The sequence below is a fragment of the Mercenaria mercenaria genome, chromosome 2 (assembly GCF_021730395.1).
Source record: "Mercenaria mercenaria strain notata chromosome 2, MADL_Memer_1, whole genome shotgun sequence".
NCBI lineage: Eukaryota > Metazoa > Mollusca > Bivalvia > Venerida > Veneridae > Mercenaria > Mercenaria mercenaria.
In genome coordinates, this window is record NC_069362.1 from 17,302,753 (window position 1) to 17,410,092 (window position 107,340).

General features: G+C 36.2%; 4 protein-coding genes across 5 annotated transcripts; 2 read left to right on the forward strand and 2 right to left on the reverse strand.

Moving 5' to 3' along the window:
* Positions 1–3,219: 3,219 nt before the first annotated feature.
* LOC123563387 (prefoldin subunit 1-like) lies at positions 3,220–11,209 on the reverse strand. The gene is made up of 4 exons (XM_045356143.1): positions 11,123–11,209; positions 5,927–6,093; positions 5,214–5,298; positions 3,220–3,567 (listed from the first exon to the last, which is right to left on the reverse strand). The coding sequence occupies exons 1-4, from the start codon at positions 11,168–11,170 to the stop codon at positions 3,481–3,483; spliced, it is 387 nt and encodes a 128-aa protein (XP_045212078.1). The 5' UTR covers positions 11,171–11,209; the 3' UTR covers positions 3,220–3,480.
* Positions 11,210–18,902: 7,693 nt separating this feature from the next.
* Positions 18,903–24,257, forward strand: LOC123563388 (prosaposin-like). The gene is made up of 8 exons (XM_045356144.2): positions 18,903–19,055; positions 19,741–19,820; positions 20,079–20,253; positions 20,758–20,843; positions 21,194–21,359; positions 21,682–21,827; positions 22,105–22,194; positions 22,867–24,257. Exons 1-8 carry the CDS (start codon positions 18,998–19,000, stop codon positions 22,915–22,917), a joined length of 852 nt encoding a protein of 283 aa, XP_045212079.2. The 5' UTR covers positions 18,903–18,997; the 3' UTR covers positions 22,918–24,257.
* Positions 24,258–41,476: 17,219 nt separating this feature from the next.
* On the reverse strand, positions 41,477–55,591 carry LOC123563389 (NADH dehydrogenase [ubiquinone] 1 alpha subcomplex subunit 6-like). The gene is made up of 3 exons (XM_045356145.2): positions 55,433–55,591; positions 50,456–50,571; positions 41,477–41,777 (listed from the first exon to the last, which is right to left on the reverse strand). The coding sequence occupies exons 1-3, from the start codon at positions 55,557–55,559 to the stop codon at positions 41,646–41,648; spliced, it is 375 nt and encodes a 124-aa protein (XP_045212080.1). The 5' UTR covers positions 55,560–55,591; the 3' UTR covers positions 41,477–41,645.
* Positions 55,592–84,742: 29,151 nt separating this feature from the next.
* Positions 84,743–101,224, forward strand: LOC123563390 (putative RNA-binding protein Luc7-like 1). 2 transcript variants are annotated; one of them, XM_053531152.1, is made up of 10 exons: positions 84,762–84,917; positions 89,696–89,754; positions 92,341–92,435; positions 92,868–92,966; positions 93,881–93,991; positions 94,630–94,773; positions 95,141–95,317; positions 97,122–97,303; positions 98,242–98,340; positions 98,595–101,224. In XM_053531152.1, exons 3-10 carry the CDS (start codon positions 92,361–92,363, stop codon positions 98,779–98,781), a joined length of 1,074 nt encoding a protein of 357 aa, XP_053387127.1. In that variant the 5' UTR covers positions 84,762–84,917; positions 89,696–89,754; positions 92,341–92,360; the 3' UTR covers positions 98,782–101,224. The 2 variants fall into 2 exon arrangements, with proteins under 2 accessions (XP_045212081.1, XP_053387127.1); XM_045356146.2 differs by lacking the exon at positions 89,696–89,754 and having other exon boundaries at positions 84,743–84,917.
* The last annotated feature ends 6,116 nt before the right edge of the window (positions 101,225–107,340 follow it).

Here is a 107,340-nt window from a genome sequence, read left to right on the forward strand (position 1 = left end):
TGTGGCCTCTAAAGTGTAAACCAGCTTTTTCTTTGATTTAACCTAGTGACGTAGTTTTTGACCCAACATGACCCAGATTCAAACTGGATCTTGAGATCATCAAGATTACCATTCTGACCAAGTTTCATGAAGATACAGTCATAAATGTGGCCTCTACAGTGTTAACAAGCTTTTCCTTTGATTTGACCTGGTGACCTAGTTTTTGACCCACCAGACCCAGATTTGAACACGACCTATAGATCATCAAGATTAACATTCTGACCAAGTTTCATTAAGATATGCTCAATATCAAACTCGTCCAAGATTTTATCAAGGGTTACATTCTGACCAAGTTTCATTGATTGGGCCCAAATTGCGACCTCTAGAGTGTTAACAACCTTTTCTTTTGATTTGACCTGGTGACCTAGTTTTTGACCCCAGATGACCCAATGTCGAACTCCTCCACGATTTTATTGAGGGTACCATTCTGACCAAGTTTCATTAAGATTGGCTCAAAATTGTGGCCTCTAGAGTGTTAACAGTCAAATTGTTGACGATGACAACAAGGACGGATGACTGACGATGGACACCGCGATCACAAAAGCTCACCTTTGAGCACTTCGTGCTCAGGTGAGCTAAAAATGTGGCCTCTATCATGTTCACTAGCCAAAATAGCAAATTTTGGCCCTTTAAGGGGCCATTACTCTGGAACCCATGAAGGGATCTAGCCAGCTTTCGAAAGGTACCGAGATATTATGCCAATACAAGTTATGTGCAAGTTTGATTAAAATCAATTGCAAAATGTAGTCTCTATCGTGTTCACAAGAGATTGTGGACAGACGGACGACTGACGAAAGATGATCACAAAAGTTCAACCTCACCTTGTCACTACATGACAGGTGGGCTAAAACCTCTAAAACTGAATGAATGCAACACAACTTTTAAGCAACTTTCATGCAGATTTTTGACTAAGTCAAGGGCCATAACTCTGGTCTGGCTGTGTAGCAATCCCAATTAAAACACACACAGCACAACTTCATATGCTGAATCACAATCTTGTGAAGTTTGATGACTCTTGGTCAAATACATTTTGAGATATGCATAACACAAATTCAGGACTGACAGATGGACAGACAAGGGCAACTCTGTTACCCACTCCCCCCTGTAATAACGAGATAAAATGAAAGTGGATCGAAAGTTTATCAAAGTTGTGGATGAGAACAAAGATGCTGACAAAATGGTGAGTAGGATAACTCTCCATTTACTTCTTACAGCTCAGCTAAAAAAATGTCTTTATTTACAGGCTGTCTATAATCAAATGATTAGTCAAAAATACAAGAGGGTCATGATAATCCTGGATCGCTAACTTGAGTAATATGAGCTACATGTTTCAAAGATCAAACTGATGATAACATATTAAGAAAGTCAGTAGGTCACATTCATGGTCAATGATATTCAGTTTTACGATTGGTGTGCAAAACTGTGTATGTCATCAAAATTTCAAGGCTGTATCTTAAAAAACAAGAAAGAAGGTCAGTAGGTCAAGGTCAAAGTCAAGTGACATCATATTACTTGGGTTCATCAGGTAATTATTATTAAACAGTCTTGGAAATAGGATCGAATGATTTTTTAAGTATTTTTTCTTATATAACTCACATAGTAACTAAGTTACACCAGGGTGGGGCTTCTTTTAACCCCAGGGGCATAATTTGAACAATTTGGTAGAGGACAACTAGACAATGCATCATACCAAATATCAAAAGCATAGGTTGTACGGTCTCAGACAAGAAGATTTTTAAAGTTTTTTCCTATATAAGTCTATATAAAACTTTGGACCCCCAGGGCAGGGCCTCTTTTCACCCCAGGGGTACAATCTGAACAATTCTGGTTGAGGACCATAAGACAATGCTACAAACCAAATATCAAAGGTCTAAGTGTTGTGGTTTCAGACAAGAAGATTTTTAAACTTTTTTTCATATGTAAGTCTATGTAAAACTTGAGACCCCCGGTGCAGGGCCATATTTGACCCTAGAGGGATAACTTGAACAATCTTGGTACAGGAACACTAGATGATGCTACATACCAAATATCAAATCCCTAGGCTGTGTGGTTTTGTACAAGAAGATTTTTAAAGTTTTCCCTATATAAGTCTATATAAACCATGTGACCCCCGGGGCGGGGCCATATTTGACCCTAGGGGGATAATTTGAATAATCTTACTAGAGGACCACCAGATGATGCTACATACCAAATATTAAAGCCCTAGGCCATGTGGTTTTGTACAAGAAGATTTTTAAAGTTTTCCCTATATAAGTCTATATAAACCATGTGACCCCTGGGGCGGGGCCATATTTGACCCTAGGGGGATAACTTGAACAATCTTGGTAGAGGAACACTAGATGATGCTACATACCAAATATCAAATCCCTAGGCTGTGTGGTTTTGTACAAGAAGATTTTTAAAGTTTTCCCTATATAAGTCTATATAAACCATGTGACCCCCGGGGCGGGGCCATATTTGACCCTAGGGGGATAATTTGAACAATCTTGCTAGAGGACCACCAGATGATGCTACATACCAAATATCAAAGCCCTAGGCCATGTGGTTTTGTACAAGAAGATTTTTAAAGTCTTCCCTATATAAGTCTATATAAACCATGTGACCCCCAGGGCGGGGCCACATTTGACCCTAGGGGGATAATTTGAACAAATTTGGTAGAGGACCACTAGATGATGCTACACACCAGATATCAAAGCCCTAGCCCCTGTGGTTTTGGACAAGGAGATTTTTAAAGTTTTTCCTTTCGGTTGCCATGGCAACCAGAGTTCTGCATGGAATTCAATTCTTTGAATAATTTTGAAAGGGGGCCACCCAAGGATCATTTCTGTTAAGTTTGGTGTAATTCTGCCCAGTGGTTTTCAGGAAGAAGATTTTTTTAGAAAATGTTGACGGACACATGACGCACACCACACGACGGACATTGAGCGGTCACAATAGCTCACCATCAGCCTTTGGCTCAGGTGAGCTAAAAACTAGTGGCCTGTACAGACATCTAGTCTCTAATGACATGTACAGAAAACTGGTCTCTAACACAGCTCAGCTAAAAAATTGTCTTTATTTACAGGCTGTCTATAATCAAATGATTAGTCAAAAATAAAACTAGTGACCTGTACAGAAATCTGGTCTCTAATGACCTGTATAGAAACCTGGTCTCTAACACAGACTGTGTATAATACTTCAGAAGTTTATACTTTTATTCATGATTTAGATTTTTAATGACAGTTGCTATACACATTCCAATATCAAGTTTATAAAGGAAGTCCATGTATAAATAAATCAAGCAAATAAATTTAAAAGATTCAAAAGGCTTGCTTCCATCTGCAAATAGTTCAGCCCTTGGCCAGAGTCACTGATATTCTAACATCTTTACATGAACACAGCTTAACCTTCTATCAGTTAAGCTAAAGTAGTCCTCAAAAACACATTGCAGAACAGAACAGATTATCCTCTCCCTTGCTTGGTCAGAATGAGTTCTCGTAAACTATCTTCACTCTCCTTCATAGTGCGCTCTAAATATGCTTTAGTACTCTGAAAATACAAGAGGTAAACAGTTTTGAGACATACTGTAGCACATTGTTTTCACTTACAGTGCTTTCTCTCTAGAATGAACACCACTAGAAAAACTAAAATGTGTTTACTGTATTGCAGTTGTTGCTCTGGGAAAGTTTATTCACTACAGCATTGAAACACATCTGCCTATTTTTGGAGGTGGGTGTGGGAGCAGAAAAGTGTAATATGAGAGGACATTTAGATGAAAAGCATGTTACAACCGAAGAAACAATATGAGATATACATTAGTGAAGTTTTGGGTTTTTTGGGGGGCTGGGGTAAGAATTGTAAAATGTGAATAAATTAATCAATAATGTATATCAGTCCTAATAAACATTATCAGATGCATGTATAAAAAGATACAGTGACACTAAAAGCATGACATAACGCTTTAACAAAGTTTTTCAGTGACCATGCAGATACCTGACCAAACCAAAAGATGTCTGACTCTTACTAAAATCAATACTTATCTGATCACGTTTGACGTCGCGGGAGTGAAATAAAGCCATAACATAAAAATGATAATACACTTAGTCTAGTGTAATAAAGCTTTGACGCCCACGTCGTTTAAAGTATACGATACATTGGTTAAATTGACTTGTTTATAATAGTTACAGAAAGTAGATTTTTTTATGTTTCAGCAGAAAAAACTAACACAAGATAAAAAGAATATTACATTTGTGACTTTCCACATTGAATTTATTAAACTTGTTGAATAAAATTGATAAAATGCTCGGCAGAGCCTCGCATTTTATTATTTTATTAAACTTGTTTAATAAATTCAATATGAAAAGACACTGATGTAATATCCTCTATTTATAAGAGATCTGCTGAGAACAGGGGAAATAGTTAAGGCATATAGTGAAATTGAGAAATTTTCTGTCAAAATATAACCATAACTATTTGTTTTTGATCTTTAAGAGTCCCAATCTTAAACTATCAAATGTCTTCCCCTTACCTAGACCATCCCTTATATGAATTTTGATGACAGTAAGGGCATTAGCTAAGAAGATACTGGGAAACTGAGAAGCTTGCTTTAAAATGTAAACATGTGTCACAGGGTGAGAAAAATGTGCAGCCAGACCGGGACTCTAACCCGGGGCCTCGGAATACCGTTCCGATGCTCTACCGACTGAGCTACCAGGCCGCCTACACACTTTCTCCCCGTTTTAATATTCAAGTCCTATACCGTGACATACTCCCCCGCTATATGAAATTCGTCCTCGAATTTCTAATGGGATAGAGAACAAGGTAAACATGATCTCGGAGTATATATTCAGTCACAGTCCCATGTTGGGCGCCAAATGTCACAGGGTGAGAAAAATGTGCAGCCAGACCGGGACTCCAACCCGGGGCCTCGGAATACCGTTCCGATGCTCTACCGACTGAGCTACCCGGCCGCCTACACACTTTCTCCCCGTTTTAATATTCAAGTGCTATACCGTGACACATGAAATAAATATCAACGGCAACACTGACAACTGGGTAGGTACAATATCCTGTTTATATTCTATGAAAAGTGGAGCTAAAATCAGTGTTTGTTTCTTTTGATTTATTTCTTGTTCCACTGTCAATGTTCAATATATTAAACTTCAATCAGGCTACTACAATAACCTATATTTTACCTCTATTGTCTTAATTTTACTGTCTGCAGCTTTCACCTTCATTTCTAATGTGTTTTTGACTTCTGGTATACCAGCCACCATAAACCTGAAAACAAAATGCGATTTTTTTTCTTTTATAAAAGAAGTGTACAGTTTTAGATCTGTTTTCCCAAGTAAGTTTTTGTTTGGTTTAATGTCAAACAGTCACATCAAAAGGTCATATGGCATTAAACGCAAGAGATGATTATCAAACAAGACCATAGTACAGGCAATGACTGGATGAAATGTTGGTCTTTACTAGTTATAAGTTAATAATTATGAATGATCAGCTGTAGCAAAGCACAAATCTATGCACCACATGTAACATGCAGTAGGAAAATGTTTTTTTTTCCTCCTAAACCCAAGGGGTTGTGTTGAATGGAAAACCAAGTGCTACTGTGCTAGTGAAGTTTTTTATCCGCCCTGTCCCGAGCTTTGGGAAAACACTGCCTTACTCATGCAGTCATGTTAGATCATTTTTCTTGCCTACCATTGATATTATTGCAATATTTTCGAGGATACTGGCAAATAAAAATTGCACAGATGTTAATTTACTAAGAACATTACATAATGGAAAGAAAATATCTGCCTCTGCTGAAAGATGTTTGCTATTAGTATTAGGTGCCCTTAATCAAAGTAAAAGAGAACTGTACTTAAGTTCATGGGAATAAAACGAAGAAATAACTAACACTTACATTCTACCAACACCTTCATATACTTTCGTATCTTCTGGTAACCTTGCAATCTCTTTTTCTACTAGCATTGAGTGCTGTATACTTCTTTTTAAAGTTTCTATCTGTGCATCATAAACTTTTAATTGCTGTGCTGTATTTATATGCTTTCCCTGCAACTCTTGGAAAGCCTGAAATGAAAGAAATTAATTAATCTTAAAGGATACACAGGTTAGAGTAGAGAGTGAATTAGCATTTTATGGAGATTTTTTGTTTTCATCGTATATAAATTCAACATACACTCCTCTATCAGATGAAAAAAATGTATTTTAAAAGATCAAATATAAAACTCTTATTTGATGAATTTGCAGGATAAACGGTAAATATTTGACATGTGTTTACAATAACACCTTTCTGAAAAGAATAGCCAGGCTATAAACTTAGTCATGGTATTTCTGGACCAGCAGCTTAGCACTGATTTCCTGAATCTCAATAATCATAATGTGGTCATCCGAGGCTCTGGAGACAGCGTTAATTGGGAGTTGTATTGCTTTGTTGTAACCGCAATTGTATCAGTGATTTTCACCGAGTAAATATAATGGATTCTGACTGGCTGTCTTGGCTGAGAAATTATTATTATTATCAACACCGAGTCACCACTTGTGTCAACAGTATCTCATTAGTAAATTATGTCAAACCTAGAAATACACATTCAAATCAATTCATCGATGAAAGTCAGTTTTACTACTTTACATTTCGTTCTTTTACCATGGATACCAAATAATTGTGTCTTTAATTCCAAATAATAGCATGGTTAATCAACAATTACTTTATAAAACATTGTTTTTTAAACACGCACATGTTGACAATTAAACTCTAAGTGTCAGTGAAGTAACCACAGCGCTAATTGGCTGAATACAATTGCCTCTGATGTAACGGATAATTTGATTCACTTTCACACTTCTCACGAAAATCTCACAAGTACCTGAAGTAGGCGGAGCTTAAATTATGCTATCTGCATGTGTGTATGTGTATTCAACACTCGTGCAAATTGTCAACAGTCCGAGAAGCAGTAATTAGGGAGAGCGGATCGGAGAAAATTGGGCGACCTGAATTTCCCTTTGAGGTTAGATTTGAGTGAAGTTTGAAGTGTCAAAGCAACTATTTCACCCCAGTCACCCTCACGAGACCCCTGATTCTCTGCCATTGAAAGCGATATGATAATATTTGAGTAACTTTGTGTGAAACATTGCAGTTTTGTCGGTGGTGTGTGGCTATTGGCCAATCAGAAATTAAGTTCCAAAATACTGAAGGAATTCTGTTCAATGGCGGAGAATGCAATCAAAAGACTGATTGAAAAATAAACAAGAGCTGTCTCCATAGGATGACACATGCCCCCGATGGCACTTTAAATGAATAGTTATGGCCGATGTTCGAGTTTAGGACCTTTGACCTACAGAGCTGGGTCTTGCGCGCGACACATCGTCTTACTGTGTCGCACATTTATGCGTAGTTATTTTAAAATCCATGCATGAATGACAAAGATATGGACCGGACACGCCCATCAATGCACTATCATGAAAAAAGACCTTCAACATCTAAGTGTGACCTTGACCTTTGAGCTACGGACCTGGGTCTTGCGCATGACATGTCGACTTACTGTGGTACACATTCATGCCAAGTTATTTGAAAATCCATCCATCGATGACAAAGATATGGACCGGACACGCCCATCAATGCACTATCCCTTAATGTCTAAGTGTGACCTTGACCTTTGAGATACGGACCTGGGTCTTGCGCGCGACACGTCGTCTTACTGTGGTACACATTCATGCCAAGTTATTTGAAAATCCATCCATCGATGAAAAAGATATTGACCGGACACGCCCATCAATGCACTGTCCCTTAATGTCTAAGTGTGACCTTGACCTTTGAGGTACGGACCTGGGTCTTGCGCGCGACACGTCGTCTTACTGTGGTACACATTCATGCCAAGTTATTTGAAAATCCATCCATCGATGACAAAGATATGGACCGGACACGCCCATCAATGCAATAACCTTTAATGTCTAAGTGTGACCTTGACCTTTGAACTACGGACCTGGGTCTTGCGCGCGACACGTCGTCTTACTGTGGTACACATTCATGCCAAGTTATTTGAAAATCCATCCATCGATGACAAAGATATGGACCGGACATGAAAAATGCGGACAGACTGACAGACCGACAGACAGACGGTTCAAAAACTATATGCCTCCCTTCGGGGGCATAAAAAGTAAGTATCGCGTGTGGCAGATGCTACTTACGATCGTGAGTGGCCTTAATAATATATTTATACGGAAACAGGCTGATTCGGACCATGGCTGATTCGGACCAAATATTTTGGCCGATTCGGACCATATACTTTGAATAAAAGTAGATAATGACCATATATTTTGGCTGATTCAGACCACAAACTTTTATTTAACAGTCAATAATGACCATAAATTTTGGATGGTTCAGCAATTTTCAGAAAATAATGTTGATTATAGCTTATATTGAGGTTTAACTTGAAGTAAGGACATAAAATATACACCGTACAAGCAGGTAAGAAGTTTTGACAAACTAAAATGCATTATTTATGCATTTAAATAAGGACTTTAAAATAATTATTCTTCTTCTTCTTCCCATTAAAGTACAGGGCCCTCTCTGGAGCATAGACGTACTTGAAAACTGTACAAGGTAAAAGTGAGGCGCAGAAACAAATGTGCAGGATAAAAGAAGATAAAACCATGAAGTGCGTCTAGTGAAGAGTGCCCAGTCCCGCCTTGAAGCTGTCCAAGGTCTGGGAGGTGGCAATGGCTTCTGGCAGCTGGTTCCAAAGTCTGATAGCAGACGGGAAGAAGAAGTTCCTGTATGTGTCTGTCCGGCAGTAAGGCACCAGGTATCTGTATGTGTGACCTCTAGTAGACAGTGCGGCTGGGTGTAGGTACATGGGCGCAGGGATATCAATAAGACTGTGTGTAATTCCGTACACAAGTATCAGCTTTGCATCAGCTCTGCGCTGTTGCAGCATGGGCCATCCTAAAGTGGCAATCATCTGTGATGTGCTACTTGTCATCCTATAATCCCCAGTAACGAAGCGTGCCGCACGTCGCTGAACCGCTTCCAGCTTATTGATGTTTCTACTGGTATGAGGGTTCCAGGCCGGAGATGCATATTCCATGATCGGTCTAACCAGCGTCATGTAGCACTGTGCTTTGATACTTGAAGGACAGTTGGTAATGTTCCTCCTGAGAAATGCAGTCTTGACTGTTATTAGCCTTCTTGGTTGTGGCGTCTACATGGTCGTTCCACATGAGCTTCTCATGGATGGTAGTGCCAAGATACTTCCCATTTGGTACACAGGCAAGTTGGTGGCCATGAATGTGATAGACTGTCTTGATTGGATTTCGCTTTTGTGTGATCCTGATGGTCTCGCACTTGGAGGGGTTAAACTGCATTTGCCAGTCTGTTTCCCACTGCTCTAATCTGTGGAGGTCTTGTTGCAATATGTTTGCATCTTGTTGGCTCTTGATCTTCCTATAAAGGAGTGAGTCATCAGCAAAGAGCCGATTTGTAGAGCTGACCTTCCCTGGCATGTCATTAATGTAGAGGAGGAAGAGCAGGGGGCCTAGGACCGAGCCCTGTGGCACACCAGATGTGACGGGTGCTGATGGAGACATGTGACCCTCGACTACAACTTGTTGACTTCTGCTGGATAGGAAACTTTCAATCCACTGTAGTAAGTTACCCCTGATGCCGTAATGCCAAAGTTTAGCAGACAATCTGCCGTGGGGGACCTTGTCAAAAGCCTTACTAAAATCCAGCAGGATAGCGTCTATTTGTTCTCCGTCTTCGATGGCCTCAGCTAGGTCCTGGATGGTCAAGACTAACTGGCTTTCACACAAGCGCTTCTTTCGGAAACCATGCTGTTGGTCTGTCAGGATATTGTATTGCTCAAGGTGCTTCATTACTTGGCTGTGCAAGATGTGTTCAAATAATTTGCAGCAGACTGACGTCAGGGAGATAGGCCTGTAGTTGGCTGGTACTGTCCGATCCCCTTTCTTGAAAACTGGGGTGACGAAAGCAGTCTTCCAATCAGTTGGCACAACTCCCTGCTGAAGAGAGGCTTCAAAGACCAGAGTCAGTGCAGGTGCTATCTCTGTGGCAAATTCCTTCAACAGTCTGGTTGGGATGTTGTCAGGCCCCTGGGCTTTGTGTTGATCTAGGTCAAGCAATAGCTTTTTCACACCCTGTTCATCAATGTGGAAAGAATCCATTGATGGGAAGGGGTCAGTGTCCATTTCTGGAGTGTAGGAAATATCCTCCCGAGTAAAGACGCTGCTGAACTGATCGTTCAGAATCCTGGCCTTGGTGGCTGGATCACTGTATCCGATACCATCTTTCTTCAGGAGTGGCACGCCACTGCTCTCACATCGCTTCCCATTGATGAGGGCGTAAAGTTTCTTGGGATTCTTGTCACTGGTAACGATGTCGTTGACGTACATGTTGTATGCCTTCCTACACTCTCTCTGTGTATCTTTGCATCAGACATTAAACTTAATACTCATAAATTTTATTTTTACTCATGACATTAGTGTCAGGAAAACTTAAACAATTTGGGCCGAAAAAGCCAAGTAAACTTGGTCCGAATCAGCCATGGTCCGAGTCAGCCTGTATTCATTTATACATGTTAGTAATGGATAGTGAATTTGACCCGTGCTTGGCCGATAACCATATTTTAGTCAATATTTTCGTATCGATTCGTGTTCCACATTTGTATTTGACAATTCCTATCAGATAATCGCCGCCCAGTGTTGTGATAGTCGGAAATCGACAGTTGGGTGAAAGATGTAGATGTAATCTGTAAAATTTATATCCCACTTTGGTAGACCTGATTTTAGGTCCTGTACAAGTTATTCAGACCAAGATATGTATTATGCTAGCTGTTTGACAATATTTTATTTATTGTGAGTATTGTACATTTCATTTATAACATGTTGAAAGTAGGATTTAGTTCACTTAGATTTTCGGGCAAACTTTCGTATGTTTAGCCGGTAACTACTCGTATCCGGATACTGTAACTCAATGTAACCGAAATATGTACCTGGTCACCTCAGATTTAAGTGAAAAATTACGTGTTACACGGATTAACATATATAGAAAGTTTGAAATATTGTCTTTTAATTGCAGTATTACTTTTTTAAGCTCCATATCAACTGGAATTTGCTGCGATTTTCCTGCCATGTTTGCCGACTTTAATTGTCTCCCACGAAAAGAGTTTGTATTCTATAATAACCCAAAGAACACAATTTGAACGGTCTCACTAAAAAGCGACAAGAAGGATTTAAGTGACAAGGAGCGACACATTTCTTCGCGTCGAGAAGGTTTATTTATGTATTCTAAAATTCTTCTTGCCGCTTTTTAGTGAGACCCAAATTTGAATAACTGATATGCTAAGTATTACCCTATACATATTTGTACAGCTAATGTGACGTAAATTGTCATACGCTTACTTACATTTTCAACAATAATTGCTTTAGGTAAAACAAGCATCATTAACTGCACGAATCTATCTTTACCTAATACAAACTACAAGCAGCCTTTCCAAACACAAGCAAAACCAAAGATTGGATGTGTAAGATAAGATAAGTTAAGATTTATTTAAAGTCGGCAAGATATCAAACAAGTACAACATAAGCCCATGTGAGCTTTTGAACCGATGAAATCTCTATGTGTAGAGAAAGGGATAAGAAGCCAAATATTTTAGAATTCATACAGATATATCAGTTCAGCCGCTTGCGTAAGCCTGTCTACCTACTTCTTCATATAGGCTACTGTTTCACATCTCAGACGGGTATTATGGGCAACACACAGGTCAGCTGTTAGTAAAGATAAACGTTCTTTTAGCATAATTAAGAATCTGAAATCGACAGGGCTATTAAAATCATGAAATAAAGAGTACAAACAGGATAAAATAGTCGCGATACATTATAGTAGCGGAGCTGTGACACTGCCTTCTTTAAAAATTAAAGACTAGGTAGTGTTGCAAAACAGCGGGGATAGATGTGGCATAGTGGGATGGGAGTAAGCTATTGCACAATACATTTCTATGTAGGAAAGGATGTGCTTCAAATACGCTGAACTGATATGGACTTGACGGACAGTGTGGGAGTGCATATGTCAGCTTAACCTGACCATGGCTTCTAGATATTCCGTAAGGGAAACAACTACAATATGATGGCATATCTTGTAGAAAATGACACTTTCGGGATGTAAACGTCCGTTGTTACTTCAGAATTAACTTATATCATGATGAAATCGCTTGTAAAGAAAGACATTTTAGTAAGAACTTTTATTAGGGTGTGAGAGCTTTGAAGGAAGCGATGGTTTTGTTGATTTTTTAGGGGATGAAGTAACCAGTGCAGTCTTATCAATACGAAACGAATATACAGAATATACAAATGTATATATACTATTGTTTTCAAAAGACAGTTCCCGCCTACCTGAATCATTCCTATGTATACTGAATAGGTTATAGTTCACATCTTGAAATTATTTGCATAACTAATAATGCAATCAAATTATGCCATACAGCTGTAATACTTTTAAAATTACAAGGGTCCTGCAAAAAGTTCTGTCACTAATGGACTTCCATAGTTTTCTCCCAGGTATTTATTAGAACGCTTCATTGCACTTGAATGATGTGTCCAATAGCTAACGGTATCCGTTTATTTGGTGCAAATTGCTTTTCAAATGACCGACTTATTCAAACTGAAATACATGCACTGACCAATTTACTTGTCTCATTGTAAATTGGACGAAAAGACTGAAATTCGTAGCTATATTAAATGCCGCATTAGGCTTGATATAGATTCAAAAGCAGATATTTGGTGAATTGTGTGGTATATGGACCTCATGCTATTTCAGTATGCACAGGTTTTAGGTGGGTTAAAGCTTTTAAAGCTGGGAAATTATCTGTCGAAGATGATACCCGTTCTGGTAGGCCTAAAACCTCTGTTGCCAAGGCAAACATTGCTGCTGTAAAAGCTGTGCTCGAAGAGGATGCGCGATTGTATGAGAAAGATATACTAGTAGCCAGTTGTACTGGCATATCAGAAGGCAGTGTGCAGACAATTCTGAAAAAGCGCTTGGGCCTAGGAAAGATTTGCGCTAGGTGGGTATCCCATTTGCTCACTGAGGAGCAAAAGAAACAAGGCCTTAAATGTGCCCTGGAACGTTTGAAATCATACAAAGTCTGTGATAGTCGTGTTATTTCTAACTTGCTAACAGGTGACGAAACCTGGGTGCACATGCTTGAGTCACAGAGAAGGGCTGATAATAAGCAATGGAAGCGTAAAGATAAAAAAAAAAACGCCCTGTATTGCCAAGAGAACCAGAAGTTCGAAAAAGATGCTGTACGCAATTTTCTTCAATTCTAGTGCGTCAGTCGTTCAAGTGCCTTGTCCATCTGGTCATACAATCACTGGATGATTCTACAAGAACTCTGTACTGAAGAAAGTGAAAGAGTTTTACAATAAGAAACGTCCAAGCAAAGAATGGCCAGGGATTCATCTTATACACGACAACGCCTCCTCTCACAAGTGCGAGGTTGTTAACTCTTTTTTTTTTTTTGGCTTCTGAAAAGGTGGAAGTGTAAACCATCCGCCTTATTCACCTGACCTGAGTCCCTGTGATTTTTTTTATTTCCAAGACTTAAGAAAATACTTTCTGGAAAGAAATATAAGTCCAGAAGTTCTCTTGGCAGCGCCATTGATCAATGTCTCCAACAGGTACCAAAAGAAAACTATTTATCTGCTTTTCGCGATTGGGTAAAAAGGTTGCAAAATGTGTTTCGAAAAAAAGGGAATACTTTGAAGGTTTGTAATAAAAATAATTTTGATAAAACGTAGCATTTAAGAAATCCGAACCAAATGACAGAACTTTTTGCAGACCCCTCCTATTCGACACTGTTTAATATTTGAACGTTGATGGAAATATATATAGACATCGATGGAAATATATTTAGTCGCTAATGGATATACTGTACATTTAATCGTCGCTGGATGATGGTCGTCCTTAATGGACAAAAAGTATTTTATAATGATACAATATTAACCACTAACCCTATATATAACTGAAAATAGGATTTAAAGGGAAAATAGAACATTCAGAGAAATGCAAGTATTAATTATTTGTTTAATTCGACCTGGAGCCAGAACACTTTTTTCAGTGACTGGGTAGTCAGGTTTTGTTTTTCTTCAATCATATCAAAGCCAGGATATTATTTTCAATCAAATCCATAGTCTTTTTGATTTTTTTTTTAAATAAAATTTCCAACCCCTCTCCTACTCTCACCTCCAGAAGATCGCATGGTCGACCCGTAACAATTAACCACAAAATAATAACACACAACATAAATTTTGCAGAGAGTAACGTTGACTTGTTCTGTTGAAACTATTCATAAAACAGTTCCCCTACAACACAGGAATACTAAATTGTTCAAACTGTGTCGTATGTAAAGCACTGGCATACCTCTGCCAGAACAATGCACCAATGCACATATTCTGTACTAAAAATACAACGCTATACCACACTGTCTGTATGGACGTTACATTACATTACATAAAATTTACACGCCTCCACACGTATATGTTGCATTTTCCAAGGATTTCTGAAAATAAAAGGGAAAAGTATTAGAATGCTAATTTTGTTATTCGTTCGCATCTCTTCATTAATCTGTTGAGGATGGATGGCCTTTTACTGATGTTGAAAGAACTCTTGGCCCGACCATTTTCGAGAAATTTTTAATTCAAGTTCGAAGTTGTGTACTTATACAATTTCAACGTTGTCAATTTTTATCAATTTTAAGTATTTCGGGTCATAACTCAAGTGACTAGGGGCACGCCATGTACCCGGATAATCTTAACTCTGTTCAGCGACCCTAACTAAGTGCCAACATGGCGGATGTAAAGCCGATACAACTTTGTTTTCTGTGTAATTACGATGTATAAAGGAATGTTTCTGTTGTCATATCTATCTCCATTGATCAAGTGTATACTTATTTCAAAATGCATCATGTTTAATATATCAACCCTTGTGTTTTCAGGTGGAAAAACGACGAACAAGGCAACATTTTCAATGAAAACTTTTACAAAAAATCTTTAAAAATACTTCTATGCTTTTGATGCCTCGAGTATTTTGTTGTTTGAAAGCCAAAGATATACTGCTTTATAGGCCCGTTTACACTATGCTGTTAACCCACTACATGTTGACACAATACATGTTCAAATATACTGACAGCGAGAAAAGGGATAAAAACCTAACTTTGAGTTGATAAAAACCGAACTCAGTTTACATGAGAAATGGATAAAAACCTAACTTACACGAAATTGCGTGACGGATAAACACATAACTGACTAGTAGTACTAGAAATGAATGAGCTGACATGTACATGGTGTGATTATTGTAAACATTACTTTATAAGCGGTATTGTCGGTTTAAGTTCCGTGGACAAGTGAAAAATGTAAGGATAAAATTCTTCATTAATCAATTTGTCATTAATTTTACAAGATGTTATATGTATGCCCACTACAGTCATTTTTTTTTTCATAATTTTAATATTATGCAAATACCAATGTTTGGAAAAATCTGGATAAACCCTCAAAAATAATTCAGTATAAAAGTCAAAATTATTATACTTATATAAGAAATTATTTAATACCACCGATGTTCTGTATTCCCCAGCCCCCTCTCCCCCCCCTCTCCCTCCCTCTCTCTCACGCACACGCACACGCACACACACTGTTTCAGAAGAATTGTGTTTGTTTCAAATCTTGTATATCGTATAGTGTAAGAGATTTTTATAGAGGTGCTAATGGAACATTTTTGAAATTGTTTAAATGGGATTAGATTTATGATTAATTATTAAATATGATATTTTTCAGACGGTAAATAGTGAAGAAAAATGTGTGTGTGGTGTGGTGTGATGGGGTGGGGGAGTGATGCATGGACTGACGGGACAGAGGTGTGGGTATCCTTACATTTTTCACTTGTCCACGGAACTTAAAAATCCACTTGTCCATAGTCAAATTTCACTTGCTCTGATTTGTAATATCAAACCTTCATGAAAGCGCAAATAGACTGGAGATCGAGTTCTTTATTTACGACAATGAAAAGAAAAGCATATTACAGTAACTGTGGTAAAAATAAGCTGTTGAAATATTTGCCTTTTAACGTTTATAAAAGTCTGAAATCGCGTAAGCAGTGTTCGGGATCTTTTGAGGTCATGCCCGAAACACTACCCACGCAATGGTGCAAAGCCAGATGAATTCAGAGAAAGACTCTTAAAACGTTCCGACTTGTTTAGTCATACTTGCGATTTTTGTGTGCTTTTGATTTTAATTTGGCTGACTACTGGCTCAAATATTTCCTTTGATAGTGACGTATTGTCTCAGCAGTTGGAATTCTACTTACAAACTTGTCATAATACTTTTTTTAAGTTGTTTACGTTTCTGATGTCTTTAAATGTCCTTTTAGTTTTCTGTGTGTAACCCTTGTTTTCCTTTCTTAGTTTTAGTTACAGAATGCTATATGCTGATGATTCAAATATTTTTCTTCAGCTACTTTAAGTAGTTCTTATGTTCCCTTTAGCATGTATATGATTTCTTCTTTTTTGTTTTTTTAAATGCATGTTGTAAAATGTGATTCTTCTTATTTTTGTGTAGTGTCAGCTAATCTTTTCTATGTTGCTATGTTGCTTTAAATGTGCTAAATCTGCATATGGTAAATTCCGTTTTCCTTTTATTTGCTAGTACCTATGTGCTATTTTGTTTTAATGTGCTGTAACATGTATGTGATAATTTGTGATTTGTTTCTTATATACTTAGAGCCAGATGCTTTATTTGCTTTAATGTGCTTTAACATATTTGCATTTTATTACAGCTGATTTACTTATGTCGAGCTTATTTACATGTGTTTGCCGGAAAATAGCTTTAAGCTAGTGTTATATGTTTATCCTTATCCGACGTTAAATAAATCTTCTTGTATCTAAATCTTCTCTGATATTTTATCATAGTTACAGTGTGCGCGAGACCTAGTCAAAGAACCCATTATCTTTATCACCTCCATACACTTGAAGCAACACACGATCTAAATGATATTTTATGTTTTCTCATTTTATACCTGAAAACTGAAAAAGTATGCTTGTCCGCGGACACACAGAAGGAAAAATGCACTTGTCCGCCGGCAAAAAAAAATCACGAGTCGGATAAGTTGGACATAGGAATCCCACATCCCTGCAGGGGTGGGTAGATCAAAGAACATCGAGCATCAACAATCCATAAAAAAGCACAGACAAACAGCCGTTTTCGTTTGGTTAGGTGTTTATCCATTCTAAGTTCGTATTTATCCAGCATTGTTTCCTATACCAGTTAGGAATTATCCGCAAATTTAAACCCACCTCATAATCAATACAATTTTTAAGCTATAAAAATCAATTTCAATCTTAGAGAGATATTTATGGAACTAATACATTTAATAAGTAAGGTCTTACTGGCAATTTCTGGTACTTTAAAACAGTTAGAAACATAAAACATGTTCATCTTGAAGACTTTTTTGAGTACATTTTAATGAATTCCAGCCACATAATGTGACATTTCGATTGAAATATTTGTACACAAAACATGTTATCAATACAGGATATTATGACTATCAAAAGTTTTAAGCTAACATTGCATACTCACGTAAAATCATGAAAAAAGACAAGGAAATTAACTACATACATCGTCTTTTTTGACACTGAGTTAGGGTCGCTGAACAGAGTTAGGATTATCCGGGTACATGGCGTGAGGGGTATCCGGTTGGTTATTGAACTTGACCGAGATATTATGCCCATGGATCTAAATTTTGTGGCCAAGTCAAGTTTGCGAATAATGGATAAAACAATGTCGCAAATTAGAAGGCAGATATCGTCAGTTTTCGCAATTTTATGTTATCTAAGGGTCAAATCTCCAGAAAAACTTCTAGAATCCAATTGGTTATGAACTCTGGATAAGAACTGTTTTAGTTCGAGAATAGACACTGCCTTTCAGTTCGAGAACAGACACGGCCTTTTTGCGATATGCAGTCCTTCAAGGGTCACTTAGAGGATCCGACTGGTTGAGTTATTAGTTTGTTAAGCATTGGATACGAATTATTCAAGCTATGGACTGCGCCGGACACTAGTTTGGTAAATCAAGGGCAAAAACTGCCGTCACTGAAACCATCTACTAGTAGCTTTTTATCGAATTTGGTCGAGATATTATGTCCATAAATATCGTGGCCAAGTTTGCTGAACACTGGATAAAAATTTCTCCGTTAGAAAGCGAATTAACATCTTTAGTGGACACCGTCCGCCCTCAGACGATCAAGTATATTACGTCCCGTTTCACGTGCATATGAAATTGCGATTTTTTTCACCAACGAAAATTAACTATATCTTGTTTGAGAAGTAGGGAAACTCAATGTTTTTTCCCCCATCCAGTGATACCTTGATTACGAAACATGTAGGTCGCGAGTTCCATCCCACGCTCCATTTAACTAACATTCGGATAAGAGTCCCGTGTATAGATGCTTTACACCAGGCATGCATGAAAGCCAGGAAAGCTTCTGGAATTTGAGCGTTTTGTGTATGTTGCACTGCCATCTAACTCAACGTTTTAACAGTCTTTTGGAGGATTCACTTATATGAATTACCGGTGGCAACTACGAATAATATACATATGTTTTTTTTCCGTGAAGAAGGAGGGAAATACACATAAGAAAGTGACTGTCAGATATTAAACCCCTCTTAACAAAATCAGTTTATCATTACTTTTCGGAAGACGTTCTCTAGCGACCACAGATACAACTATCATTTGCATCCTGTCTAATCTACAAATCTCTCAATCTTTGCTTCCTCCTATTCTTAAAATTTGATTATATCCTGGTACAAAATTGACAAACAACGCACTTAAGATACCATTTCCGTAAAATTATTGGGATTGTGTAGATTATTTTCAATTTAATTCAGTCAATTTACTTGATCTGAAGAAAATGGCATTGTTCGGTGTTACTAGTTTTGTCTTTTTTGTCTTTTTTACAGTCACAAATGGTAAGTCTACACACTTTTATTTTTGTACCTTTATAAATATTCCATAAAAAGCAAAATTTTCTTACATGTATATACAAAAAAAATGTAAATGTAAAAATTATATCTCTTTTGTAAATGTGAAAATTATATCTCCTTTTGTAACTTCTAACTTAAAAATGTCTTTAAGGCAAAGAAATATACTAAACCTGTACATGATATGATTCCTGTCAGATGCTCGTTTGAAGGCTATACTCTTGAAATCTTTGAATCTGTTCTTTTTTCATGTTTTGATGCAAAAAGTATTTCTAACATTGCGAAATAACAAAGAATGTAATGTATATTGAATTCCTTTTCAAAATTTTAAAAGCATCTCAGATGGAATCTTTTAACGTTGTTTTTTATGTTTAATTAACAGGAACATTTTGCAACAATTAGTGAAATATCGCTTATTTTATAGACAAGGCCAATAGAAAGCTGTTACAAAAAAAGATATTGAAAAGGCTGCATTTCACCCGAAAATTATAGTCTCTTTTAAAACGGCGAGTGAAAGTTCAGGCATTCTCAGCCTTCAAAGGTTCATCATCATAGTCCCGAAAGGGAACCATATTAGACTGTTAATATGCGATAATTTATCTGAGGAAGTGTCTCATGAAGACAATTTTTCTTTGTGTCATTATTATCATTTTGTTATATTGTACAAATCCAGGAAGTCCTACAGGTCTGGACAGTTGTTCCCGATGCCAAAAGATGATAACTTTAGTCAACATGATGGTGAATGAACAAACCGTAAATATAAACCATGTCACCAGTAATAATTATGATAATCATATTGTGTTATTATATCTATAAAAGGCAATTTCAATTTTAAATGTTACAGTGCAATCTGCTTTTAGAAGTTTAATTCATCGTATCTTTCTAGTGGCAATACGCGTCCAAAATATTTGCACATATAGTTTTCATCAACAGAATCAAATATGGATATGTTATTTGGCTTGCTGTATCTACAATGTTATTTACAGAAACTGTTGCAATTTTTTTTGTCAGAGAAATGAAATACTAGACACCTTATGTGAATCACTTTCGGCTAAGGAGCGAGAGATGTGCTCAGAGCTGAGTCAGCTGTCTCCTACCCAACTATGTCAGCAGTTCGGTCAGTGCGCTCCAAGAAGCCTTTTGTACGAGAGTAGCTCGAAGCTCACCACTGACCTTGACCTCTCAGGTGAGCATATGTAACTACGTGCAACAATTTTCGTATGTTGGCAATTTTCAATTAGAACTTCATCGTAATTAGAGCATAAGACGAAATGTTCATCAAACACATTAGAAATTAGAAATAAATGTATGCGTTTCATTACCTGATAAATCTATTCTAACATTAGCTGGAATGTCACATTTGGTTGGTTGGTTGGTTGATTGATTGATTGATTTTACGGAGCATCGACTATCGGATCGCGAGTTCCTTCCACGGACTTTTTAATGTCTGAAGTCGTTCTTTATACCTCCTCCACTTCGGAGACTTGCCATTGTCTTCAAGATGTCATTTATGTAGTTGCTGTAGAGAGGGAGGAAGTACAGATACGGAAATCCAGAAATACCGACATTACGGTAATACTGGTATTTCTGTACGGTTACTAGTACGATACTGTTGTGCCGAAGTGCAATCTCCTATCCATATTAGTAATATATTTAAAGAATCATATCAACTGAATCATTATCTTTACAGATATGGAACGTTTCCGTTTACCCTGTTTACTCTGCCAGAACATTATGAAGATTGCGCAGGCTTTCCTGAAGTCGAAAGATCATCAGGTAACGTTTTACTTTAAATACAACCAAATATGAAATGTAAAATTTTAAGCATGTATGTTCAGTTGCCCTTAGCGGTCTTTGCAAATAATACTTTATATCGTCAGTTTGGATTATCATGAAGGATAACGCAGTAATTAATTCGCAAATGTCTAATACAAACATCTACTATGTCTGAATTGTTTTTACCTCATTACAAATAATGAAAAAATAATAAAAAAAAATGTAGCAGAATTTTAACGCGGTTTTACGATGTCTAACAAGTCTTGCAAGTAATACACATTAAAACTTTTTATGTCTATATCAATGCATTTTTTAACTGTATTTGCAAGTTAATCTTATTTATTCTTCAGAAATTTCTAAAGCACGTTCTGAAATCGGTCTGTCACTTTATACCGTTTCTTACCAAGAAATGTGTGTATTTTGTGGATACTTACGGTAGTTTGGCGATCCATTTGATTGCCCGGTATCTCACCCCAGAGTCGTGCAAACTGTTCCACATCTGCCCTGCAAACAACTGTATGTTAACTTTCATTCAATAAATTTTACTGTAATATAACTTGTAATTGTAATTAAGGGAAAGAACCTTGACAGCACAGTGCCAAAATTATATGTTAAATGAAATAAAAACTTTTTACTATCAATTTTTATGATCTACATGACTGTCAAGAAAATAATGTTTTCCATTACTGTCAACATGCAATCGCCTTGAAACAATTATTTACTGGAAATAGCAATCTAATTAAGTGTAGACTTTGGGGGAAAAGTGACATGAAATTATATACTGATTAAAGCTATACATTTATAGTTAAAAATAATAAAGTGAATTTTTTTATTAAAGCAATAGCATTTACGGAGGATGAATGCACATGGTGCAGGCTTGGGGTTGGCGTAATCTATGACACAGTTCAAGATCCTGCCCTAGAAACAAGGATTCAGGAGCTCACGCAAGACGTGTGCGAAGAATATGTTGAAAGTGGTGATGAGGTAGGAATTAATCATATGAAAGTAAACAAGGACATTATTTCATTCATATCTTATGGGACGCATACTGAAAACTGTTTCTGACAAATTGTATTATAATGTTGATGTGACAAATAATGGTGATGTACAATGTATGTTGAAAATAGCAGATATTATCAGTTAAACGGTTTGTTGGTAACCGGATACAGGATATACTAGAATAGTGTCGAAGGCCAAATACATAGTAGTTTGGTAATAACCGGATATGTATTTCTATAAAACTGTCTTCCTTTTATTTCAGTGCGAATCTATGGCAAAGGAGTTGACCCCATACCTAATCCCAGTAGCAGAAGAACTTCGTCACTCAGACTTCTTCAAAAATGCGTGTGAGGTAAATAATAAATATCGTTTAAAATTCATTTAGTGAATACGACTTGGCACAATTTTTCTTTAATTTAAGCACAAGCGTGCCTTTTACCTTTTATTTTGCAGTCATTAATCATAAGATTTTCTAAAGCATAATTTGTCGAACCAGATGGCTAATAAGAACGTAGCATTTTATATATTCTGGACCGTTTTAAATTGATCATACTATTGTTGTTGTTGTTGTTTTTTTTTTTTGTTTTGTTTTTTTGTTGTTTTTTTAAGAAAAAGGACATAGGCCTCACATATCCGTAATTGTTGGTAAATATTTGTTTCTCTGAAAACTGGCCATCACATTGAAAATGTGAATACAAATCAAACGTCAATATGATCTGTTAGATCGGACATTAGATATTTTGTTTTGATCCGGGTCTACTTATTAATGCACTAAATGTAGTCAACTTTGGTTATCACGAGTCATATCTTACCATCACAAATTGTTTTGATATACTAGTTCCGGATCTTTGCAAACCCATGGTCGATCGCACAGGTTTTACATCTGTCTATGCAACATATTTCCTCGGCGTCTTCTTAATAAGACCTTTATCCTAAAAATGGTAATGCAGTGCGAGTGCATCCTATCGCAAAATATATATTGAACAACCACACTATCATCTAACTGCATTTTCGTTTATTTCAGAGGGCAAACATCTGCTCTGATGATGAGAATGACGTCACGATCGATTATTAATTACGGATGCAATACTTTATGTGCGCTAGTGCGCTTTACATTTTGTTCGGAATTTAAAACAGGACATGCACGATATTTTGTATATTATTATATGGTATAAAATAGACCCTTCAGAAAAATGTATAGTTGACATTATGTGATCGATTGTTTTCTGTATAACGTTTATATGTCTGCTGTTCACAAGAAAACTATCGCCGTTATCAACTACTAGTACCTTGCTATCGAAGAACTAAAGGCTTACGGTTTAATTGACTATTTTCTGATCATCAATTTAAAAATGTTAGAGGTAGTAACAAACGTACATAGTGAATATCTGTTTGGCCCAGTGTTAGATGAAAATACATTTCAAAAAGTAAATATCAGAAGCACAATTTCCACAAATGGCAATTCATGACATATATCTGCATTATTTCTCTCTTTTCTTGTGCTTATATAAGTCCGCTTCAGAGGCTAATTTCGTCCGCAAGATAATAATCTGTAACTGGCTGCATGTTCGATCCGCGTACACTCCAATCCCATATGAATTTGCAATTATAATGAAATCTGAGAGCGGTATGTCTTACATTTTTTACAAATGTTTGATTAAAATAAGAATTATGTAGAATTTTACACAGCTTATAAACTACATCACTACAGTATATGGGATGTTTATGAAGATTAAGCACTGTTTTAAGGTTTGTTTTGCATTCCTTAAAAAGTTCGGATGATCTGTGGTAAAGTCTAGCGAAAGCCTTCTGTAGTTTATAATAGCGAAGGTAACACGGTTGTAATAACCTTTTTGCAATGAAAATATTTCTATAATTACAGCCTTCTAACACGAGAAAGCTCTTGCAAACAAATAAAATTTTATTTATAGACACCGTAAGATGTTGCTTGAGGTTACAACACACTAAATAGCTGTTCTTCTTTATTCTATACATTGTTGAATTAACTTTTGTTTCTTTACATGCCAAATAATTAGCATATCCTCTTGCAAATGTGTATAAAGTTAGAGCTACCAGTTTTCATTTTGAGATTTTGCGGTAAATAAGTGTAAAGAACAATACATTTCCTTTCCGACACTATTTGCTAGCATAGACATCAATCAGAGAAACACATTTCAAAGTTTTTACATGAAGGAATTCTGCATTTAGGAAAAATGTTATACTAGTAATTCTTTTGTTAAATTCATAAAATATTTACATATAGAACCAAATACATTTTTCTCTAAAAGTACCAGGTAAATCATTTATTTAGCAAGGATAATCAAAGTTGAGTTTATGATCATATGCAGAATCAGTATGTGGCCAGAGAAAATGTTGCGCATTACTTTAAACAAGAGATGCAGTTTCATACTTGGATTCAGTGTTGTTATATTTTCTTGTCCTTTGAGATCATGAAGTCCATTCAATATCTATGTAATTCCACTTAAGCTGATGTTATGAGGCGTGGGGGTATTCATGGTATTGTACTTTCCATCACCTCTATTGAACAGACTCGATCAAACAAAGTCTGCTATGATTTTATTGGTTGCATTCTGTGCTTAATTTTTTATTGATATAATGTATGTGTACGAATAACAACAAAGATTACTGTCCGTTTCTTGATCGATTTTCTTTAAGGTAGACAGGTTCAGATGTTAAACTTAACAACATAGCATGACTGCCAAAATGTTTTAGTACAACCTGCCATCAGCGGCATTCATTCCTTTACGAAGTTTACGCTTGATATTTCCATTTTGCCGGGCATCATACGTTTTCGGGGAGAATATATTCTGGAAGGAATTGTCGGAATCTTTTGAAATATGTCCTTCTTGACAGATGTTATCATTTAAATCGATTGGAAATTGTTTGCAAGAAATATATCCTTCTATGGAAAATTTATGGTCATGCATACCCTTATCTGATGAGAAAACAAGAAGAATATTTTGGTGGAAGATCATCTATTGATTATTTTTTAAAAATCGAAATCCTGTAATATTCTGAACATTGATTTTTGAGTCTTCAAATTGTCTTCAAAGTTAACAAATTTTCTTGCTGCCATTTTTATGTCACAAAGTAGCCTCTGTGCAATAAAATTTCCCCGAGTTTTCTGACCTTTTTTTTTTTTTTTGGCCAGGTATTTTTACCGGGTAAAAACAAACATACTGTCTTTTTTGGTAGAAACCCTAATTAATTTCTCGAAATCTTAGTTTTCTTTGTTGATACCCCCAAAGGCCGTGAAAGTTAAAAAAAAGAATACGGTACTGTGTTTTACGGGCTTTGGGGTCGTTTTTTTGAAAAATTTTAAACTTAAAAGTTGTCCATGAAAGGGATGCCCCCGGGCCCCTATGGGGTGTTAGGTCGCATCAGAGTAGATGGCAATTTGCACAGGCCTTTTTAGACCAAACCAAAATAAGCCCTTGACTTTGCGTTTTGAAAAGGGAAACATACTGCCTTTTACAGTAAATGCTTATGCAAAACTGAGTTAGGAAAAAAAAACGAAAAAAAAATTCCCAATGCCCTTGACATTAGGCAAGGGTCCGAGATTTTTATCTTACATGTTGTTTTATCATGGTGACGGGTTTTACAGGTTGTTTGAACGCCCATACATGAATACAGCAGTTATGATATGACCTTGCCCTTTTAAAAACCTTACACGTAAGAAACGTTCGGTAAGTCTGTTTGCTGAAGTAAAAAAACCAATGAACTGGTCCCTCCCCCCCCCTTTTTCCCCCACCCCCCCCCGTCGCACCCCTTTTAAAGGTTTTCCCCCGCCTACAAAAAGCGTTAGGTCAGTGTTATCCCAATTTCATCCCTTGAAAAATATATTTCCCACAAACAGCTTACATATATCGTAAAAAAGTACCTCATTACTACTGAGTAAAACTATGAAATATTAACAAACTGTGTAGCAATGACCTTGACCAAAGCAACCCAAATGCTGAAATTTGGGACTCTGTGCAAGATACAAAGCTTTCATTAGAATCCCCAAACCTCAATAATGACTGATTTTTACATCCCTTTCCCTAAATTGGGTTTCCCCCCTTGCCCTGTCAAATAATTTTTATTTTTGATATATTACTAAGAACAAGTATGCGCAGATATGCTTGAACCTTTTTTCATTCTATTTTTCTAAATTATAGTTGCTTTTTGCTGAAAATAAAAAAATTTTGGTCATTTATGGACGTTTTGGGGTGACAACGGTCCACACACACAATTTATATAAAATAGTAAAATGGAACAGCAAATTCCGTTCTTGAAAAAACCCGGGGGCGCATTCGGCATAAAAACCCTGAAACTCTGAAGACACCCAGTTTCCTAGTGACCGAGAAAAAATTGTAGTCCGAACGCTTTAACCGGGTAACTTAAAATGAGGGAGACGTTCCCTTATCAGTTTAAACAGTTCAAAGGCTTTTGAGCTTAAAAATAATAAAGAAGGGTTACATTTTGACACATAAATGACTTCATTTTCCAAAAAAAAAACCTATCGAGAGACAGAATCCTCGTATCAAAATTTTATTGAGTTAGTGAACTATATTTATTAACGATATAGGCTGTAGTTGCGTGTATTTTACTAAGTTTGCATTTTTAAAGGGGCAAAAAATAATGATTTTTTAAAACGAACTTAACCTAATAAAAGTATTTTGTGACTAAAATAAAGGACAGACGACTGGTACGTTGTTAGAGAGAATGGTACGCTCATCAAGTAAAAAATAGACTTTATTATAAAACGCTTTAATTTGGATCAAAAACACTTGGATAAATGTTCAGCCCATAATGTTTAATAGACAGAAATTTCTATTTTTTTTTAATTAATATTTAAAATTATTCTCGAAAAAGAGCTGAAACAATTTAGTCCCTTATTTAAATATGACCTACAAACCCCGGGGTCATTTAAATTTAAGGGTGTTTGGTATAATTACTTCTTCTTTTTTTATTGTTGTGACTAAAATTCTTTTAAGGAAAACAGTGGAGACCCGATCACAATCTGTTTTACAGTGTTCAATCTCACTGTTTGCCAAACCTTTTTTAAAGAAGAATAATCAAAAATAATAAGCCAACTCTCTGACTGTCTCTACCCCCCATGCAATAATTTCTTTTTTTTTAAAAGATGTCTTTTTTAAATGACTAACTGAATTCACCATCGAAAATAGCACTAACAAACTTGCTTTTTTAAAACTTTTATGTGTACACCCATGAATTGCTAATGTATTTGATTTTTAAAAAGACCAAGTCCCAGTTTTTGTTTGGGGTTTGGGGGGTTTCAACCCATTTCCAAAAATCTTATTCCCATATATGATGCCAGTCACAATGGAAACAAATTTCACTCTCCCGGCAAGCTTGAAAACCCTAAGGGCTTACCACCCAATTTCAAAAGGAACTGACAACCTACTTCATTGGGACTGAATAGGTTGCAAATGGCCATGGGGGAATTTCATCCAAAACCGGGATAAACCCGTGACCTTTGGCCCGGGGGGACGAAACATCAAATCAAAAACCCAAAAAGAGCATTTCAATTTACTCTGTATTTATAAGACAGTAAAAGGTTTTAAAAGAAAAAGGCAGACGCTCCCATCGAGGGCAATTTGTCAATAGGATGATTTTGGGTTATAGAACGAAATAAGATTCAGGAATTATTTGCTTGATTCTCTGACCTCACTTAAAAATTTTTCGGAACGATCACCGCCTTTCCCAGTTTTCAGCAGGGGGTGAATTGGGGTTTAAAAGGGAATAACTCGAGAATCCCCGGGGTGACTCGGTTAGCTCGAGTAGTATGCCGAACGCGCCCCAATTTTACAAATTTTGGACAAACAGAAACAAGTTTTTTAAAAAAAACACCAATCCAGCCCCATAGGGACCTGGGACAAAAAATGGGGCCTTGTTTTTAAACCTAAATATTAAAAGAAAAAAAAGTAAGAAATATGACCCCCAACAAATGATACTAGGGATCTTTTTGAGTGGGGGTAAAATTTTCTTTACATTTTTTTCTTTTGACTCATTTAGGAGAAAAAAAAAGGGCCATATTTTTGCCCCCGGTGATACGGGTTTCTGTGGCCCAATCGTATAAATAGGAGGGGTGCATGATTCTTTCTTCCCCCCCCGCCGGTGGGCACGTCTCGAAAAGGCACAGGGAGGTTTTTACGGAACTGGTAAATTATTTGCCCTTTTCTGTCATGTCCTGACGAAGCCGCAGGAGGGTCTAAAAGGGGGACGTTTATGAAAGGGGCTACCTTTTGTTTACGCCCCGGGTTAACGGCATGCAGAGAAGATCCCGACTTTCCCCCAAACCCTACCTCAACGGGGGTGCTGGGGGGGAGGGGACTTTAACTCCCCGACGAGGGGCCACACTTGCGGCTCCAACCCCCCTTGTTAAAAGGGGCCCTTGCTTGCCCCCCAGTATTTTATTGTCATGTAACCCCCCTCCCCTTTTCGGGGACTGCCGTTTTTGGTTTCCTGGCCAGATATGACTCCGTTTGGATTTAAAATTTTTTGGTTTTTGCTAGTGATAGAATTTAAAACCTTACGGGGTAGCGATACAATACAGATGAGCATCGAAAGCTGAGACAGAACCTTATGTTTTAGCAGTAGCAAGTTCAGTTTTCACACGAGGTTTAACGTTGTTGGGGAAGAACAGCAAAGGGGATGGGGTTTTACCATATGGGAGTTTAATGAATACATACACTAACCCTGAGCTCCGAGTCAGAGCAATCATATTTTAGTTGCCTCTTTAACTAAGGGACATGGGTACTATGCCCCCAGATCGAGTTGTTGATTCAAAGCGTTGACGAGAAATTTAACAAAAGGACAAGTCAATGTTATTCCAGCCTATAGGGTTTTTAACTGTTTCTTGTGAAAGGGTTTTAATTTGAAACATGGTGATTTGCCTGATCCCTGAAATTATCTACTCATAATTGAAATCATTTAAGATCATTGGTACACGAATCTTTTTGGGCGAGGTAGCCGAGAAAAAATTAATCTGAGGTATTGGTCTCACGATCTACGTTTTAACAAAGGACATTCACATCGTTTTTTAACAAATCTAAGACTATCACTTTAACGTTTTACCCTTTTTTTAAAGTTAAGTACCAAAGGGTGGGGCATATAACTCGTTTCTTGACAGACCCCCTAAAAAATGAGTTTTTCCCCTTTATTTTGGGGAAAAAATAGGGGAACGACTGTATCTAATTTTTTATGGGCTTTCACAAAAGTAGACACTTAAGGGTGGTGGGGGCTGCGCGTTTCATCGGGTCATTGCATTAAAAAACTTTTTACCTTTTCTTAATCATTTTACAAACCCTCATTCCAACAAACAAAGTAATCCCTGAGGTATTCCTGACATTTAACAAAATACAGCTATACAGCTGTTGCTTTCCAGGACCTCTTCCACAAAATGCAGATTTTTGCCCCAGAAATTTTTAAAATTTTAAAATTCCCCCAAGGAAAAAAGCTGTAAACCCGCCCCCCTCCCCCCCCCCCCCCCCCCCCCTTAACAAGGCCCCGAACCTGCTGAGCCCAAAAAGGTAATAAAAAACCCATTTATATAGTCCTAACCAAAATTTTTAAATATAGTCAGACAGAAGACAGACAGAATAAAAACATTAAAAACTTTGTTTTTTTTTAAAAACTGCAAAATTTAAAACCCACAAATGAAGGGGCCCCTAACTCCCGGAAAAACACGAAACGTAAATTTCAAATGTTATAACATCTAAAATTTGTTCACCCGATAGCTTTAGCGTATATTTAACACAAAACAGAAAACAATAGTTTATTATTAAAGTTAAATTTTTTCATGAAATTAAAAATATTATTTTTAAACAAAATGCACTAAACCACCTTTCATTTTTTTTCACCCTTTTTCCTCATTCGAATCCTGTGACCAACATTCTGGGGAAAAATACAACAGCTTTTGCTTATCAACAACTGGTGTGTCAAAAATGTGAAGCAGGGTTTTTCTCCCAAAATGTCTTAAAAAAACAATATTAAGGGGAAAAAATCACTTTTTCTGTAATGCCGCAATCTTTTTTGTTTTGGTAAAGGCTCAGTGTGACCCCCCCCCACCCCCCCCACCTCCTTTACGGGACTTGAACTTGCACCAGAACTTCAACCCCTGGGGTGAAAAAAATGACACGCAAAACACGAGTAGTATACACCTCTCATTATTTCAAATACGACTTTTTAGTGTAAACTTGATCTTTGGGCTAGAGCCCTCTGTTTTTGGTGTGTTTTTCTTTGTGGCGTCTGATATGGGGGTTAGTAATGTAAAGTTCATTCAAAAACTGACCATTTTGACAGTAGGGCGGGCTTTTTCCAAATACACACAAAAATACCATACACGGTTGGGTGTTAACTAGAACGTCACAGGGGACTTTCCCCACCAAACGGGCTTTTTCAAGAAAATGGCAACCGTAAGAAATTTTAAAAAAAAGAGCTCGTCAAACGAAATGCCCCCCCGATGCATTCAGTAATGCACAAGGAAAAAAAATTATATCTCACTGTAAAAAAAAGTTTACCATCTGGTTTTAAACTGACCTCGCCTTTTAACCATTAACCCAACAAAGATTACAAGTGATCTTGGGGCCATCCACTGGCCCTTTTTGAATGTTCCAAATTTTTAAACCTCAAGTCAAAAACAAGCAAATTTCATTTCGGTACAAAACAAGTGTATGTGGGCCCAAATTTTAAAGCTTGGGTTGAGAAATTAAAAGGGGGTCCCAAAGATCAATTTCAATTCAAATTTCATTTTGGAAAACAAAAAATTTATGTGCTTAAAAAATTTGGGGGGCTGTAGCTTGAGAAATGGGGGGTAGGAAAAAGGGAAAAATCAAAGTCAAATTCAAATTTATAACACAAAAAAGCATGCGGCCAAATTTGAAACCTTTGCTTCAGAAAAGGGGGAAAGTAGGTCACTAGGGCAATCCAAAATCAAAGTTCATTCGGTCCAAATATGCATGTGGTTCAAATTTGAAGGCTGTAGCTTGAGAAATGTGAAAGAGGTCACTAGCTCAAAATCAAGGTCAAATTTTATTTCAAAAACCAAAAAAAGAAAGGGTTAAATTTAAGCCTGTCCCTTCGAAGGTGAAGGGGGGCACTGGGTCCTCTCAAGAAAAGTTCTTTTCAGTAACAAAACCCATGTTGGGTTTCAAATTTAAAGACTGTAGCTTGAGAAGTGAAATGGGTCACTGGGGAAAAATCAAGGTCAAATATTTTTTTTGGGAACAAAAAAAGCATTGGTCCAAATTTGAAGCTTGTCCCTTTAAAAAATGTAAAAGAGGTCACTTGGTTAATAACAGGTAAAAAGTTTTTTTCAGTACACAAACCTATGCATGGGGTCCAAATTTGAAGGCTTTGTACAAAAAATGTGAAAGTAGGTCTTAGGTAAAAAATAAAGGTAAACTAATGTCAAGTTCTCTTGCCCCAAAAAACTGTACAGTGGCCCAAAATTTTGATGTTAAAGTTATGGACATAAAGATTCAAAGTTTTTCCCATTAAGTCTAGTTATATGACCATTATGCCCAAACCCATGCGGGGGGCCAAATTTGACCCTAAGGGAAAATTTGAAAAATTTGGGTAAGAACCACAAAATAATGAATTAAAAATATCAAAGCATATTTTTTTTTTTTTAGTTTGGACAAGAAGTTTTCAAATTTTTTTCCCATTAAGTCATGAAAACCAGTGACCCCTCCCCCGGGCGGGCCTATTTGACCCTGGGGGATTTTTGAACAATTTTAGTAGGGGGCCTAGTGATGTCATTTAAAAAATATAAAACCCCAAAACCCTGGGGTTTTGGACAAATTTTTTTCAAAGTTTTTTCCCATTAATCTATATTAAACCCTGTTAGCCCCCGGGGGGGGGCCATATTTGACCCCCGGGGAAAAAAATCGAACATCTTGGGGGGATCACTAATTTTGTACATACCAAAAATCAAAGCCTAAGCCCTATGGTTTTGGACAAAAAATCAGAAACGTTAAAAGTTTCCCGGCCCAAAGTGACCTTGCCTTTGATAAAGATCTCAAAATCAATAGGGGGCATCTGCTGGTCATGACAAACCCATCAATTTTCCCGAAAAAGACAAAGACTAAGTTGTTAACACTCTGGGGGCCACATTTGACTGATTTCATGGAAAATTTTTCAAAAAGTTAATTTGATGATCTTAGGCCAAGTTTTAACTGGGTTTTGTGGGGGCAAAAAATAGGCCACCAGGTCAAATCAAAGGAAAAAATTTAAACTTTAGAGGGCCCATTTTGACCTTTTCTTAAAGAAACTATCTTGGATCTTTAGGTAATAGGCAGGGGGCGATCAGGGCTTCAGGGCCCCCCTTGTTTTTTGCGTTTTTTTTAATAAATATTTTTTATAAAATGGCCCCATCCCGGGGGGCACATGGTTTAAATGACTTTTGGGAAAAACTTTAAAAAAAACCCCTCGTCCAAAAACCCAGGGCCTTGGGTTTTTGATTTTTTGTATATGACATCATTAGGTCCCTACTAAGTTTGTTCAAATTTTTCCCCCTGGGGTCAAAAGGGGCCCCCCCCCGGGGGGGGGGGGGGTCACTGGTTTACAAGACTTATATAGGGAAAAACTTTAAAAATTTCTTGCCCAAAACTACAAGCTATAGCTTTGATATTTTGAAATGTGCATTATTTATGGTTCTCTACCAAGTTTGTTCAAATTATCCCTCTAGGGTCAAATATGGCCCCCCCCCATGGCATAATGGTTATTTAACTAGATTATATAGGGAAAATTAGAATTTTATGTCTATAATTTACTTTCAAATTTGGACCACTGTCAGTTTTGAGTGGCAAGATAAATTTTTAAGGTTTTACCTTTATCATGACCTAATGCCCTACTTTTAAATTTCCGTAGCTACAGCCTTCAAATTTGGACCACAGCATGGTTTTTTGTACGAAAAAAAAATTTGACCCTTTTTATTAACCCAAATGACTACTTTTAATTTTTGAAGGTACAAGCTTTAATTTGGACACATCATATTTTTTGTTTTCCAAAATAAAATTTGACCCTTTATTTTTTACCAGTGACCTACCCATTTCTAAGCTACGCTTCAAAATTTTAACCCCAAAACATGGTTTTTTTGTACTGAAATGAACTTTGATCTTGAGTTGACCTTGTCCCTTTACATTTCTGAAAGGGCAGGCTTCAAAATTTGGGGCCCCTTGCTAGTTTTTTTGTTCCCAAATAAAAAATTTACCTTGATTTTTGGGTAGTGACCCCACTTTACTTTTTTCAAGCTCAGTCTTCAAAATTTTAACCACATGCCTAGTTGTACCGAAAAGAACTTTATCTTGAGATTGACCCATGACCTTTTTTCACATTTCTGAAGCTACAGGCTTCAAAATTTTGGACCATGCTAAATTTTTGTGTTAAAAATTTTTAAATTTTTACATTGATTTTTTCCTATTCCTACTTTTCATTTTTAAGCTACAGCCCCCAAATTTTTAAGCACATGCATAGTTCTTTTTGCGAAATGTACTTTGACCTTGAAATTGATCTAGTGACCTCCTTTAATTTCAAGCCACAGCTTTCAAATTTGGCCCCAAAACACATTGTTTTGGCCCCCAAATGAAATTTGACCTTGATTTTGACCTTTAGTAGTCTTGAAAAATTTTGGGAAAATTAAAAAAGGGGTCAGTGGATGGCGCCAAGACACTCTGAATCTCTTGTTAGGTTAATAGGTTAAAAGGTCAGGTCGGGTTAAAACGAAGGAGAATTTTGTTTACAGTGAGTATAATTTTAGTTCCTTGTGCTTACTGAATGCATCAAGGGGGGCATTTCGTGTTTGACGACCTTGTTAAAATTTCTTAGGGTTGCCATTTTTCTGTGCAAGACCCATGGGGGGTATAAGTCACTCCCGTGACAGTTTTTAGTACATTAACCGTGTAGGTTGTTTGGGTGTATTTTGGGAAAAAAGTCCCCCAAGTATCTGTCATAAATGGTCTGTTTTGAATGAACTTTAATTACTAACCCCATATTAGACGCCACAAAGAAAAAAACACACCAAAAAAAAGGGCTCTAGCCCAAAAATCAAGTTTACACAAAAAAATCGTATTTAGCAATAATGAGAGGTGTACTACTCACTCAAGTGTTTGCTGTGTCATTGGTTTCACACCATGGTTGAAGTTCTGAGTGCAAGTTCAAGTCTCAGATCAAGGAGGGGGGGGGGGGAGGGGCGGGGGTCACACTGAACTTTACCTGAACAACAAAGATTGCGGCACTACACGAAAAAGTGAGTTTTTCCTTAATATTGTGTTTTTAAGACATGTTGGAGAAAAACCTGCTTCACACTTTTTTGACACACCAGTTGTTGATAAGCAAAAGCTGTTGTAGTTTTCTCAGAATGTTGGTCACAGGATTCGAATCGAGGGAAAAAGTGAATAAAATTGTAAGGTAAGGTTTAGTGCATTTTGCTTAAATAATATATATAATATTCATGAATATATACACTTTAATAATAAACTATTGATTTCTGTTTTGTTTTAAATATACGCCCAAAGCTATCTGGTGCTAACATAACTTTTAGATGTATATAACATTTGAAAGTTACGTTTCAGTGATTTTCCCAGGAGTTATGGCCCTTCATTTGTGGCATTTTATAATTTCTGCATGGTTATTAAAAATAAACTAAGTTATTTAATGTTTTTATTCTGTCTGTCTCTCTGTCTGAGCTATAGTTAAAATATGGTTAGGACTATATAAATGGGTTTTTATATTACCTGTTTCTGACTCAGCAGGTTTCAGGGAACTTGCTTAAAGAAGGGGGGTGGTGTTACAGCGTTTTTGTGAGAATTTATAAATTTTAAAAATTCATGGGGCAAAAACTCTGTAGAGGTCCTGATGAAAGCAACACAGCTGTATACTGACCTGTATTTGTGTTAAATGTCATGAATATCCATCAGTGGATTACTTTATGTTGGAATATATGTATTGTAAAATGATTACAGAAAAGAGTAATAAGTCTGTTAATGCAATGATCCCGATGAAACAGCGCATGCACCACCACCCTATAGTGATCTACATTTGTGTAAAGTTCCATAAAGAACTTAGATACAGTCAGATATCCCTATTTTTACCAAATCAAGGGGAAAAACACAGTTTTTACTGGGTCTGTACCCAGCCTTTGGTATCTTGAACATTAAAATGGGTCCAATCGCTAAAGTGACTATGTCTTAGATTTGCTTATAAACGATGTAGAATGTCCTTTGTTAAAACGTAGAGCTCGTGAGACCATATACCTCAGATATAATTTCTTTCTCTGGCTATCTCGCCCAAAAGATTCGTGTACCAATGATTCTTAATGATTTCAATTATGAGCTAGATAATTTCAGGGATCAGGCAAATCACTCAATGTTTCAAACTTAAAACCTTCAACTAATGATAATCAGTTCAAAATCCTATAGGCTGGCGATACTATACTTGACTTGTCCTTTTGTTGAAGTTCCTGTCAGACTGTCTTTGAATCAACAACATACGAGTCATGTGGCATAGATACAGCCTATGTCCTCTTAGTTGAAGATGCAACTCAATATGATTGCCCTGACTCTGGATGCTCAGCGGTTATGTGCTATGACGTATAGCATTAAACTACCATTTAGGTATGACCCCAATGCCTTTGCTGTTCTTCGCCAACAACGTTGAACCTCGTGTGTAAACTGGAACTCTGCTACTGTCTCAAACCATAATGTCTCTGTCTCAGCTTTCCGATGCTCAGTCTGTTTTTGCTATCGTCTATCCCGTAAAGGTTTAACTTCTATCATCTAGCCCTAAAGCTCGAAACCTAGTTCCAATACTGCAACTCTTCTTTAGTCTCAAACGTCTTCTTTTCTATAATTTATCCGCCATGCCGGTGTAGCTGCAATATCAAGGTACTGGGATAAATTATAAGTTGAATCCTCGACGTGTTTACATCAATCGCTGGATACAGAATGAATTCACGTTCGTTCATTCGTGTATATCCGCCCTTTCAGGCACAGTATAACATTATGCCATGAAAGAGTATAGACTCCCGGCATGTCACCAGGCATGTTGTTAATGAGAATTTTTGAAGCCAAAGTGGTGAAGAGTATATGCCAAAAAATCCAAATAATTTTGAATCCAAACGTGAGTCACTGTCATGGCCAATGAGACCATAAACGGCAGTTACCCGAGAAGAGACGTGGTTGTATGAGAATAAATACTGGAGGCAAGCAAGGTCGCCCTAACAAGGGCGGTTGGAGCCGCAAGTCGCTGGTCCCTCGTCGTGGAGTTGATGTACCCCTCCCCTCCAGCACCCCACGTTGAGCGTAGGGATTAGGAAAGCTCGGAATCTTCTCTGCATGCCGTCTAACCCGCGGGCCGTCAACCAAGAAGGTAGCTCCTTTCATAAACGGTCCCATTTTAGGGCCGCTCCTGACGGCTTCAGTCTGGACACTTGACAGAAAAGGTCAATATAATTATGACCTAGTTCCGTAAATACCCCCTGTGCCTTCTCGCAACGTGCACTCACCGGCGGGTCAAAGAAAAATGAATTCACTGGCATCCGTCTACCTATTTATACGATTGGTGCTATTTATAAAACTTGTTTCTGATTTGTCCAAATTTGTGAATAGTATTTTACAACAACGGATATTTGGTTCCCTTTTACTATTGTATATAACATAATGTGTGATGCTGGGATCCAGTTGTCACCCAAATCGTCCATAAATGACCCAAATTTTATTATTTTCAGCAACGCAACTATAATTATAGCGATACTAGAATGAAAAAAGGAGTCAAGCGCTATCTGTGCTTACTTGTTACGTTAGTAATATATCAAATGTATAAATTATTCTGACAGGGTCAAGGGGGATAACCTACATGTTAGGAAAGGTCATGTGATCATCAGTCATTATGTGAGGTTTGGTGATTCTAATTGAAATGCCTTTTGAATTATAAACAATTTCAATTTCATTTTTGCCAGATCAAGGGTAAAAACGCTGCTTTTGCTTGGCCAAGGGGGATAATACAATATGTGAGCAAATATCATGTGCTGATTAATATTCCTATGAGGTTTGGTGATTCTAGCTGAAATACTTTTTGAAATATAAGCATTTTTGTTTCAAACAAAGGAAATGCTCTGCTTTTTCTGGGTCAATGGAGATAATACCATATTTGAGCTAAGGTCATATACTAATTAATAATGATATGAGGTTTGATGATTCTAGCTTAGATACTTTTTGAATTATAAGCGTTTTCAATTTTGGACGGACAGACGGACGGACGGACATCGCCAAAACAATATCCCTTCGCCTTCGGTGGGGGATAATAAATTGTTTTCATTCAATAATTTGGTTGTGATCAAACTGGGTACTTTAGGTAGCTTTCCTGCAGACTTAAAATTCAGTTGCATCTTGGGTTGCTTTGGTCAAGGCCTTCAAGAGTGATACTAAAAATAGAAAAACGCATTTGATTATTAAGAGACGTCAAACTTTACATTATTAAACTTGGTTCTTAGGTATCTTGCACAGAGACCAAGGTTCAGCATTTTGGATTGCTTTGGTCAAGGTCATTGCTACACATGTTCGTTAGATATTACATAGTTTTACTCAGTAGTAATGAGGTACTTTTTTACTGAATATATGTAAGCCGTTTCTGGTAAATATATTTGGCAAGGGATGACAGATTGGGATAACACTGACCATAACTGCTTTTTGTAGGCGGAGAATACTCTTAATAGGGCTGTCGACGGGGGTGGGGGTGGGGCAAAGGTGGGGGAGGGTACCAGTTCATTGATTGTTGTTATTCTCAGCAAGCAGACTTACGACGATACGTCTCTTACGTGTAATGTTTCAAAGGTCAAGGTCATATCATAACTGCTGTATTCATGTATGGACGTTCAAACAACTCTGCAAACCAGTCACCATGATAAAACAACATGTAAGATGCAAGTCTCGGACCCTTGCCTCAAATGTCAAGGTCAGTGGTAAATATTTTATGTCGTTTTCTTGTCCTAACTACAATCTTTGCATAAGCATTCACTGTAACAAGGCAGTATGTTCCTTTGCAAAACTGCAAAGTCAAGGTCTTATTTAAGGTTGAGTCTAAATGGCCTAGTGTCAAATTGCCATCTACTCTGATGCGACCTAACACCGCATAGCGGGGGCATCCATATTCTATGGACACCTTTCAAGTTTGAATTATTTCAACCAAACGTACCAATGTCCCTGTAAGAACATAGTACCGCTATTCATTATAACTGTCACGGCCTTTGGGGTATCAACAAAGAAAACTAAGATTTCAGAGAAATTACATTAGGTTACTACCAAAAAGAGACAGTACTGTTTGATTTTTACCTGGTGAAAATACCTGTGCCAAAACCAACGGTCAGAAACTCGGAATAATTGTTAGTTGCAGCTAGAGGCTACTTGTGACATAAAAATGGCAGCAAGAAGATTATGTTAACTTTGAAGACAATTTTGGAAGACTCAAAAATCAATGTTCAGAATATTACAGGATTTCGATTTTTCAAAAATAATCAGTAGATGATCTTCCACCAAAATTATCTTCTTGTTTTCTCATCAGATATGGCGGAGAGAGGGTATGCATGACCATAAATTTTCCATAGAAGGATATATTTCTTGCAAGATTTAAATGATAACATCTGTCAAGAGGGACATATTTCAAAAGATTGCGACAATTCCTAATATATATTCTCCCTGAAAACGCATGGTGCCCGGCAAAATTGAAATAGCAAACATAAACTTCGTAAAGGAATGACTGTCGCTGATGGCAGGTTGTACTAAAACATTCTGGCAGTCATGCTTTGTTGTTATGTTTAACATCTGAACCTATCTGAACCTATCTACCTTAAAGAAAATTGATCAAGATACAGACAATCATCTTTGATGAGGGTGATGAGGTGGAATATCTATTTTAAGTTTGAATCAAATCCATTTAGTAACAAGAGCTCGTCGAACACGAAATGCCCCCATGATGCATTCAGTAATTGCACAAGGAACAGAAAATATATGCTCACTGTAAACAAAAGTCTCTACCATTCTGGTTTAATCTGACCTTGACCTTTAACCTATTAACCTAATAAGAGATTACAGAGTGATCTTGGTGCAATCCACTGAGCCATTTTTGAATGGGTCAAAATCAAGGTCAAATTTCATTCTGGAACAAAAAACTATGCATGTGGTCCAAATTTGAAGCCTGTACCTTCAAAAATGTGAAAGTAGGTCACTAGGTCAATAACAAGGTCAAAGTTTTTTTCGGTACACAAACCTATGCATTGGTCCAAATTTGAAGGCTGTAGCTACAGAAATGTGAAAGTAGGTCATTAGGTCAAGATCAAGGTCAACTCAGGTCAAGGTTCATTTTGCCACTCAAAACTTATACATGTGGTCCAAATTTGAATGATATAAGTTATGGACATGAAGATTCTAAGTTTTTCCCTATATAAGTTTATATAAATCATATGACCCCTAGGGTGGGGCCATATTTGACCCTAGAGGGATAATTTGAACAAACTTGGTAGAGAACCACTAAAGATGCTACATTACAAAATATTAAAGCCATAGTCTTTGTGGTTTGGACAAGAAGATTTTCAAAGATTTTCCCTATATAAGTCTATGTAAACCATGTGACCCCCAGGGCGGAGCCATATTTGACCCTAGGGGAATATTTTGAACAATCTTAGTAGAGGACCACTAGATGATGTCATATACAAAATATCAAAGCCCTAGGCCCTGTGGTTTTGGACAAAATGTTTTTCAAAGTTTTTTCCTATATAAGTCTATATAAACCATGTAACCCCCGGGGTGGGGCCATATTTGACCCCAGGAAAATAATCTGAACAATCTTGGTAGAGGACTACTAGATTTGGCTACATACCAAATATCATAGCCCTAGGCCCTATGGTTTTGGACAAGAAGATCAGAAACCGTTTAACTGTTCCTTGCCAATGTGACCTTGACCTCTGACATAATGACTTCAAAATCAATAGGGGTCATCTGCCGGTCATGGCCAACCTAACTATCAATTTTCCTGACACTAGGCCCAAGCGTTCTTGAGTTATTGCCTGGAAATCATTTTACTGTTCCTGGTCACTGTGACCTTGACCTTTGACATACTGACCTCAAAATCAATAGGGGTCATCTACTGGTCATGACCAACCTCCCTATCAACTTTCGTGACCCTAGGCCTAAGCGTTCTTGAGTTATCATCCGGAAACCGTTTTACTGTTCAGGGTCACTGTGACCTTGACCTTTAACATACTGACCTCAAAATCAATAGGGGTCATCTGCTGGTCATTACCAATCTCCCTATCAACTTTCATGATCCTAGACCCAAGTGTTCTTGAGTTATCATCCGGAAACCGTTTTACTATTCAGGGTCACTGTGACCTTGACCTTTGACATACAGACCTCAAAATCAATAGGGGTCATCTGCTGGTGATGACCAACCTCCCTATCAATTTTCATGATCCTAGGCCCAAGCGTTCTTGAGTTATCATCCGGAAACGGATTGGTCTACATTCCGCCGACCAACAGACCGACCGACCGACCGACCTACCGACCGACATCTGCAAAACAATATACCCCTTCTTCTTCGAAGGGGGGCATAATAACTGAGATATAGTGAAAATGCATCAAAATTAACCTTAAATTCTAAGTAAAAGGGGGCATAATTCATGAAAAATGGTGTCAGAGTTATGTATCTTGTGTCACATGATGCGGGTGATAAGGTGGAACATCTGTTTTAAGTTTGAATCAAATCCATTTAGTAATAACTGAGACAATAGATTTCGCGACACGACGCGATGAGACACAACCAACAAAACTGACTCGTAAATAGCCCCCCCCCCCCCACAAATATATTTGGTGGGGGTATAATAAGATGTACATTCATCTTCCCACGTTTGTTATAACAGATAAAAAGTGCTAAAGCATCTACTTCTAAATAACAGTTCCATAACTCATAAAGGGTAAGGAATTCCTGATAATAAGTTAATTTTATAAGAGAGCCATTCTCAAGTCTTTCATAACGCTGACAGAATTTTTAAAATCGGATAACTATTGAAAAAGATATGGCAGTTTAAAATTTTAGAAAATGGCTGATCATGGAGGCAGCCATTTAGTGTGTTTATAACGTCATTTGCACACTGCTGAATTCTTTATTTAACAAACAACCTTTTAAATAGAATTATATATTTCTTGAGTATAAGATGTAAAACATGGTAATTTCTTTCATTATAACTTGAAAAGGTAGTAAAATTGTTTTACAGAAATAAGTAAATACAGTTCAGATATGTATCTAGAAATTTTTAAAAAATCCGCCATTTTGTTTTTTGTTGCTATGGAAACAAAATGGCCGCCATTTTGATCAAATATTTAAATGCTCATAACTTTCTCATTTTTAAGCAGATTTTAAAAATTCTTTCACTTCTTTAAATGATTCAAGAAATTCTAGCAGATGGAATTAACATAAGAACAAAATTGTTAGGGTAAATATTAGGCCAATTGGGAAAAAGTTCTGGTAGATACTTACAGTGACATAAAAGTTAACTCTTGAAAACGACTAAGCAAGGAAGTGTTTACATATATATCAAATGAAAAAAGTATAAAACACATTTTTTATAATTTAATCAGATACATACGTTGTACTACCAAATTTCACAAACACAAAAAATTCTGGTAATAAAATGCCAAGTCTGTCTGACAAAAATTCTAGAAAGTTCGAATTGCTTCATCTATACAACAGTTAATTCTAATATAACAAAAATGAAAGGCAAACAATTTATGGTTCATGACCATCGTAAAATTTTGATATAAAGTCATCAGGTTTGGGATTGTGTGTTGGTTTGAAGTATGCCATCACGTGATTTGCCTGTTTCCATACATTTTTCGTCTCCTCAAGATCCTGCTGACCCTAAAACAAAGACAGAAAATGGTCAAGGTAAGCATTTAAGGGGATTTCAATCAAACTAAAGCTATTAAGGTCACACTGCAACACCTCAGCTTTAATGATACCTAAAGACCTCTAATACTGAGTGTCCCTTTGAGCATTGCTTCAGCAATTCAGTAAATCTGCTACACATCCACGGACAGAAAAAATCTGGAAAAAGTTTATACTGCTATGCTACAAAGTGTAGTGATGATCTATTTAACAGTACATGATAAGAAGTCAAAACAAATCCAGTAATGTTTGATGACTCTAGGTCAAGTACATTTTGAGATACATGGGACACACACTTTTATGCAGTTTACTTTTTTACAAAGTCAAGGGCCATAACTCTGATCTTGCACAGTAAGATAAAACAAGAGGGCCATGATGGCCCTATATCGCTCACCTGTTATCATTGCACTTGAGGACAAGAAGGTCCTCAGAAAAAATATCTAAATCCAAAGGACAGGAACAACAAAGGGAAGAAATTTAACCAAAAAGAAGAAAAAAATTCTTACAAGGTACAGATATGTCAAAAAACACCTAAAAATTGGAGGTACCATCCATGTTGTAGTGTACCACAGAAAAGTGGTCTCGGTTTTTCCCTATGGCCAATAATAAAAAAGTTACTAAAAATAAGCTATTTATAGTAATGTAAAAGGAAAGTAATTTAAAAAAAAAAATATTGTAAGTGAACAAAAGAAGGATCTGCCAAATAAATATGTTGACATAAATGAAATTTCAGATCAGTATCTTCATTAGTTACGGAGATATACCCGTTTTAATTTGAAATAAAGGGAGGTAATTTGACATAAAATCAGTCCATAGTTATCTACCCTGATTGTCTCAGTCCAACTAATAACAATAATGAAATTTCAAATAAGTCCTATAAGTACTTACTGATATAAATCCATTTTGATTACAATCAGGGGAGGTAATCAGATATAAAATAACTCTGGAACCTACGACTGGATCTGATTTGTCATGGAATCCAAGATTTATTGTTGTTGAAGATACTTTGGAAGTTTGTATCAAATAAAACCATAAATGAAGTCTCTACATGGCTGCAAAAGCCAAAATAGCCAATTTTGAACCTTTAAGGGGCCATAGAATCTTGCCAGTTTAAGAAAGGAAGCAAGACCTTGTGGTGATACAAGTTGTGTGCAAGTTTGGTTAAAATCAAATCATAAATGAACCTGCTATTGTACAGACAAGGTCAAAATAGCTAATTCTGGCCCATTCAGGGGCCATAACTCTGGACCCCATTATGGGATCTGGCCGGTTCAAGAAAGGAACCAAGATCTTATGGTGACACAAGTTTTGTGCAAGTTTGATTAAATTCAAATCATAAATGAAGCTGCTATTGTGCAGACAAGGTCAAAATTGCTAATTCTGGCCCTTTCAGGGGCCATAACTCTGGAACCCATAATGGAATCTCCCCAGTTTAAACAAGAGTGCCAGAATGTCACAATATACGCCCGTCACAGCAAATTTCTTTACACTAGCACCTGTATTTGCAAATGGAATTTTAATTTTCTAGTTGTTTACAATGTTGTTTTTTTTTAGAAATTATTGTAATTCTTTTATTTTTTTAAGTCCACAAAAAAAATCCTTACCAGGTAGAGATACCTTAAAATACACCCAAAATTTGAAAGTAACATCAATGTTGTACCACAGAAAAGTGGTCTTGGTTTTTCCCTAAGGTCAATTATAAAAAAGTTACAATGTAAGTTATTTATAGTAACAACTAAGGGAAGTTAATCTTTAAAAAAAAAACATTTACAAGTCCATAAAAAAAATCCTTACCAGGTAGAGATAGCTCAAAATACACCTCAGAATTGGATGTAACATGCATGTTGTACTACAGAAAAGTGGTCTCGATTTTTCCCTACGACTTGTAATGAAAAAGTTACAATATAAGCTATTTATAGTAACAGCAAAGGGAAGTAATTCAAAAGAAGGGACCAGTGCATGACACTCCATCTCATGATGGTGTACAATTGTGCCAAGTTACATCAAAATCCTTCCATGCATGAAGAAGAAATGCTCTGGACAAAGTCTTTCTTGTATCTGACCTTTGGCCTCTAAGTGTGACCTTGACCTTAGACCTAGGGACCTGGTTCTTGCGCATTACACTCCGTCTCATGCTTGTGAACATTTGTGCCAAGTTGTATCAAAATACCTCAATGCATGAAAAAGAAATGCTCCGGACAAAGTTTTCATTCTTGTATCCTTGACCTCTAAGTGTGACCTTGGCCCATACCCCTTGGGACCTGGTTCTTGCGCATGACACTCCGTCTCATGATGGTGAACAATTGTGCCAAGCTACATCAAAGTCCTTTCATGCATGAAGAAGATATGCTACGGACAAAGTTTTCATTCTTGTATCCTTTGACCTCTAACTGTGACCTTGACCTTAGACCTAGGGACCTGGTTCTTGCGCATGACACTCCGTCTCATTATGGTGAACAACTGTGCCAAGCTACATCAAAATCCTTCCACGCATGAAGAAGATATGCTCCGGACAAAGTCATTCTTGAATTTTTCATTCTTGTATCCTTTGGCCTCTAAGTGTGACCTTGACCTTAGACCTAGGGACCTGGTTTTTGCGCATGACACTCCGTCTCATTATGGTGAACAACTGTGCCAAGCTACATCAAAATCCTTCCATGCAAGAAGAAGATATGCTCCGGACAAAGTCATTTTTGAATTTTTCATTCTTGTATCCTTTGGCCTCTAAGTGTGACCTTGACCTTAGACCTAGGGACCTGGTTTTTGCGCATGACACTCCGTCTCATTATGGTGAACAACTGTGCCAAGCTACATCAAAATCCTTCCATGCAAGAAGAAGATATGCTCCGGACAAAGTCATTTTTGAATTTTTCATTCTTGTATCCTTTGGCCTCTAAGTGTGACCTTGACCTTAGACCTAGGGAACTGATTCTTGCGCATGACACTCCGTCTCATGATGGTGAACAACTGTGCCAAGTTTCATCAAAATCCCTCCATGCATGTAGAAGATATGCTCCGGACAAGGTCTGTGGACGCCGCCCGCCCGCCCGCCCATCCGCCCGCCAGGGGCATTCCCATAATACGTCCTGTTTTTCAAACGGGCGTATAAAAAGGAACCGAGATCTTATGGTGATACAAGTTGTGTGCAAGTGTGGTTAAAATCAAATCATAAATGAAGCTGCTATTGTGCAGACAAGGTCAAAATAGCTAATTCTGGCCCTTTCAGAGGCCATAACTCTAATACCCATAATGGGATCTGGCTAGTTCAAGAAAGGAACCAAGATCTTATGGTGCAACAAGTTTTGTGCAAGTTTGGTTAAAATCAAATCATAAATGAAGCTGCTATCGTGCAGACAAGAAATTGTTGACAGACGGATGGACACGCGCACACACATGACTCTAGGTGAAACATTTTTTACGATATATGCAACATAAACTTTTAAGCACTTCAGTGTATTTTACATTAAGTCAAGGACCACAACTTTGGTCTGGCTGAGTGAAATCCCAAACAGACCAACAGGTGAGCAACTTCACGTGCTATATAACAATCCTCCAATGTTTTATGACTCTGAGTGAAATACGTTTTGAGATACATGGATGCCCTTAATGCATACATGTATTTTGACTATGTCAAGAGCCATAACACTGGTCTTGCAGAAAGAAATTCAAAACAAAACTAAGTTGCACAAAAATCACTTGATGAATAATAATCCAACATGGTTTCATGACCATAAGTCAACTACTCTTTTAAAATAAATGCAACACAATCTTTGTAGCACATAAAGTATATTTTCCACTAAGTCAAGGTCCATAACTCTGGTCTGAATGACATCCCAAACAGAACACAACTTCACATGCTATATAACAATCTGCTAAAGTTATATGATATATGATGTCAAATACTTAACACAAACTTTCATGCCCTTTTATGCAATTGTTTGACTAAGTCAAGAGCAAAACTCTGGTCTGGTTGAGTGAAATCTCAAACAAAACTCAAGGTGATAAACTGCACATGCTAAACCTAGGTCAAATATTTTTGAGATACATGCAACACAAACCTTTTTAGCTCGACTATTCAAAGAATAGGTAGAGCTATTGGACTCACCCAAGTGTCGGCGTCCGCGTCCCAATTTGGTTAAGTTTTTGTATGTAATTTGGTATCTCAGTAACCACTAATGGGAATGGATTGAAACTTCACACACTTATACACTGTGATAAACTGACTTACAATGCACAGGCTCCATAACCCTATTTTGCTTTTTTACAAAATTATGCCCCTTATTCAACTTAGAAATTTTTGGTTAAAGTTTTATATGTAAACTGGCATCTCAGTACCCGCTAATGGGAATGGATTGAAACTTCACACACTTGTTCACTGTGATGATCTGACATGCAGTGAACAGATAACCCTAATTTGCATTTTTACAAAATTATGCCCCTTTTTCAACTAAGCAGTTTTTGGTTAAGATTTTTGTATGTAAGCTGGTATCTCAGTTCCCACTAATGGGAATGGATTGAAACTTCACACAACTGTCTGGACATTGTCATGAGCTGATATGCATTTTACAGGTTCCATAACCCTGTTTTGCAATTTTACAAAATTATGCCCCTTTTTCGACTTTAATATTCATTCAATTGACAAGGCTGTTGAACAGTCGAGCGTTGATGTCCTCCGACAGCTCTTGTTATTAATAATTTTGAATAAAAATCATGAGCCATAACTCTGGTCTGGCTATCTGAAATTCCAATTAAAACGCAAGGTGTACAACTTCACATCCTGAATGACAATCCAGCAAGGTTTGATGACCCCCAGTTGACCTGTCAAATACTTTTTGAGATATGCAAGACACAAATTTGGAAGAAGAGACCTCCCACAAAAAAGAGCTGTCTGTAAGACAGCATGCTAAATGTTGACAGACAACAGACGACAGACAGGCAGACAGACGATGGACGCCGGACATCGAGCAATCACAAAAACTCTCCCTAGCATTGCTCAGGTGCGCTAATAAAGTAGAAAATGTGCACTCTTAAGTATTAATATGGTTATGATTTGACCAGTGACTTAGTTTTACCTCAGGTAATCCAGTTTTGAACTTTACCTTGATTTCATAGAGACAAACACAGTGACAACATATTATAAAGATCAACTGAAAAATGTGGCCTCTAGAATTTCAACAAGGTTTTCTATGATTTGATGTAGTTACACAGATTTTGACCTCATGCAACCCAATTTTAATCTTGATCTAGATCTGATAGAGAAATTCATTCTGACAAAATCTTATGAAGATCCAACTTGTCCTTGACTTGATTAGGGTAACATTCTGACCAAGTTTCATGAAGATTGGGGCAATAATATGATAACAGATGGAAAACAGGCATAGCGCGATCACAACAGCTCACCTTGAGCACTTTGTACTTAGGTGCTTAGGTGAGCTAAAAATAATAAAATGCTCAGTAGAGCCTCACATTTGATAAATTCAATCTGAAAAGACACATAAGATCTTCTTTGTATATGATAAATAATAATAAAATTTATCACTTCAACTTTGAATTATTTTTTATCTATTTTGTTGGGTTTAACGTTAAGACTTTCCAGCTTTGATGGTGGAGGAAGACCCCAGGTGCCCCACCATGCATTATTTCATCACGAGCCGGCACCTGGGTAGAACCACCGACCTTCCGTAAGCCAGATGGATGGCTTCCTCACATGAAGAATTTAATGCCCCAAGTGAGGCTCGAACCCACATTGATGAGGGGCAAGTGATTTGAAGTCAGCAATCTTAACCACTCGGTCACGGAGGCCCCTACTTCAACTTTGAAAGAAAAATATTAAAACAAGAGCTGTCCGTAAGACAGCCAAGCTGGACTATTCGAAATATTGTCCCAGAGGCAGGAAAATATTACCTAACAAGAGTGCCAGAATGTCACAATATACGCCCATCACAGCAAATTTATTTACTCTAGCACCTGTATTTGCAGATGTAATTTTAATTTTGTGGTTGTTTAGTAATCATTGTAATTCTTTTGTTTTTCTAAGTTCACAAAAAAACTCCTTACCAGGTAGAGATACCTTAAAATACACCTAAAATTACAAAGTAACAACTATGTTGTACCACAGAAAAGTCGTCTTGGTTTTTCCCTACGGTCAATTATAAAAAAGTTACAATATAAGTTATTTATAGTAACAACTAAGGGAAGTTAATCTTTACAAAAAAAAAAAAAAAATACAAAAAAAAATTTTTTTAAGTCCACACAAAAATCCTTACCAGGTAGAGATTGCTCAAAATACACCTCAAAATTGGATGTAACATTCATGTTGTACTACAGAAAAGTGGTCTCGATTTTTCCCTACGTCTAGTAATGAAAAAGTTACAATATAAGCTATTTATAGTAATAGCAAAGGGAAGTAATTCTAAAGAAGGGAACTGCGCATGACACTTCGTCTCATGATGGTGTATAATTGTGCCAAGTTACATCAAAATCCCTCTATGCATGAAGAAGAAATGCTTCGGACAGTCATTCTTGTATCTGACCTTTGGCCTCTAAGTGTGACCTTGACCTTAGACCTAGGGACCTGGTTCTTGCGCACGACACTCCATCTTGTGGTGGTGAACATTTGTGCCAAGTTATATCAAAATCCCTCCATGCATGAAGAAGAAATGCTCCGGACAAAGTTTTCATTCTTGTATCCTTTGACCTCTAAGGGTGACACTGACCTTAGACCTAGGGACCTGGTTCTTGCGCACGACACTCCGTCTCATGATGACGAACAATTGTGCCAACTTTCATCAAAATCCCTCTATGCATGAAGAAGATATGCTCCGGACAAAGTTTTCATTCTTGTATCCTTTGACCTCTAAGTGTGACCTTGACCTTAGACCTAGGGACCTGGTTCTTGCGCATGACACTCCGTCTCATGATGATAAACAATTGTGCCTATTTTCATCAAAATCCCTCTATGCATGAAGAAGATATGCTCTGGACAAAGTCATACTTGAATTTGACCTTTGACCTCTAAGTGTGACCTTGACCGTAGACCTAGGGACCTGGTTCTTGCGTATGACACTCCGTCTCATGATGGTGAACAACTGTGCCAAGTTTCATCAAAATCCCTCCATGCATGTAGAAGATATGCTCCGGACAAGGTCTGAGGACGCCGCCTGCCCACCCGCCCGCCGGGGGCGTTCCCATAATACGTCCCATTTTTCAAACGGGCGTATAAAAAGGTTAAATATCAAAAAAGTTTTAAATTCAAAAGGGGGAATAATTTGACCAAAATGCATATCAGTTATGGGACTTGCTGCTATCAACTAGTTTTATAACCCCTAAGGCGCATGTGAAGTTTCAATTCAATGTCTGCATTAGTTTTGGAGATAGAAACTCGCATGTAAAACTTTAACCAGAATTTTCAAAGTCCAAAAGGGGGCATAATTTGCTCAAAATACATGCCAGAGTTATGGAACTTGATCCAGTGAGGTGAGTAATTGATCTAGAAAAAGAAAAAATAAGTTTCAAATCTATATGCCTTTTAGTAATAGCTGTATGTACTTGCACACAAAACTTCAACCAGAATTTGCTAAGTCCAAAAGGAGGCATAATTTGGCCAAAATGAAGGACAGAGTTATGGGACTTGCTGCTATCAACTAGTTTTATAACCCCGAAGACACATGTGGAGTTTCAATTCAATATCTGCATTAGTTTTGGAGATAATAACTTGCATGTAAAACTTTAACCAAAATTTTCTAAGTTTAAAAGGGGGCATAATTTGCTCAAAAAACATGTCAGAGTTATGGAACTTGACCCAGTGAGGTTGGTAATTGATCTAGAAAAAGAAAAAATAAGTTTCAAATCTATATGCCTTTTAGAAATAGCTGTATGTACTTGCACGCAAAACTTTAACCAGAATTTTCTAAGTCCAAAAGGGGGCATAATTTGGCCAAAATGAAGGTCAGAGTTATGGGACTTGCTGCTATCAACTAGTTTTATAACCCCGAAGACACGTGAAGTTTCAAATCAATATCTGCATTAGTTCTGGAGATAATAACTTGCATGTAAAACTTTAATCAAAATTTTCTAAGTCTAAAAGGGGGCATAATTTGCTCAAAATACATGTCAGAGTTATGGGTCTTGACCCAGTGAGGTTGGTAACTGATCTAGAAAAAGAAAATATAAGTTTCAAATCTATATGCCTTTTAGAAATAGCTGTATGTACTTGCATGCAAAACTTTAACCAGAATTTTCTAAGTCCAAAAGGGGGCATAATTTGGCCAAAATGAGTCAGAGTTATGGAACTTGCTGCTATCAACTAGTTTTATAACCCCGAAGACACATGTGAAGTTTCAAATCAATATCTGCATTAGCTTTGGAGATAGTAACTTGCATGTAAAACTTTAACCAAAATTTTCTAAGTCCAAAAGGGGGCATAATTTGCTCAAAATACATGTCAGAGTTATGGGACTTGACCCTGAGAGGTTGGAAATTGACCTAGAAAAAGAAAAAATAAGTTTCAAAGCTATAATGCCTTTAATTGATGGCTGTATGTACTTGCATGCAAACACTCAACCAAGGTGTGACGCCGACGCCAGGGTGAGTAGAATAGCTAGACTATTCTTCGAATAGTCGAGCTAATAACAAAACTTGAGCCATTTTACCTTGATACACAGCATGTCAATCACTCTGATGTCTGTTACATGGCGATTCTTGTTGAATTCTTCCCTAAGCTTTAGTTTACATTGTTCAGGAGAAAGATTCAGGTCATAGTCATTAACTGGAAGAAAAAAAATCAAATATCTGAAAATGCTACTTTTCCAGGAAATATATTTATAATGAGCAGCAGTGTTTTCAGATGATACTAAATGAGAACAATTGTGAGATTGTCGAGGATACAATCAAGAAAATTATTCTGTAGTAAATATTTCATTCCTGCAACTTGCATGCAAATATTTTTATGTGCAATTATTATTCATTAATTCTGATCAAATCTATATGGTGGTTTCATTTGTGATGCTGGAAGATACCTGTGACTGAGCAGCTCATATTGTAATACATCTCATACCAAATTCACAGTGTGCATTTACACACTGAAATGGAACTATTCTGAAGTGGATTAAAAACTTAAAAACCATGTCTACTTGACTGATCTAAAATTTAATGCATGACCCACTACTAAGTTTGGACTTGACCTTTAAGATTGGCGTTGAACAACATCCCACTGAGGCATGATATTATAAGCATTGTTGCATTATGGGAAGTAAACATGGATGCAGAAATATGGCTGTTTTAGGGAATGCTTTGTAATAAAAAAATCAAGACAACAAACAAGGAGGCATGCAGATATAAGAAGATAAAGAATTCAAATCTATTGCATCCGTTGTTCATAAACACTAATTTAAAGATAACCATGCACTGTTCTCCTGCCAAAATGCCAGATTTAGTGGGAAAGCCAATAATAGATTTTAAAACCACAATATTCATGTGTGTTCACACTAAAAAAAGGTACAGGTATTTATTGCCGACGAAAGTACCCACCAGGATTATTTCCAGCCAAGCCTACGGCTCCAGACAACAGTACTGATTTAAGTAAATCACCCCGGTATGTCTAAAGTGCGAAAAGGACTCCTTTTCGCAGAAGTAACCAAAGGATCTAAAGGTCAACATGAGTTGCACCGAACAGGGCCAATTTATGTCAGGTGCCCAAAGTTTAACAATCAATAATATTCATTAAACGCAAATCTGAATAGGACTTACCAATAACTCACTGAAAATATATTAAATAGCGTTGAATATGGTTAAAACGTTGATAAAATGCAAATCAATATCTGTTTCATGTGATAGGTGATGATTTGTACTAAATTCAATGTAAGGTACAGACTTTAAGCATGATTGGCGGTATGACTGATTTTATGATCTGATATTTTATAGCTGTCATCCCTTATCTGCATTTTACTGTTAGGAAAACGAAGACATTAAACAAGAGGGCCAAGATGGCCCTAGGTTGCTCACCTGAGAAAAACACCATAACACACCATAACAGTGTAAACATGTTTGACCTAGTGATTTCATGGAAATAAATATTCTGACCAATTATCATTAAAATTGGAGCAAAAATCTTGAGTATAACAAGTATTTTCTTTGATTTGACCTAGTTTTTTTACCCCAGATGACCCATATTCGAACTTGACCTGGATTTCATCAAGACTATCATTCTTACCAAATTTCATGAAGATCAATTGAAAAATACAGCCTCTATCGCATACACAAGGTTTTTCTTTGATCTGATCTAGTGACCTAGTTTTTGACCCTAGACAACCCATATTCGAACTTGACCTAGATTTCATCAAGGCAACCATTTTGACTAAATTTTATAAAAACTACAGAGTAAAATGCAGCCCCTATTGCATACACAAGGTTTTGCCTTGATTTGACCTAGTGACCTAGTTTTTGAACCCAGATGACCCATATTCGAACTGACCTAGATTTCATCAAGGCTAGCTGAGTATCATTCTGACAAAATTTCATGAAGATCAGTTGAAAAATACAGCCTCTATCACATACACGAGGTGTCTTTTTTTTATCTAACCTAGAGTGACCTACTTTTTGACCCTAGATGATCCTTATTCAAATTCTACCTAGGTTCCATCAAGGCAATCATTCCGAATTACGTTCAGGAAGATCAATTGAAACATACAGCCTCTACCGCATACACAAAGTTTTCCTTTGATTTGACCTAGTGACCTAGTTTTTGACCCCAGATGACCCATATTCGAACTTACCTTGATTTCATCAAGGCAATCATTCTGACCAAATTTCATGAAGATCAACTGAAAAATACAGCCTCTATCGCATACACAAGGTTTTTCTTTTATTTGATCTAGTAAGGCGTAAAAAAAAAATTGTTTGTTTCCGGTATCCCGACCTACCCTAAATTTCTGACCAGACCCTAAATGTTTTTATGGCATTGGAGAATATTTTTTTCAACTTTTTAACAAAAGTTGTAAAACTCCACTTTTTATGCTTTAAACATGGTCAGTGATGTTAGACATCAACTTACTGATGCTCTAAAGGCATAACCCCCTTATTTGTATTCATTTTTTGACACAAAAATAATTTCCGAAAAGTCTCCCTTGATAAAAAAACAAGAGCTGTCGGAGGACAGCAACGCTCGACTATTCAACAGCCTTGTCGATTGAATGAATACGGAAGTCGAAAAAGGGACATAATTTAATAAAAAAGCAAAATAGGGTTATGGAACCTGCATAGTGCTTATCAGCTCATGACAGTGGACAAGTGTGTGAAGTTTCAATCCATTCCCATTAGTGGGTACTGTGATACCAGCTTACATATAGGAATTTAACCAAAAACTCCTAAGTTGAAAAAGGGGCATAATTTTGTAAAATGCTAAGTTGAGTTATTGACCCTTTGCATTGCATGTCATATCATGACAGTGAACAAGTGTGTGAAATTTCAATCCTTTCCCATAAGTGGATACTGAGATACCAGCTTACATACAAAAACTTAACCAAAAGTTTCTATGTTGAAAAAAGGGGCATAATTTTGAAAAAAAGCAAAATAAAGTTATGGGACCTGCTTTGTGCATGTCAGATCATGACAGTGAATAAGTGTGTGATGTTTCAATCCATTCCAATTAGTGAGTACTGAGATACCAGCTTACATACAAAACCTTAACCAAAATATTCTTAGTCGAAAAAGGGGCATAATTTTGTAAAAAGCAAAATAGAGTTATGGAACCTGTGCAATGTAGGTCAGTTTATCACAGTGAATAAGTGTGTGAAGTTTCAATCCATTCCCACAGGTGGTTGCTGAGATACCAGCTTACATACAAAAACTTAACCAAAACTCTACCTAGATTTTATCAAGGCAATCATTCTGACCAAATTTCATGAAAATCAATTGAAAAATACAGCCTTTATCGCATACACAAGTTTTTTCTTTGATTTGACCTAGTGACCTAGTTTCTGACCCAAGATGACCCATTTAAGAAACTGGCCTAGACTTCATCAAGGTTATCATTCTGACCAAAATTCATGAAGATCAATTGAAAAATACAGCCTCTATCGCATACACAAGGTTTTTCTTTGATTTGACTTAGTCAGGGATCACTTTTAGCAGATACTATTATGAGATTAATTCCCATTTGCCTTGAATCAATGAGATTTTTGACAAAATGAATGGGATTTTTTCTTTTTATAATGGGATTTTACATCGGCGGACAGCTTTTATTACACTGAAAAGCAAACATCTGTTTATTTGTAAGAACAATTATCTTGTAAATAAACAAAACAGTTCCTTTCAGAGACACCTTTTACAACTCTAAAATTCAGTGCCAGGAATTGCTGAATAGGTTGATGAAAGTTGTAACCAAGTCTTGGGTCCACATGCATTTTTCCCCTAATGATTTTACTTCAAAGCTGCTTTGTCAAAGTTGAAGTTCAGTTATGTTTTAATCTTTCTGGACTTGATACACTTCCATTAGGTCAAAACAATTTTAATGTCAAACTTATTTATAACCCTACCCTCAACCATTTCATTTGGAAATTTGGGCGTTCAGAGTTTTTTATGAAGGGACTTAGGGGGTTTCTCCACCATCTTGTTATTCTCATCGCTATTCATCCGCGCGAATGGAGGCAGAAAGTTCGGCCTTCCAAATGCTTAAATTTCTGTTTCAGTGGTATTTTGAAACATCGCGAAAACAGATTATTTTTGTCTGGTAGTCATAATCATCGGACGCTCTATGGAGATAAAAGCGAAATTCAAGCGCCTAAATGAATGTCATACGAATATTAAGTAACGGCAAGACCGCACTGCAGCGAAAAGTTGCAATTTCGGCAAAAAGATCTACGGCCACGCGGATGCGATTTTTAAGCGCATTTGAGCAAAATTTATGCGATTTTCACCAAAATAATGCGAGAATATCGTGAAATCACGGCCAAAAGTGATCCCTGCTTAATGACCTAGTTTTTGACCCCAGATGACCCCATCGAGCGATCACGAAACAGGTGAGCTAAAAATATACATTCATAAAATGTCAGCGAGGCAAGTTTATGCTTTAATGTCAACATAAATCCATTATCAGAGATGTTATCATTACAAATAGGCCTACTTTGTACATGTACCAGAAAACGTTCCCAATGGATTTTAATTGGGGATTTCCTTACAGAAATATGCAGAATAAGTTTGGACATGACGGTGACAGCGACAGTCAAAAGTTATCACGCTGTCCCGAAACGTATTATTATTTGGATTATTGATTCCTTATGTCGTTGAAAACTTATGTCACAGGGATGTAGTCTGAACAGGGTATTAGAGCTGATTATTATTTCAAAGGGAAATCCTGGATGCATTCTGCAATGAGCCCGAGGTGTCCCGACTATCCGTTCAAACAAGTTGTTTAAACTACAGGAAATATTTGGTGTACCACAACATTTTCCTTAAACATTTGCTCAACCTAGCAAAAACAGTTAGAAAGCGGAAAGCAACTTCAATTTTTAAATATATATATACAACTGTACATTTTTTATTTGTTACGAAAATGCTTGGGACGAATATCCACAATTTTGGGTTAAACTAGACTTTTTGACACGAAGAGGATGTCTTTAGCATTCACTTACGGGTAAATCGAATTTGCCTATACCATGCGCGGTATAAATTAATGACTCGCCTTCTAGCTTCCACGTTGTCTGCGGATAAAATAGGTTTTGCATGTTTGAGACCTTGTATGGCCTTGGAAGTCGCCATATTTGTATTTTGTAAAGCTTTAGTAATCGGACACTATTTTTTTCTGCGTCTCTGTTTCGACGGGCATTACTCGACGGTCCTGCAATAAACCACTAAGGACCACTAAGGACCGCTAAGGACCACTAAGGAGGCACAAAGGACCACTAAGGACCTCTAAGTGAGCACAAAGGACCACTAAGGGGTGACTTAGGGTACAATAAGGACCCTTAAGAAAAATCTAAGAAATAAATGTTAAAATAAAAAAGGTATGAGTAAATTATTTCAGGCAGTTTTCCTAGCAAAGACCGCTAAGGAGGCACTATGGGCCACTAAGGACTATTAAAGATGCACTATGGACAAATTAGGTGCAATTACGATAATAATTATTGAAAGCAGTGCCAACAGATTGTATTACTTTAATTTTCAAGTTTAAATTTTATAAGATAGCATGGTTAAATTTTTAAAAAAGATATGAGTAAATTATTTCAGGCAGTTTTCTTTATACCATCAAGTGAAAAGAAATATCTAAATATATTCATTCTAAAATATATGTCTTCGAATATAGAAGCATATATGATAAATTTGTACAGAAATAAATATCAATAATTAATTTGTCATAAATAATTCCCTTTCTAAGAAATGAATATATTTTGCAGATTTCTTGATTGCATCCATTCAAGCTGTCTGTTTGATAAAATCTTTCAGTTATATTAAATTATTGCTCTGTTGTATTGTAAAAATTGTTACAAACAACTATTCAGTGGAAAATGATATTTAATTAGTCCTTTGTAGGTACACTTATGGTTTTTGCACCTTTTTTCTCCTTCTCAAAGTAAGTAATTGCAATTGCAATTATTAGACTAATAAATTATTTCATCTAGGTGATTAAGTGTTAATCACACCTTGGATGTTTAGATTGTCTGTACAAGATATTTGGAGTTATACAGGTAGGTGACTTTACTCATTTGGAAAGATTTTGTATTTTGTATATAATATTAAAATTTCCACCTAAATTTATCATCTTTTATGATATACATGTTCGAGCGTTACTACTGTTTAAAATCTGTCATTATGCCTGCAAGACCACGTAAAAAAAACCTGTGTACAGACTCAGAGATGTATGTTATGCTGCTTAAAGATGCAAAAATAATATAATATAACAGAAAATAAAAAATATATATATATAATATAACATAACAGAATATTCTAGTATGACCGTTCAATAAAATATTATCTGATTTTACTAGAATAATGTTATGCTGCTTTAATAATGACGCAAAAAAATAATATAACAGAATATTCTAGTATGTCCATTGTATGAATAATTACTAATTTGATCTTATTTGATTTTACTGAAAATGTTATGTTTATTAACGATGCAAAAAATATATATAACAGAATATTCTAGTATGTCCGTTGTTTAAAGAATTACAAATTAAATGTTAAAGTCTAAGTAAATTTAACAATCTGCTTGATAAGCAGTAAAGGATTATTGAATCTGTCACATATTTCCTTGACATGAAATTGAAATTTAGTTTATTTAATTTAAACCCATTATAGTTAACATATGATATTTTAAAATAATCTCGAAATAATATTGACAATTTGAAAAGGTTCTCCCTTATTTGTATAAAATATTAATTATGAATTATTTGAACACAAAAGTTTTTCCCCACATGTCAACTTTGATTAGGTTAGATGCATGTTTAAACTTTGCTACTGTATAATCAAGTAGCAGTATAGCACTGCCCTTTAATATCTTGTTTATCACACATTAATCAGGCTGATTAAGTGGGCACACTTTTTGATTATACAGATTTGTATGATAATGATAATCTTGTTTATTATACATTAATCAGGCTAAATAAGTGGGCATATTATATAATGGTTTTACTTTTCTGTAAATATATATCTGATTTCTTGAAATGACATATAATACAGTATATGAATTTGTTAAGGTACAAAATTAAAATAAGGTTAATCAAAATTTTCAATGACTTTAGTGATTAGTATGTTTGTAGAACTTTTGATAAGCAATGCAATTGTGTGTTTAATATTTTATAAATATATATCTGATTTCTTGAAATGACATATAATATAGTATATGAATCTGTTAAACTAAGGTACAAAATTAAAATAAGGTTTTAAAATCAAAATTTTCAATGACTTTTAGTGATTAGTATGTTTGTACATAGAACTTTTGATAAGTAATGCAACTGTGTGTTTTATTGTTCCGTAAAAATATATATAATATATGATTTATTGATATGACATAATATTATGATATAGTATGGATTTCTTAAAAAATCAATAAATAAGGTTAATTAAAATTTCCGTTGACTTAACTGATTAGTATGTATGTATATAGAACTTTTGATAAGCATTATAATTGTGTGTTTTATTATTCTGTAAATATTTATCTGATTTCTTGATATGACATATAGTATATGAATTTGTTATGGTACACTATATCAATATATTATAATTATTATATCGATAAATAAGGTTAAATAAGATTTCATGATTTTAGATTGATGACAATAAAGTTACTAATTTTTGATTGTGTTGTTATGTGATACAGACAAAATGCATATTTATTCATGAGACATTTATAACTTAAGCACTCTGTTAGCTAGCCATGCTATCTTATAATTAAAATTTAAACTTGAAAATTAAAGTAATTCAATCTATTGGCACTGCTTTCAATAATTATTATCGTAATTGCCCCTAATTTGTCCATAGTGCATCTTTTATAGTCTTTAGTGGCCCATAGTGCCTCCTTAGCGGTCTTTGCTAGGAAAACTGCCTGAAATAACTTACTCATATCTTTTTTATTTTAACATTTATTTCTTAGATTTCTCTTAAGGGCCCTTATTGTACACTAAGTCACCCCTTAGTGGTCCTTAGTGCTCACTTAGAGGTCCTTAGTGGTCCTTTGTACCTCCTTAGTGGTCCTTAGCGGTCCTTAGTGGTATATTGCAGGACCCTTACTCGATACCCTAACAACAATCTGCCGTTGACGTCAAACCCCTTGCGGGAACGTAGACGTTTTGCATGATCGGAAAGGGCCTGCTATATGTTTATTATTAGAAATTAAGGAATTATTTTTTCATATTTCATTTCTGTATTAAAGGGTAATGAAAGCCTGAAAATAAGTAAATTTTATATGAAAGCCATCAGCAAACCTTTCATAACGCTGAAAGAATTTTTAAAATCGGATAAGTTTGAAATTAAAGAAAATGGCTGATAATGGAGGCAGCCACTTTAGTGTGTTTATGACGTCATTTACACATGCTGAATAATTTACTTCAAGTTCAACTTTATACTGCCATAAAATCAACACTGATTGTAAACACTTGGCAGGCGCTTGTCAGGAGCAGTTATTAGTTTAAAAGGTATGTTATGTATACATGGGGGTTAAAAGTATATATGTTGCAAAGATAAAAGATCTACAGATCTAAGGTTAAAAACAGTATACATCGGTCTACAGAGAGCATGAGTCAAGTCTACCAACAAAAAAAATTGGTAGACTCGAACTTGACTGGACATACATTGGAAGACTGTTCCATAGCTCGATGGTCCTTGGGAAGAAGGATGTAGCATGGTAGTTGGTCTTAGAATGTGGGATTAGGTAATTAATATTTCTAGTAGGGAGGAGGTGATGGTTATCCACTACTACAAGGTTGGATCTTATTTTATAGAACATGATCAGGGAAGCATGGTTTCTACGTTGTTCCAGTGTTTTCCATTTGAGGGTATTGATCATGTCTGTGACACTACTAGTGTAACTGTAGTCATTTTTTACATAACGGGCTGCTGACCTTTGGACCATTTCTACTTTATTTATTAAATATTTCTGCCAAGGACACCAGACTGTAGAACAGTACTCTACCTGGGGACGGACGTATGTTTTATTTAGCAGTTTCTTTGACCTGTGTGTTATTGGTTTTGACATTTCTTTTAACGAAGCGGAGGGTATTATTGGCCTTGGAGGTGATATTGTTAATGTGGGGGGGGGGGGGGGGGGGGGGGGCAGTTGAGATCCTTGCTTATAGTAACACCTAAGTATTTGGACTTGTCTGCTGATTTAAGTAGAGTATTGTGTAATCTGTAGGGGTAAAGGATAAGTTTTCTCTTCCCATGTATCCTAAGGATCTCACACTTATCAGGATTGAACTCCATGGCCCAATCCTGTTCCCATAATTCTAATAAGTGCAAGTCATGCTGTAAGCTTTCTGCTGAAGACTGAGATGAGATGGTAAGGTAGACGATAGTGGCATCTGGGAAAAGACAGACCCTACTTTTGACACTATCGGGCAGGTGATTTATGTATGCAAGAAAGAGGCAGGGGCCTAGGACTGAACCCTGTGGAACACCTGAGAGGACGGGTAACCTATCTGAAGACTTGCCTTCGACAAGAACTTGTTGTGACCTATTACTTAGAAAAGATTTAATCCATGATTTGACTTTGTTATGTATGCCTAAACGTTTAAGTTTGTGCACTAACTTATGGTGATCCACTTTATCGAAGGCTTTGCTGAAATCCATTACAATGACATCAGATTGCTGGCCTAGGTCTAGGGAATCAGCAATTTCTTGTGTGAAACCTATGAGTTGGGTCTCGCAGCTGTGTTTTGACCTGAAACAATGCTGCTTTGGGCTAAGGATGATGTAGGAGTCAAAGTAGGACATGATATTAGAGACTAAGATATGTTCACAATCTGACTAAAGTACATCTCCTATTACGCTACGCATAGGATCTGAAAACGACCTATTCATTGCCTCGTTCTGACGGCTCTTTCGCTAGCCAATCAGAGCCTAGCTTACAACATCTTGCAAATCTACATGTAGCATTGACTTTTGATATTTACAATTCTTATGTCGTAATGTATCAGATAGCCGGTTAGCTCAGTCGGTAGGCCACTTGCTTTGTAAGCGAGGGGTCCCGGGTTCGAGTACTGGAATAACCGCATATTTTTCTTATCCTTTGACAATCGAACAAGTCGTCTGATTGGATAACATAAAAATAGCAATAATGGAAATCCAAAATATACAGAAGACGAATGTGAATAGGTCGTTCTCAGACCTTCGTTTAGAAGATCAAGTACTTTAGTCAGATTGGATATGTTCAAGGAGTTTGGACGCTATGCATGTGAGTGAGATTGGACGATAATTACTAGCCTTGGACTTTTCACCTTTTTTTTGTAAACAGGGGAGATAACCGCATGTCTCCAATCATCGGGGACATTGCCTGTGTCTAGAGACAATTGAAATATATGTGTGAGCATGGGGGCAACCTCACTGCAGTTCCTTTAATAACCTAGGGGAGATTTCGTCCGGGCCTGATGCCTTATTTGGGTTGAGACCAGCTAACAGTTTATCAACGACCTGGACTGTGATATCTGTTGGTGTCATGGATGGATGTAGGAGTTTAGATACTGCACTCTTTGCTATTTGTTTAAGACTAACGGGCTGGGGTTTGGAGAAGACAGACTCAAACTGTTTGTTCAATATATTAGCCTTGGTAACTGGGTCAGAATGGATAACACCATTACTTGACAAAGGGGCGACACCACTGTTTTTCGGCGAACGCCGTCTAAATTCGTTTTCGTTCCCTATGCCACGTGACTTCAGTTTGCAAATCAAACTACTTGATAACGCATTATAGATAATTTATCAAAATGGAAGATTTATGCAACACTCTACCTGATTGGACGAGAGTGTCAATTTCTTTCACTCTGTTGATTGTGCTACGCTGAGTGAAATGTAGACAAAGCGTTTATCCTAAACGACGTTGTTCACAGTTTTAAAGCTAACTTTGACTCAGTATATTTAGCAAGAATATTGATATATCTCAAAATGATAAGTAAGTTTAATAAATATGATAAAAACCTGTTCAAATACCAACATATATCAAATTAAAGAAAGAGCTGATTACGGTCTGCGTATCACATGAATAAGGGTGTGATAAGAGTCTTTTATGTAGAAAAGTGCTTTTTAAAAGATTTTCCTTGTTACAATTGTCGTCTGTATATGAAAAGGTTTCTTGCTTTTATGACTTATTCAGATTGCATATTAAAATGAGTACTTGTTTGCTTTGAATATTTGTTATAAATTATTTAACTGATTTATTATATATGAATATGTTTCTTTAGTATGGTATGCAAATATTGAACTCAGTTGAAATCTGTTTTATTATATATATGCTATATATTTTATATTATATTATAATTTATCTTTAACGGCATGCCTGGTGACATGCCGGGGGTCTATACTCTACATAGCTTAAATGCTATACTGTGACCTAACGGGCGGATGGACCCTTATTAAACACAAATAACTGAACTGAACTACACTGAAATGAAGGTACGCTGCATACAGTTTATCTATGTGATATGACTACGGTCAAACTTTGCTTATGAAACAAAAATATTGAAATAATAACAATTGTATGTTTTGCTTGACCTTCACTTTTTTTATAGGTGTCACGTCATTGTCCAAAGATTCATGAATAGCGAATATGCATTTGTTAAAGCGGGATCAGTTGGCGTATTTTAGAAATTAATAAAAATAATAAATAAAAAAAATCTTTTAATTGATTTTTTCTCATGTATTCTAATCAAACTTGATTTGTAGCATCTTTATTAGGCCCGCAGCCAACTTTGTTCAGCTGGGACATTTGACCCCTTTCAGGGGCTGCTAGAGCTAAAACTAGAAATGCCTTTATACAGCGTCTCATGAACAGCTTGGTGGATCTTTGTCATACTTGGTCTGGAGCATCATTATAAGGTCCTCTTCCAAATTTATTTATATAGGAACTTGGGCCCTATTAGGGACCACTATAGCTAAAAGTAGATATGCCTTTCTTCGCATTAACCACTAAAATGTAATGGATTTTTATCAAACTCGATGTGTAACAATATCGTAAGGTCTCCTGCTATTTTGTTACAAATGGGGATAGGGACCAATTTAGCTAAAAATATAAACACGTTTAATGACCATTTCTCATGAACCGCTTCATGAATCTTCATCAAACTACTGCTGTAATTATTCGTCTAAGGATAAACGAAACAAAATTGCAACCCTACGAAACCTTTGCGAAAAATTAAAAGAGAACCATTTAAATTGTTAAAGTGCGGTGTTTAGTTTTGCAATTTGAAAAATGTTAGATGAAAGATGAATGTTAGATGAAAAATTCATAAACTTCTTTCCTTATTACAATTCGCCGACCATCATTTTTAAAGATATTTCTTGTCAGTTTTGTTATGTTTGATGAACGAATAAAAATTTTCTTTTGACCTGTGTTTGAGCTGTCGCTAAATATGACTGAGTCCAGGTATGACCAATATGCATTCCTAATTTTACTTTGGATGACCATCTTAAGAGTTTTGAAGGACTTGACATTATCTGGGTTATTGGAAGTTGACCTTTTGAATAAGTTTTACAATTTCGTGAGTAACCCATGGGAGGTCTTGACGGGATTTACTAAATCTAGATGGGATGTACTTTGAACTTAACCTATTTATTTCTTCCTTGAAACTATTCCAAGAGGTATTTAGATTAGTGTGCTTACACTGGAGAAATTTCTCAGAGAACTGTTTTAAGTCCATCTTGAAATTGAACCAGTCTGCATTTTTATATGACTTAATGAGTCTCTACCAGGACTGAACTGTTTTGATATTTGTCTTCTGGCCTGTTTTGTCGGGCCCTTAAGGGTGTTTCTCTTGTTGCTCTGTCTTCTGAAAAGGCATTGAGTACATACGTTTTTGGTTCTTAAGGTTTGCTTTTTATATATTTATACACGAGCATTTTTGTGTTTTACATGCCATGCCTTTTTGTTTCCATTACGTGTGTAAGAGATTCACCTGGAGGGGATTACTTTTATTTACACTGTCCCGTGTCTTTGGAACATGGTGGGGGTAAGAGTGAGGTTGGGTGCGCACCATAAACCGGTTTAAGCTCCCCAGTGGTGTTTTTGCCAATGACCGTTCCAAGGCGGTGCCCCACTGTGTTCCTTTGTTTGTTCGTTTTGTCCTGATTGTGTTGGCTTTGTGTGTGTGTGTGGGGTGTGTGGTGTGGGGTTTTGTGTGTTGTGTGTGTTCCTTTGTTTGTTCGTTTGTCCTAATGTGTTGGCTGGGTCAGTGTGTGTGTGTGGTGTGTGTGTGTGGTGCACGCGTCTGCGTGCTGTGGGTTTCGTTTTTGAGGAGGCTGCGTTTTTGGTGCGTGGCATTCCTGTTTGATATTTGTCTTTGTTTTTAACCTGGATTTGGCAGCCTCTTTTTAAGTTGAGTCATGATGGACAATGTCATGATCAGAAGAACCTAAACTTGGGAGTGTTTGGATGTGTGGACAACAGAGGGATTATTTGTGAGGTATAGGTCAAGTATGTTTTTATCACGAATGGGGAGTTTGACCATTTGTTCAAGATTATTGAAATTTGTAAGATTTTCAGTGAAGGATTCATACATATCTTTGGATTTGCATGTTAGGGTGGGTGACTGTGTCTCCCAGTCCATACTGGGAAGGTTATAATCTCCAAAAATCCAGATGTGGTTTAGCAAATAACCTTTTAAAAGACTAATTTTTATATGTTTCCTGAGTGTAAGATGTAAAACAAGATAATTTCTTTCATTACAGCTGGAAAAAGTAGTGAAAATATTTTACAGTATTAAGTAAATGCAGTTCAAATGTGTATCTAAAAATTATTAAATCCGCCATTTTGTTTTTTGCTGCTATGGAAACAAAATGGCCGCCAATTTAACCAAATATTTCAATGCTCATAACTTCTCATTTTTACTCCGATTTTGAAAATTCTTTCACTTCTTTAAATGATTTAAGAAATCCCAACTAACAAAATTAACATAAGAACAACGTTGCCTTTCCCTTTAAAAACGAAAATACATTATGACAAAATTCTAGTTTTAAATAAATTATAGACAAATTACGAGTCATGGCATAAACCGCAATGATCGGAAAGGGCCTAACATGCTCGGAAAGGACCTGTCATATGTTTATTATTGGAAATTATTTTAGTATTTCAAACAAATGAAAAAGAAAAGACTTGTGAAAAAATATATCAATTTTTCGATTTTTAAATGAATTATAGACAAAATACGCGTCAGTACATGAATAGACTCTTCCACGCGTTAGATACTACATATTAAGTATTCGATAAGACTGATCAGTGAAACAGACTAGTACATGAACCCGCGCTGATCGGAAAGGGCCAAAACATGATGGGAAAGGGCCTGCTGTATGTTTATTATTGTGAATTATTTAATTATTTCTTCATATTTCATTTAAACATCAAAAAAAAAAGAACTTACGAAAAAATATATATATCAATTTTAAATTTTTAAATGAATTATAGACAAAATACGCGTCAGTGTATAAACCACGCTGATTGGAAAGGGCCTAACATGACCGGAAAGGGACTGCTATATAGTTTATTATTGGAAATTATTTATTATTTCTTCTTAAAAAATTCAGGCCAATGTATGATAGACTACTAAAGGACAAACCAAGGTAAGGAGTAAATTGCTAATTTGCTAAATACTTACTATATTTTCTTTTGGTGAATGAACAAGACATTATAAACTTTCGCTAATTTAAGTAAGTAGAAATAGTTACAATTTGTAAACACAGTATTATCAATATTATCTTAACCCACCCCAATATATTCCCCTTGTTGTATTGAAAAATGCCTGGGTGGAATAAAAGATATGTTCTGTTTTGATCATTATTTGTGGAGTTAGCCCTTAGCCTGCTGGCGGCAAGTGATTCTGCCCTTGCGACCAGTGCAGACCAAGATCAGCCTGCACATCCGTGCAAATTAGGTTACTTCTTTTTCTTCTTCTCCTTCTTCTTCGTCTTTTCCGCCTTATGAGATGAACCTCATATAAAACAAATCCTCCACCAAGTGAATAGATCAAATGTACTGTATATATTTATACTGAGGAAACTTTCTACTCTGAGTTCGTAAAATGCTTGATTTATAAGTCTATCAGATATTATGAGAATTTGGGCGTAGTCCCGTGCCGAACTGTTGATGTTGATACAAACTTATTCTTCAAATTTAAATGTCTATATCTTTCAGTATGAAGTCTGAACACTAATTTTTTACAACTCGATTTTAGATTATAGAGTTTCTGTATAGCTTTATTACTATATCTGTCTACACTCAACACTCACGAACAGTCAATTATTAAAGAAACTTTCTGAAAGTCTTCCATATGATTCCAGTTGAGTTCACTGATGACAGATAGTTCGTGAATGGTATCATTCTCTGCAGATGTTCTCGCGTAAGAGTTTCACAATACAATAAGAAATGTTACATTGTCTCGTTACCCGAACGACAAAGGTTACATAGAGGAGCAACTACATTTTGGTTAAATGCCGCCCTATATTACTTTGCAGAATGTATGTTCCAGACATGAATTTGAGTTTCAATACAACTCTGTTTGCATCATTTGTAGACTTATCTTCAATTTGTAAGAGAGGGTGGGTTTCCCTGGTGAAGGGTAGAACAATTCAGGTACTTTAGTGACTTTAAGCCATCAAATTGCATAAGGATTTACGATTTCCAATGTTCGTCTACAACATGGTGAAGTTTTTCCATTGGAATTTACTTATTGGGTTGTCTAGAAGTTCTTTCGGATCTCCCAAGTCATACAGACAAAAAATCTTGGACAATTCAATAAACCAGCCATTATACTATCTGGGTGCTTGACAAGTAGTTGTCTTCTAGCCAGTCGTTTTTCGACGGAATTATCGCCTTGCAAACAAATGTTGTTGTAAAGTGTTAAAGCTCGCTTATGAATTTGAGCTTCTATAGGTAAAAAAAAACGGTCAAAATGTAGACTGCTGCGTTCGCTGTATTCGAAGGTAAGGCAAAAAGCTGTTTGAGAGTTTTCTTCTGGAACAGTTCTAACTTATCAAGTAATTTTGTCTTTGGGAGGATGATTTCCAGACCATATAAAAGAATAGGCGTAACATACATTCGGAACAGGTGTAAGGTAGACTTAGTATCAAGTCCTCCTGAAGCATGCATTCCCATCGGTAGGAAACTGTACGGTGTATGTCTAGCCTCAGTGTGTATGTTGAGCGCAAATAACCAATCTGCGCTATTTACCAAACGCGCAGCGCATATAACAAATTTTTGTACGTTGGTTATATGCGCAACGATTTACCAATCGTTGCGCAGGATAAATTTAATCTGCGCGATTTGCCAAATGCGCAGGTCAAATAACAAATGTAACTTCATATATCAGAAGTTTGCATTTCGTGTTTGATAAATCATTCAGTTGGTCAATTTATTAATAAATATAGATGTCAAATGCTGAATATCTTGGTACTTAAACTACATGTGTCATAAATTTGTTTCTACATTAGTAAATTCACGGCAGCCGGTCACCAGGTTTCAATACCTCCGATCTTATACAAGATGCAATAAAACCCAAACATGCGTGAAGGTGTGATTTCCTCCAGCTTGCACACGTCGTCCTCTGGTATGTTTTAGGCTATTTTATAATTTTCTACTTCACCCGAGCACACACTTAGCAAAATATCGTTTTTTATAATATTGAAATATCTTGAAATTTCACAATAATATTCTTTTTACCAACGGAAGCATATCTCACAACATGTCTAAGATAAAAGATGAAATAAAAAAGTCACAGAATTAAAAGAAATTCTTACAGATCTTATCTATATTATCATTATTATTATTTTATAGTACAAAATCGATTGAATAGAAAGTAGGCCTAATTTTCATCAAAACGTAAACGAAATTTTAATTTTGTAGCTGCACAAGATATACATTCTATTAGCGCAGGACACACGTCTTGCACAGATAAATTAAAACATAATAATTTTTCGTTTTCGTTATGACGGAAATCACTCTTGTTTCTATCTATTTCTACTACATTTTTAAAAGGTACAGAAATGATATGTTTTATAAATTAAATATATTTGAATTCAGGATTTGCTATTAACGCAGAACTGACATCCCGCGCGGGTTACAGAATTAAAATTACATTTGTCTTTGCAAAACCTACAACTTTAGTCTGTAACCATAAAACAAAATTAAATTTAGCACGGTTTATGAAAGATATTCAAGTAATCAGGATCATTCCCAGATTTTTTATTAGCACAGGGCCGACATCCCGCGCAAGATCATTACAGATGTAACAAAATATTCATTTGGCAAAAGCTACAATTACAGCCTGTAATCACAAAACAATGATAAAGTTAGCATGGTTTATGAAAGATATCCAAGTTATCAGGATTATTTCCAGATTAACACATCTTGCGCAGATAACAAATGTAATATTTCGTTCTCGTTATGACGAAAAACCCTTTTCTTTCTAATTATTTTCTACTCTGAAAACATTTTTTTTAAGTTGTTACATAAATAGTATCTTTTATAAATGAAATATGTTTGAAATATCGACGTCATTTCAGGATTTGCTATTAGCGCAGGACCGACATCCCGCGCAGGATATATATGTAACAAAATATTCATTTGACAAAAGCTACAATTTCAGCCTGTAATCACAAAACATTGATAAAGTTAGTATGGTTTATGAAAGATATCCAAGTTATCAGGATTATTTCCAGATTTTTATTAGCTCAGGGCAAACACATCTTGCGCAGATAACAAATGTAATATTTCGTTTTCGTTATGACGGAAATCACGCTTCTTTCTATTTTTTTCTACTCCGAAAACATTTTTTATGAAGTTACATAAATAGTATCTTTTAGAATTGAAATATGTTTGAAATATCGGCGTCAGTTCAGAATTTGCTATCAGCACAGGAACAACATCCCGCGCAGGCTACGGATGAAACATTATATTTAGATTTTCAAAAGCTACATTTTAGATCGTAATCGAAAAACGAAGTAAAAGTTAAAATGGTTTATAAAAGATATTCAAGTTATTGGAGTAATTTTCAGAGTTCTATTAACGCAGGACACACATCTTGCGCACCTACAAAATGTAAATGTAAAATTTCGTTCACATTTTGACGAAACTTATTAGTTATTCTATCTGTCTCACTATAAAAAAATAAAAAAAATGATATAAGTATAAAAGATCTGTAAGAATCGTCTTTTAATTCTGCTTATTTTTGATTTATTTTTAATCTTGACCATGTCAAGAGATATGCTCACGTTGTCAAAAAAGAATTTCAATATGATGAAAAAAGCGATATGGTGAATTGTGGTAAGTGTGTGGCAATTCAGTCTTTTATGTAAGTCTCGGATCCTTTATGTTCTATATCCGGTATAAAATGACCCGCGTGTGATCGAATGAAGTAAAAATACCTTAGTTATAAAAAGAATAGAGAGGACGATGTGGCTATCCGAAGGAAATCACACCTTCACGCATGTTTGAGTTTTATTGCATATTGTATCATACAGCAGATTTTGAAACCTAGGGACCGACTCCCATGAATTTACTGATGTTGAAATAAATTTATGACACATTTTTAAAACCAAGATTTGCAATATCAGTCTGTTATTGTTAAACAATTTAAAAGTTAGCATGGTTTATGGCAGTTATTTATATTATCAGAGTAATTTCCAGATTTTCTATTAGCGCAGGGCACATCTTGCGCAGCAACAAAAATTCGTTCACGTTCTGGCGAAAATTACTCTTTTATACTACAAAACATTAAAAATATCAATACGATCTGTAAGAAATGATCAGTATATATTTGAAATATCGGTGTCATTTCAGGTTTTGATATTAGCGCTGGATCGACATTCCGCACAGGCTACGGCGTTTAAAAGTTAAAAAAGTAAAGAAAAAAAATAAAGAAAAAAACTTGTGTTATTAAATATACTTTGGATATTTTGTATCATTTTAAAGTTTTTTAACACATATGACAAATGACTCTTAATACCGTCGTCAACAGAAATTTTAGTCCATAAACTACCAGGGACGTGAGCATCTCAATGAAATTACCGCATAAATACGCTAATTTACTTAAAAAAAATGTTTTTCTTGTTCTTTACAAATTAAGCACAGTCAATTCACACCTTTACGCGTGCCTGATCACCGTCAGTTTTAAAATTAAACAGTTTTATGTAGGCCTACAAGTCTAACCCTCTAATGATATTCAATCTTATCGGGAGATATCATCCATATGTTAAAAGCGCAGACTCATTTACCAAATGCGCAGGACAGTTACCCTGCGCATATAAGAAATATATAAGGTTGCCCGATTTACAAATCGTTGCGCAGATAACAAATTGGTTTTTTGCGCTGCGCGATTTACCAAATGCGCAGATTGGCTATATGCGCGTAACATGTACATACTACGTGGTTTGTGACGTCATTTTCGGGTGTTACGGCAAGAAAATTAATAAACAAATCCGTCGATTCAGAACTTAAAAACACCGTAAGTATTTCATTTTTTCTCCGATTTGAATAATTCTTTTACGAGACTCAAGCCAAAGAAAGTGGGCTATAAACACAAGTCAATGTTTTCTGAATTTCTAAGCAGTTTTTGCAAAGGTCCGTTCCAACCCTGAAATTTGGCAAATTCTTGGAGGGTAATACGGCAAGAAAGAACTCATGTTTTACAAAGTAATGCAGGATTGCTTTCCTTTACATTGCTGTGTCTTTCACCGCTGTTTATTTCGGTTCCAAGAAGGCCTGCGAACCACTTTACTTGAAACAGAATGGTAGGTTTCTCTGTGAAAAATGTGTCTTCCAAAAATGCTAATACGGCAAGAATGATACGATGGCAAGCAGATTCATGAATACACCTATATTGTTCCTTTACGGACAGTTTCGCGGATTACTGAGTTTGAGACTCGTTTCATCATGTATAATACCTGTTTGCAGATTTCTTCAGCTTTTAAGATTAATTTCGGTATGATGTGATATGAAAGAACGGCTTTTTTTTCAATGCGTCTTAAAGATCGTTTAGTAGATCTATTAAAATTGTTCTATTTCATTACTTGTTATCTAATAATTTAGAAAATGCAAAGTAATAAAGTAAGTCTTTTTAAGCTGAAGTTGTTTGCAAATTGATTTTTAAGTTTTACTTTACGGTAAATGCCTTTAGATTCTTCGGACAACAAAATAATTATTTTTTGAATTGATAATTACCAACGCATTGTTGGCGAAAAATCGAATGTCGCAAGTTTTCCCTGCATTTTTTACTATTTCAGGGGCCATAATTTTGAAAATAGGGGGCGGAGCCAGATAAAAAATAGGAGGTGCACAAGTTCACATCATGATTAAGACTCATGCAAGATTTCATGAATCTATATCAAATACTTTTTGAGCTAGGCATGTCACAAGGTGAAAATGTGCATTTTTGACTATTTCAGGGGCCATGACTCTGAAAATAGGGGGCGGAGCCAGATGAAAAATAGGAGATGCGCAAGTTCATATCATGATTAAGACTCATGCAAGGTTTCATGAATCTATATCAAATACTTTCTGAGCTAGGAGTGTCACAAGGTAAATATGTGCATTTTTGACTATTTCAGGGGCCATAACTCTGACAATAGGGGGCGGAGCCAGACGAAAAATAGGAGGTGCGCAAGTTCATATCATGATAAAGACTCATGCAAGGTTTCATCAATTTATATCAAATACTTTTCGAGCTAGGCGCGTCACGAACTTCAGGCGGACGGACGGACGTTCCTACATATGGATACTTATGTGGCTGCTCTTTTGTTCGCTCCATTGTTCTTTTAGCCACGTAAGAGAAAAAAAGCCACAAAAAAGCCTTACGAAATGAATGACATCAAAGAAAAAGTCAGTTACCTATTGTTCCTATAGCCACCTACGGACGCACGGATGCACGGACAAGACCAAATCTATATGCCCCCACCACTCATGGGGGGCACAAAAAGCTTGATGTTAGCAAAGACAAATACTCGGATGACGTATTTTAACTGTTTCAGAATAATGACGAGAACAAAGACTAAACTTAAACTTGGGAAACGATCTAAGACGTCAGTGTTCAGACACATAAACCAACAAGCGAGTTCAAATGTAAAGTTTGTTACATCGTGGATACGTACAGAAGATAAAATTTTCAATAAAGTTACTTATTAACATAAAATCAACACATTAAGTTATAGTTCATGTATATGCAGATAGTAACAAATTTTAGAAATTTATTAAACGTTTTGAAATGTAAAACATAACGGTGTATTATAAGTAAAATTGGAAATATTCATTCTGTCAGACCCAAAAAAAGCAATGGCAATACAACAAATGCAAAATCAATAAAAGGTCACCAAGCTAGCTTTGTAGTTCCATATACGCAACGACATATTATGCACATTGAAACTTAGTAATCAACGTTCATAAACGAAGACTGTGCAGCATCTTTTTGTGATAAATTTGTATTTCAAAATTATCTTTTACTCAAACAAAAATTGTACTGACGATGGGCAAACTGGCACATGTACATGATATAAAGTTATTGTAAGAGCAAAGCATTTCCATCTCGACTTTGCATTTGTCGTATCGTCCATTAATCACAGTTTAATCAATGTAAACCATATATAAATAACAAATATATACATGTGTATGCAGTATTTCTTGTATGTCATACTAGAGTGTAAAATGCAGATTCACCTTTAAAAAATAAAAACAATACATTTGTATACAAAACGTAATGTGTTAAAATATTTTCTCAAACTAGAAGAATATAATAAATTCGAGTTTGAGTAAAATAGAAAAAGTGGAAACTTCACAGGTCGCTCAACACGACAAAAACGAAAATGTTGCAGGCTCGGTTTGATTGAGCCTGTTCATGGACGGTAGTGGAAATGCATGCTACCGTCCACGCCCTCTAGCCCCGGGTTGAGCAGAACTCATAAATAACAAAAATATACATGTGTATCTCACAAAGACCACACCAAACGTGAGAGAAAGAATTATTGCATGACCTTTGAATAAAGCGTTAGTGATTAGCCAAAGAGCACACATAAGTGCGATATTGAGCTGCTCCTGAGGCATACCTATCTGTTGGTAAATAAAACATAGTTAACACAGACGGAAACAAGGGTCGGTGTAACATCTTCCAAATACAGGTCATGTAATGAAACAGTTGTCTACTACTAAATTATGACCCTGATTATGGTAAGGATCGCAGAATCATTACTGAAGATAACTTGGGCTTATCATAAAACTTAAAAATCATATATCCAATCATATAATGATGAAACCAGAAAGTGCTAAAATTTTATGCCCTAAAAAGGGAGCATAAAAGTAAAAATATGAAAGGAAAAGAAAGTTTATCCTCTTCGATAAACGTAACATTATGAATTTGAATTTTGTTAAGATTTTGCATAATCTAATATCAAAATTGTACAGTATTGCATGCATTCTTCAGACCCATATACGTATATTGTCATGGTACTTTTTTTTTGACAAATGATAAATATCTTTTATGAACAATATTACAATCGTTCAAAATATCGTTTCAGTATCATGGTCCTAAAATGGAATGTAAGACTCTGCTTATACAATCACTTTACTTGCCAACATTATTAGTAAAAAGTATTTTCAAGTTGTGTTAAACAGGCAGACTTTAAAAAGCTATGACAGTCCTTAATCGCTCATATAGTACAACTGCTTGTACAGCAAAGCCCCCATCCTTCCCATGGACTGAAAGTGCATGAAAAAGTAACAATAATTTTGAAAACAGACCACTGAATTATTCTTTCTAATAAATTTTAGGCATACGGAAAAATGTTTTGTCAACACTTTAAAAATGAAACAGGGCTTTACTGTTTATAAACGGTTCCGTCTAGTTTAGCATACCATGCACTAAGGTGGTAGGCCCTATTTACTTACCTCCTGACAGAAGAAAGAAGTTTTAAAGAACCAAGTCTCAGTTGCTGTTCGGAACAATATGTGTATTCATGAATCTGCTTGCCGTCATCATTCTTGCCGCATTAGCATTTTCCGAAGACATATGTTTTCACAGAGAAACCTACCATTCTATTTCCAGTAAAGTGATTCGCTGGCCTTCTTGGAACCGAAATAAACAGCGGTGAAAGACACAAAAAAAATGTGAAGGAAAGCAATCCTGCATTATTTTGTAAAATATGGGTTTTTCTTGCCCTATTTCCCTCCAAGAATTTGCCGAATTTCAGGGTTGGAACGGACCTTTGCAAAAACTGCTAGGATTTCAGAAAAACATTGACTTATGTTTATAGCCCCACTATCTTGGCTTGAGCCTCGTAAAAGAATTATTCAAATCGGAGAAAAAATGAAATACTTACGGTGTTTTTAAGTTCTGAATCGACGGATTTGTTAATTTCTTGCCGTAATACCCGAAAATGACGTCACAAACCACGTGGTATGTACACACTGAGGCTTCTGCATGTATGTTGCTGCAACGTTCTCTTCCGTAGTGACTTTGATGGAATTGGCTCTCTTGAGACCTAGATGAGTACTTGAAGTTACATTGGCTATTTCATTGTCGTATAATTTATATATTTCATCATGAGTTTGATTTGACTTTGTCGGAAAGACTTTGAGAGCCTCGGTTTTCTTTGGCTGAAGAATGTATCTTTCAAAGTTGGAATAATCTTCCACCATTGACAGTAAAATTCTGTAGTCATCAGACTTTTTGGAGTTGATTGTGATGTCATCAGCACATGCTGTTGCATTACATTTTATATTACTAATTCTGCAGCCATATGGAGCATCTGCAAGCTTATGAAGTAGGGGGTTGACGTATAACTTATACAGATCTGTACTTATCATTCCACCTTGACGAACCCCCTGATACACCGGAAATGCTTCAGACAACTGAGAGTCCCAGACAACACTCTCAGTCTGTTGATGAATATATGTGAATACGTGCCCAGTGTTTGTCCTTAATTCCGGACTGGTAAACGCTGCAAAGTAAATGTGAATGGTTGACAACATCAAAGGCCTGCTTGGCATCAAGGAAAATTATCTCCAAATCTTCAGATTGGTCTTTGCTTTCCCTAATTTTCTCCTCAAGTACCAAGGAGGCGTGAAGGGGTGAAGTATTTGCGGTGAAACCACATTGGTAAGGGTGTTGATTTTCTTGCAAAGTTGCAGAAACTCTGTTCTTCACAATTGTTTCTATGACTTTTTCTAGCACCGACAAACTGTAATGCCTCTGTAGTGTAAAGCTGAACGGGAATCACCTTTGTTCTTAAAAATTGGTGTCAATAAACCGACCTTAAGAGACTGTGGAACTTCTCCGGTCTCAAATACCAAGTTGACCAGGGTGAGTATTGCTCTATGGAGACCATCACCACCGTTGAGTAAACTTTCAATGGTTAGCCATATATATCCGCTGCTTTACCTTTATTGATAGATGCCATTGCCTTCTTCAGTTCTGTCATAGAGGCTACCTGAATGTTTCGAGATGAGGTCATGCCCTTTATGTGCTCGAGCTCCATCTCCACCATGTTATTGTAGTCATCATCAAAATTAGGGTTTTTAGATTCCTGTGCCAATGTTGAGAAGTGTTCCTTAAAATTATCCAAGATGCCTTGAATCCCTTTGTATTGACAATTACCCACATGAAGGTCTTCAATGAATGACTTTGATTTTTCCTGTGTCTGTTGACAAGTTTGAAAAATAGTTTCGGGTCTCTCGTTCTGTTTTCCATGATATGGAGTCGGAAAGTTGAGGTTCGCCGAGCATGCTCTTGTCTACATTCACTCCGAAAACGCCGTTTAGCATCTTTAACATTTGATTATTAGGGTATTTTGGTTTACCGGCTTGAGCCCAGCAGGAGAATTTTTCACGCAGCAACTTTAAGGAAGCAGCAATATCACTATTCCATACGTCAAGTTTTGGTTTTGAGTTTGATATTTTCTTTTTAGTGGCGACTTGCTCTGCTGCATTATTTACAATTGACATTAGTTCACGGGCGTAAATATTAATACTCTTGCCTATATGATTGGGTAGTTAAGCTAACTGGTTATCTATGTGTTGAATAGTTTTCTTTATCGAACCACCTATTCCAATTAATGTTCGGTTTGGTGTAACATTCATTCTGTTTTGAAGAAAGAATAGATGTATCCTCAGTAGGAAGTTGAACTCTAAAGGAGGTACGGACAGGGTAGTGATCCGATGTACTCGACGGAAGATCAACACATATAGTTTTCCTCTCAAAAAGATCCCTTAACGCAGCGTTGTACATAAAATAGTCCATTTCAGTGCTCTCTGCCCCTAACGAATTTAGGAAGGTGCTGCCGACCATATCGTAGGTTAGATTGTTTTCAAGAATAAAGTTCCCGAGATACGACAGTCTTTTTGGTGTTGAAATTCTATTACCAATATCACAGTTCAGCCCTCTATTAGGATATTATGAGTATGTTGATATTTCTGTACAAGTTCATTCAACAAATCTATACAGTCACAGAATGAGTCCTCAGCATCTGAATTGCCTCTAGACGGCATGTAGATTGAAATCAAGACGAACTTCTTTTCTAGTGAGACTAATTCTATGCACTGGATTCTTTCGTTACCGTCTGAATTTTTTTTATGTACTTATCTAAATCTTTTTTCCGTAGGACAGCTACCCCGCCATACTCCCTCGGGAGGTGAACTGGTGGTATAGGATTGTTTAGATCTGCACCTTTTCCAGCGTAGCACGTATCAGTCGGGATTTCCCCTAGGAGATCAACTTCACATTGAAAAAGCCAGGTTTCTTGTAGCATTACTATATGGTTATTTATTAAAAGTTCATTAATTGCATGCACGCTTGTTTTAACATTTTTTACAATTGTAAGACACTACATTTATTTCTGCATTTAGTGGCTGGCTTGCAACAATGACCTTGTTTCAGCACATTTGATCAGTTTTTTAAAACTGCCCATTTATTCTTAGGTAAAAGTATGTAGCATTTATGGACAAGTGAAAACTGTTATTGTTTATAGATCTGTTTTGTTGCTAATTTAAGATCAGTACTGTAATTGGAATAAAATAAACGTGAATACTTTAGAAATTAATTAGTCTGTGTCAGTAACTCGATCTGATCCTAAGTCTAGTGAGAGTTGTTGATTTTTTGTCACAAAGCGAGAGTTTCCGACATCTATTTTCATAACCATTGCGAAGGTTCCCAAGCGGAAAAGTAGGATGTCTTTCAGTTCCTGTCGTATTAAACTCATTAGGACCCACCTATTTTTATGCCCCACTTCGAAGAAGGACGGGTATATTGTTTTGCAGATGTGTCGGTCGGTCGGTCGGTCGGACGGAATGTAGACCAATCTGTTTCCGGATGATAACTCAAGAACGCTTGGGCCTAGGATCATGAAAGTTGATAGGGAGGTTGGTCATCACCAGCAGATGACCCCTATTAATTTTGAGGTCATTTTGTTAAAGGTCAAGGTCACAGTGACCCTGAACAGTTAAACGGTTTCTGGATGATAAGTCAAGAACACTTAGGCCTAGGGTCATGAAAATTTATAGGGAGGTTGGTCATGACAGCAGATGACCCCTATTGATTTTGAGGTCAGTATGTCAAAGATCAAAGACACAGTGACCAGGAACAGGAAAATGGTTTCCGGGCAATAACTCAAGAATGCTTGGGCCTAGTGTCAGGAAAATTGATACTGAGGTTGATCATGACCAGCAGATGACCCCTATTGATTTTGAGGTCATTAGGTCAAAGGTCAAGGTCACATTGGCCAGGAACAGTTAAACGGTTTCTGATCTTTTTTCCGAAACCACAGGGCCTAGGGCTGTGATATTTGGTATGTAGCAAAATCTAGCGGTCCTCTACCAAGATTGTTTATTTCCCTGGGGTCAAATACGGCCCCACCCCGGGGGTCACATGGTTTATATAGAATTATATAGGAAAAACCTCTTGTCCAAAACCACAGGGCCTAGGGCTTTGATATTTTGTATATGACATCATCCAGTGGTCCTCTACTAAGATTGTTCAAATTATTCCCCTAGGGTCAAATATGGCCCCGCCCTGGGGGTCACATGGTTTATATAGACTGATATAGGGAAAAACTTTGAAAATCTTTTTGACCAAACCTAAAAGACTATGGCTTTTGATATTTGTAATGTAGCATCATCTAGTGGTTCTCTACCAAGTTTGTTCAAATTATCCCACTAGGGTCAAATATGGTCCCGGGGGTCACATGGTTCATAAAGACTTGTATAAGCAAAAAACTTAGAATCTTCATGTCCATAACCTACATCATTCAAATTTGGACCACCTGTATAGTTTTGAGTGGCAAGATGAAGCTTGACATGAGCTGACCTTGGTCTTGACCTAGTGACCTACTTTCACATTTCTGTAGCTACAGCCTTCAAATTTGGACCACATGCATAGGTTTGTGTACCGAAACAAACTTTGACCTTGTTATTGACCTAGTGACATACTTTCACCATTTTGAAGCTACAGACTTCAAATTTGGACCACATGCTTAGTTTTGTGTTCCAAAATAAAATATGACCTTGATTTTGACCTAGTGACTTTTTTTTCATATTTCTCAAGCTACAGCCTTCAAATTTGAACCAAAGCATAGTTTTGTGTACCGAAATGAACTTTGATCTTGAGATTGGCCTAGTGACCTACTTTCACATTTCTGAAGGTACAAGCTTCAAATTTGGACCACGCGCACAGTTTTGTGTTTCGAAATAAAATTTGACCTTGATTTTGACCTAGTGACCTACTTTCACATTTCTCAAGCTACAGCCTTCAAATTTGAACCACATGCATAGTTTTGTGTACCGAAATGAATTTTAATCTTGAGATTGACCTAGTGACCTACTTTCCCATTTCTGAAGCTACAGCTTATTTTTACATGCATATTTTTGTGTTCTGAATTGAAATTTGACATTGAATTTTACCTGTTACCTAATTTCACATTTCTCAAGCTACAGCCTCCAGATTTGAAGCACATGCATAGTTCTGTCTACTGAAATGAACTTTGACCTTGAAATTGATCTAGTGACCTACTTTCACATTTCTCAAGCCACAGCTTTCAAATTTGGACCAAATGCACAGTGTTTTGTACCGATATGAAATTTGACCTTGATTTTGACCTTGACCTAGTCTTGAAATTTAGAACATTCAAAAATGGCTCAGTGGTGGGTGCCAAGAGTAAAGCCCTTTCTTTTTTATTGAATAAAATTTACGTCAGTTTTCAGACAAGTTATTGGTACCCAAAGGGAATAAATTGTGAACCTTTTGTTGCAGATTTGTTTTTATATTATTATGAAAGAGACTTTATGTTAAGCCTTTCTCCAGCCTTTACTGCATTTAATAATACATCACGCTATCTGGAATGATATTCTTAATACGGATAATCCAGTTGTTTTTTTTTTTTTTTTTTTTTGTTTTTGTTTTTTTTTTTTGTCAATTGGTAGATATTTATTATCCCCGGGAGCTACAGTTAACTAAAACTAATAATTTGGATACTGCTGATTCATTTTTAGATTTACATCACTCTATTTATGACAATATTATACATACTGGAATTTATAACAAGATTGCTGATTTTAATTTTAGTACTGTAAATTTCCCCCATTTGGATGGGGATGTACCTCAGGCTACATCTTATGGGATATATATTTCTCATTTAATTCTGTTTGCCAGACCTTGTAATCAATATATTACAAATAAACTTCTTCAGCAGGGCTACCATTATTACAAAATTTTTAATTACGTAAATATTTTGTATTTTGTATAAATTGTACTATCGTAATTCTGATTTTAAAATTCTATAGTAATTTAAAGACACTTCTGCGAGAAGGTATTTCAAAACCCGATTTATATGGGGATGTGGTTTACAAGCTTCGTAAGATTTTGGTCATGGTAATTTTAAACTGTATGGATAAAATTTTAAAACGTTGTATTAAAAATTGTTACGACCAACTATTTTGAGACACGCCGCATGTTATGTGTTCAACCCGTTTATAGTTGGACGATACGTTTTCCTCTTTGATTGTGTCTGCCGGAAGAGGGGGTCGGGGTGGAGACTGTAATAAGCAGATTTTAAATCCCACCAAGACTAAACTGTTTTGATTTCTGTCTTCTGGCCTGTTTCGTCGGGCCCTTAATGGTGTTTCTCTTGATGCTCCGTCTTCTAGAATGGCATTGAGTATTTTGTTCTTAACGTTTGCTTTTTATATAATTATACAGGAGCGTTTTTTGTGTTTTACATGTTTTGTGTTTCTTTATTTGTTCGTTTTGTACAGTGTGTGTGCGCGCGTGTGTGCATGTTTGTGTTGGTAGTGTACACATCTGCGTGCTGTGAGATTCGTTTTGGGGAGGCTTTCTCTGTTAGATATTTATCCTTGTTTATTTTCCAACCATTTGTGTAGTAAACCTCTTATTCCGTATCCCCGATTGTTTTGTGAAGAGGCTCTGTGTAGTACTTTTTTGAGGGCAGCATGGAAGTCTAGGTAAAACACATCTACTTCAAAGCAGTTGTCGCAGAAACTTAGTAATCGGGCGAGATAGAAGTAACCTTGCCGAAACATATGTTGGAAAATTGACAATATATTCGTTTTGTCTAGAAGTTTATAATTCTCCCAATCCATCCCATCCCCTTATGAGTCTTTCCATAACTCTACAACATATAGAGGTTACACTTATAATTTTATAATTTTTAGCCTTATTTTTCCTACCAGAGTTTAGAAAGTGTAATTACATGAGCATTTTCCCTTGTTTTCTGGTGTTTCTCTCCAATAATTGAACCATTTGATCCTTTTTCCATATTACAGCCTTTCTGTCATTCTGTTTGTCTGTCTGCCTCAGAAAAAAAAGATTTAAAGTGAAACAGTGAGATTAAAATAGTTAAAAGTATTAAATATACAGACAAAAGGATAAGATCAGGTTAAAACACACCTTTCTGTACACTAATATTACGTATATTAATTACTTGTATATGTGCTTGAAAGACTTAAGAGTAGACAGAAGAAATATTTCGGATGAAAGGTTGTTCTACAGCTCCATGGTACTTGTAAAATTTACAGTAATTAAAGGGACTGGCCTCCAGATCGTTCGACAAAAAAAAATATTATTTTAGATATCTGAAAATAAATGCTATATTTCTTAAGAAGGCTTTAAAACTTAATTACTGACAAACTATATGTTATGGAAACACATGCTAATTTGCTGTTTTTACTACTTTTTACGATGAAAACCGAAAAGCGTTTGAAACGCTTTACTCCAGATAAACTGCCTCAATTATAAATATCTACTTTTTGAAGCCATCATTCACTAATTCCGCCATGTACCACTTCAGGCGTGCATTCACAATCCTCTCTATGGTCTTTCCAACACAATTGGTTAGACTGATAGGACGGTAGCTTGCAGCCTTCTTTGGGTCCTTCCCTTTCTTATGGATGGGGATCATGACTGCCTCTTTCCATTTCTTTGGGAGTAGTCCTTGTGTCCAGATGTAGCTGTAAATTTCCAGGAGTTTGCAAGTTGCTGCAGTGCCTACGTGGGTCAGCATTTCATTTGTGACACCATCTGGTCCAGGAAACTCCTTTGTCTTCAACTGCCTGAGAGCTGTCTGTAGCTCATGTATTTTAAGCCTCTGTTTCAAACATTCTGATGCCACTTGACTTGTCTGCCTTTCCCTTTTTTCTCTTTAGGCTTCCCTTTGTCGTTCCCTGTTGATAGGGACGTTAGAAACATCTTTGTAGTTGGAAGCAAAAGTGTTTGCTGCTTGTTTACCCATCAATAGTTCACTATTCTCTTCCAAAGTTGTTTAGCCTCTCCCTGTGTCTTCATCGTTCAGCTGTCTCGTTCATCCCCATAGCTTTTGGCCATATCGCTCTAGGTTAAACGAGGCTGTTTTGTTTTTCCATCTCTTCCTCTGTGCTTCCAGTTTGTGCCTGAGGAATTTGGCATTGGCTCGCTGTAGAGAAAGGTAACTTTCTTGTGAGGGATTGTTTTCTGCTTCCTCCCTGGCTTCTGATAGCTTTGCCTGAAGATTCTCCAGCTCATCACTCCAGTAGGGCTTATAGTCTTTTTTTGCTGCCCTTGGAATAGCGCTGTAAGCTGCCTTTAGTATGCTGGCGTTGAAGTCTTTGACAATCCGGTTGATGTATCTACCTTCCACTCGAAATCTGATGTTTTTACAGAGCTCATCACTCAGGCTTTGGTAAAAGATCCATCTGGCCTTCTTGTAGCTTTATCTGGGGATGTTGGGGGTGAAGTAGTGGCTATATGGTCCATAGTAAGATGGACTGTGCGATTGTCGCTACCTCCTAGTTGCTTATCAGCTTCCCGTTTGACATGTCCTTGTATCGAGAGCTCAGAGCGAAACTAGCTTCTGTTTCTATATACACTTAGACTAGTTTCGCTCTGAGCCCTCGGTATGTCATTAGTGCATAAGGCAATGTCAGGGGTTGACGTTGTTCGCCAGCTTCTGGAGTAAAGGGTTGGGGGATCGTTCCGCTTGTTCATAAGGTTTAGCTTGTTATCATCTTGCCAGGTCTCCACTTCCTCTTGTCATATTGAAAAGAATAGGCAGAAATCTATGTAAACTTAGTAGGTTAACTATCTTTCACTCTTTTATCTTATCAAACTTCAGCTTCTGTCATTTGACATGGCATATCTGTTCAAACAAAAGTACAAATAAGATTGAAAAAAATACAAGAAAGAGCCCTTTGTTTCGTTTATGAAGATTATACAAGTACATATGAACAGCTACTTAGTAAAGCAAACCTTCCTAGCTTATACATCAGAAGAACTAGAGCAATGGCCACAGAAACATTCAAAATTTTTAACAATATTGCTCCACCTGTTTTAAATGATTTAATTCATGTTCAAGATGCTGGTTATAATTTTAGGTATTCCAACTTACTAGAAGTTCCCCGGGTAACAACAACTAGGTATGGTAAAAACAGTTTCAGATATGCCGCTCCGGTTCTGTGAAACTAGCTTCCAGAAAATTTCAGGAAAATATTAGGCTTTAATCAATTTAAAAGCCTGATTTCACAATGGAATGGCCAAGACTGCAAGTGTTCAATGTGCACACATACGCCCAGCTTGTTCTGCAGGACTGGACGGCATCTCTCTTGACATCCTACTAGTTTACTACTATGCTTGTAGTTTTATTTTGGCCTTTTGCTTTATATTTTGATTTGCTTGATAAGTTTTTCTATGTTTAGTTGCTTTTGATGTATGCCTTGCTCTTCATGTTTAGCTACTTTTAGTCGTATACTTTGCTTTCCTTGTTTAGTTGACTTAGATGTATGCCTTGTTCTCCATGTTTAGCTGCTTAAGTTATATACCGAGCTTTCTTTGTTTAGTTGCTTTAGTTGCATATCTTAATTGCTTTCTATTATTTATTATGCAGTAAATTGCTGGCATTATATGCTTTGAATGTGCTATTGTCATTGCTACATCTTATTATTATACTAGATGTTATTGTCATGGACTTCTCCAAGGCGTTTGACAAGGTCGATCACATAAGACTAATTTATAAACTACAAAGCCTTGGTGTCAACCCACAAATTACCAATTGGGTCAAATCTTTCCTGTCCAACCGATCCCAGAAAGTCGCTGTTGATGGTCATTTTTCCAGTGAACTTCCTGTACTGTCTGGAGTTCCCCAGGGGTCTGTTCTTGGGCCATGTCTCTTCCTGGTATATATCAATGACTTACCAGACTCGGTCAAATGTAACGCAAGAATGTTTGCAGATGACACCATAATATACCTTACCATCAACTCCATTTCAGATAGTGTATCTCTGCAACAAGACCTCATTAACTTAGAAACCTGGGAGAAGACATGGTCCATGGAGTTCAACCCGGACAAGTGTGAAGTCCTTAGAATCTTTAGAAAGAAAAATCCCGTGGTCTACCCCTACAAACTTCACAACATAGAGTTAAAAACTTGTGAGGCAGCTAAATACCTAGGCATAACCATTTCCAAAGATCTAAACTGGTCCAAACATATTGACAATATCACTTCCAAAGCAACTTCCACTCTTCGCTTCATACAACGGAATGTGAAAACTGACAATAAAAAGGTCAAAATTGCTGCCTATAACACCTATGTCCGCCCTCAACTTGAATACTGTTCAAGCGTCTGGCATCCTTGGCAAAAAACCCTCACTAGCAAAGTCGAAAATGTCCAAAGGTCAGCTGCTAGGTACGTCATGTACGACTACAGTTACACCAGTAGTGTTACACAAATGCTGAAAACTTTAGAATGGAATACACTCCAATATAGAAGGTTACACAACTCATTAGTAATGTTTATAAAATAAGGACCCAGACAGTTGCAGTCGATCAATCTCATCTTATTCCAACTAGAAACCTAAATTACTTAATCCCCATGTCTCACACTCAGTACTTTTCTAACTCTTACTTCCCAAGGACCATCCGTCTCTGGATATGTTAAATCTAGCCCCAGTCTCGGTATCTTTAGAGAGAGGCTGGCGGTGGTCAGTATGTAATTCTATTGCCTCTTCCCCATTTTAACTGTAGCATACTGTCTTTTTTAGCTTTTATTATTTTAACATTGTAACATATCATTTCTTTAACAACTGTTTGTCTGACAGCACCGCCCAGTGATAGTCGGAAATCGACGGTTGGGAGAAAGATGTAGATGTAGATGTAGATGTAGATGTAGATGATTATGCTATGTTTTATGTGCTACTGTGAAGGAGCTGCTGCTCAGTTCACTTCAGATCTGATTTGAGGTGATATCCTCGTTTAGCTAGTTTTTATTCAGCTTTTTGCGTCTGTTTTGCCAATCAGTTTTTTTATTCCTGTTTATCTTAAGCGGTTCTTAGGCATTTGGTCAAGAGCAGCAGATCTTTCACAGGTTTAATTTTATTTTTGTACTGCTACATGTAATGTTCTATAACCTTGTCACTTATTTTACAGCTTTCTTACTATACGTTTTAACTGTTTATTCTCGGTTAAAAAGCGCTTGCCGCTTATGTTGTACTGTTTTTGATGTCTTGCCGACTTAAAATAAAATTTATCTTATCTCTCCACGTTTATCAATTTTTAAGATGGTCATATCCCCAGCTTTGTGAGTGACTTTTGAAGTTTCCTACAATGATGAACCTGGTTTCATCCGTTGCAACTTTGTCCAGGGATAGTTTCTATTGACTATAGAAAATGTAAGTAATATACATTTGAAATGGACCCGGTGTATGCTTCTGCCATTGAAAGACCAGCTTTTTAGTGTGTACCTAAATTTTACCTTGTGGAGCCGGATACTAATGTTTCACTCCGCTCAATAAACTTGTATTGGCGGCCATTTTGTTCCTTTGTGAAACGTTGTAATATTTTAAGTCAAATAATACCTAATACCTTAGTTGATGCTGTTTGATCAAAGCTAAAACAACGATCAAAATGTCAGCCCATGATCAGGTTAGGGCTATGCTGGATGAGTTGATGGGGACATCAAGGGATGGTATGTAAAATCGCAAACAAATGTTTTACAGGAAATGTTCGTGCTCCAAACTGTTCGTACCCGTACGTTCTCAAATAATGATAAATATGCCTACTTTGTTGTTATTCGGTGGGTATCAATAGTTAACCAGCATGGTTCATAAAATTCAATTTTAGGACCAGTATTTGGTCTGGGAAGGTTCACATGTACTTTGTGGTTGGAGGTAATAGCTGTCGTGTTGATACTAATGATAGCCTTACTTGTTCAGCTTGGATTGCTAATTTTATGATCTGACATTTCATAGTTGCCATTCTGCCATCCTTCTAAACTGTATCCGTATCTGCATTCTACTACTTCAATGCTCGTACTGCCAAGGGCTTTCGCATCGCAGGCAAGTGACGACATCACAATGGTTAAGGCTTCATCAGTAAAGTTAAATACAGATAAAAACCTTGAAGTGTTAGCGTGTATTTGCGGCAGTGACTGAGTCGTCTGAGTGTGGCCAACGAGTCTGGTGATAGGAAAAATGAATTCAAATAGTCCTAAACATAAGGGGTCTGATAGGTGATGGTTTAAATGTGGTGAATTAGAATGACTAACATTATCAAATTCAATAGTTACTTTAGAACTATCATATAGTATGGAAATTTAAGCTCTAGGCCAAAAATTACCTTAATATGATTCATACATTTTGTACTCCAGAATTTCTTTTTGTTGTAAATCACCAGAGCAAATTTATGCATTTTTTGGTAATTATGCCAGATTGATGTTTGGAAGATAAATTAAATTTCGCTTCTTTAAATATATAACTGAAACTAGTTCAGGCTCTGAGGAATTTGGTAGTGATTTGGATTTAAGGAAGGGGTTTTATGTAAAAGTTGAACACGTAAGCTTTGTCCATAGAATGATGCATAATGCTATTCACCATTGAAAGTAAGGGCTGGTCAGATGGATGTAGCTTTGCTGCACATTACACATTTGTTGTTGATATATTTTTTAGATCAAAAGTTTGTAAAGCTTAGTTATGCTTATGAATATATTATCGTTTGAAAACTTACAATCATATCAATGAATGCCGTTTTCTAGTTCTTAAGCTCTGTTGGTGTGGAAAGAAAAATCCGTAGATACAGCTGTTACAATAAACACTCATTCACAGGAATTGTTTCTCATAAACTGAAATTTATGCAAATTTTTCATTTCAGGGCAACAGTGATAACTTCAATGAATGTTAAGAAGTCAATCAATCATTTTTTGTGATGAGGTATGTCTGAACATTTTATGATATGTTTCATCCGTAATTGGTCTTTCAACGATACAGTCTGTGATTTTAAAGTTAACATGATATTTTTTCCATAACTTGCTCAATCGTTGTCATTATTTAACACCACGCACTGAATTTTTTAACAAATCTTTTAAAATCATAAAATGACATTTTTGACATTTTGCTGTCTGTATAACTTTCACAGATTGTAGAAAAAAGTCATTTATTGAAATCTTCAGCAAATGAATCAGTTCTACATGAATTTTCTTTCAATAAAGAACTCATGAATAATGACGTGAAAAAGACTAATGAGTATATATATAAAGTAAACTTTTGCAAACATTATCTATAAGCACATTTAAAGTGTTGGGGACGGACGTTACATTTTTGTACTAAAAACTACATGTTGAAAAAAGTAAGTAGAATTTTAGTCTTCTGTCTTCTTGAAATTTATAGTGTTGTAATTCATAGGTTTTAACATCATATCCATGCCCACCTTTTGTCCCTTAGTCATTACAAAAACGTTTTGAAATGCTACCATACTGTTTAAACACTTGATCCCCCTCCCCTAGTGCCCTACTGTATATTTCTTATCTTTTATATTTTCTCTTACATTTTCATCAACACAATAAAGGGTCATAAGATGCATCAAAATCATTCCTTAATTAAAACAAAATAATTAATTAGTGACCTATTGAGATGGCAACAACATGCCATAAAACACAGGTGGCCATAGAAGATCACAAAATCACACTTTCTCAACAGGGTGCCAATATACAAGGGACCATAAAACCCCTAAACTGGATCTTAATTGATCATTATGGAATCTTTACCTAAAACAACACTCTTTGATGTAAGTGTTATAATCCAGTGTATTGTATACAATTAAAACCCCTAGTAAGGATATATATTTTGCCTTTTTTGCCAAGGACTTCCCCCTTTTAAAAAAAGTATTATATTAAATTAAACCATGAAAAATAAAAGACTGGTACAATTATACAAACAAGTATACAAAAAAAAAACAATGTGTTGAAGTGTTATATTTTTTCAATCATAGACAGAACATTATTATGTTATCATTATTTCTTTTTGTACCATTAACACAGCACTGATAGAAAGCTGAACTGATACAGTAATGTTATGGTCATCTACATTTAATATGCTTGTATTCTACTGGAAGGTTGTTAGATATGGATTATTTTTATGGGAATGCGTGTACTGCATGTATGATCTTTGAAACAGAACAGTACTTGCATATATATGATAATATGCAGTAAAGAATTGATTGTAAAGCTGATTTTGACAAATACTGCTTAATACTAGCAGAATACTTTTTGAAAATTAGTAAAAATGAAATACTTCAATCTTGCTCGCTTTTTACCTGCTATTTGAATGAATGTCTGAAATGAATTTCCTTTATCATTTAGTAAAACCATTTATTATATTTATAGACATATTACCTATTGAAATGACACAAATGTTTCCTTAGTTAAGAAATTTGAATTTCAGAGTAATTTATGTTCCAAAGTAGTTATAAAAGCTGAACCAGTCATTTTATGTAATGTCCGTCCCCCGTTTCCGGCACTATTTATTTATGATATTTTCTGCTTAAATGTAATATAAATAAGAGTATTTATATTTCTACTTTGTTGTTTGTATTAATTATTTGCTTTAAAGGTGTTTTCCTGCTGTAAATGTTCCATTTTCCAAATTTTATATTAAAGTGAATTTTACAATTAACAGAAAATAATCGTAATTTCAAAGAATTTAGCTATTTTTTAAAAAAAAATGGAAAAGCAAGGAGTTAAGGCTTATATTTTCTTTATCTGTGACCTCAAACTATTAGAAAATACACATAAAAGAAGTGGTTTTGCATAAAACATTTACAGTAGGAATCTAATTTGAATGACAGTGTAATGTCCGTCCCCAACCCGACATGGCAACTTAAATCCACTTTTTTGAAAAAAATTCCCAGAAAGTTATCTATTTGGGTACTGATCCTTGTGCACAACATGTTGAAGAGTAGAAAAAAGGTATTTTTTAAGGGGAAGTAAAAACTTTATTTTTTGACTTAGATGCTAACCCAATTGGGCACTTTACTGTGCACCAGGCCTTAAAGGCTTCTATATGTATAAGTTAAAAACAGATAAAAACCCTTGAAGTGTTTAGGCGGTGTATTTCTGCAGGCAGTGACTGAAGTCGTCTGCAGATGTGGCCAGCACGAGGTCTGGTGGTAGGAAAAAAGACATTCCAAAATAGTCCTAGAACCAAAGGGGTCTGGCACATAGGTGGATTGTGTTTAAATGTGGGTGAATTTAGTTTAATGACTTAAATTATCAAAATTCCCATACTAGTCTACTTTAACTACTCCATACTAGTATGAGAATTTTGATTATTTTAGCTCTAGGACCCAAAAATACCTTAATATGATTCATTACATTTTGTACTCGCAGGAATTGTGTTTTTGCTTGCTAAAATCACCAGAGCAAATTTATGCAATTTTCTTGCAGTAATTATGGCAGTATTGATGGTTGCAAGATAACTTTAAATTTCAGCTTCTTTAAATAATATAACTTGAGAAACTAGGTCACGGCCCTCTGAGGGAATTAGGGGTAGGTGAATTTGTGGTATTTTAAGGGAAAGGGGATTTTTTATGGTTAAAAAGGAATTGCAGAACACAAGTAAGCTTTTTGTCATAGAATGATGCCATATGCCTATTTCACGCATGAAAGTAAGGGCCCTGGGTCAGGGCTGGATGTAGGCAGTGCTGCAACATTTACACATTTCTCGTCTGTTATATATTTTTTTAGATTCAAAAGTTTGTAAAGCTTTAGTTTTCGCTTATTGAAAATATTATGCAGGTTTGAAAACTTACTAATATATTCCAAGTTGAATGCCTGTTTGTCTAGTTTTATAGCCATCTGTCTGGTGGGCAAAAGAAAAATCGGTAGTACAGCTGTTACAAATTAAACTACTCTTCACAGGGAATTTGTTTCTACATAAATGAAATTATATGCATAATTTGTCATTTCAGGGCAAAAAGTGGATAACTTCAATGACATGTTAAGAAGCACAAATCCACTTTTTGCTGTGAGGTGATGATCTGACCTCTTTTACTGATATTGTTTCATGCAGTAATTGAGATACTTTAAACGACTACAGTCTGGTGTCCTTTTAAAGTTAACATGATATTTTTTCCCATAGACTTGCTCAAAGTTGTCATATATTTGTAACACCACCGCACAGTTTTTAACACCTTTTTGAAAATAAAATGAAGTTACTTTTGCTGTCTGTATAACTTTCACAGATTGAGAAACAAAGCTCTATTTTTTTTATTTCCTTATGTCAGTGTAATTTGGTGGAAAAAACAACATGAATTTTGCTGTTTAACGTACAAGGTACATTGGTATAAATATAAAAGTTTTTTTTTGAAATGCATGTAAGTCTATGGGGAAAAACTGTGAACTTCACTTCGGCATTACATGACTGTAGATATGTCTTCAACTTTTTAACAAATTAATGCATTGTTGTTTTTAAGGAGGCTTTACATATGCGAAGTCTAGACAGAAATATAGCAAAGCTGATGGTCGCTGAGCCGTGAGTTAAAATATGAATTCTTAGTTGCAGGAATATATCATCTAAATGCTCATTATTTGTTTCCTTTTTCACTTTCCTTTCTTACCAAAAGTCTAAAATTGATCATTCAAGTTAAAGGTATTCATACATTTGATTATTAAATGTTTAAATGCATTTGAAAATTATTTGTATTTATGAAATGAACCCTTATGTTAAAAAAAAGTTAAGAGTACTTATCTGGAAATAAATACAGAAAACCCTGAACTGTCTCAGTGGAAGTTGTCTTAGAGTTAAAAACCAGCTGTTTTAGAGACAGCAGGTTTTTCTTTTCAGGCCTCACTGATAAAAAGAAAATTGGATGAAAATCGCATTGTTTATGATAATTTGTCTCTTAGATATTTTACAGTTTTTGTTAGTGAAAAAAGTAAAGTAATAACATTAAAGAATCGCCATTTTGTTTTCTTTAAAATCAAGATTATATTTACTAGATGCTTTTTTGCGAAACTGTTCATATATGTGGAGCCATTTATTCTAGTTGTACAAATGCTAAAAGAAGAGTACCCAAACCCCAGAATATGTACGTATAATAATTAGGAAAAATTAGACGAAAATATACACATGAAATCATACGAGTGCTCTACATCCTGGTGTATCGCAGATTGGTACGTAAAATCATCCTAGAAAATCAATTTAGGTTCCTGTTGTGTTTAGATAGCAGAACAAATGATTGGACTAAAATATGGGTACGTACGTGTAATTTCAGAAATACTGGGTGCATTTCATACTTCGATTTTTTTTAAAAAGAAAAAATAAATAGACCTCGCCATGATTTACTAGAACATTATTAGAGTATGAAGTATTTAGTGTTATCAATTAATGAATAAAAAGAAGTACTGATAGAAGAAGATGGCAAAAAAGACGGCTTGCAGTTGGCGGCTTCGAGTACGTATATGATGAACACACTGTGTATCATAAATAATAATGAATTTTGTTTTATGTAGCCATCCACAGAGAAGAAGTTTCAGTACTAGCAGAACTGTATGTATTATAAATGCCTAGAATATTTAGTTTAGATTTGTTCCTAGCTTGTAACTATGAATTACCACTGCCGAAGGGAACCAACAGACTGTAAGTTATTTTGTGTGTGATCATATTTATATGAGCTTTGTTCTGAATATGTGTATTATGTATATTTCTAAAAAATAAAGTGAATGAATATTATTGTATGTGTTGTCTGAGTGCCATTTGAGCCTAAGAGGAAATCAGCCATATCTCATCTCTATTGATAAGGCCAGGGGAAAACCTTAAGGATCCCTGACTGACCCTCATATTGAGCCCCAAACCTTACGGTTATTTTTGCATCTTGAAAAAGTTTGATTAGCTGTGTTCACCTATTTATGAAATTTTTTTATGAAATACATTTACAAAAAAAATAAATGGAACAGAAAGAATTGCTTATCTACTTGACATATTTTTGGTCAAGTAACGGTACAGATGTGTTTTCTTTTCTAGCCTAATAATAATGCTAATACATTTGAATGAAAATTGTGTTGCTTATTAGTAATTGAACTTGAAAAACAACTTGGTGATCTGATCAGAATATCATGCAAGAACTGTAGTCAAGAACAGAATATTATGGCTAATTTTCTCTGTCAGCAAGTTGTTTGTCGGGAAAATTGTCTGAAATTGCATTTGAATTTAAACTTGGCTTTTTCTGTAAAAGGGAATGTTTCATTGAAGTATCATAGAAATTAGCAGTGTACATCTATGTATTTATCAATTGGTCGCCCTAGGTATTTTTTGTGTCATCAGTGTATGAATGCTTTTGTTATTGAATGTTTCCCTCAGTAGATAAAGATACTAAATTTCTAGTTACTTGCATGTGCAATTTCAGATAGTTTTTCCAATGTTATTTTGCAATGAACAGTATTCGCCAAGGAAAGATTTGTAACAATAAATGAGCCGCGCCATGACAAAACCAACATAGTGGGTTTGCGACCAGCATGGATCCAGACCAGCCTGCGCATCCGCGCAGTCTGGTCAGGATCCATGCTGTTCGCTATTAAAGCCTATTGGAATTGGAGAAACTGTTAGCGAACAGCATGGATCCTGACCAGACTGCGCGGATGCGCAGGCTGGTCTGGATCCATGCTGGTCGCAAAGCCACTATGTTGATTTTCTCATGGCACGGCTCAAATATTTTACTGACTTAAAATGGATAGAAATAGATGCATTTAAGATTATTTGCTAAGTGGGTCTGGTGATATCATTTTGAAATTTAGAATGTTGTTTTGTTCAGCTAATTGTATTACCACTTTTAAATGTGGGAATAAGATTATAAAATTTGTAAGTGAACCAGTGTTATTTTATATAACTTTTCTATAGGCAAAACAAAAACATTTTTAAGTGGTCATAATACTCATAAATTTTTTAACAAAGCTTCTGTACTAAATTATTTTACTGATTGAAAAATTTTACAAAGAAAGCCATATTGTTCATTGTAAACACAGTATTTTGGTACGGTTGCCGTCGAGAAAATATTCAATCACACTTGTACCTTATGTATCAAGCACTTTTCTACATGATTTGATTGACTACTTTTTGTAGGCGATACTTCACGATGTCAGATGAAATTCGATGATCCTAGAGTATGTAAAAGTTTCCTTCTTGGCTGCTGCCCACATGATATTCTCTCGAGTACGGTAGGTCATTTTTCTTACATTTTAGCCAGCTTTTGGTTCAAGGGATTATTACCCTTCCAGCCTAAACTTGGTACGTAGTGATATGATATGCACATAATCCATTTCATGATTAAATTGTTATAAGATTTTTAAATAATTTCTTTCTTTTGATACCTTGCTATATTGTTTGGAAATAAGAAATTTTGAATTACACAATTAGCATGTACATGATGCATTTTTGTCAACAATAAATGTGACCCTGTCATATACTGTAAAGAAAATTATTTTTTAATTCTAATGTTTAAACAATTTCTGAAGGATATAGCTATATTTGATAGAAAATATATAAACTTATTTTTAACTTGAGTACTTTGGGAGCTTTGTTAATGTTTAAGTGGTAAGGTATTTTGGTAATTAGATGTTGCACTTGATTAATGATGAGTGTTGTTACAGAGGATGGATCTTGGAGAGTGCCCCAAATATCATGATGTGGCTTTGAGGGCTGACTTCGAAACTGCATCCAAAAAAAAAGATTACTTCTATGATATTGATGTAAGTAAAATTTATGGTTTTTAGCTCGACTATTCAAAGAACAGTAGAGCTATTGGACTCGCCGGTGCGTCCACGTCCATGTTTGCGTCCGCGTCCCGATTTGGTTAAGTTTTTGTATGTAACCTAGTATCTCAATAACCACTTGTGGGAATGGATTGAAACTTCAAACACTTATTCACTGTGAGAAACTGACTTACATTGCACAGGTTCCATAACTCTATTTTGCTTTTCTACCAAATTTTGCCCCTTTTTCAACTTTAATAGCAGTTTTTGCTTAAATTCTTATAATTTATTTATTATTATGTAAGCTGGTATCTCAATACCCACTAATGGGAATGGATTGAAACTTCACACACTTGTCCACTGTCATGAGCTGATAAGCACTGTGCAGGTTCCATAACCCTGTTTTCCATTTTTACAGAAGTATGCCCCTTTTTCAACTTTTGTATTCATTCAATTGACAAGGCTGTTGAATAGTCGAGCGTTGCTGCCCTCTGACAGCTCTTGTTTTGTTAGAAGGAAATTGTGATGCAAATGATAATTTTATTTCATTTAATAGTCCTGAGCCAGAAATTTAATTAAGAATTGTTATATGTATCTTTTATCAGTACCTGCTAAGCAAACATTTTCAGTAAAATACTGGGCACTGGCAACAGTGATTTCGTTTTTCTGTGGTTTTTGTCTTTTGGAAAAAAATCTGAATACAGACAGTTGGAAATAAGCGGAATTTTATTTCATGCAAAACTGTTAAATGCATGGAACATGATCTATTACTAGTACTACTGTCCAGTAGCTTTTACCTGTTAATGAATATTGTAAATGGTTTGTATGTATTGAAAATCATCACTGGACTATAATAATGTTTATGTAAGAATGTGCTGGTAAGCATTTTGACTTTATCATTTAAATACCAGGCTATGGAGCACCTGCAGACATTCATTGGTGAGTGTGATAGGAAGACAGAGATGTATAAGCGACGTCTGAAGGAAACACAGGAAGAACTCTCTGAGGAGGCAAACAGTAAGGTATGTAGTAAGATTCCTTAACCGTTACCCTGTTGAGTGTGTGATCCTTAAACTAGGCTTTTGTTTTTCTGTGACATCTTTATAGGAAACTGTATGTTTGTATTTGTTCTCCACTGCCTTTCCCTGTGAAGAATTGGACAGTCATTGCTTGAGTCTACAGAAAGGTCATTGCATTTACATGACTCAAATAATTTGAAAGAAAGGAGTTAAAACCATTGTCAAAGAATCAACCTTATTTTATAACCTTATAATTTTACATAGTAAAAGTCAAGTCACTTGCAATTTCGTAGATCCAGAACTGGCATAGAAGCCTGCAGCCTGTATCTAATATATGCTTGGGGGAAGGCATTCACATCCATTATTAAGGTAGCGAAAAACCAGGACATACACGGTAAAGATCTTGTATTCTAGAACATGCATCATAACATTTACTTTAAAGGCATATGCTAGAATTCAATGTATATGAGATTGGTGAAAATTTTCCCAATAGTAGAATTTCTTCAAACTTTGGATATTGAAGGACAACCATCTAAAAAACAAAAATATGCAATGAAATATATAGGTAAGTATTGAAAAAGAGTTATCTGTCCTTGAAAATGGCATTTTGTCTTACGGACAGCTCTTGTTTATCACTTCAGGCAGAATCAATTCATGGACTAGGAGAGGAAATTGGGACCAAGCTTGCTCGTGCCGAGGCTAGTGGTGCGGAGGGTAAAGTTGAGGAATCCATGCAGCTACTAAATGAAGTTGAGGAACTCAAGAAGAGAAAATCACTTGCTGAAGTAAAACCTTATTTTGAGATTTTAGACATATTTATGATAGAAAACATGTTAAAAGTATCCATGTTACTCAGTTTTTAAGATTTTTACCTCGGTAACTATACCTTCTGTGCTAGTTTAGAGTAATATTCTTAAAGTAAATGTTAAGGTTTATGTACCAAAAAATAAAGTTTAGAAAAATAAATAGTTTCTGTTGTCTAACTTTTGTGGAGGTATTGATAGATTTTTTACCAAAATTTGGTCAAAAAATCTTTTCATGTAAGTTGTATATTTGATTATTTGTCTGCATTTCATCTGTAAAGTAAGAAGTAACAGCTGTTAAAATTGAGCTTTCAGACATGTTGTACATGACTGTGTCTTTTCCTTGCAGCAAGAATACAAGAATTCTATGCCAGCATCCAGTTATCAACAACAGAAACTGCGAGTATGTGAGATCTGTTCAGCATACCTTGGTATCCATGACAATGACAGAAGATTGGCTGATCACTTCGGGGGTAAACTACATCTTGGCTTCATCACAATCAGAGATAAACTTGCAGATCTGAAAGTAAGTATTAAGAGAAAATGGTGATCTTAGGGAACTTGAACTGTCATTCATCTTGTTGTTAAAAGAACAAGATTATTAGTGTAGAACTTACAGTTTCAGTTCTAGGCATTGTTGATAATTATGTCTCCCACCACACAGTGGTGTGGGAGACATATTGATTTACTCCTGTCTGTGTGTCTGTCTGTCACAAATCTTGTCCGCATTCTTAAGTCGAACATTTCTCACCCGATCTTCACCAAACTTGAACAAAATATGTTTGACCATAAGACCGCGGCAAAGTTCGATAACTTGCCAAATTGGCCCAGGCACTTGGGAATTATGGCCCTTGAATTACCGAAAATCGACCTTTTTACTCTTGTCCATGCCCTAAGTTGAACATTTCTCGTCCGATCTTCACCTAACTTGAACAAAATGAGTTTGGCCATGAGTCCTCGACCAAGTTCGATAACCCTTTAAAACAACTTCTTATGATTTAACCTAATTTATTCTCAGATTTATTCAAGTACTTCCTCTTGGTTCTGTAAGGGCTGCCAGAGCTTTAAACAGAAAAAGCTTAAGAGCTTGTTCTCATGAACTGCCTAAAGGATCATTACAAAATTTGACCTGTAGCATCCTTGCTTGAACCTCTCTCATATTTTTTTCAAATAATTCCACTTGTGCCCTTATAGAGCAGCCAGGGTTTAAAAAACAAAAACTAAAAAATCATTTAGATGACTTCACCGGAACTAAACCTAACCTGTAGCATCCTATGACGCATCTCTGTCACTTTAGTACAAAATGTTCCACCTGGCTTACTAGAGCTAAAAAATGTCTTCTTCTCCTGAACCGCCTGATTGATCTGCCTTTAGCATACTTGTGGTGGATTTTTAGCAGTTTGTTTTAATGGTTCTTAATAACCCTTTTAGAGTTAGGTCTTTTTAGTGCTAAAAATACAAAAAAAAACTGAAATAGCTTCTTCTCGTGAACTGCTTGAACGATCTTGGTTGAACATTGTCCTTGGACCTTTTTCAGTTTCATTCAAATGATTCACCTTGACTGCAGCTCTAAAATAGAAAAATCTTCATCAACTTCTTCTGATAAACCGCTTAATGGATCTTCAATAAACTTTATTTTTAGCACCCACAGTATGACCTCTGTCAAGTAGTGTAACAGGGGCTGTCCCAGTAAAATGAAAAATAGGAAAACCTTTAAATAAATTAATAGATGTTCACCACTTTCAGTCAGAAGCAAGGTCAAAAGGTTAGGGTTAACCAAATGGGACCGTTTCATCTAGCATCAATACCCCTTACTAGAATGACTTGATACTAATGCAGATGTAACCTGTGACCATTCCTCATCTTCAAACATCACCTGACCTCAGTTTGACCTTGATCTTGACTTTGTTTTGGACTTAGGTTGTTTTGTATGGGCCATCTCTTGGTAAACCAAATGGGACCGTTTCGTCTAGCATCAATTCCCCTTACTAGAATGACTTGATACTAATGCAGATGTAACCTGTGACCATTCCTCATCTTCAAACATCACCTGACCTCAGTTTGACCTTGACCTTGTTTTGGACTTAGGTTGCTTTGTATCGACAAGGATGCCACCGGGGGCATCAAGCGTTTATTGAAAGCAGCTTCTTGTTATTTCGATGTAAATGAGATGTGAAACCAAAATTTGTAGTCCTGTTTGGCGCCATATAACCTATACTGTGTTGGTGCGCCGTAAAACCCAAATCAAAAATCAAATCACAAATATAAGTCCACCACAATCAATGATGATTTGTTTGTTGAGCGAACTGAAAAGCCGTTTATTTTTCCAGGCCACACATGCTGACCGTATACGACAACGAGGTGAGGAGAGAGAGAAACAGAGACAGAGGCGTGAAGAGGAGAGAAAGAAGGATGACGATGATAGGAGGAGGACAAGGAGTAGGAGCAGGAGCAGGAGAAGGTCACGGAGCAGGAGTAGATCCAGGAGGAGGAGGTCCAGATCTAGATCAAGGTAAGTAGATTTAAAGTAATGAAAGTTTTGGAGATGTATCTTATCAGTGCTGAGAGTAGGTCACGGAGTAGGATTAGTTCAAGGAAAAAGAGGTCCAGATCTAGGTCAAGTTAAGTAGATTTAAAGTAGTGAAAGTTTTGGAGATATTTCTTTATCGGTTGCTGTGAGTAGGAGGTCACGGAGCAGGAGTAATTCAAGGAAGAGGATGTCCAGAAGTAAATTTGAAGTTTTGGAGATATATTGTATCACTTGCTGTGAGTAGGTCATGCAGCAGGAATAGCTCCAGGAAGACTAGGTCCAGATCTAGGTCAAAGTAAATATTTTAAAGTAGTGAAAGGTTTAGAGATGTATCAGTTGCTGTGAGGTGAAGGTCATGGAGCAAGACTGGATCCAGGAGTGCAGATCTAAGTCAAGGTAAGTAGGTGTAAACTAGTGAAAGTTCTGGTGGTGTATTGTATCAGTTGCTGCAAGTAGGTAATGTGCAGAGGTAGGAGAAGGTCAATATCTAGGTCAAGGTAAGGAGATTTAAAGTAATGAAATGTTTTGGAGATAAATTTTGTCAGTTCAAGAGTTCTCATCAAAGGTTTAAAATACTTGGAGGGAATGCTGCTGTAAAGCTTTTGAAGATGTAACATTACATCCTGATGACAATTTAAGCCAACACTTGCTGAGATAAATCTCAAAGCTTTGTGACAATTTGAGGGGAAATGTTTTAATCAGATAGGACTGGGAAGAAATATATACTTTCAAGGGTGGGGGCATGGGGCTGAATTCCAGATCAAAGTTGGCTAAGGAAAAAAAAATTGTTATGTTATGATTTGGTTAGGTAACTGACTTTCAGTCTTGTGTACTAAAAAAAAACTTTATTTTATTTACAGATCTTTCAAGTATTTGTGTCTGTGCATTCTGATTAACTGTATTGTGGGTTTCTCTTACAGGAGGTCAAGATCTAGGTCAAGACATTCAAGGAAGAAGTCAAGGAGGAGGTCGAGGTCCAGAGACAGGAAATCAAGGTCGAGGTCAAGAAAGCGCTCTAGGTATGACTCTTTTTTCTTTGCCATCTTTAATAACAGATTCCCTTTAGTCAAAAATTCTAGATGTTTCTGAGGTGAAGTGCCAATGTTTGACTGCATTGGCATTACTAGTTTTGTAGGATGATTATTTAGATCTGAATGCCAAATATTTGATAAGGTCTGCAAATGAGTTGATAACTCAGTATATAAAGTTGATACTACCCCTGAAAATATTGATAAATATCAGTTTTAAAATCCACATTTTCATCACATTACAGACGATCACGGTCCAGATCTAGGTCTCGGCGCCATAGAAGCAGTTCTAGGAGCAGATCTCGACACAGGAAATCGCGAAGGAAGTCTCGTTCTAGGTCAAGGTCAAAGTCAGCAAAACGAAGTAGTGAGAGCGTTGAGAAGAATGGCTCTAAGTCGTCTCCAGAACATCCAGCTATTGAAGACTATTAGTATACATTAAATCATTGACAATACTTAATGCAAGTTTCTGCTGTCTTAATTCCAGAATTCATGATTGATAATTTATTGTATACAATTATTTCTCGCATCATATGTCATAATGCTTCATTAAATCCTTCATAGATATAAATTAGCAGATTTTCTGCCTTAGATTCATTAGAATGATAAGATCTACAAAGATACAGGATTTAGTAGATATTTAGAAACCCCAAAAAATAGACATAAAATATATTTTTTCTTTCTCCAAGGTGTATAAATGTTGCAGTGTTGTCATTCAATCATTTTATCAAATCATGATACTGTGTTTTTTGTAAATATGTATTTTGAAAATCATACTTTCATTATTAGGGTCTTAATTTATAAATAGAAATAATCAATTTTGCTTTGTACTCATTGTAAATTCCCAAGTTCTTTGTCTATGCAGGAGATGCTTATATTCAAATAGATAAAAGAAACTTTTTTGGCAAGTAAATGTACCAGATTTGATGGCTAATGAACTTGTAGCAGATTATGCAACAAAAATATTAATTTTTTGGTATCTCATTATACAAGTACTTGTTTTCAGAAAAAGCGAAAAAAATTCTCATGTGTTAATGTTTTTGCAAAATTTTAGACACCAGTAGATTCCTGGGCCTGTGGTTATCAGTGTTAAAAGCCTGAAACAAATGATTAAATACTAAATTTTCCTTTTGCTTTTACATTGTTTCATTAGCAGCGAGTAAGGAAAGTTTGCATGAAAATTCATTTTGTAGCTACAGTCAGCTATGCAAAATTTTATTAGAATAGATTTACTACAAACAAAGTTTAATATTATGTCTTGAATATTTGCTTATGTCTAAAAGATCAGATTTTAAACATTGATGATAATGGCCTAGTATTTACATAGAAAACTCGGAGTTTCATGCATTTGAAAAAAAAATGATGGTTAGACACAGTTACATAAGGAATGATGAGTTACTTAAACAAATTATGTAAAGGGGTTAAGGGGAGACTAATCAGTTTTTGAAGAAGCCAGGGTAATAGTTGCTGCTGGAGGAGAATTAACACATTATCAAGGCAGCCACATTTGCGTGTTTTCTGATAAACAGTGGTTTTGGAACCGGATTTGTGTAACTTACGTTTATTTCAGTAAAACTTTGGTAGCAAGCTACTTAAATATTCCACCTGCCATGGGTATTTGACTGTCGGCAGCAAATGACAAAAGATGCCAAGATTTAGTTTTAAGGAAGTTTCACACATGTTGCTTCAGTTCTACCCAGTTGATTTGTCTGGGTTAAAACAGTTGCATAAAAAGGAGGAGTGTAATCCCCTCTAACGTTATATTGTTCTGATGTGTTGTTAAATGTCTATATTTTCTGAGGTGTTCAGTTGATACTCTTTAAGCAAATTATTAATTAACTTTTAGCCTGCTGGCGGCGAGTGATTCTGCCTTTGCAATCAGTGATCAATTCATGGCCTGCAAATGTTCCCTATCATTCAGTAAATTTTCAGTGAACACCCCTTTGATAAACAGGTGGTACTGCCCAAATTGAAAGATGGGCATGTCCATTTTAGAAATTTAACAGGGTGAAGGTTATCAAACAGTTGATGCTAGCTTAGTGTGCACATGTGTATTATTTTAACAATTTAATACCGTTTGAAGAAAAACATGTACATATGTATCATGATTAAATGTTTAACTGTTAATAAATCACATGTTCTGATCGTTGAAGGCTACTTCAGGTTTCTAATTAAATTGGTATACTTTTTTGCACTGAGAGAAAACATGATCTATTTTTTCATAAAGCTAATATCGTTTGTAAATGTTTGAATGAATGGAAGTTGTCTAGCTGCACTTGAGATAAGTAAACTAGATTTTTGATCTAGGCGTCTTCCTCCATATGATATCAGCACCAGTGTTAGTCATTAATGGTTGGTAATTAATAGACACATCCAAATTTAAAAGCCATTTAAATATCTCACTTGTAGAATAATTTCTCTATGATCTGTTAATGAATATCTTGCAAAATTTATAAGATTTTCACAATTTCCAAGAAACCAATTCAGTTTTTGGTGTTTAATACTTTGTATAGAAACATTTTCATTTTTGTACCAGTTTTTTGTAGTAATATAGGTACTTTTTTCAAAGCAGTCGATTTCTTTTTCAGTATTTTAAAGTTAATAAATTGTCACAGTAGTTAAGAACCAATTTTCTCAAGATATGATATTTTTAGGTTATAATTTTTGGCACAAGTTGATTTCGTATTGAAATGGAAGTTTTCAGTCTTTATTTTGTAGCTATGAAAATATGGAAAGCTTGTTATGTATTATTACATTGTATGATCTTATTAAAACTGGTATTATGTAAAAATTTCTGTAAATTATTGTTTTATTCAGAGTTTTCAAAACCTGAAATAATTGTAAACCAGTGGAAATAAACATTTGTTTTAGAAAACATCGGTTCTTGTCATATGTACCTCAGAGCATAGTTGTTGTCTGATGGCTGAAATAAACTCCAGGTCAGCATGGTCAAGTGACACAGGCCCCATGTTCACAAGACAGTTCTGGTCTTAGCCAAGTTTGAAAGTAAATTGTATTAAATTTCAGTTTAGACTGGCCATCAGTACTGTCACAGTTACTTAAAAAAAGTCATTTAATGATTTTAAAATTTAATATTATATCAGCAATTTTGATATAAATGACAGGTTTGGGTATCAAACTCAGCAGAGACTGAAAATGTTTTGTGAACTTGCATGGCATTCCTTGTTTGATATTTATCCTTTTTTAGCCCACCATCTTAGCCCACCATCATCAGATGGTGGGCTATTCAAATCACTCTGCGTCCGTCGTCCTTCTGTCCATTCACAATTTCTCGTTATCACATCTCCTCAGAAACTACTGGGGGGATTTTGACCAAACTTTGTCAGAATGATGTATTGGTACCCTAGTTGTGTCCCCCTGAAAATCAGACTGGTTCAGCAATTTTTTAGTGAGTTATGGCCCTTTGTTATGCCCCCCTTCGAAAAAGGAGGGGTATATTGTTTTGCAGATGTCGGTCGGTTGGAATGTAGACCAATCCGTTTCTGGATGATAACTCAAGAACGCTTGGGATTAGGAACATGAAAGTTGATAGGGAGGTTGGTCATCACCAGCAGATGGCCCCTATTGATTTTGAGGTCTGTATGTCAAAGGTCAAGGTCACAGTGACCCTGAATAGTAAAACGGTTTCCGGATGATAACTCAAGAACACTTGGGCCTAGGATCATGAAAGTTGATAGGGAGGTTGGTAATGACCAGCAGATGACCCTATTGATTTTGAGGTCAGTATGTTAAAGGTCAAGGTCACAGTGACCCTGAACAGTAAAACAGTTTCCGGATGATAACTCAAGACCACTTGGGCCTAGGATCATGAAATTTGATAGGGAGGTTGGTAATGACCAGCAGATGACCCCTATCGATTTTGAGGTCAGTATGTTAAAGGTCAAGGTCACAGTGACCCTGAACAGTAAAACAGTTTCCGGATGATAACTCAAGAATGCTTAGGCCTAGGGTCATGAAAATTGATAGGGAACCTCATGACCAGCAGATGACCCCTATTGATTTTGAGGTCAGTATGTCAAAGGTCAAGGTCACAGTGATCAGGAACAGTAAAATGGTTTCCAGGCAATAACTCAAGAACACTTGGGCCTAGTGTCAGGAAAATTGATAGTTAGGTTGGCCATGACCAGCAGATGACCCCTATTGATTTTGAGGTCATTATGTCAAAGGTCAAGGTCACATTGGCCAGGAACAGTGAAATGGTTTCTGATCTTCTTGTCCAAAACCATAGGGCCTAGGGCTTTGATATTTGGTATGTAGCAAAATTTAGTGGTCGTCTACCAAGATTGTTCGGATTATTTACCTGGGGTCAAATATGGCCCCACCCCTAGGGTCACATGGTTTATATAGACTTATATAGGAAAAAACTTTGAAAAACCTCTTGTCCAAAACCACAGGGCCTAGGGCTTTGATATTTTGTATATGACATCATCTAGTGGTCCTCTACTAAGATTGTTCAAATTACTTCCCTAGGGTCAAATATGGCTCCGCCCTGGGGGTCACATGGTTTACATAGACTTATATAGGGAAAAACTTTGAAAATCTTCTTGTCCAAACTACAAAGACTATGGCTTTGGTAATTTGTAATGTAGCATCATTTAGTGGTTCTCTACCAAGTTTGTTCCAGTTATCCCTCTCGGATCAAATATGGCCCCACCCCAGAGGTCATATGGTTCATATAGACTTATACAGGAATTTGGACCACATGTATAGTTTTGAGTGGCAAGATGAACCTTCACATGAGTTGACATTGATTTTGACCTAGTGATCTACTTTCACATTTCTCAAGCTACAGCTTTCAAATTTGGACCACATGCATAGTTTTGTGTACCGAAACAAACTTTGACCTTGACATTGACCTAGTGGCCTACCGGTACTTTCACCTTTTTGAAGGTACAGGCTTCAGATTTGGACCACATGCATAGTTCTGTGTTCCGAAATATAATTTGACCTTGATTTTGACCTAGTGACCTACTTTCACATTTCTCAAGCTACAGCCTTCAAATTTGGACCACTTGCAAAATTTTGTGTACCGAAATGAACTTTGACCCTAAGATTGACCTAGTGACCTACTTTCACATTTCTGTAGCTACAGGCTTCAAATTTAGACCACATGCATAGGATTGTGTTCCGAAACAAACTTTAACCTTGGCATTGACCTAGTGACCTACTTTCACATTTTTGAAGGTACAGGCTTCAAATTTGGACCACATGCATAGATTTGTGTTCTGAAGTGAAATTTGACCTTGATTTTGACCTAGTGACCTACTTTCACATTTCTCAAGCTACAGCCTTCAAATTTGGACCACTTGCATAGTTTTGTGTACCGAAATAAACTTTGACCTTAAGATTGACCTAGTGACCTATTTTCATATTTCTCAAACTACAGCCTTCAAACTTGATGCACATGCGTAGTTTTGTGTACAAAGAACTTTGTCCTTGAAACTGATCTAGTGACCTACTTCCACATTTCTCAAGCTACAGCTTTCAAATTTGGACCATATGCATGGTCCACATGCACAGTGTTGTGTACTGAAATGAAATTTGACCTTGAGCTAGTCAGTAAGTCTTGAAATTTGGAACACTCAAAAATGGCACAGTGGTGGGTGCCAAGATCACTCTGTGATCTCTTGTCTTAGACAAGGTATTCAGTTTCTATTTGCCTCTCACAGCTGTTAATTCCAAACCCTACTTTGGATGTTGCGTTCTTTCATGTGAGAAGTTATTTAGCTAATTAGTGTACATTCAGAAGCTCAGTCCTCGTGTTCAGGACATTTGCCGGCGTTTGGAGAAAATGGGTCTTCCCTAAAAAAGGTAGATTTTCAATACTTTTGGACCAGTTTTTCTTTAATTGTTAATTTAATAACTTGTGTAACACATGTTACTGTAAGCAGAGCTGAAGAAGATAAATGCAAATTTTCACATTCTGATCTGCACCATTAAATGTTAATAAGGACTGGATACTTGTCATTTGCAGAGAATTGATCAACAGCTCAGGATTCTTTTTAGCTCAATTATACGAAGTATAAGGAGAGCTATCCTACTCGACCCGGCGTCGGCGTCTTTCCGTGTCCCCACCTTGGTTAAAAGTTGTTTTACACTTTATCTTTTTTAGCTCACCTGTCACATAGTGACAAGGTGAGCTTTTGTGATCACCCTTCGTCCGTCGTCAGTCCGTCCGTGCGTCCGTCAACAATTTTTTGTCTGCACGATAGTGGTTTCATTTATGATTTTATTTTAACCAAACTTGCACACAACTTGTATCACCATAAGATCTCGGTTCCTTTCTTGAACTGGCCAAATCCCGTTATGGGTTCCAGAGTTATGGCCCCTGAAAGGGCCAAAATCAGCTATTTTGACCTTGTCAGCGCAATAGCAGCTTTATTTATGATTTGATTTTTACCAAACTGGCACACAACTTGTATCACCATAAGATCTTGCTTCCTTTCTTGAACTGGCCAGATCCTGTTATGGGTTCCAGAGTTATGGCCCCTGAAAGGGCCAGAATTAACTATTTTGACCTTGTCTGCACAATAGCAGCTTCATTTATGATTTGATTTTAACCAAACTTGCACACAACTTGTATCACTATAAGATCTTGGTTCTTTTCTTGAACTGGCCAGATTCCTTTATGGGTTCCAGAGTTATGGCCCCTGAAAGGGGCCAGAATTAGTATTTTGACCTTGTCTGCACAATAGCAGCTTCATTTATGATTTGAATTTAATCAGACTTGCACAAAACTTGTATTGCCATAAGATCTCAGTTCCTTTTTTGAACCGGCCAGATCCCAAAATGGGTTCCAGAGTTATGGCCCCTGAAAGGGCCAAAATTAGCTATTTTGACCTGGTTTGCATAATAGAAGCTTCATTTATGATTTGATTTTAACCAAACTTGCACACAACTTGTATCACCACAAGATCTTGCTTCCTTTCTTGAACTGGCGAGATTCCTTCATGGGTTTCAGAGTTATGGCCCCTTAAAGGTCCAAAATTGGCTATTTTGGCTTTTGCAGCCATATAGAGACTTCATTTTTGGTTTTTTTTTATACAAACTTCCAAAATATCTTCAAGAACAATAAATCTTGGATTCCATGACAAATCAGATCCAATCGTAGGTTCCAGAGTTGTTTTATATCTGATTACCTCCCCTGATTGTAATCAAAATGGATTTGTATCAGTAAGTATAGGACTTATTTGAAATTTCATTATTGTTATCAGTTGGACTGAGACAATCATGGTAGATAACTATGGACTGATTATATGTCAAATTACCTCCCTTTATTTTAAATTAAAATGGGTATATCTCTGTAACTAATGAAGATACTGATCTGAAATTTCATTTAATGTCAACGAGTGTATTTTGGCAAGATCCTTCTTTTGTTCACGATTACAATATTTTTTTTTTAATTACTTCCCTTTTACTTTACTATAAATAGCTTATTTTTAGTAACTTTTTTATTATTGGCCGTAGGGAAAAATCGAGACCACTTTTCTGTGGTACAACATGGATGGTACTTCCAATTTTTAGGTGTATTTTGACATATCTATACCTTGTAAGATTTTTTTTTTTTTTTGGTTAAATTTCTTCCCTTTGTTGTTCCTGTCCTTTGGACTTAGATATTTTTTCTGAGGGCCTTCTTGTCCTCAAGTGCAATGATAACAGGTGAGCGATATAGGGCCATCATGGCCCTCTTGTTCAACTTATCTCTGTAATTACTTGATGGATTTGATTCAAACTTGAAATACTTATTCCTCATCATCATCCACATCATCTGACATAAGGGCCATAACTCTGGCACCAATATTTCATGATTTTAATAAAAATGGATTTATCTCAGTAAATATTTATAGAACTCATTTGAAATTTCATTATTGTCTTTAGTTGGACTGAGACAATCAGGGTAGAGATAGCTATGGACTGATTTTATGTCAAATTACCTCCTTTTGTTTCAAATTAAAATGGGTGTATCTCAGTAATCAATGAAGATACTGATCTGAAATTTCATTTGTGCCATCAGAGGGACTCGGACAATCAGGGTAGATAACTTTTGACTGAGTTTATGACAGATTACCTCCCTTTATTTTATGTAAACGAATATATCTCAGCAGCATCTAATAAGATTGGTTTTACGGTAAATGTTATTTAAGTCTTCCAGGGTAAGGAATTATCATGTTAGTACCAAAATGCAGCATTTGACCAAAGGACCCTCAAACTTGGTATGGAAATGGGCCCTGACTAGGTCAAAAGGGACTGTTACAAGAAAATGTTTATCCTGATGATATTTAATGTGTATGCTTATGTGCTCTATGTCAAAACTTGATCATATCATTTTGAGCAATGGTACTCGGGTGAGCGATACAGGGCCATCATGGCCCTCTTGTTTTGTCTGTTACCGGAAACTGCTGTCTTTCCAAGTTGCTACCTTCACATATAACTTGGAAGTACATGAAAGAAAGTTGTGCTTGATTGTCTACCTATATCTACTAACAGGTACTTGTACAACTCCATGTTCAGGTAGTTTGATGAAACACTGAGGTATATCATTCCAGTGTAACATGGGCAATGGCTGGATAGGACAGAGAACTCCTGGAAGTCTGGTTGCCTAGCATCTTGTGTATGAAATAGTCACAAATCAAACTTTAAACATGCCTTTACCATTATTACCAGTAGTATGGCACAGACTTTATCTTCCTATCATTTTGATGAAATTATTACCTTCTTAGCCTAACTGAAACAAAACAAGCTGTTTGTATAGGCAGATATGTCCCACCACAGAAACATAGATTACTTCTCATGAACAGCTTGATGGATGTTGGCTAAACTTTGTTTGAAGCAACCATTATTAGATCTCTCAAATTTGTTAAAATGATTCTGCTTGACTGCAGTTAAGGGCGACCAGAGCTAATAATACAGTTACTTTCGAACAACATGTAAATGGCTTGATGGATGGTCACATTACTTGGTCAGAAGCAT

What these genes read in the sequence shown, in the direction of transcription:
- LOC123563387 (XM_045356143.1), bottom strand. Translation starts at nt 11,170, where the DNA reads ATGGCAGGAAAATCGCAGCAAATTCCAGTTGATATGGAGCTTAAAAAA. An exon ending in TTGATATGGAGCTTAAAAAA is followed by an intron (nt 6,094 to 11,122) that starts GTAATACTGCAA and finishes CTTTCATTTCAG; the next exon opens with GCTTTCCAAGAGTTGCAGGG. An exon ending in GTAAAATTAAGACAATAGAG is followed by an intron (nt 3,568 to 5,213) that starts GTAAAATATAGG and finishes TTGTATTTTCAG; the next exon opens with AGTACTAAAGCATATTTAGA.
- LOC123563388 (XM_045356144.2), top strand. Translation starts at nt 18,998, where the DNA reads ATGGCATTGTTCGGTGTTACTAGTTTTGTCTTTTTTGTCTTTTTTACA. An exon ending in CTTTTTTACAGTCACAAATG is followed by an intron (nt 19,056 to 19,740) that starts GTAAGTCTACAC and finishes GTACAAATCCAG; the next exon opens with GAAGTCCTACAGGTCTGGAC. An exon ending in TGAAGTCGAAAGATCATCAG is followed by an intron (nt 20,844 to 21,193) that starts GTAACGTTTTAC and finishes TTTATTCTTCAG; the next exon opens with AAATTTCTAAAGCACGTTCT.
- LOC123563389 (XM_045356145.2), bottom strand. Translation starts at nt 55,559, where the DNA reads ATGGCGACTTCCAAGGCCATACAAGGTCTCAAACATGCAAAACCTATT. An exon ending in TAGGCAAATTCGATTTACCC is followed by an intron (nt 50,572 to 55,432) that starts GTAAGTGAATGC and finishes TTTTTCTTCCAG; the next exon opens with TTAATGACTATGACCTGAAT. An exon ending in TTGACATGCTGTGTATCAAG is followed by an intron (nt 41,778 to 50,455) that starts GTAAAATGGCTC and finishes TCTTTGTTTTAG; the next exon opens with GGTCAGCAGGATCTTGAGGA.
- LOC123563390 (XM_045356146.2), top strand. Translation starts at nt 84,857, where the DNA reads ATGTCAGCCCATGATCAGGTTAGGGCTATGCTGGATGAGTTGATGGGG. An exon ending in ATAAACTTGCAGATCTGAAA is followed by an intron (nt 95,318 to 97,121) that starts GTAAGTATTAAG and finishes TTATTTTTCCAG; the next exon opens with GCCACACATGCTGACCGTAT. An exon ending in AGGTCAAGAAAGCGCTCTAG is followed by an intron (nt 98,341 to 98,594) that starts GTATGACTCTTT and finishes ATCACATTACAG; the next exon opens with ACGATCACGGTCCAGATCTA.